A 142,330-nucleotide genomic window follows, 5' to 3' on the forward strand; every position below is an offset into this window, starting at 1 on the left:
TGTCTCTCCTTGTTTGAGAATTTTTCCAGTCCTTGATATTATTCTTGTCCCTCTCTAGTTCTCATCTATTCCTACAATACCCTCTAGAGATAGGGTAATCACTCCAAGAAAATTGACTTACATTCAATGGCAAAAAGCTTCATTAAAACTCAGTTAAGATTCCCAAAGGTACCTTCTGTTCCTCAGAAATACTCAGCAAAACTCATACTTCCAACATGAACTGAGGAGTTTCGGTACCACCCAGGCAAGGCTGCAATAGTTAGTGGGATCCTCTGCCCTCTTGCGCTAGCGTGCACGTGAAGGTAAGCTCTATACTGGAGCACTGCTCGGGGAACCACCCTCTGTAATGCACATGGTGTTAATTCTGCTTCCCCAGAGTTTAGGGTGCTGCCTACAAGCCTGGCAACTTTACTCCGGGGCACCCTCTGGGAGTCCTCTGGACCCTCCCCCTGACTTCCAGACCATCTGATGGGGCTTTTAGCAATCCTGCCTTCTGGCCAGAAAGGCTTTGCAGACTTGGGTACAGCACTGCTGGGATGCACCTTGCAGTCCTCTGCATGGGGCTCACCCTGCCCTGCCCATGCTTGCGTTGTGGTGGGGCACAGTGGTCCCCATGGGGCGTGCTGCCGTGAACCCTGGCCACCTCCAGGAGCCAGGGCAGTTTCTTCAGACCTTTGCAGAGGTGTGAGTGGCAGTCAGGCCTCCCTCCCCTGTTCGTGGCTTTGCATTTGCGGTGCCCATGTGCACCCCATCCCCGTAGCCAGTGCAGTTGCCCCTGAGGTGCTGCTCTGCTCCTGCTTGCCTAAATTGGTGGCATTGGCACGTTTTGTAAATCACTGCTCACCCTCCCTGCTCTTTCCAGCTCATTAACATGTTTGTTAACAAACAGGACCAACTGCAGAGCCTTGACACCACTGCTGCTAACACACAGTGACAGAGAAATGGATGCTGCTGCCTTCTGCCGCAGCCGGTCCACGGCCTTCCCTGGGAAGCCTTGGGGCGGGCAGGGCAGGGCAGGGCAGGGCAGGGCAGGACTGCCTTCTGCTGACAGGGCTGGCTGCCTCGCCAGCACCAGTTAACCAAGTTGGCAGCATCAGTGGGGTAAGCATTGCCGGTGCATTTGGTACGGGAAAGCAGTGGCGTGCAGCAACTTGTCCACAGTGGTGCAAGATGTCAGCGGTACCAGCGGGCTCAGAGAGCACACCTCTGGTGCCTGGCTTTGTGCTTTAACTGTTCAGGCCTGCCTTGTGCCCAGCAAAACCCCTCTGGGCTTGCAGGGCAGCTGCCTGGGGCAGCAGAGGAGTTTTTTGGCTTGAAGGAGGGGAGCCATGCGGGACAGCGCTGTGTGAGGCTGGCGGGGAGGGAGTTGGGGCAGCTCCGGGCTGTGTTCAGGGAGCTCCTGCGTGTCCACACACACAGTCTGTCTCAGGGGGCAATACGGAGCTGCTGTGTGGGGGAAAGGAAGGAGGAACTGGGAAAGGGAATTTCCCCTCTGCTTTAGCTGTTCTTAACAGCACCTGAAAGTTTTCCTGGGGTTCAAGTAACACTCAATCAGGTCTCCGTGCAGTGCTCCCTGCAAGCACGGCAAAGAAATTGTGATGACGATCAGGGCATGCATCATTTAGATACAGCAAAAGTCTTAAAAATGTCATTAACAGTGTGATCCAAGTGTCCAGCCTGACCTCTCCAGTTTCTGCTTGGCTTTGTGAAGGCCGATGGGGGGTGGACAGCAGGCGGAGCAGAGGTGCAGCACTGAAGGAGTTAGGGGCTGCCCCATGGAGGGGCTGCAGCTGCTGCCCATCAGGTCTCATGGGAGCAGCTGATGAGCTGCAGGGGCGGCTGCTGGGCTCAGCTTATAAAAGGGGGAGTGTTCCCTCCCCAGCTCATGCTGCTGATGGGCTGCTCTCTGCTTGCTCTGGTGGCTAGTGGTGCTGGGGACTTGCTCACCAGGTAGGGTGCTGTCTGTGTGGGCTCCCGCTGGGCTGTTCCCGGTATGGGGTGAAGGGGTCCTGCTTGCTGGGGGTGCTCAGTGGGAGCAGTGTCCTGCAAGGGCCTCTAGCTGCTCCTGGTGTCTCAGGGATGTGCAGCTCACTGGCCTTGTTCCAAAACAAGGCCAAAGCTGATAGCGCTTTAAATGATGCAGGCTCTGCAAGCAATGCTTCCCAAACCCTGACCTGAGGATACTTCAGGAAGAATAAATTGTGTTTGTGTTGTATTGCCCAAGAAGGGCGAGGCTGGAAAACTTGCCTTAAAATAACACGGAAAGTCAGTCTCTTTCCTCCTGCAGCAGAGGAGTAATTACCACTTTGTAAAGCTTTTAATTTTTTTAACATTGCATATAAATACCGCAGCTCAAGAGTTCAGAGGCAGGGATTTTAAATCTAATCCACATTTAACAAGGCTATTAAAGAAAATGTTTAAGCTGCCAGAATTTAACTGATTACAATATTTAATAAATCTTACCCGAAAAAAGATGTCTTTAAAAAAAGAAAAAAAGCAGCAAGAAGCCAAGATCACATGGCTTTTATATATGCACTACTGAGAATGCTTTAATGGGAAATGGAAACCCAAAAGATGCAATAATCCTGCCAAAAAGGCCCAAATGTATTATAAAAATGTTTAAAGCTCCATTTGAGTTTTCTAATTAACTTGATAATGACACCAGCATCCTCTATCAGTCTCCTGGAAGATCAGATGCTTCTCGATTGTTGGAGCAATTTTAAGAGTAGCAGGAAAAGCAAGGGTTTTTTCCCTTTCCCCAGGAGGCCAGGGCATTGCTTTTGAAGCAATCCTGCAGCTCTGGAGCTGTGCATGGCTGTAGGGAGCTTGGATCAGGGTGGAAATACGCACTCCAGGGAGGAGCTGGCCCCTGACATCAGCAGGCCCCCCCTGAGTGCAGGATGTGCCTTGCCTGCCCTGTGCCCACCCGCAGCCAGCTCTTTCTGCTGGAGGTCAGAAAAAGGCAATGGGCAAATAGTGCTTCTTCCCAGGAGCTCTAGGCAGGAGGCAGCAGCGCTCAGTGCTGTTCCCTGATTCCCTGAGAGGCTGCAGTGTGCCAGGAGCTCTGCTGACACGGGTGTGCGACCACTCTCCCCTCATGCATAGAAGTGCCTTCTGACACCCACAGAGGGACTGGGGGGAGGAGCAGCGGGGGCACTGTGCTTGCTCTGCCTGGGTGGGGGGCTCTTTCTTGGCTCTTCTCTCCCCCTGGGTGGTGAGAGGGGTGTCAGGTTGCTGGCACAGAGGTGCCAGCATCCCCGTGTGAAGCAGTGCATTGCCCAGTCAAGTGTGCCCTTAGGGCTTTCTGACAGCGCTCCTGAGCCTGGTCCCTGGGTGCTCAGGGTCCCTGCACAGAGCTTTAGCTCCTCACCTCCTCTTGCTCTGCAACACACCCAGTTTGAGGTGTTTGTTAGTTCTAAAAGACATGAGTGTCTTAAATCCTCTGGAAGAAAGTGGGCAAATGAGGGCAGCTGCTTGGGCTCCCGGCAGATGCTCAACCTGTGTTTGGATGGGTGTCTGCCTGCGGTGCCTGTTTCTGCAGGCACAACAGGAGGAAGAGCTGTGTATGGAGCCGGAGGGATGCTGGTGTGAATTGGGAGCGAGGGCAGCTGAGCTTCGGGACCAGCCTTTACGGGAGCCATCTGGGACCGAGTGTGTGGTAAGTGCGATGTCTGCAACATCACCTGTGGCTCGTGGTACAAGTCCCAGGGGACCTCTAAAAGGAGCAGGACTCCACTCTATGTAAGCTGGAGCTTCTTGTCCCTTTTCTGCAGGTCCTGTCCTGTTCTCACAGGCAGCACAGCGTTCCTCTGGGGCAGGCATAGACTTTGACAGAGCATCAGTGCCTGGATGGGCTGGCAGGGACAATCCCAGCATGCGAATGAGGGCAAGGGGAGCCAGATATCTGCAAGGAGGTGTCAGCCCCATTGTGTTCTTCAAACACAAAGGCATGCAAACAGGCCCTGGTGTTAGGTGCAGGAGAGGACCCTTGTTGGAGCCCTCACTGTAGCAAGGAAGCTTCTGGTCTTGGTGCTGAGGCTGCTCGGAAAAGGGGGAAAGGCCATCCCAGTGAATTAGCAGAGATCCACGTTTTTTAGACTGCATTTCTTGTTGGCTGAGTCAGAGAAATGCCCCTGAGCTGTGGTGTATATTCTGTAGGAGATATTAACTGTAGAAAATCTGAGGTCAAGGTAGAGTCATATAATTTCATGGTTGAAGACTCTGGGCTGCAGCAGAAACCTTACTGATAAGGTGTTTGGTGTTGTAGGGGAAATGTCACTGAAGGAGTGTTGAATACATTTGGCTCAGCCCCAAACACCTGGGTGCATGTCCTGAGCTCTGGGAGCGGCAGGGCTGGACTTGCTGCTGCTCCAAGGATCCCATCAGGAGAAATGCTCTGGGGGGCTCACAGAGCCATGTCCTGGCTGGGCCATGTGGGGTGCCTGCCTCTCCTGGTGCCAGCACCTGGGGAGTTCTGCTCTTGCTGCCAGCCTGGGCAGGAAAGGATGGTGCTGAAGCACTACTGAATCTCCAAATGTCCACCAGAATGGACCTGAGATCATAAGCAGACTTCCAGGGCTGCTGCTGCCATTTGCTTCTCTTTGCTAATCTGATTCAGGCTTTGCTGTTCAATAGCAGGCATCTTTCTTGAGCCTTTCAACTTGTGTTTTGTTCCCTCTCCACAACTTTCACACTTCATTGCAGCATGGGAGGGGAACAGTTGCGATATTCCTGCTGTGTCTCCGCAAAGCTGCATCAAGAAGTCATCCTCCCTGCTCCTAATTGGTGCCTGTTTGCATGTCAGCCCATTTGGCCACCACCTCATGCTGGGCCCTTACGCCGTGTTGCTTGTCAGTGCATCTCGAGTGCTTTGCAAGGTCAGTGCTGTACAGGCCCATGTCCCATGCAGCAGGGCTGCCCAGTGTGTCTGTGTCAGTGACATGACTGAGCAGCGTCTGACCCGCGCTCGCCTCCGAGAGGTGACTCCTTGATGGGGATTCCTCATTGACAGATGCTTCAGCTGCTGCTTAATCCATTTAGCACAGGCTCTGTTGTGGAGCATGATATTTCACTCAGAATGGCATGTGATACAGTGCCAAACACCTCACAGAAGCCAGTTACATCACTGTAATTGCCTTAATAAGCCCAACTTGTAATCTCGTCGAAGGAGGAGGTGGGGATTGTTTGACAAGGCCTATTTTCTGTTGCTCCATGCCAGCTGGACTTATCCCTGCCTGTTAAGTCTTTATGGGTCCCGCTGCGAGCTGTCCTGTTGTTTTTCCTTGAGGCTGCAGTCACTCCCCAGCGGAGTCTCTGCAGCTCCCCTATGGGTAGCTCTTCTCTTCAGCCTTTCTAATTATCAAGCTCCTTATTTGTTCCCTTATAGTTTTCCAGAGCATTGCAATTCCCCCCAGCTCCAAACCTGAATAGAAACGAGCAATGGGCCAGACGCTTTTTCCTTCTGCCTCTTCCCAGGTTTTATGGATGTGAATTTTTCAGGCATGGCACACTGTGAGAATTGTTATAGTCGTTGTTGTGACGTCCTCAGCTAGTCACTGATTGAGAGCACTTACCTGTGTGTGACAAATGGGCACAAAGGTTCTGAGTACAGAACAAAAGTACCTGCTGAATATACATGGAAAAGGTAGGTACAAATTGGCATCTTTGCTATCCCCCTAGAAATAGGATCTGCCGTTGTTGGAATTTATTTTGTCACCAGAAGTCTGTAATCTCTTTCTTAACCCTGTCAGAGTGTGTTCTGCTGTGCTGTAACTTTTGTCTGCTCCTGAGAGCTCCTGACTTTGCCTAGACAGCTATTGCCTTCCTCCCATCTGTGCGGGCACCTGTATTTCCAGTTGCTTCCTCTGCTTCCCCAGGAAACAGCAGAAGCCTTTTAACCAAAGTTGTCATTTTCTGCCTCTCCAGTCACCTGCCAGTTGCTTGAGCACAGCTGGACCAGGGCTGTGGAGGGTGAAGGGATGCATGCGGGGCATTGGGACCAGACATCCTCAGCGCACTGGCTGCGGTGGCAGGAGGACATTGCTGGCGTACTTCAGCTATTTACATAACGTGATGGATGTGCCTGCAATAGATGTGGGGCATGCCCGGTGTGTGGTCACAGCACTCCTTTACAAGTCATTAGTGACAAGTGTTCAGATACATTCTCGTACTGTACAAATTGTCTAATGCTTGAAGCTGTCAGACACAAATTCATTAGCCAGGTATATTTTGAAGATATAATCTCCAGGACCTGGCAGTGCTGCCTGGAGTCTCTGACAGCAGTGACACTGGCTCCTTGGGACTCTGCTGGCTGCTGTGCCATCGTCCTGTACCTGCTCGCCTGCCTTGGGGCTCCTGCGCAGCAGCAGCTCCCCCAGCCCAGTGCCGTTGCCTTGTGATAGGGGTTTATTTCTCCGCTTTCTCCTCCACTTCAGTGAAATTTGATTTGCGCTGCCACATCTCTCAGCAGTGTTAATCTGCATTATTAAAACTGAGATTTACTACTACTTAAAGTTTTAATTCAGAAGCTTTTTCTAGGGCTATAGATCTGTTTCCTTGCTATGTTTCAGCACTTCAATCCTACAGCACAGCGTGCCTGGCTTAGGGCTGTTATGGGGAGACTTTGCAGTGCTGTGCACCCATGCCCAGGGCAGATTTGGTCCTAATCAGACTCTCCTTGCTTGGCACTTTGTTCCTCAAAGAGCAGCTTTGTATGCGATGTGCAGGCAGGCTTGGCTCTGTGTCAGGAAGGGTCTGCTGGCCAGGCAGTGTCCAGGTGCTGGGTGTTTCTAAGGTGGCTCGGGAGGCACCTTTGCAGCATCTCTGCAGCCATTTGACAAATGCCCCCAAAGAGAGCCCAGGAAAATGGATCTGGGTCTGCAGCTGTAGGCTTTGGGTGAGATGCACAGGCAATGCAGGGTTAGTGCTGAAAGCAGTGGAGAAAATGACTGCTATTTATGAGCATCTGCTGTCTCTGGTCTGGGCAATGTAAAGCAGTTCTGACAGCACGTGGCTGACTTGACAACCGTTGAGGTATTCGCCTAATGCAGCAATTCCACAGCTTCAGTGGAACTCATAAAATGTGCCTCGACAGATTCCCTGAATCATCGCAGCAGGATGCCTAACCCCCATGGAGACCAGGAGCGCAGGCGTTCCCCTTACAATAATAATTGTATTTCTGAAGTGTGTCTCTCCTGCCATGCTGCACGGGGCACAGCAGAGACCGTTTTGAAAGTAAAATCTGAGGAGCGTGCTGCACTCTGCCAAGTCCCGGGGGAGCAGGGCACAGGGGGACTGGCACTGCCAGAGGATGCCTCACCCCGTGGCAGCTGCCCACGTTCCTGGAGCAGGACTGTGCGTGGCAGCAGGGTGACGGGAGGGAGGGCAGGAGCTGAGGAGAGAGTGGCTCCTGTGTGCAGGGGTGTCCCTGCCTGGCACCCCCTCCCCTGACCACCTGCCAGATCTGAATGGGTCAGTGCCCCCAGGGAGCAAACTGGGGCTGTGGTGGCATGGGTGAAGACAACATCTCTGCAACACGCTCTCCTGTGTTGGCTGCTGCATCCCATCAAGCAGAGAAAAGCCCTGTTAACCATTCCTCCTGGAGGAGAAATAAGCCTTTTTAGAGATCTATAAAATGCTGTCATTTTGTAAAGAGTGGATGGTGAAGCTGCTGTGTACTATCTCTTCCTACGCTGGTACCAATGCCCTGGAAGCAGCAAGTCATGGCACGAAAGGGCTTTTTTTGCTGGGGGTCAGCACATGAGTCGTGAAATGAATGGACTGTGTTCCTTTCCTGGGGATATGAGAGATCCACTGCTGATGGCTCTCCTGTCACTGCTGCAGGTTAATCATTCAGCAGAAGCACCTTGCTGGTCTGAGACAAAGATTTGACTTGTGCTGAAAAACAATAAAAGACCAACAGAGGAAAGCGCATCTTTGAGAACAGTAGGCAAAGAAAAATGCTAGCAATTTTACATTTAAGAAACCAAACTGTTTTTAACTGAGTTTGATATCTGTTTGTGGAAAATGGCTGTGGAAGCTGTGTTTCCTTGTTCTGAATTTTGCCTTGAATAAAATCAAGCAAATATTGCGGGAAGTTTAAAAACAAACAATCTTTTCTAAAAAGCAGAGTTTTTTAAACCACGATGTCCCCTCTAGTGCTGCTGTCTGTGCAGGGGCGGCCAGGACACATGGCTGCTGTGGCTGGCGGGAGCTCTGCACAGGGAACTGGTGGCTGGATGTGGGTCCTGCTCCCTCTGCTACTGTGCATCTGCACGCAGGGGAACAGCCGTGTCTCAAGCTCCGTGTCTGGATGAGCTCCGTGGGGCCAGCTTCTCTGCTGGGCTGAGCACCCCCAGGGGTTTCCCTGGGCCCTGATGCTGTGGGAGGGGCGGGGTGCTCCCCTCACTGTGATGTGGTCTGCAGGCTCTCCAGCCCCCCTGGGCCTGGCAGTGAACTGTTGCCTCTTAGACTTCGTCCATGGCATTCCCCACCTCGGCGTTACCTCCTGGGGGGTTTCCAAATGCATTTGCATGTGTTAAAGAGGCTTCATGTATCGTATAGGGATAGATATTTTGAAAAACAAGATATTGATGCAAGTGTTGAGCCACTTTATGGGCTTGTTCACTTATTAGCGGACGTGGCTCCCTTCCTGCTGTTTGTGCTCAGAATGGATTTTTATTGCTTAATTCTCTGTAAGTGAAGTGCTAGCAAATTGTAAAATCCTATTGCTTAACATGTAGCATTAAGTATTGAACTAGCAAAAGAATCAATTACAGGTTTGGTCACTGATTAGCTTGACTTTTTATGGAATTTAACGTCAAGTCTCATTATAATTCTGCTCTTTAATTCAGGAAATAAAGCATGTGTGGGGGGATAATGGCTGTGAGTGGCTCTGTTCCAGCTCTCCTGCTGGTGGGATGCTCAGCACCGTGCTGCCGGGAGGACCTGCAGAGCCAGCGGCAGGGAGGTGACAGCCAAACCACACTGCCTCTGGAGCCCGCTCCCCACCTCCCCATCAGGACAGGGCCAGCCCTGGGGCTCTTTTGGGGTCCCCCAGTCCTGCAGGAGACATGCCCGAGCCTGAGAGTCTGGCTCTTGATTTCTCTGCCCTCATTTTCTTGCCTGTGAAGGGACCAGAGGGTGCTCTGTGAGCCTGATGCACCTCCATGCATGTCCTTCCCGCTGGCTCACCTTGTGCTTCCCTGCAGGCTGGTGAGAGACAGAGCTGCCACCTCCCCAAGCACAGGGCGCATCTCACCTTGCAACCCGGGGAACAGCCCAAGTTGTGGGCTTTGCAATCAGACTTTGATTATTTTATTACTACCAAAGCCTGGGTACAAAGTAACTTACATTTGGCATCTGAAATACTGATGAGCACTCTGAGCCTCCTGCCTTGGGGGAAACAGGGTAGGAAATGGCTGCAAGTGGTTTGCAGGAGTCTTTCAGCAAAGGGCTGAGCCGGAGCCATGCAGCAGAAGACTCAAGCCTCAGTCAGATCATTGGAGTCCATCAAGGACCTTAAAAAACTCTGTCTGGCTTCTGGTAAAATATCAATGTAATGACTCAGGGCAAGTGAAATATGAGGAGGTATCTGAGCCCAAGTTAAAAATTGTAGCAGAAACATTTAAATCAATTGTAATCAGTGTCTGGTCTTTCCTGGAAAACCTCCAAGGACGGAGGTGCAGGGAAAGCTGTGCTTTTCTCTAGGGGCTGGGGTATCAGTGCAGTGCCCCAGCAGAGCTGACAGGTATAAGCCATGCAGGGGTGTGGGGGCAGCCTGCATTTGCCTCCCTGCATCTCCTGGTGCTGCCTGTGAAGGTGAGGAGGGAGGGCTTGTGCTGAGTTGCTTTCCCCCTCCTGCTTCTCCTCTCCAACTCGTGGCAGTGCTTGTCCTGTATGTGGCTCCTGTGTCAGTGCCAGCCTGTGTAAAAGCCCTCTGGGAAAAGGGCTATGGACCATAGCAGGGCAAAGAGGCTTTGCACCATCCTGGGGCTCCTCCTGCCCCGTGCGGGCTAGGGTCCTATGGGGCTGAGCCCTCTCCCTCCCCTGCCCTGGTGCTGCAGGCTTGGATCGCCTGCAGCCTCCTGGCTCCCCTCTCCAGTTGCTGCCTTTGCTGATGGACAAGTGCAATTGGATTTCCAAATTACGCCAGCTCAGATTAGATTCAATATCCCTTTTCTCTACCCAGACAACCCTTTAATTCCTTTTCTTTCGGTTGCGCGGGGACCCTTCTGTGCATCTCAGACCCTTCGGCAGGAAATCTTTGCTGTGTGGAGGCTGCCGTGTGCTGCCGCTGCAATAAACTGGAGACACGGAGCTCCAGCACAAATAGCGGGAGACCAGCAAGTTTTCCCTTCCAGCAGTGAGATTTCTGGAGGCTCTTTCTTGTCTGGCTGAGCTTATCCCCCTTCCAGGAGAAGCTCTGCTAGCATACTAATTTATAGCGTACTTGAGCAGTCCCCCTACATCCTGAGCGAGGATGGTTTGGGAAATTAAAGTTTGTAGGAAATGCATCAAAAATCTGATGTCCTCAAGCAAGACATCTGTTTTTCCAGCCACCAAAAGGGAGGCTGTAACTAACTGCAGCGACTCAGGGGTCAGCAGAGAGAGGAGGAAGGGACAAGTGCACTGCCTGGGCTTGGGATGGAGGGGGATGTGGCATTTGCATCTCAGCAAGGGGGAGGTTTGGTCAGTGCCTGTGGTCTATTGGCACTGGGAGCTCAATGCCTGCCCGGGAGCCACATTATGCTGTGCCTGCGCTGTGCTGGGCACGTTCCTGGTGCTGGCAAATAATAAATAATGATAATGATTATGAAAGCACTATGCATGTGCCCCCAGGGCTCTGCGAAAAAACTTTTACATCAAAATCCAACCGGAACATTTTCCCCCTTGTCTAATTCACAAAATATGCCCATAAAAACAATAATCTATCTGTACAAGGGCAATTCCCTAGGTATTTAAACAAAGACTGATAGCTGCTGACTGTATCCCATCCTAGCACAGAGTGAGACCCAGTGGAATTCCCTGGGACTTTGCGCAAATGCAGAAGCATTTTGGGTTTGCATATTCACAAATCATTAAATGACATGATATTTACTACTTGGGATTAAACTCTGGGATAGGTCTGGTCCCACCCCCAGCCATGTCTCCTAACTTGCTTGTGACATGCCTGTGCTCTGGGCCTGGCTCAGCTCCCGATTTTCAGGAAAGGAGCTGAAAGCAAGTGCTTCTCCCTGTCTCCAGGTTTGACTTTCATATCATGGCTTTTCAGTGTGCTTAAATCTGTGTGGTGTTTAAAATTCAGCTATGTTTGTCGGAATTCAATTACCCCTGAAGATTACACAAAGATTATCAAAGTTGTAAACAGCAGAATATGCTCAGAGATCAATGAAGCGCAACAAAGACTGTATTTAACAGGAGAAATAAAAGTAAGAGCATGCTGGCAAACTCTGACAGTGGAGCGTAATGTCGCATCATCATGCTGAAGGTTGGAAAGTAATTGAAATCTATGTTATAGCACAATATATTCCTGCACAGATTTGCAGTCATGGAACACAATTTCAGCTCTAATATCCGAGCAATTAATTTGGTTTAAGTAGAGGTGTTCTTATTAAGCATCGGTGCAGAGCACCCGCACAGGTTACACGGCAGCAGTGGTGCTGCTGCCCACACATGTCCCCTCCGCTGTGCACCCTCTCCTGGCAGCCTGCCAGCAGCAGAAACCCTTCACCAGAGGAAATTCAGGGTTTTAGGGGACAGGTTGATTATCCTTAATACAAATGAAGCATCTTGCCATATTTGTTTGGGTTTTTTTGGTAGGAAGTATTTTCAGCTCTGCAGCCATGCCCACGGGGCATCGCTGGGGCAGGTGCTGGGGTCAGAGGTATGCCGGCTGCCTCCGTGGCTGCAGCGTGTGGGCACAGCTGATCCCTGTGCCGGCAGAGCTGCCCTGCTCCAGGGCAGTGCCCTGTCCCGGGGTAATACCCTGCCCTGGAGCAGTGCCCTGCCCTGAGACGGTGCCCTGTCCTGGCAAAGGAGCTGCCACCTGAAGAGCTTGAGGTGGCTGAGGAGCAGCAGGAGGGACTAAGGGTACCGGGTCCCGACTCCCAGCCCCCCTGTCCCAGCGTGTGACTGTCCCCTCTGCACAGAAGGCCTCCATTTGCCACGGGGCAGTGGGCTGCGCCCCACGGGACGCCATGCCCCGTGGGACTCTTTCCCCGCGAGCACCCTTCCTGGCCACCCTGACTGCCTTGCAGTGCCCTGGCAGAGATCTCCTCCGGCCAGCCGCACCTCCATCATGTTTTGTGGCTTTCCATTGTCATTCTGGAGGCAACGCAGCCAGCTGATTTTTCTTCTCTGTAATATATTGCCACTATAATACCAAGTCTAGCAGAACAATGAACTCTGGAGGATGGAGATACCTTCCTCCTGTTTTGCAAACTAAACATAATTTTTATTTGTGCTCAGATTTGTGGCTGCTGCAGGAGGGACCATGGGGCCAGAAGGGGGGGACGACGTGGGGCAGGGGCTGGTGCTCCATCCCTGGGTCCTGCCCTGGGGACTGAGCACTCCCGCTCTTTGTCCCTGCAGGTCCCCAGCAGCATTGAGATTCAGAGGAGGATGCCTCCTTTTGTCAAACACCGTGGGGTTTCAGAAGAAACCCTTCAACCCAGATTAATTACTGTTATCTGTACCCACTGGGGCCTGGTCCACCTGCCTGTGTGCTGTAGCCAGAATGTGCTGAAATTCTCATTCCCTTTCTTTCTCTCTTTTTTTCCTTTTCCTATTTACTTCTGCTTTAATCTGCATATTATCATCAGTGCAAAGACCTCTGAAATAACATCTGACAAATGATGCCTATTAAAAAAAACTCTGCACTGTCCTCTTTCACCGCCTTCCAATTTGGACTAGCACTATAACTATGCATCAATAGACAAGCAATATTATGTTAAGAACATGATAAAATACCAGCAGCTTCATAATGGCAGCAGCCAAATGGTAATTTCTGCTTCAGAAATTGGTCATTTATTTTGCTGGTCTGTTCTTACGTTCAAATTAGATGAAGTTTAATATACTGTAAAATTGAATGTATTCTATCCTTTTCAACAAATATGGCATGTATGAAATGATTTATGGGTCTTACAAACCTTAAAATGTTAAATAATCTCCTTTTTTCTGTGCCTTAAGTCAGTGATGCCAAATAGTTTAAGTACAAAGAAGCAAAACTTTATTAGCTCCCATCCTGATCACCACTTTATTTTGCTGCATTTACAGAGGCAGGAACAGTATTTAACATATTAGACTGAGTTTTAGAAGCAGCCATATTAATTGGTACATTAATTTTACCCTATTAACTGTAATTGGTAGGAAAGCGATTCTTCCCCGGTGAATGTTGTAATTTGTATTTTAAATTTTTAATAAAGTCATGATGGCACTGCAGATGCCTAAATGAGGGTGCTCCTCTCGGCTTGAACCTCTGGCCACCGCTGGGCTCCCCCTGGCTGGTGCTTTGCGGGGCTGCCCCGTGGCATTCAGGAGCACTGGCCCGCAGCTTCGTCTCTGCCCAGCATCCTCCCTGGCGTCCGGCTCTGCCCCCCCGCCCACGGTACCCCTCAGTGTACCACTCTCAGGGATCTCGTATCTGAATCCAAACGTGCCTCCCTCTGTGCTTCCCCTACAAGGAGTCACAGCCTCAGGTGCGACAGGCTGGGTGGGCATGAGGATGCTGCAGGGCTGTGTCCCTTGACCTGCTGCTCACGGGTCTTTCTGAGGTGTGCACCAGTGGGATGTCAAGGGCACTAAGGCTGTGGTAACCTCCAGCCCTGACTGAAGGCAGGCGTGCCAGTGGCTCCTTGCACATACACAGCCTTTGCTCTGGCTCCCACTGTCACCCTTGTGCAGGATCCATCCCAGCATCATTAACTGTGCATGCTCTGGGTTGCTCCAAGGGCTGGCAGAACTTCTTGCAACACCTTCCAGCTTTGCACACATGAGCATGCCATGTGGCAGAGCAGACAATGAGATCCTCCTGTAGTGATGTGGACACAGCAGCCCTTCGAGAAATCCCCGCATTCTCCCGAGGTGGGAAGCTTGTCTGAGTCAGAGTTGAATCTGATCTACAAGTTGCTTCCAGTGCAGACAAGGATATCGGCTCCTTAACAGCATAAGGAGAAGGGACACAACCTCACCCTGGTTGACATCACCCTTCACAAGCGCCATCCCTGGGCTCCCTGTCAGCCCGTGGACGAAGCTGGCTTGCACAGTCTGGTGTCTGATCCATCTTAGAGCTGGCAGCACGAGGTTCCTCCATCCCTGCGGAACCGAAACAAGCAGGGCTCTGACCCTCCCAGCCGGTGAGCGAGCTGCTCTGCTCGAGAGGTGCAGAACAAGGATTAGCATTCTGGATGGATTCACTAAAAATTACTGACAATGTGCAGATCCCACCTTGATTTGAAAATAGGCATTTATATCTGTTAAATTCAAAGTTTTCAAGTGTCTTGTGGCATCCAAAGCTTGCAGCAGTAGCTTGCGTACATTCAGTTTCCTACAAGACTGGTGACAGCAGCTCCTCTAAAGCGCGGGGAGGCTGGTTTGATAGAGACTGCCCTCCCCTGCAGGGGATCTGCTTGGCTACTGGTCAGGAAACAATTCCCCTTCCCCAGCCTGATAGCACATTAAACCCTGTCCTAAGGTCTGGCCCCAGATCCCCGGGAAATCACTGGGGCGACTGCCCTGGCTGTGGGGTAGGGTGATGGATCATGCAGAATCAGCCAAGGAGCAGAATAAGGGTGACTCCCTCCTGGCTTGTAGTTATTTAAAAACAACTTGTGTCCTTGCCCTTAGCCCTTTTTCTGTTTCCTGATCAGCAGCTTGTCCCTGAGGATAAGCCTCAGAGCAGCACAATCTCCTGCAGTCCCCTGAAGCTGCAGCCCTCTGCACCAGGATAATAGAGAAGCCTTTTATTCTGTTTATTTGCTCTATATAATTTTTCCTGCTCTTGCTGACCCTTCTGGGAGCATTCCACCCTTCAATCTCTCTGCTGGGTGCCAGAATTGTTGAGCTTAGGCTATATTTGCATTTCATATCCTAGTTAAACCAACATCATCAAGGTCAGAACACACTGTTGAATTAGAATAGGCTACAAGACAGCATGCCCCTTCATGGCACAGGGGCAGAACAGAAACCAGACGTCCACCCCCGGGGAGCACCCGTCCTTGCCCCAGCCTGCTCCCAGCAAAGAGGCAGGGGGCTTCTGCCCCGGGCACTGCCTGCCCAGGCCCTGCAGCTGGGGGGGTCCAGGCAGGGGCTGCTTCTCTTTGCATCTTCAGGGGCTGCTCGCGGGCAGGCGCTTGGCAGAGGCAGGGGCTCAGCTCTGGGGTTTGCTGCCCTGACTCACAGATCTAAGGGCAGAGCCCTTCAGTCAGCCCCCCAGTCTGGACAAGGTGCAAGGGGAACGTGGGGGTTTTAAGGAAGCGCCGAGGGACAGACTGCCTGGCTCTCCCCTGGGCAAGACTGGCTGCTCCAGCAACATCCCCTCTCTCCGAGGGCCTCCAGGGCACTCGGGAGCATGTTTGGATGTCCGTTCCCGGTGAGCTCCGAGCTCTGCTCAGGGCAGCATGCATGCCTCGCTCCCTCCCCTCTGCCCCACTACTGTGTCTCCTCTGTTCCCAGTTCCCATCAGCTGCTCCAGCCAGGGAGGTTTCTCTGCTTGGGCTGCCTTTGCTCGGACCAGCCCATCCTACAAACCCTCAGCACAGTGCAACCATGGCCACAGGTGACAGTCCCCACAGAGGAGGCACAGGGCCCACATTTAAACACTTCTGCAAAAGTCCATGAGGAGAAATAGGCAGAATGAGAGAGAAAATTCAAGAAACGTAAGAAGTAACCCTCCTGCTCCCCGAAGGCAGCTTCCCCATAAAATGGGGAATTTATGCCCCATTTCAGAGCATAACCTCGATGCAGAGATGCTAATGTGCATCTCCACGTGTGCATGTGTGTTCGTACAAACAGGCTTTAAAAGACAGCAGCTGTATAGAGTACAGAGCTACAATATAATGACTTTTACATCTGTGCACACAGTCTCTATTTCCTTTCATTAAGGAACATTTCTTATGGAAAAGTAGCTGGATTTCTGATGTGAAAAAACAATTCTGCTCAAGACTGAGAACTGTTTAGAATAAACGCCAGACACTGTGTGATGGAGACATTGCATGGAGACTTAATGCTGGTCACATCTCTCTTCTCTGCCAGTAAGTCAAGGATGTGTCTTTGCTATTGTATTTGGTGACTCATCTTTCAAATACTCATCTCTGCAAGAATTTTGTGCCAAGATGAAAAAATGCCTGGATCCCAGAAGTGTGTGTGTCTTTCTGTGAGCACACCCTAGGAGAGAGCTGCGGGGCAGCTCTGCTCGTCCTCCCCACGGGGGGCTGGGGTGGAGGGGGTATGGGCTGGCATGGTCCGCTTGCCGGGGCAGTGGCTGCTTTGGGCACAGGATGGGGAGAGAATGAATGCAAATTCTGGCAGGAGGTAGTGCTGCCTCGTGCAGGTCCCACTTACCACGATTTGGCTGGAGAACAGGGTCAGGCAGGCACCCCAGGCCACTGGCAAGTCTGCGTGTGCCCACCTGCCTCAGGGATGGAGCCGCAACCGCATGAGCATCCTACCAGCACCTGGAGGTTTCCCTCATCCTTGGAGCGAAATATGCAGATTAGCTTAGTAAGTGAAGTGCTGTATGCTAATTAATTCAACAGACTCACTGTTCCATAACATCAAACCTATACAAGGAGGATGTGCTGGAATTAGCTTCCCCTGGAAAACATTTCCTCGCCGCTTAATGAAAGTTACACAAACTTATTAAACACTTAACAAGAAGGTGAATGCCAGAGAAGCTGTAGGTGCTGTGTGGGCTAAATCCAAGCAGCTGTGCCCACAGAGAGTGCAGTATTCCTCAGTGGCACTGGGAAGACTCCAGCAGCAGATGTGTGTCTGGTGATGCTGAAACATGCCAACAGCATTTTATTTGTAACCCGCAAGAAACCCATAGTGTAAATGGCCCAGAAACCAGCATAGCCAGGCACCATGGGCTGCAAACACCACCTCCATCCGCTCCGTATCTCATCGGGGCAGCAGCCGCATGTACAGCACCATCAGCACACTCACAGGGGTAACAGAGCTGTTCTTCTCCAGGAAGCTTTAAAAGCGAGTCCGCAACATGCTTCTTTTAAAGTACATGCCGGGGTAAAGTACACTCACATCTAAACTGAAACCCAGCCCCGAATCATGTCTGTTTGGGCTGCTCTGTGATTTAGTGGGGGTAAAGCAGCCCTTAATACGAGAGAGGAGATAACATTGTGTGTCTTTCTTTGTTAATAGTGGGAGCACACTCAAATGCAACAGCGTGCAAGCACCATCCCGGGGCACGCTTCTCTCTGCCGCCTTCCACTTGTGCGGCTCCTTCTCTGCTGGGATATGGGCTGACACCTCCAGTGCACGCAGGTCTGTCTGGACCCAGACTGTCCAGTGCTTGCCAAGGGAATCCAAAGGGAACTGTAAATGTCACCTGAGAGCGTTACCAAAATGACTGACGAGGCTGCAGGTGCTTTCCAGAACACAAAACAGTAAAGCCCCACAGAAGGAGCATTTGCTATCACCTGGGTATAGCTGGGAAGAGTGGATGGAAGAAACTGCTTCAAAAGCGAGGAGAAAAAGGCTTTAGCAGAAACGATTTGACAGCTGCAATCAGGCCAGGAACTGAAGGAGCTAAGGAAAGAAAGATGCAGTTGGGTAGAGGAGGAATGGTAGCAGGCAGTGCACAGCTCCTAAGATATCCTCTGCACGAGCACACACATTTAAATCTCCAGAAGCCTTATGCTCCTGCAGGGATCACGAGGCCAGCATGAGTATAGGGCTGTGAGTCTATTATTTGGCCTGGCTCTTTGCTTATATGTTCAAAATGCAAAAAACCTTTCCCACCTGAAAAGAGGAATTCCACCGGATTGAGGCCAATGGTGCAACTCTGCACAGAGGGGCGATGGAAAGCTGCGGTTCCCAAACCGGCTATGCAGCACACAAGGTACATGGGCACACAGGAACGTCCTAAAAATACCCGTGTCCTTGCAAGGCACGGGCTTTAATGGGAAGGCTGTGTCTCTATGTATTATGCCCTCCAAGAAGGTGCAGTTCAGCTTGTTCACTCCATGTCACAGGAGGAAGAGTATCCTCTGCTGCAGGGTTCTTGTCAACACCGAGTCTGTCTCTTATTCTCCAGCGCTGTGTGCTGGTTTGTACATAGCACCCTCGGGAATGCCTGACCTGTGCGTGTTACGGTCATGACTCCAGCTCATATTGCTGTGCAGCTCTCGTTTTCTGTGTTTAAAATAATAAAGTGGATGCTGCAATTTTTGACAGGACCAAAGGCTGACTTTCTGGTTTGAGAGCTCTGCTGCTGCAAACAGAAGATGACAGATGGACAAGGCAGTGGCATATGCCATTCCCTCTCTGAGTTGCATGAAAAGACATTTTCCCTAATAGAATGGGGATAAAACTCACAGTTCTCAGGGCATTAGAGTATTTCTATTGTATGTCACTGGAACACAGGCTTGGGTTTTCAGGTGTTTTTTTTTTTCCTTTCTGAGAGTAATTCTCATATTGTAAATCTAACCAATCTACTTTGCCACATAAGTTGTCATACCTGGAAAGAAAACACCAGACTTATGATTTCATTATTAAATCTCGCTAGAACAAAGTGTTAGTTAAACTATTTTTCTATCTTACCCTGTAGAGATGGCCCCCAACCAAATGGATGAGCTGAGTATATGCTGTTGTATATGCACTCCAGCTCAGGAGCTGTAGCTCTCCAGAAACTGCAAAGCCCCTCTCAGCAGGACCTCCTCTTCTGTGAACTCTGCCAGACTGTGTGAACTGGAAAGTGGCCAAATTGCAGCCTGGATAAAGAGAGCCTTTTTGCATAGTCACTAACAAACTGTCTTTGCAGACTGGTATCACACTAGGCGGAGGCTGTTGTGGTGCCAGTGTTCATTCAGGATTAAGAAATTGCTGCAGTTGGCTCAGGAGATGCAGTGGGCTTTTAAGACAAAGCAAACTTCTGAACAGTAAATCTTTGCTAGACAGTAAACCTTTGCTAGACAAACAGGTCAGCCCACAAAAGGCAGCCAAAATCATTGGTGCTTGGGCAAAACACCATAAACTGCTTGATCTCCTTCAAGGAGATCATCTGCTGAGAGTGACTCATCTTCATCTGCCAGGCCTTGTAGTCGCGTTACTCCAGCAGTGCTCGTTGCCCGCAAGTGCTTTTGAAGCCATGGGACAGTGTAGAGCAGACAGTCATAGTGCTGAGAAATTAGATTAAATTAGCAGGAATTAACTGTGATGAGACACTTCTTCCCAGGTAAACTGGGAACACTGAGGAAACAGAGCACTTCTCCATCCTCTACCGTGGCGCTGGACCTGGGGGAGAGATTTCCTACGCAGGCACATCATCCAGCCCTCCGGCTCGGAGCTGGGCTGAAGTCTGTCTCCCATCCTGGGTTTCATTCCCTGACTCACAGCCTGCTGAGCCGGGGGAGCTGGAGGCAGCGCAGCCTCTGGTGCTTCTCAGCTTCTGCATCTGCCCTCCCCCAGGGCCCATCTGTGCGGGGTCTGGCTGGAAAGGTCTCCTCAGCAGCACCGCTCTGCTGCTGAGGCAGGGTGCAGCAGGGTGAGATGGGCTGCCCTGGGCTCAGCTGTGCTCTGGGTCAGCCCTGGGGTTGGGGGCTGAGCACAAGGAAGATGCTGACCCCCCCTTTCCCTCACTGCTCTGCACTGAAGGCTGGGTGCCCTGCTCCTCCTCAGAGAAGGGCTTATCAGGATGCCATGAAGTGCCAGACCTGCCCAGGCGTGTGGGATGCTGAGGACACGGGCACTGCTGCCCCAGGACATGGCGAGAGCAGACCACCCGCCTGCGCGGGATCCAGGAGCCCTGCAGCTGCAGTAGTGAGCTCTCACGGAGGAGGTGGGAATCCTTTCGCCATCTCCCATAGTGTGACCGATAATGTGCTGCATGGTCATGGACCATCCTCCCTTCCCTTTGTCACCGAGGAGGGAAGTGATGGCAGTGTGTCCTGGGTACAGAAGGCAATGGCTGCTTTGTCTCATGGTCATACACAGGCTCTCACCGCCATGCAGGGTCTCTGGCTGGGGTTATCCCTGGCCCACGTGCCTGGCCCTGCCCAGGGCCCCAGACCCCCACTCCACTGCAGACAGAAGGGGCTGAGCAGTGCCTTGCTCTCAGCGGGAGCGAGGTGCTGCAGGGAGCCTGGGGTGACCGTGCCCTCGGCGTCCCAGACACGCACTGGGGTTGGGGCACAGCAGAAGCGGAGCGGGCGAGAGTGCCCACACGCAGCAGAGCCCCTGCTCGTCAGGTCCACACACATGGTATGGTTCCTGCTGGGAACAACCTGTCTCCACCAGAGCCAAGGCCATGAGCATCACTTCCGCGAACAGGAGATTCCCGTAAGAGAGGAAACATGTCTGGGCTCTGGCCAGTGAAACTAAAAGCCGCAGGTCACAGTGAAAACCTTAAAAATATTACTCAGAGGGACCGATGTCCAGGGAATTGTCACGTGAATGAAAGATTCCCTGAAAAAAGCTGAATTTGTCAGAGGACTTGCTCTCAGCCGCTTATTCTGCTCGGACGAAATCCTTCAAGAGGGGAGTGCGGTGACCCTTGGTGACCTGTGTATTCCTCACTCCTTTCATTAACTGCAACTTATTCTGCGGGTAGCTTTCAAAGATAAAGGCAAAAATCACCCATTAGCTTTCCCTTGTTAAACTGTTAAACTGGGGCTGAACCCCAGCTGAGTCCAGCTGCTTGGCAAGGCTGGGTGCTGCGCAGGGCCCCTGGGGAGGGGGAAGGATGTCAGTCCCTGGGAAGGGACACTGGAGCACCGCCGACCTGCCAGGGGCTGGAGCATGGCTTGTCCGGCACCTGACAGGGCTATGCAAGGCACCCTGGCAGTATTGCCCAGTGCGCTTATGGCTTCATAACCCCTTGTCTCCTCCTGAGAAGTGTCTCCCTCTGCCACTGCCATGCTTCATTTTGCCTCTGCTAACAAGGGTCTGCAAGCCTGGTGGCTCTGTTGTACCTGCCGCTCAGGCACCCAGCCGGAGCACCAGCCCGCTCACTGCACGCTGGCCCCACAGACCTTCAAGACAAACTTTGAAGGATGCTTACACTATTAATGGGGTATATTTATAACTGTTTATCTCTGTCAGTTGGGTGGAAAATTGCCACATGTGTCATTTGCCTTCATTACACAGACATCTCTCGTGTTATCTGGATCAGTGCTTTTAAGCGGTGTGTCACTACCAGGGAAAAGCTCATTTCTTCTGCGTGGTGTTGATGTTTGTGGGATCTGCCTTGGAGAGTATGGAGAGCAACACCCTGGAGGCAAGTCTCCGTATGGGACAGATCTCTGTCCTCCGCTGCTCTGGATATTAGTCTTGTGGAAGAGAAAGGGAGTAGCAGAGCTGAGAGCCTCCTAACTGGGGCTCCAGAGCAGCCAAGGCTGCCTGGGTTGGGCACTGCAGCCTCAGAAAGCAGTACCCTGACCCTCGGGCTGGCTTGCTGGGGACGGCTGTGGGCTGACTCCATGCCACGGGGCCCGGCTGGCTCTGGGCGAACGCAGCCAGGGACGGGGAGGATGGGTGGAGCGGTTAGCTCAGAGCGGGGTTGGCACAGCTGGGGTCAGCTGGCCGGAGAACGGCTGCCCCTTCCCAGGGCCGTGATGTGCTCTGCCACCACGGTGCCAGCGCCTCCGGGGCAGGGACCACCCTGGGGCTGTGTCCCAGGCTCAAACACAGATTATAGTGCCTGCCGCTACTTAAGGTTACAGGATTAATTACCCTTCTTGACAGCTGTAGGGTCCAAACAGGCGCACTACCTCAATATAGAAGCTTCCGTAACCACTTCTTGGAGTTGATACCACGTGCTACCCACCGCCACTTTGGAGGCATCAGTAAACCCACCCAATGAGGCTGTTCACCAGGTGTGACAAGTGCTCAGGAGTGGCAAGGGGCTCCCAGCTGGGCAGGGGTTCCTGGCAAGCACAGACACCCCATGTGCAGGAGAGGCAACTCAGAGTCATGCAGATATCCTTTCCAACACAGAACAAGGGAGAAAGATAAGAATGGCTTAAATAGAAAGAAATTGTCTCCAACTAAAATGTTTTTCCTCATTTCCCATGATACAGTGAAATTTCTTCATGGACAGATAGTCAGAGGAGAGTCCATTACACTCCACGCTTTTTGCCTTGAAACATAAATAGCTGCATATCATATAAGTGTTTGTTATGAGGAAATGTGTATGCTAGAAAAAGTTAGACATTAAATCATTATTTCATGCAGAAAGATATTGCTAAAGGGAGAGGATTACTTACTATATTAATTCTGTCCTTCAGCTACCCGTACACCTCTCTGCACATAATGACTTTAGTCACAAAATGTATTGTTGAAACAAACCCGGTTCCTCTCAATTCCGATTTCCTCGGAGACTGTGCATGCAGTGCGCCCTCCCTCCCAGCCCCACGCCCAGGCACAACACGGTGGGCAGCAGGGCAGCAGGCGCAGCAGGGCAGCCCACCTCCCAGGCAGCCCGCCCCAGGGCAAAGCGCAGGAGGGGTCTGCAGGAGGGCCCTCCATCCCACCTCTGAGGACAGGGAGAGGGAAGGGGATCCAGCGGCTGTGGACCCTTTCCTTCCCTGCACAGCTGCTTGGGGACGGAGGATGCCCACCTCCATCTGAGGGGCTCCTCAGCTGCACTGAGGCGATGACTACCCTAACTGTGAGCCAACAAACCAGCCTTCCTCTGCCAACATAGGCGTCAAGCACAGGATGCACAGCTTGTCCTGCAGCATGGTGAGTTAGCAGCAAATAAATGTCGTCTTCACAGTGGTTGAGGTCTCTTAGCTATGTGCAGCCCCTGCTGCCCCTGCTGCCCAGGCTCCCAGCCTGGCATGAGGCAAAGCCCCGGCCACGGTCCTCTGAGGGTGCCAGATCCCACAGAGCTCCTTTGCTGGGGTATCTGGCAGATCCTCTCTGACATGGGTGAGATGCGTCCTACCCTAGCTGTGGAGCCAGGCGCTGGTGGCACAGGGAGCTCTCTGCATTATTCTGCAAAGCCCCAATATCTTTCTCTTCTGCCATCCTAGAGCATCACTAGGTTAGAGCAGAAATTCTTGTTAATCTGTAGGTAAATCCTTCCATGGAGAAACCTTGCATTACGCCTAAAAATTTCCAAAATATCCCTGTTGGTGGTGTAAAGTAATAGTGAAGTGACCCTCAAATTATTTCTTCTGATTTCAAGTCTTTGCCTGAAATTGGAAGAGCTTCTTAAAAGGCATCAAGAATTTTCTAATCAGATTTTTTTCCAGCTAGTGACTCATAGAGCGATAGTTTCCGAGGGCAGCAAAACCAAAAGAACCCCAAGCAAAAGGCACGACAAAAGCTGGGGAGGTGAGAGCATTGGGGTTTTTTGATGTTTCTGCCTGGAACAACTGGGACATCGCAGCCTGTTGGCACAGGACGCAAGAGCCACTGCACCACGTGGAGGTCACAGGCACCCGGTGCCATGCCAAGGAGGCAGCTGCAGAGGGCAGGGGGCTGAAAAAAGGAGTTTATTCATGCTGACTAAGCTGTAACAGGTCATTGAAGGTTTGCAACCTGGCCAGCTAACTAATCCCCATGTTGCTCTCCTCCCAGGCTCGGGTGTCAGAGAAAAGCTCTTTGTTCCAGTATGTGAAAGCTGATGGCTGGAGCTCTTGCTTGATGCTCTGGTTTCCTGTATTTGCTGATATAGGTGCAGAAAGCTCAGTGCTACACACAGGATAGGGAAAAGCAGTAAGCAACAGGGTCTTATATCACCATCTAATATGTCATCCTTATTCAAAGGGCTCTGTTTGAAGCCTGGCATCAGCATATACAGAACATGTTGCATCTTTGCTGGTACCTCTTCAATCTGGTTTGCAAGACATCCTGGAGGATGTGACCTTGGAAGGCAGGTGGAATATCGAACCTGCATAGTAAGAGCATCTCCGCATCGGTGGCAGCCTTTGGGTACAGGGCAGTTAATAAATAATGAGGATGTCAAAGATAACAGCAGGAAAGTGGAAGCAGGTAACAGCTTTGCAGCCAGCTTTCTGACAGCTGCCTGGCAACGTCCAATTAAGAGGCGCGCGCCACCGTTAAGCCCAGCGCAGAATGCGTCCAGCGCCGGGACTGGGGGTGTTGTGATGCCGGCACCAGGGCAGCCTGCAGCGCTGTGCTTGCAGCATGCGCTCCCAAAGGCAGAGGGAGCAGGCAAACGGAGCAGGGGAAGGAGACATTGCAAGAGACAGCTGGGTCAGCTAACTGCAGGACTCGCTTTCTTGGGACTTGCCAGAGAGGAGCACATTGGCCCTGGCCCCATGCCGAGGTGCAGGTGCTGCTGGGGCAGCTCCTCAGGATTACGGTCCCTGCTCACACAGGTGTTTGTTTCAAGGATTGCATTACATCATGCCACAATTCAAATATTAGGAATCTGACTATGTCTGAGGTGTAATTGATCTTCTGATGACTTTTTAAACAACTGGTAAGAGGGGACTGCTTTCCAAACAGCAAAATCTACACCAAAATGATCTTGATTTGAATAATAAGTATTCCATCCGTGTTTGGTAAATATACCAGTGTTAATGGTGCGTAATGGTGCCTGTAATTGGTGTCTAAAGTTATTTAAAAGTAAATTTACTAGAAAATAATTAGCAATTTTATAGTTCACTACTTCCTAATTTTGTTGATAAAAGTTTTTCAGTGGTTTTTATCAGATGACACAATAGGGCTGTGCTGTGAAATAGCTTTTTTCAAACTAGCAGGAAATTGTGCACACAAAATAAGATAAAAAAAAATTTCCCCCTAATTTCTTTGCCTGGCAGACAGCCTCCTCTCTCCTTTTATTATCCACTGATTTATCCTTAATCAGCAGCAAGTGAAACATCCCAGGCATTGCTCGGGGATTTGTTCTTTGTGACCTTGGACAATGCACCCCGAGCTGCGAGGCCAGCGAGGAAAGCTGTCCCCCACCGCAGGGACAGGCCTGCTGTCCCCCACCACAAGGACAATCCTGCTGTCCCCAGCACTGGGTCTGGGGGGCCGGTGGCACAGGAAAGCAGCATTTGTGCTCTCTGTTGGTAGCTGACCTGATCCCATGCAGGACATCTCTGGGGACACTGCCCATCAGGCTGGAAACCTCGCCATGCCTGGGACCCTGCAGGTTGGGTGCTGGCCCAACAGTTCTGGTCATGGTCTGGTCCTGGTCCTGGTCCTGGTCCCGGCTGTGGCATGCGCCTTCCCCCGGCATGCACCTTCCCCCTTTTGGCACCAGTGGGGCTGCGTCCCGCGCAGCGGGTCGGGGTGGCCGCTCAGGGTGGACTGGCTGATGGCAGGTCATGGCCAGCACCTGCCGTGGGTCTGCTGCTCACGGGGTGTTGGTGCTGCTGGGGGGGGCCTGGGAGAAATGGAGCAGAGAAATGCGGCTGCTACAACGTTTTATTGTTTAGTGCTGTGGGTTCAAGTGTTCAGTTCAGGATTTTCATATTGGTCAGATACAGAGTGACACCGGCAGACAGAGACGTGTTTGGGAGGAGCCGACAGCACAGCAGTTTGGTTTCAGAAAAGACTAACTCTCCATTTCCAGTCCCTGAACCATAAAGTACCAGCTTTTCCAGAACAATGAATCACCCAGTCTGTGTATAAAATGAAATATAATTTATGCTTTGCTAATTGAAATCAAATACAAAATTCAATTTCCTGTGTATTCTAATGCTGACATTTGAATAGTTTAAAAAAAAAAGTGTTATTAACCTGACTCCCTCTTGTTTGGCAGGCCACTCTCCGGCCACATAGAAAACAATTCCCCTATCAAGCCCCTGCATTAGCACAGCAGACACGGGGTGCATTTCAGAAAAACAGAAAACAGAATAACCCCCCAGAGGCCCCCCCTGTGCCGCCCGTGCCCCCAGCCCACCCCCAGGGTGGCTGGCGCTGCCCTGCTCTCTTCCAGCACTGCGAAGGGGCCGGTGGCACTGCGGCGGTGCGCAGGGAGGCGGGAGGTCCTGTCCCGCCGTGCCGGGGTGGTTGGTGTCTGTGGGGCAGCCGCTCGGGGGCGGAGGAGCAGGGCCGCCTTTCAATGCCAGGCGCTTGGCGGCTCCTCCTGAGCTGGAGATTGCAGCCGATATAAAAAATAAACCTCTGAATATATGGCAGAAAGAATGGGAGCAAGAGTCAGGGGCAGGTGGGCGAGGCACGGGCAGGCCCAGCACCTCCCACGGCCAGCCCTGCTTCTGTAAACCATCAGGTGGCCCTTCCTGGGGGGGCCAGGGGGCCGGGCCCGGCTGAGCCCTGCTCCAGGGCCTTATTCCACCTGCAGGACTGAGCCCCAGGCGTGACTGTTCTTCATCCCAGTGCAGGATGGATGCTTCTGCCTGGCCCGGCCACATGTCGTGACTTCCTTAACAGCGTGCTTCATTGGGTTGTAACTCTCAGACAAAGACGTGTTTTCAGATCTCCTGTTCCTCCAGTGGTGGGCATGATGAGAAGAGTGATGGTGGCTTGATGGCAGTCGGGGACCAGAGGCTTTTCCCAGGAGAAGCTGGCCTGAGCTGCCCAGGGAGACACGGGGCAGCACTCGGACCAGACCAGACCAAGGCTGGGGTGTGGAGGGAGACCTGCTGGGTGGGGATGGGGTTCTCAGGGGCTCTTTCAAACTCAAGGAGACCTTGCTCAGAGAAAAACTGCTCCTGGTTAAGCTGTGGATAGGGGCTGAGAGAGTCCAAGCTTTGGCCATGGAGGCGATGCACGGTGCCATGCTGACGGCTGTAACAACCGCAGTCATGCGCAGCTGCCAACTTGCCAGGTCCCAGTGATGCCATGAGCTGGGACTGCGTTGCCCCGCAGCCAAGCCCCTCTGGCAGGCAGCCAGGGCTGCCGGTCCTGCCATCTCCACTGCCAGGCTCTGCTCAGCACCATCAGGGCCAGCCCGCCATGGCATTGGGGCTGCAGCACGCTGGGAACAGGGAAAAAAATTCTGAATATCCCTTCAGTGAGGAGCCTGAACGCTGGGCCTTGGTGAGCCCCTCATCCTCCAACTGAATCCATCGAGCAGCTTGCACCAAATTGTGTAACAACAGTTTTCACTTAGGAGCTGATCTGACATTTTAATAATGTGGGAAATACTGTAAAATTATTCCTATTACATACTTCCAATTTTCATGTAATAATTATGGGATTTGTGAGTCTGTGAAAAACTGTGTTATGTCAGGTGTTGTTTTTAAATCTTATCAGGCCAATAGCAACTGACATGATGTTAGCAGGGACCTTGCGGTGCCTCTCCAGCATGGCGCACGATGTAAATTTTCCAAACGGCTTCAGCTCCCTTTTTCATCCAATCCAAGGCACCAGCACCACTTCATGGTGTAATGAACCACAGGACAGGCCATGAAACCCAAAGCAGGTTCAGCTTGTTACTCAACGTAACAGCAATTTCATTTGGTTAGCTGGATCAGTAGGGGTTTCTTGCCACCTTAATCAAAACTGAGTCTTGGTCCGCGCACAGCAATACCACACTGCATGTCTGCTGCTTTCCAACAGCCAGGAACCCAGCATCTGAAAGGGGACAGGGGACGTGCACACAGCTACACTCCACCCGGGAGGTATCCTTACCACTCATTAAATGAAAGAAAGCGGCCAGCAATATTTGAATGCCCTTAGAAATCATCCATGTGAAGGGAACATTTCATCAATGGTAGCTCAGCATTTTTCCTTTTGTTCCCTCTCTTATTGTTTTTCTCTCAGTAATGGAGATAGAAAGAGTGCAGCTGTGTCAAAGTGCTGCTGTCCTGCTCTCCACTGGTTCCAGCATGCAGTCTCATCACATTGCTGGAGGAACCACTTGGGATATGGGTTTATTCTACAGTTTCTACCAGGATTTGCAAATTTGGTTGACTTGGTCATTTCCACTAGCAAGCACATATTTTTTGCGCAGAGCAGTGCTCACCCTGGGAATTAATTGCTTTTTTGTAATTCTGAATTAAAGATGAAGGCTGCTTCCCCATTTTGCAAACCCGGCTGTCAACAGCAAGCAGCAGAGATCTTGTTTTCAAGGTACAAATGAAGGGCAGTACCAGGGGCCCTGACAGTCAGCCCTGCCCAGGCCCTAAGCTGGGGCTGTCCTCCACACCTCTGCCCTGCAGTCACCCTCTCGGTTCCCACCAGGAACGCCTGGCTCTAAACCGTGGAGCAGGGCACTGCACAGCCTTGCCGGGAGGCTCTGCACGGGCATGCGTGGCTCCGCACCGTGCCTCGGCAGGCTGGCCAGGCAGTGAGATCCTGGCTCGCTCCAAGCGGGTGCCTGTGAGCAGTCTTCAGTACAGCTTCCAGGAGGAGCAGGGGATCCGGGGGAGGCCCTGTTTCTGATCTTGCTGAGCATCCCAGCAAAGCAGGGACGACTCTCTTCCAACAGCGGCTTTATACCCATCTGTTGGAGGAGAATTGGGCCCAGGTGTTTTGTGGCACTTGGTAAATACTAGTTTTAGTGCAACAAGTAATTGAAACGTCTGGTGCAAATGAAGTTTCTGTACATAGTTCCTTTGCAGCGTAACTGGCTTTATTCCTTCCACACACAAGTACCAGTGTGCATGTGAATGCACATGTTCTGAATTTACCATATCTGATGCTGCTGTTTGGGCAAAACTAAAAGCCAGGGCAGGAGAAATCAAATCTATGGGTTTGTCCCAGTGCTGCTGGGTTTTGTGAGCCACCTTCCTGCTCAGCTAGCTGTGGCAGGAGGTGCTGGTCCTGCCTGCCTGGCTGCGAGGGGGACACCAGCAGCGAAATGTCAACACGAAGCAACCTATCACTCTGAGGAGCCCCGCTCCCTCCACCTCCTCCTCCTCCCACCCGCCCCCTGATCTCTCAGTGTCACGGGGGGAGAGCCCAAGTGCAACCCAAGGTGACATGCCACTAAGGTTTCAGAGCTGGAAACGTGGGCCGGCTTTGGCTGCAACCCTGACAGTGCGAGAGTCTTGCACTCGCAAGGCTGAGCCTCTAGCCCCAAGTGAGTTTTGGGTGTCTAATGATGATTCGCATCTCAAAAGAAAAGAGCTTTTTTCCTGATTTCATGGTTCTACTTATCACTTTCTTCCTGCTCCCACTGGAAATCTTGGCCCGTCATTTGGTAAAACATGACATTGAAGGGTTTGTAAAACTTCCGCAGTCTGTGGATGACGTCTGGGTCTATTTTGGGGTGAGTTCGACCCTTGGACTTGCCCAAGCACCGGGGAGCACTGCTGTCCTCTGGCTTCTTTAGACAGGGGAACCCCTTGGTTTTATTAAAATAAAAATGTTTCTCTGTCACAATCCTCTTGAGGCCTAAGAAGTCCTGGACCTTGGCCATTTCCCCGGCTGGGTCAGTGATGAGCCTCTCGCCACTGACAAAAAGGATTTGGGAGAGGGGGAAGTACTGGAGCCAGTTCTCCAAGTGCAGGGCATAGATCCCAATGCGGATCGCGCTCCAGGAGGCGTCGATCAACCCCAGGGTCCGGTTCTTGAAGGCCAGCACCTCGAAGGTGGGGATCTCTGGCTTCTTGGAGAGCGTCTGCGTGTAGTCCGAGATGGCCCGGGTGACGGGGTTCCTCACCACCACGATCAGCTTTGTGTCCTTGGCCATGGAGTGAATGCGCCTGGGGGCTTCGTTGGTCACGAAGTAGCTGGGGGTCTTCTCCATGGTTATCTGGCCATCCAGCGTCTTGGGCATCACGTTCCTGCGCAGAAGCAGAGGAGGGGTGGTTAGCAAGGGGCCAGGCACGGGCAGACACCTTGGTGTCCCTCCTGCCCCATGCAGATGTTGGTGAGACGTTCAGGAGAAGGGGTGCTGCCACACCTGCAGGCCCTGGGGACCAAAGCACTTCTGGCTTTGTTTCTTCTCGGACCCTGGATGTGGTGGGCACCTGAAGTGTTAAATCAGCCTTGGTAACACATTATACAGTCAATTCGCCATAGGCATATGTAGACAAAAGTTAATTGACAATAAACCTGTACAATACCTGTCTGTTCAGCAAGCCATCTGCTTCCATTTGCTCAATTAAGCCTATTCACTTCAGAGTCTTGTAACAGAGTGGTGCAGTTAGGATTACACAAGACCTTTTTGTTATGATGACATGCTTTTAAATGTCTCAGCTAATAAAACTTAATACAGAATAAGATCCCTTGCTTCTAGTACAATAATTAAATTTATTTACTATCTTGTGTGTGAGAAAGAATGACTTTTCTTTTATCTCTAATTCACATGCTCTGTCAATAATTAATTGCTGCTGGGTTTTGAGCTTCCTGTGCAAGCACGGTTATTGGCCAAAAGGAATTTGCCTACTGGATAAATTAGCATGTAGCAAGACTTTCCTGGATAGCATATTACCATATTGTAAAACAAAACTGCAGCGAGATAGCATTTATATCTAAAAAACCGAAGAGGTAAATGCTTGTCCCAGCTGCCCCCAGTTAAAGATTATCATAGCAAGCCAGAAGGTATTAAATGATGTCCCCTGCAAGAGCATTACAGCCTCTTTCACACCTCCTTAGCCGCCGGGTGCTGGAGAGGCTGGAGGGCAGTGCCATGAGCACTACCCACCTCCCGCTCCTGCACGTGCCCTGGCCACGGCCGTGGGCAGCCCCAGCCCTGCCACCGTGCCCCGCCAGGCTCCTCTCCAGCACCCGCTATGTCGTCCGCAATAGAGATGCCCAGGTGAGAAAGCTGCTGGATCCCAGAAGCCGTGAAATGCCCCGCCTCACCTGCCGGCAGTGACCTGTGCAGATGCTGACCTGTGCAGCGCGGAGGGAGCGCCGTCAGCTCCCGACGCCCTTCCCAGCACCCTCTGCACGGACCGGATGAGGTGAGACAACACAGCGGGCCGCAGAGCCGCGGCGCCTGCATGTACAACCATGTCTGCTGGAGCACTCCTGCACAAGGCTTTCCGTACCTGCAGTGTACCTGTTCAAAGGTTTTACAGGCACAGTATTGACTGCTTCTTAAGTGTGTTTTAACAATATTTTTATCTTAAGTCTTTCAAATACTTGTGCCTAGGCACACCCACACAAAGCATAGATTGTTTAACCTGTTGTCGGCTAATTTGCCCCGAAGATGCGGTGCCTGATGGTGCTGCTGCCTGGGAGGCATGAGGAGGAGTGGTGTCACTGCTCCCAGGAAGCACTTGCGGCACTGGCCAAGTCTCCTGCAGCAGACACGGAGGATGGGGATGCTCAGGGTCTTGCAGGATTATCCCTTCACATTGCAACTATTTTTAGTCCAAACATATGGTGAGGAAACAATGTGAATAGGCTGGAAACGGTTCTGTAAGAGCACCTTGGGCACCAGCGACCGCAGTGATGCTGACGTCAAACCACCAAGCCCCAGGAAACAGCCGTTTTAGGAATTATGCAGCTGAAGTCTGCAAGCAGAAGTGGCTGTCAGACAAGGCCCAGCTAGATTTGCCTGTCATTGTTGCCTTGTATTTGTGCCTGCTAAACACATTGGCTTGCTTTAAACGTCCCTGTAATTTGTGTATTTATTGCTGGTGTAATCCATCCAACGGGGCTTGTTTTGCCAAGGTGCTGCTGGAGGAGGTGCCGGGTCTCCTGTCAAGGCAAAAGCAAAGGTGGGTTTGGTGCTGCCATAGGGCTGCTCATGCCTTCAGCATTTTTGGGTGAAGAGGCCAGTGGGGTCCTGTGGCTCCCCCTCTCCTTCAGTCAGCATCTTTCCTGTTGAAAAATCTTTAGCTGAGTCCTGGCAATGGGGATTTGTAGGGAAGCAGGGCTGCAGGACTCCAGCTCACCCTTTTCAGGGCCAGCACGCCAGTGGCCATGCCCTGCCAGGGAGCTCGTCCCTCCAGCGTTGTGTCCCACCAGAGCTGCCTTCCCGACATGGCAGGGTGTCTGCAGTCCCATCTGCTGCCCAGAGCACTTCGGTGCTTTGACCCTGCCTTGCATCGGCCATCTGAGTAGCAGTGATGTGCAAGGAGCAAGGATTAGTCAGAATGATGCGTCTTGAGGTATTTTATCTTAAGAAAAGCCTGAATAAGTTAAGAGGGATGCAAGCACTTGGGGACTGCAGATGCTGCAGAATTACGGACTGGCTTTCCTGGGGGGGATCCAGCACTCAGATTTAACAGCCCTGTAGGAAGGAAGCATCTTCTATGGCTATCCACATCACAGCAAGGCCCACAGCGTGATCAGGGATTGAGTCCTCGGGTGCCCACTGCTGTACAAATAGGGTCTCCTTCAGCTGAGTGTGAGGTTGTGTAAGGGAGTGGTGCAAGGAAAGTGCACAGAAAATGAGATTGGGAGGTTGAGCACGTGGAAAGGCAGCACTTACCCTGAGGGGGACTGGAGCAAAAGTGCTCCCTGCTGCTCTCCGAAAGTGTATGACGGATAGGAGAGCATTGCTGATGCTGGAGTGGGGCTTCCCCTCCCCAGCGCCACGCAGCACCAACGCTCCAGCTTGCCACCCTGGCGGGGGGCAGTGGCCAGCTGGGCACGGGCACCACCAGCTGCAGGGAGCAGTGGCTAGCAACCTACCCTGTAAGGGCATCCCTCCAAACTCCTGGAGCTGCACCAGGGCTCACCCAACTTCTCAGCCTGTGCGCGATTCTGACCGGTGTTTGTATTCCCATGGAAATTGCATTCACTCAGCAGCACGTCTCTGAGAGTGACTGGCCAAAGATAACCCTCAATTTCAGGATGTGACCCACTGCAGAAATCTCCCTGCTGCAGAGTCCCACTCACTGGCCTTGGCGGGCACTGCCTTTGCATGCACAGTGAGCTTGCAGTGCACCAGTCCCTTCTGTGTTGCCCACAAAATACAAGCGTGGCTGTGTAAAATTTCCTGTTTGATTTTTTTTTTAAATATTGCTTAACAAACTTGGAACTGAAATGCTAAAATTTCTGCACAGAAATTATGTCTCAGTCTTGATGTGACAGAGCGGTGAAAGGAAGGAGAGCTGGGGGGCTGAACGGGAGGAGGGCTGGCGGCTGCTGGGGACTGCCACAGGCAGCACCTCTCTGTGCAGCCGGTCTCACAGCCCGGGTGCTAATTGCCAGCGGTGGAGGAGGGGGAGCGATCCACTTCCAGCAAGGACGAGGGCCGCAATCACAGGGCATCTGCACCCCGCAGCAGCACCAGACACCCCAGGCCCAGCCTTGCAGGTGTGACTCGCTGGTGGGACCCGGCCCTGAGCCTGCGCCAGCAGCCAACACGGCAAGCTAAACTATCTTGTAAAAGCTGTTCAGAGAAACGGCACTGAAGAGCAGGCCAGCAAGGACCTCTGAACAATGACTCCATTTCCCTACTACCAGGATCCCCTTCAGATCAGGTGTTTTGCTCTGAACACACTCAGCTGCAGGGGCACAATCACTCCTTGCTGTCACCACCCTCTGCTGCACTCACTCACTTGCCTGGAGAGGCACAAGCAGCACAGTGATATTGCTGGCTGCAGTTCTCCCCCCCCATCCAATCTAGTCCCAACCTGGCAGAGTGCTCGCAGCGTTGCCATCTCCCTCCTGCTGCTGTATCATCCGCTGTACACCCAGATGCCAGGAGACAATGCCACTCCTGGCTGGGCTGGCTGAGGTTTAGCCATTGCAGTCGTCTGCATGTTGCAACCTGCTCCTCCAGTGAGCATGACTCAGGTGTGGTGCTACATAGATCTCGCCAGGGTCCAGACTCCAGCACTTGGGGCAGCATCTGGCACTGGAAACCACTTTGGCAGTGGCTGGAGGCAGTTTCCAGCCCTGTTGGGATGAGCACTGCACACAGACTGAGCCACAATCCCTGCCCCAAAGAACTTCCAGAAGAGTGGGAGCCTGCGAGGAAGAGTGGCAGCCAAGCTGCAGGAGCCAGCGCCTGTGGCTGTCCTTGGGGCTGTGCCATCGGCCTTGGAGAACACGCGGAGTGAGGCAAAGAACTGAAACCAGGGAATAAAGGTGCTTCCAAGTGACTTTGCCCAGGACGCTCCCAGAACGGGTTTCTATTGAACCATTAATTACCAAAATCAATGTGTTACTCTTCTGTTCCTTGCTCCACAAAACAGTTATTTTATCATCAGTTACAGCTAGTAATTTGTATGCATTTCCTTTTTAACGGATTCTATCACTAGCTAGCTGCAGACCACGTTTTACCCTACTGCTTGCTGTCTTGTGCTAACACCCAGAGCACCTCCAGAGTACCAGAGCAGCCAGCCCCCAGGGACAGAGGTACAGCAGCCTGGGTGGTGGCTGGGAGTTTTCCTGCCAGGTCGCCTGTCTTTGACACCGGTCAGTAATGGGAGCCGTCGAGGAAGGACTGAGAATCTCTCAACCAGCTATGGGATTACTGTCCATGCTCCTTTCCTCCTGATCCCTGTCACTGAAGATTTAATGAAGTCCTGAAGCAGAGTTTTAATATTGCTTCCCAATCTCTGTAGTTAATGGCAACTCTATATATGGTTAACATGCACAAAGGTGTCCAGTCCCTCCTGTGTCTTGCTAAATTCTGTGCTCAAAGACATCAAGCAGCAACAGGGTCCATGGACTCATCCCTCAGTGCTCGGGCAGTGTTCTTCATGCCGGCTGTGTATTCACTACTGTCCTGCTCAGAGAGGATGGGAGAACGGAGCTCTCTGCCTTCTCCCTTTATCCCAACCTCCATTTTACACCATGGTAAAGCTTGAAAGGGCTGGACCAGCTCCGATGCTCCCTTTGCCAGCTCTCCACAGGAATACTGAAGGTCTCAGTTTACAGCAGGTTCTCCAGAAGCATCCCTTCCAGGCCAGGGTCATGTTTGATCCTGAGCTGATAATGGGGGTGAAGCTCTGGGAAGGCTGACCTGGGGCTGCTGTTACTCCTCCTGCTGCTGCTGCTGGGAGCTTGGATCAGCGCTTTGAGACAAGAGGGTCAAACGGGACCAGCGGGATTGCAGTGAAGCCATGGCATGCGGCACTACAGGGAACAGGAAGAGGCAGCTCTGATTTTTGAGTGAAGAGGGCATCAGCTGAGACAGCAGTGGCCTGGATAACAGGAGAAGGAGCAGTGTGTAAAAGTCCTACGTTGCAAATGGTGCTGGACTGCCACGCAAGCACAAAACACCATAACCCGTAGTGTTCAATTACCCTGACACCCGTGCAGCAGCACCGCACACTTGTTTGTGCTGTCTCAGACAGGATAAGCTGTTTTCCTATGCAATTGTCTCAGCAGAAGGAGGGACCAGCATAGGCAGAATTGGCTGGTGTATGCTCCTCTGAGTCACACACCCTGGCAGCATGCAGCAGGCTGTCAAATGTCAAAATGTGGCGATTATGAGATGCTAAAAGCTCTGCCGGACTACGAGCAATGGACTCTCAGACAATAGGGCTCGAGGGGACCATTGCTGCCGTCTGCTCTGACCCTCTGCATCGCACAGGCAGGCCTGCCCTGGACCACCCGGGGCGCTGCCTCCACTAGCACATCTGCCCTGTAGCGAGGAGCTCCGGGGAGCGGAGGGGGCAGGCAGCCCCGGGGAGCTCCCGGGGTTAACTAACACCACTCACTGCTACTTAGCACCTCGGCTGCAGTGTGTATTGGTCTAGCCGCGGCCACTAGTTTCCTGGTTTTTTGGTAATACGTCTTTGTATCTGGTCTCTCTCCTAGCTGACGACGCTGTTCTGCAAATAAGTGCCTATGGACTCTCAAACTAAAAGCTCAGAACAAACGGGGGCTGGCTGGGCCCCTGCCCCTTGTGCCGATGCTCTGGCTGTGCAATCGGACTGGAGAGTGTAACCGACGGTATTTGTGCTGCATTTGCTCCTGCTCCCCCCGACCAGCATCTCCCCGGCACTGTGAGCCATCTGCAGACCCTCCTGGGACATTTGGGCAGGTTCCCAAGGACCTGGTGCTCACATAAGCCTTCATTTGCTTTGTATTATGGATTGTGTCTGTGATTTGTGGGGTTTTAGATGATAATGCTTTGAGATGAAAATTAATCAGAATTCAGAGGAAGTACTGCTGCTCTCCTTCACCCACGCTGCCGCTCCTGCCCATCCCGCCACTGGCAGGGCTGGGTGACAGCCAGGAGCAGGGTTCCCTCTCCTTCCAGGCACTGCCATGCCACGGCAATAGCCACTTCATGGACAGTTTTGTAAACAAGGATTTTGGTCCCCTCTTCTCTAGGGTCAGGGCAAGATGATTGTCTTGCCTTTAATATTATACTTACATAGCTTTTACTTTAAATTATGGTTTCAATAAGCTGTTGCAAAAAAAACCCCAAACCTCTAAGCCTTTTCTCTGTGGTGGGGATGCTTCAGACAATACACTGGAAGCAAGTTGTAGTGGCTGATGTTCAAGTATAAAACAAACACACCAGGGGTTTATGAAAGAAGCAGGAACAAACTATTAATTACAACAGCCCCTTCAGATGATGTTATCACAATAAACAGGAGCCAAGAAATTGCAGAGCTAGTAATCTGAAAGTCTTGCCACATTTAAGGACTGTGTTTAATTCCATGCACAATAAAGACAAATGGATAGATAGGTTGGCACTGAGGAGAGACAGCAGGGAAGTAGCGATCAAGGAAAAGAGGAGGAAAAGCAGATTCAGCTTTTGCTGTACAGTTTTAAGGATAACATTGGGAGCTGCAGTGTGTCCTCGAGACACCCCTGGCCCTGCAGAGCACCAGAACTACTGCAGCTCTGGGATGCACACACAGAAATGTTTTTTCCCAGACTCTGCCTTCTAGGTGCTGCCTTTCCTGGGCAGGCATATGGACTGCCTTGCTGAGCTCCCACAGTGCAAAGGCAGCTGTGAAGGAGGCTCGAGCCTGTCAGCCCCAAGAGCCAGCACATCCTGCACATGTCCCGCTGCACACAATAGCTGTTGCCAAGCATGCAGTGAGAACAATACACGGCACCGCTGGCTCCTGTTGCTGAGAATAACAAAGGTGTTAAACCTGGAGCAGCCGAGCCTCTGGCACAGCAGGAATACTCCTCAGAGCAGTTAACCTTCACAGAGCTGCTGCCATGTGCTCTGCCCTAATTGTGCGCATGCCGACAGAATGATAACCAGCTCCGCGTGCTCAGGCAGGACGCAACACTCCGGATCGCTGTCCTCCGGTGGCTGCTGCAGAGCTCTTTGCCATGCTGGGCTGGGGCTTTGCTCCTGGAGAGGACTGCCTAGCTTTTTGGACACGCTTTAGCTCTTCTTGCGGTGTTTATTTCCCTTTCGATGCCAGGCTCGTTGACGAAGAGGCACTGCCGTGCTGCTGACCACCTCCGCAGAGCAGCCCAGGAGATGAAGTGCCGGAATGGGACACGTCTACTCTTGACTCTGTCACTGTCTCTACTCACCTCCCGCCCCTCCTCTCCCTTCATCGCTACCCACCTGAAAAACAGGGCAATGACAACAAGCCACTTCCCCCTGGAAGGAACTCCACCACCATACGGCATTAATGACTCCTTCGCTCAGTTATGGGGACGGGTGTCGTTTCTTCATGCTTGTTGGTAGCGGCATCCCTGCGCTGTGCAATGTTAAAATGAAACTTTTATTGCCATTCCTGGGCTTGGATCCAGGAATTACCTGGTCCTCACAGCAGATGATCAAATATGTGTTATTGGGTGCTTGCTTGGGCTTTTGATATTTCTCTCCTTTCCTACTCATTCCCCAGTGCTGTGACCTGAAGGCTAAGGAGAGCCAGGCTGCTCTGCATGCCCCCCCCAGCACCCCCACCACTCCTGCAGCTCCCCAGTTAGACAGGGGACTTGCTACCATCGCTTCTTCGAGTTTTTTGCTTTGTGCACAAAAACGCCCCCCAGCCGCTGTGCGGTGATGGGCAGGACATCTGGCTCCTGGTCTCCTCTGGTTTGTGGCAAAGGCCAGCTCTAAGCCCTCATTGGGAAAATGCGCTGTAGTAATTGTTCTTAACTGCTGGCTTCAGACAAGCTCTTTATTTTCAAAGGATACATTTTATAAATTAGTGAATTTGCATGTTGCCAAAATCCCCTTGTGGTTTATTTAAATCCAGATTATCTTGTTTATTCCTTCAGTCACAGCTGTCATTTATCTCTGTGTAGGCAGCTTGTTCACGATGTTGCAGGTTTCCTGCAATCCCACTCAAAAAGAGTCTTTGTTAACTGTATTTTCATGTTTCAACAAGAGAAAAAATTTCACAGCAACTCCCAGGGCTTGGAGAACCACAGAGAAGGACACGGATTTGCACGATTGCTATCCAAAAGAGGCGATGGCCAGGTGCTGCGACAGTGTCACCTGCCCATGGAGCTCATCTCTGCTGCTCCTCAGTGTGGAGCAAACATCTGCTTTTGTCTTCTGAAAAGACAAACATGAAGTCATTTTCCTTTTTATTATTAACACATTCCGGTATAATTGCTTGAGCTGTCAACTGTGACCTGCCAGTAATTCAGCAGGCGTGGGACTTTCAAGGGGAGAATGGCATTGCAACTGAAGACTGCAATACACATTAAAAGCAGAACCTATTTGCTGTAAGCCACCAAGTCAAATCTCTTGTTGAATTTGTTCAAACATAAATTTACAGCTGAATTTACATAGGTTTAATGTTTTATAATCTTTTTGGTCTGTGAATCTATATTCAAGACTCAGTGCATTAGCTTAGCAATATTGTGCTTAACGCTGAAAATAATTTTAATCTCTCCAAAGTCCAATCCTTTGCACATCACTAAACCTCAGAACCCAATCCCTTCTAATAAGAGACACAAAACTTGCATCTGTCGCTGCCTAATAGATTCATACTGCTCTAATTCACATGGCTTGCACATGTCTGTTGAAAAACATTAAACGCAAATTGTAAAGCACTTTCAGAAAAGCGGGTGCCAGTTCAGACTGGGGCTAAAGCAAAACAAATGTCCCCTGGGAGACTCACTGAAACAGTTTCACGGTTTGGAAGCTGGTGTGACTCTCCAGCTGTGGGAGAAGGGGGTGAACCATCCTTCTCTGTGACTCGAGCTCTGCTCTTGCAGGACTTACTGCCCAAAATTAAGGTCTGCCTGGGACCACTGGTTTCCTTCTCCAAGACAAGCAGCTTTCCTTCATCCCAAATATGCAAAGCCATTTGGTGTCCATGCAAAACACTCATGGGGGCAGTTTGAGATTGCAAGGACACTTCCTCGCTCCGTACCAGCCACCTTTCCTGCCATATCCCTGCCAAGCTTCTCCTGGGTCGTGCAGGACTCGGGAGCCCAGGACACTACAGCTGGAATGGGGGGCAGACCTGGCTCCTGCTGCAGCCAGAGGAGTAAGGAACAGCAGGGGGTTGGGAGCATCTTGCTGCCCCGCAGCAGGGCCAACCATGCCCCCTCTGCACCCTCCCCTCCCAGGCCACACGCTCCCCTCCAGGACCACCTGGAACCGTCGTCCCGCAGCAGTGTCAGTCAGGATGGAGAATGGTCCTGTGTTGCCATACCAACGCAGGTGCTAATGTGGTGTCGACTAACTGCGAGCTGATCTGATCAGAGAATGGCAGCATCGAGTTGCTACGGTAACCAAAATGCCAAATTGGAAATTGTGTCAATAGCAAAGTTATCCAAGGGGAGGCAAGCGTGTGCAGCGGGGCACTGGGCCTGAGTCTGGCCGGAGGCTGCTCGGCAGCCCCAGCGGGCAGCTGCCTGCCCAGGCTGCCCAGAGCTCCTGCTTGTGGGCTAATGAAACAGCTCAGGACACCACAGAGGCTCTGCTGCACCCCAGGTGCCAGTCCCGGGACTTCCATTTCATGGGGCACAGCTCCCCTGCTCCCTCCTTCCCTCTCATGCTCTTCTACCTCTGCTTTCCTTGCAGACATGGCCAGAGGGGTCTGCGCCCTCATTGCAACAAACCCCAAAGGACAGGGCTCTCCTCCGATGACAGTGAAGGCAGCCCGGGCTCACAGGGTACTGCCGGCACTAGCTGGGCAAGCGCCTGGAAGAAGGATGCCACCTGCGAGCATCATTCGAGCTGCTCTCCCAGACACCGAGGAAAATGCCTTTGGAGGACAGTCTATTTCTAATGTGATTTTTCATCATCTCGCCCAGTCTAGAGTCCAACAATTGCAATGAAAGGGATTCTGTGTCTCCACAAAATGCAAAATCTTTAACAGCTCATTGGCATGTGCTTAAGTTGGCCTGGATGAGAAGTTACTCCTGAGAGCCTGCTATTGATTCTGTCAGGGATTCAGAGGTTTTATAGGCATCGCTCAGGATCTCTTTAGTACTTGTACCTTCTTAATGGCTCTCATCGCCGATAGAACTGAAAACATCCCCCTGTGCACTGGGAAGCGGCTGAATCCATGCCAGGAGACAGTGCTGCGCTGCTGCCGCTGAAGCATGGCTGCCCTCCACAGCCAGCTGGGCAAGCCTCCCAAGCAGCCCTGGGGAGAGAACCCTTCTATGGTTCCTCTGATGTATTTTCGGAGGTGGGGGAGATACCAGGGCTAGGGAAAGAGGTGGGTGAACTTCACCCAAGAAGGCTCCTCTCCTCCTACCACTATGCAACAAAATCAGTGGGCAGCTGGCTGAGTAGCAGACAAAAATATAAATATGCTCTGATTTCACTGGGACCATCTGGCTCATGCATGATAGGCGGGTAAGAATGCTATAATCATGGAGCAGAGAACTAAGCTGATCCATTAAAGTCTTTTAGCAGAAGCAACTATGGAACCTGTATTAATCCAGCAATGCTTTGTGAACAGACATCACAAGGTTAGATCCATTCAGTTGCAATTAAAAACAACCCTTGCTGTTCAGGCTGGCTTGGATAGCTATTACAGCATTGTGTTCCCCAAAGACTCATGTATATAGATTGTTGATGCTTGCACAATGTAATCTGAAATTATGATCTTAATGCTAAATCTTGCTTTCTTCTGTTCTTTCCTCAAGTGGATCTCCTCTGGGATATGGCTGTTGCCTTGTGCCAAAATCCCTCGCCCATCTGACTGCACAGCTCACACACAAATTGGACAGTCTCAGATTAGACAGTGCTGCTATGGTTTCACTGCCTTCCTAATGGGGGGGTGGGTGGGATCTGTGTGTGCCCTTAACGACCACCTTCCTCATCAGCAGCCATGGCGAATGCATAGGGGTGTGCTAACTCCTGAGCTGCCTGGTCTGGCCCAACAGCTCACCTAGAAACAGCCACTAGAGCTCTGCAAGCTCCTGGCATGGCTAGAAGTGCTTGGCACATCTGCGTCAGCATGCACCATCTCGGGTGGCTCACAAATACAGCCCTTGGCACCACTTGGCTTCAACTGTGCAAAGCAATCTCAGTCCTGTGGATGGAGATGCATGTTCAGTGTGACATCATTTTACCAGGGATAAATTTGGCCCAATCTCTCCAATTTTAGTGTAAGATTTATTGTTGGTCAGCACTGAGCCATGAAACAGGTTGTGAAAAAGGCTGGAAATGCATATTTCTAATCCCACTGCAGTCAAAATAGCTTCACTACTGTTCTCTACAGAAGCACTGTGATGCTATTCACTGGGAATATCTCAGTGTCGTCTACCAGATTTAATTACTGTATTAATCACACTTATAGCAAAGCAGCACTAGTCTGAGTGCCCTGCCTCTCACACACATGCTGGAACAGGGACTCACTGACAGAGGCAGAGGTGAGTCCTGCCTCCTTGACTGAGGATGTTCAAGTCAAGGTAGTCTGTTCCGAGCCCAGATTTCCCTTCAAAGTACAGGTACAAGTCCCTTGAGTGCTAGCTCATTCATTTTCCACTGTCATGGGAGGAAGGGAAAAGACCTGGATGTCCATGACTTGTTGCAAATCCTAGGGCTGAGAAAGCAAGCAGCCAACCCAAAAAGAAGCATGCCCACCCTGAGGACTGTGTCTAACCACGGCAAGCTCCATGTCTGAGGGAGGCTTCGTCTTGCAGAAGGGGTTCAGACAGTTTGGGGGGCAAACCCCAGGGGGAAAGAGCAGCTATTTAATGAATACATTTAATAAATACAAACTAGCTATGAAAAACTTGGGGTGTCCCAATACCCATGTCTCAGTCACGTGTAGCTTGCTCTGTAAAGTGTGGGTCCTCTGAAGAATTAGGGTGCTCCTGTTTCTCCTCACTCCTGTTTCCCCACTCACTCAGAAGGCATGGTCAAGCCGAGGGTGTCACCTGCACATCCAGGCTCTGAGGATGCGCATGCTAATGCTCAGTACGGGGCTGACTGCAGATAGCAGTAGAGCAGAAGGGGAGCAGTGTGGAGCACCTTCCATACACCTGCTTGGAAAGTACCAATACAGGGTGATGAAAACCTGCCAGGGGAAAAAATCCCTGATACAAGCGATCAAACTTCACTGTCAGTCTTTGAGATCAGCCAAACCTACCGTGCACTGCAGAGCTGTCACCATCCAGATTGGCCTGGAAAGCCGGCTGCAGCCCCTGCTCCCCTGGCTCAGGAAGGAGCAGCCCCCGATGGGGTCAGTACTTGGGGCTGGGCAGGGGCACAGGGCTCCCTCTGCCTTCCCCGTGCACACTGGCACGCAAGCAGCAGCAAGAGGCCAGCTAAGCTGAGGCACACATGGGCATGCACACACACCCCTGGCTGTCCCAGTCCACTCGTGAGCCTCAGGTGAGCCACAGGACTGCAGCTGTGCCAGTCCCCAACACGCCTGCAGATAAAATGGGCATGAACTACATAAAATGCCAATACACATGTTGGCCTATGCTTGCAGGATAGAAATCCTCTCCAAAACACTAGATCCAGTGCCCCTTGTTGGCAGCAGGCCATCACAGACCTTCCCTTCCCACTTGCTTGAGAAAGCCTATTCTTGAGGTGGGAACCCCCATTTTTAAAAAGGGAAAAAAGGAAGACACGGGGAACTACAGGCTGGTCAGTCTCACGTCTGTGCCTGGGAAGATCAGGGAACAGATCCTCCTGGAAGCTATGCTAAGGCACATGGAGGACAGGGAGGTGATTCGAGACAGCCAGCATGGCTTCACCAAGGGCAAGTCCTGCCTGACTAACCTAGTGGCCTTCTATAATTAAGTGACTACATCAGTGGACACGGGAAGGGCTACGGATGTCGTCTATCTGGACCTCTGTAAGGCCTTTGACACGGTCCCCCACAACATCCTTCTCTCTCAACTGGAGAGGTATGGATTTGATGGGTGGACAGTCCAGTGGGTGAGGAATTGGTTAGATGGTCACATCCAGAGGGTAGCGGTCAACGGCTCAATGTCCAGATGGAGGTTGGTGATGAGTCGTGTCCCGCAGGGGTCCGTATTGGGACCGGTACTGTTTAATATCTTCATCAATGACATAGACAGTGGGATCAAGCGCACCCTCGGCAAGTTTGCAGATGACACCAAGCTGAGTGGTGTGGTTGACACGCCAGAGGGGCGGGATGCCATCCAGAGAGACCTGGACAAACTTGAGAAGTGGGCCCGTGTGAACCTCATGAGGTTTAACAAGGCCAAGTACAAGGTCCTGCCCCTGGGTCAGGGCAACCCCTGGTATCAATACAGGCTGGGGGATGAAGGGCTTGAGAGCAGCCCTGCCGAGAAGGACTTGGGGGTACTGGTGGATGAAAAGCCGGACGTGAGGCAGCAACGTGCGCTCGCAGCCCAGAAGGCCAACCGTATCCTGGGCTGCATCCAAAGCAGCGTGGCCAGCAGGTCGAGGGAGGTGATTATGCCCCTCTACTCTGCTCTGGTGAGACACCCCCCCCCCCCCCCCGCAGTACTGTGTCCAGCTCTGGAGCCCTCAGCATAAGAAAGACACAGACCTGTTGGAGCGGGTCCAGAGGAGGGCCACGAAAACGATCAGGGGGATGGAACACCTCTCCTATGAAGAAAGGCTGAGAGAGTTGGGGTTGTTCAGCCTGGAGAAGAGAAGGCTTTGGGGAGACCTTATTGCAGCCTGTCAGTACTTAAAGGGGGCTTATAAAAAAGATGGTGGCAAACTTTTTAGCAGGGCCTGTTGCAACAGAACAAGGGGGAATGGCTTTAAACTAAAGGGGGGTAGATTTAGGCTAGATACAAGGAAGAAGTTTTTTATGCTGAGGGTGGTGAAACACTGGCCCAGGTTGCCCAGAGAGGTGGTGGATGCCCCATCACCAGAAACATTCCAGGTCAGGTTGGACGGGGCTCTGAGCAACCTGCTCTAGTTGGAGATGTTCCTGCCCATGGCAGGGGGGTTGGACTATATGACCTTTAGAGGTCCCTTCCAACCCAAACTATTCTATGATTTTATGAACTTGCCTGAAACATGTGGCAGGACGAGCCCTAGTGCAGCCGGCTGTGTCCTCCTGCCCTGAACACAGCTGGCAGGCAGCTGTGCAGGACTGCACAGGCACCCATGCAGATGTGTTTCCATCCAACTTTGCCTTGTGATTGCTAAGTATATCTGTGGAAGCTTCAAGACTGTTAATAATACATGTTATTGATATTGCAGGCTATGGTTCCTGGAAAAGCCAGTTTGGTATGGAAAAGATACAGCTGAGGAAGAGCGCGCTATACACACAGTCCAGTTCACTTTAAATACTGACTTGACTCAACTGGGCAGTTCAAATCATTCCTGTTTCCCAAAGATGGGCCTTTCCTGAGAAGGAAGATCATGAAAATAGAGTATTAAAATGTAGTATGGAGCTATACATCGTGAGGAGTCCTTTTTCATCTTCTGGAAAATTTACTTCTACCAGGAAAAAACCCTGACAATAATGGCTGCCTAAGTGAAAGCACTGCTGCTGTATCATGCTAAAAGCTTTTCAGGGAAAAACAGTAAATAAATTCCACTCTTCAGATGTATCTGGATGTTATCTTAACACAGTGCCAGAGTAATAGGCGAGCCATCAACAGCTAAAAGGTTGGGAATTGTTACAGAGGGACAACAGAGGAGCGATATCTGCAGAATAGGTTGAATAACAAAAGTAATTGTACACATCCCAATGCTGAGCTCTTGGACCCGCTTGCAGCTGGGGAAGAGAGGACTCTCACCCCACAGGCACAGAAGTGTTCGACACAAAACCACCAATAAACACTGCCATAGGAGCTCCTGGCTGGTCAGAGGCAGGTGGCCAGGAGCACAGCCCTTCTGCATCTTCAAACCTGTGCAATTACTTGTTTGATTTCTAGTTGTAGATGAGACAGGTCAGTGCAGGTCCACTGGTGTCAGAGGCAGAGCGGCTGAACGCAGGGGCAGGTGGGGAGGAGGACAGGGCCAAGGAGGACAGGCTCATGCTGGGAGGTGGCAGCGGATGCTGGAGGTAGCAAAGCCAGTCCCAAATCCCTCCACATAGACACCGAGTGGCCAGATCTTCCCGATTGCATTAACCTCTCAGCTGTCCAAAACACAATATCCCACTTTTTAATCTACAGTGGGGCAGTGTTCACATCCAGCCCCTGCAGCCCAGCACATGCCCTGGGCAGAGCCCCGCTGCCCTCCCTCTCCATTACCAGGTAGCAAGGAACACCACCGCCCCATCTCCCCTTACTGCCTCTTCCCTGAAACTCCTGATCTCCCCTGCTCAGCATGAGAGGCAAGCTGGCTGCATCAGTTCCCAAGTCCCCAGGACACCCCCAAGGCACCATCTTGGTCCCAGCAGATGAGCCCATGGTGGCCAAGGCATCCCCCAAAGTGATACCCAAGGACTGCACAGATCTGAGACTCCTCTGTTCCCACCCAGGAGCTGCTCTTCTGCCCCAAGAAGGATTAATGCCAGCCAGGCCATTACTGAGGGCACAGCTATTTATTATTTGCTTCCATTGATTATTTTGGGGTTTAAGTTCATTTATTATGTATGCAAAAATGGTAACACACTGGCATCTGAATGTCTTTAGGCATACAATATCCTTATTATTCAAAATGTTTTTTCCTCCATAATTGAATGGTTTACCTTATTATTACTTCATGTTAATGACCCAGCATTTCCATTTTTCTATAGGATGCTTAATTGTAAGCAAAGTGCAATCAGAATCAGAGATGCCATCTGTAATTGACAGCATCATAATAACAGCCAGCATTGCAGGAACAAAGTACCAAAATAAATGGCAGTGGGGAGAAAGCCACCTCTGAAAATATCCAGGAAGCCATTCTGGGCTGGGGCAGAGCCCCATCCACACAGGATCCCCTCCCCAGGCAGTGACAGTTTGGGCATTAACACAGATAGAGTGCTATTTATATCAGTTTGTACATTTAATCAGTTTTTTTTGCAGTTTTCAGTGAGATGTGAACTATATCCCTGTCCAAGGCATTTGGTTCAAATCAGCTGAGACAGAGAATAATCAAGATTTATGATTCTCATTCTGACTCGGATCACACAGTCAGTGCAATCGGTACAGCAGAGCTTCCTCTCTGAGCCCGAGTGACATCCCTTCACTCTCCCTTGCAGAAGTGATTTAACGTCCATCTCGGGAACTGTCAAAACACTGTTGCAGCTCCAGATAACGGCAACTCTGGGCTTTCCCCCCACCCCGCTGCACACAGCCACGCGTGGCCCTCCCAGGCAGCAACACTGCTGGGGGGGGGGGGGGGCACTGTAACCAAGTTAGAGGGTGTTTGGCAGAAATCAATAAAATAGCACTTTGCAAAATAAAAGGGATTTCATCTTGTCCTGCCTCTCAGTACAGTTTAGAGCAGCCAGGAGAAGGAGTAGTCAGTGGTGCATCTGACCTTCCTCATACAGACCATCCTTGCTGGGGGAACAACATTGCAGGTTCTGCACATGCCACCAGTGTCTATAAGTCATACCTGCCCTGCTGCGAGGGGAAGGGGTGTGGGAACAGAGCGAGCACCGGGTCTGCAGCGAGAAAGGACCCTGGGGACAGCTCAGGAGGCAGCTTCCTGAGAAGGGCTGTCAGCACTTCCGACAGACAGCTCTATTTCCAGGGGCTCAGCGCTGGTCCAGGGAGCCAGAGCTGTGCTCTCCAAGATCTCATCTGGGAAGCAAACGGTTAGATAAAAGTTAAATGATCCCAAAGCAACTCTATTAAAAAAAGAGCCAGGTGATGGGAATATAGCAATGGTGAGGTTGTGTCTAAGCCATTTTGAAGGCAGCCATGCCACCCATGGTCTGCTGCCACTGGTGTCGGCTCTTGGGATGCTCCAGCAGGCTCTTCCCCAAACATCTGCTCCTGTCGGCACAAGACAGATGTGAGCCCAGGCCAGGCAGCTCAGCGACAACTGTGGAGGAGGCTTCTGGCACATCATATGCTTTTGCATCCAGGAGACACCTCGCAGGCTACGTCCACGCCACCCAGCAGACCTAGGCAGGATTCCTCCTTGGGCAGCACAGCAGAGCCGGTCTCTTGCATCTCAGCCGATAAACCCCATCTCCTGTGTCTGATTCATGAAAACAGAGCGCTGCAACCCTGCTGATGAGGGCTTGGCAGGGTTGGTGGATTCATCCAATAAACAGGGTGACGGGAGTTCTGTCTTGATTGTAGCAGGCAGTAAGCTAGGAAGGGGAACACAGTCTTCCCTTAAGCACACCCTCAAAATGAAGGCAGAGAAATATGCTGGCCATGAAGGAAAATAAATTGTGTTTACTTGCAATACTGAAGACTCCATATAGTGACTTTGTCAGTACAGGTGTTTGTTAATGTTTTGTTTTCTTCAAGGTTTCTTTAGCCATCTTTTCCCCATATACATACACAGTACGTGCAGCACAGCTTAGATTTAGCCAGGACTCTGTTAAATTCACACATGCAGTATAACATTCAAGTGAGTGAAAAAACAGACTGATTCCACTCCAGTCGATAGAGTAAACAATTCCTGGTTTGGATAAACGGAATTACTAGTGCTGAAGAGCCCTGGGCAGCACTGCACACTCTGATTAGTGTAAATGCTAAATACAAACCAATTAACACTCTCTAAGTCTGCTTATCTCATGTCACTTAGTGCTAAAATAAAGCCTAACACTAAATACACATATTGATTTAGCCATTAAATCTAGCATCACTCAAAATAGCTCATTATATTACTGAGAAACAAATAGAGTCACCTTAATTTTCAGAACCTACTGTATTATGAACAATAACTTAATTGCTCCATCCAGCACCATGGAGTTACTACTGATAGTGAAAACAGACTGATACTACTTAGCCTAAAAATTAAACCAAGTAGGACCATAAGCAGAGGTGGCAAGAGGGCATCTCTGTGCCACCTCAGGTAGCTTCACTGTGGAAACACTTGGCACCCTGACCTGTTGCTGTGCCATCAGCTTACAGAGCCCAGATATAAACTTGGCCATTGTTAGGAATACTATTGCTCTGCTGGTACCAGACAAGTCACAAGCATCAATTAGCTTCTCTAAGGAAGAGGACAAGACTTACCACACAGTCCTGACAAACACCACTGACTGCTGGTGTCCTTTTCTGGAATACAGCTAGGTGCAACCAGCAGCAACAAAGTACCAATCCATATCCTTGAAGAACCAAAGCTACTTGTTGTTTGATTTGGTTTTTATAGGACTGTTAATTTAGAAACTATTGGAAGCTGGTGTGTGGGAAGTTGATGATGGGAAGAGCCTGTCTGGAGGTATCCTGCCCTAACGAGCACCGGGAGAAAGCAGGGATGGGACGTGGATGTTAGCAGGCAGTGTGTGATGTTTACATTCCTAATTACAAGAGCTAATTCTTCGGTTTGGCCAGGTGTCCCTTCTGCAGACAAGGTTAATGGGATGTGAGAGGCCACAGCTGCCACAGCACCAAGTGAGGAGGACAGGCAAGGGACAGCAGTATTAATCAGCCAGGAGTGATGCAAAAATGGTTATCTCAAGCTGTTTGGAGGCACGGATTAAAAATAAATCTCCCTGAGTTTAATATTCTGCCAGTCAGCTCCTTTTTGTAGGTGGAATCTATTAAAAAATTATCTTTCTGCTAAAATGCTAAAGTATTTTTGACATTTAACAGCTTGCTTCAAGAAAAAAAGTGCAATAAATACATGGGAGAGCTAATTGGCTCCAGTACACCCAACATCCAGTCCGTCATGAATAAGCAATGCAGTACTAGCTTACTGATGGCTCCAGCAGACCCTGAACGCCTCCTCCTGAGCAATGGCGCATCTGCTCCAGTCTCCCCTGTTCACCCAGGGTAACTGGGAAGTTCCTACTATGATCCAGCAGCAGAACAAAACCAGCTGCAAACTGAACGTTTAGACCCGAGGGTACTGGGAGCAGGGGGGCACATGCTGTAATTTGGTCTTACTGAAGTCTATACTTTGAGGTACTTAGTTTGCTGCAAGATGCAGAAGGAGCTGCTTGGCAATGTAGTCTTCTCAATAAAAATTAATGCTTTAACAAGAAGCCAAATAGCTATAGCTAATGTACTTCTGAATGAGATCTAAATTTTATTCATAAGCATCAGTGTCAAGACTAAAATAACAGTTTTATGGACACTATGAGCATAAACAGCTCTGCTGATTCAAAAACAGAAACTGCACTTCTGAATGAATCGACTCATTCATTTGGAACAGAAGCATCATTTTAAATACATGCCTCAAATAAAAGAGAAAGCCAGAAACAATATTCTTCTTGTAAGCCTGCTTCCAAGAAAGGCACTGCAGAGGAGAAGGGAGACTAGCTCCTGGTGAGGGGATGACAATTGGGAATGGTGATTGGGAATGTGCTGGAGAAAAGGAGCAGAGATCACTCAGAAGCTGCCTGGGACATGGCTGGAGTGGGGTGGGATGGCGTTCCCACCTCCTGAATCATCCACCTGTGGAAAAGAATCCCAGATGGGAAAGAAGAGCGCTATGGTACTGTGGAAACCCCTGCTGAGCTCCAGCATTCAGGACGTGCTGGCTCTGGTGCCTGTTGAAATGGCCTTCATTTATTTGGGGTGGATTGTACCGTGTTTAGATATTTTTCTAGACTCCGGAGTACCAGGTATTGGGAAATCAGAAGGAATTTAAAGAAAAAAAAATAGGGCTGTGGACATCACTCACTGATGTGTGGGAGGATGCACAGAGCCTCTGAATGTCCTTCCACATGGATCTGCATGGATGCAAAAGCATCTGCATGGATGGCTGTATCCATGCAGCCATTGTATGGGATGCAGCAATGTATGATACGGCAGCAACTACACTAAATTTGTGTCTCTGGAGAAAAAAAATACAAAGGAGATGACTGTTTCCTGCAGATATTTCCAGCTGTTGCTGGTCCCTGGTCTTTATGCTCTACCTCTGCCTGTGCTGTTCTCCTCGCCCTCTCCCAGTGTAATATGCTGTGGTGGTTCCCAGGGGCTGCCGGTCATGGCGCCAGGAGCTGTCGGCCACAGCACGCCCCGGAGGCAGGGCGTGCCAATTTGGGACCCTTAGTGCTGCCTTACCTGTCATTTCCAGACATGCTTTAAGTGGTGGTGGCCTGGGAAGGGCCCCGTGGTACATTGCACGAAAGACTCTCCAGAAGCTTAGTCTGGATTTTGATGTGTATATTAATAACGCACAGATATCCATTGCTAGCCCAACAAAGCAGTTACAAATGCAAGTTAAAAACAGTGATAAAATTGGAAAATGTGAAGAGCTGTACAGCTAACAACTAACTGATAAAAGATTTTTAGAAAAAATACATCTTGGACAGTGCGCTCATTACAGACAGAAAAGTCAGATAGATGTCAGGAAATACTCTGACGTAAAAAAAACTTTGTAGGCATGCATGACAGGATGAGAAATCGACAGTCGCCTGGACTGGTGGCAATTCTTGTGCCTCAGGGCCTGAAACAAGGAGCTGCGCAACACGGCTGGTTCTGCTGAGCGAGGGTGAGGGCTCCCTCAGGGCACGGCCGAAGCCCAGCGCAGCAGAGTTAGCCCCGGCTTGGAAGTGGTCACCAGGGCGGTTTGGCTGGGCAAGGGAGACCGAGGAGGAACAGTGACACAGGGGATGGGGCTCACTGGGAAGCCAAAGCCCTGAGTCCGCACTGCTCATCCCCTCACAGTACCTCTCATAAGCATCTTTGCAGAGACGGGCCTCGTCCCGGCTGCCTTCGCCAAACCCCACCAGAGACCCCGACAGGCATCAGGTCACATCTCCTGATGGTGCCTTTGTGAAGGATGCTGAGGGCACCTGTCCTCCCCCGGGACACGATGTGGCACACATGCACGGGCCATGGCCTGACCATGCCAGCCAGAAAGACTCCAGAGAACTGCCGAAACTGGGTTGAAAAACACATTGTGTATTCAGTGACGAGTTTGTTAAGTTGTTGAGCTGCTAATGAAACCGTAACAGGCTCTGGACAGTTTGTTTATTTTACAAGGCTAATTAGGGACCATGCAAGAGGAAAACCACCAGCTCCCAGCACCCCCCTACTCTCACATGCTTTCTGCAAGTGGAAACAAGACCAAGCAATTGCAGTTGATATTGAAACACCCCAGGAGAAGCAATCCTCATCCAGCCCTGAGCAGCCAGAGCTCCCGGCTGGGATGAGGCCAAACTGAACCCTCCTGCACCGGGCAGCCCCTGGTTTCCTGACAGACCCCGTTAGCTCGAGGCACGGCAGGGCAGCTCTCCCCATGCCAGCGCTGGGAGCGCAGGCAGCCCAGCTCTTGCCACTGCCGTGTTTCCTGCAACTGGGGTAATATACCTGTGGCCGCAAATGAAAGATCAATATTTATTTAACACACACACTACCCTTTAGAGGCCCTTAATTGTAAATTAATCATCATTAACTGACAGTAATTGAACATGCTGAAAGCTATGATCACGGTTTTCCCCCGCAGCGGGTGGCCCTGGCGCAGCTGCCACAGCTGAGGTAGGCGGGATGGAGGTGGGAGGCAGGAGAGGGACCCAGCAGGAGGCACTGGTGGCCCCATGCACCCACCCTGCCCGGGCAGAAGGGATGCTCAGGGGACTGCTGCTGCTCAGGCAGCCTAAGCTTTGCCAGGCTCATAGCAATCCTGCGCCGGAGTGACAGAGCTCTGTGGGCTGGGGGACCCTCACCAGACTGTGACAAAACAAGGGGGTGATCCCAGGACCAGGCAGGTGCCTTTCACCCTGCTGCAGCCCCAGAGCCCTTGGCAGGACATGCTTGTGCTTTAGCCCCAGCCTCACCTCCCACGGGGAAAGGCAGTGGCCTCCAGAATGGACAAACCCCCCATGGCCCGTGTGTCCAGCACGAGGGGTCTGAGAAGAGAAATGTGAGGAGTGAAGGGACCGTCACAGGAGAACGAGTGCATTGGCAGTGCTCTGCCTGTCTGCCCTGGGACTGCAGATGGTCCCAGGCAGGGGAAGCACCGTTAAGTAGCTTCACCGGCTCACTGCGTGCTGTCTGCAGGAGGCACAGCTAGTGACAGGCTCTAAGCCCAGGGGGATGCCTTTCCCTTGGGAGGGAGAAGCTGCAGTTTGTTTCTTTCCAGAGTTTACAGAAATACAAACCAGAAGTGCAAGTGCCAGCTTTTCCTCCCTCGGCTCCCGGGTAAATCAGGTGTGAGCCTGCCTGCAGGGTAGTGCAGGAGAGCAGCCGTCGACAGGCTGGGGGAGATGCACGGTCACCAGCAGAAGTGTTTTGGAGAGTGCTGCTTTTCAGACAAACTTGCACATTGGAGGGCTTTTGAGATATTGGTGCGCTCTCTAGTCTGAGGGGTTAGAGCAGCTCTACCCTGCATTTCTGGTGTTACAGTGATTAAGCAACAATATGTAACTTAGTCCTTGGTGGGGAGTGCAGAAGAGTGCGGCTGATCTCCAGTGCCAGCAGGCTGTGCAGAGTGAGCTGGCAGAAAGAAATGCAAATTCCCTTTCTGTAAGGATGACAGTGGCACGAACGCTGACTTTATTAAAATGCAGAATTATTTCAGGGCCTTTGTTTAGCTCAGAGCCTGGAGGTAATTTATGCGCAAGGATGGAGCAGTGAGGGCTGTGCTCAGCTGCCTGGCGCTGCCAGCATTTCTTGGCTCGTGCTTCTGGTGTGAAGGATTTCCAGCTCTGGAAGGAAGGTCTGGGAAGCCCACAGTCTCACTGCTTGTTCTTGCTGAAGAAGTTTTCCTGTCCCCACAGCTCCTACATACAGCTCCTGGGGACTGGGCCTTTAACATAGAGGCTAATTAAGCACTCACTCACCAAGTAGGCTGGTCTACTGCTCCTCCATGCCTGAGCCTTTCCCTCTCAGCCTGCCCTTCTCCTGCTGCCCGGAGAACAGCAGCCTGATTGCACTCAGGGCCTGGAGGCTGCTGCATGGGAAATGCCATCCTTGAATGCTGATGCATGGCGTCCCCATGCGCCTTCCCTACAGTTCCCTTGGGACAGAGATGGGAGCATCGCCTCCCCCCCGCAGCCTGGCAAAGGAGCCGTTTGAGTTGTGGGCAGCGAGGAGGAGACCCGCTCCCTGCCCCGCTGCTGGCTGCGGCTCTGCCACACTGCGGGGTGCCAGCTGCACTTCTCACATGGGAAGCGCAGAAGCGTTGACCCCTGCAGCCACTGGACTCGGCATCACTGCTGGATCTACCCCAAGTGCCCTCAGGCTGGGCAGTTCATGGACTTTGCAGCCCATGGAGACTTGTAGCTGGCAATCTGAGCCACTGCAAGCTCTGATCAAAATTTGGGGCTTGGTTGGCTCTTCTGCAGCTTTGGCCTCTATATTGAAGGGAAGCAGGCAGGATTTGGCAGAAGAAATCCCAGAACCTGGCACAGAGATGACAATTATTTTCTTATGATGAAATACTAAAACTCAGAGGGATGCGGTTCATTCGCCCAAGTCAGGACTCCAGCGCGGCTCAGAGTAAACATCTTGGTCCACAGCAGACAGCTGGGCGGGTTCCTGGAAAGGGACCTGGAGAGCATGAAATGGGGTTTTCCCACGAGCCACGTGAGGTGGACAGAAGAGAGAGGAAGATGCTGCCCGAGGTCTCTGAAGGGCAGCAGCAAGCATGCTTGCTCATGACCACAGTCCTGGGAGACAGTCCAGCCAAGTCACCGATGGCCTGGGGGAGCTGGCAGAAGGCTCAGGCCGGTGTGTTTTGGAGGAGCAGGTTTGTCTGGGGGTGCCAGGGGTGAAGCGACACGGCCCGGGAGCATGGGGGGACACCAGGGCAGAGGCAGGGGCTGGGTGCTGCTGAGGCAGTGCAGCAGAGACACTCTTGGGCACAGGGACCGATGCCAAACACTTCACCTCTGCCTGAACATCATTGCTAAGGCAAACAAAGGCTCCTGGAGCTTGTTGACAGGAAGGTTTATTGAGATGAAATCTTTGCATCAGGTTACGTGTTCTTGTTTTGAGGAGCTTAAACTATGTCCAAGATCAGGCTAGATTAAATCCTTGACTTCCACTGCTGTCCAGGAAGTCTCATCTAGGCCAATTTGCATTTTCATCTGCGTACTAATGCTGGGCTTATAATCAGCAAGAAAACCTTCCCAGCTCATTGGTCCAAAGGTAAACGTCTGCAATGGAAAGTAAACAGGGAGGAAGGCTCCTGCTGCTGTGCTGCTCGAACAGAAGCTCCCGCTGTGCTGCACATACAGGATTTGCCATATCCTGACTGACAGGACATCGGGGGCTTTGCCCCCTAATCCTGAGAGCTGCACATCTGGTGTTAGGTTGCACACTGCTGGGGCTGTATTTTGAGAATATTACAGTGTGTTTGACACAAAGTCTGGCCTCACTGATCCAGGTTTATCACCTGATAAAAGCTGCTACACCCAGACTTTACAGGCAGAGTAGAGGGCCTGCTATTAACAGGGGAAGGAGCCGGTGAATAAATCCAGGACTTCTGCTTTCATGTAGGTGGAGTGCAGACTTAGGTTGAAGGAGAAGAACCGTGCTCTCTGTGTGACTCCTAAATTACACCAAGGCCCTGCATACATCTATCACCAGCAGCTGGTAACAAGTTGTGGGTTTGCAGGAGTCAGGAGGAAAGGGGGTGCTGTGGAGCTGAGAGGCTGGAACCAGACGCCCTTCTGGAGGGAGAGACTATTCTTAGGTGGGTATTTGGATGCAGTTCAGAGGAACCTGCCTTGTCACATTTAAATTCCTCTCCCTGTGGTGGCACGGTGACAGAAGCCTTCCCGTATGGCGCTGTGGGAGGGAAAGCTTCCGCCCGCCATTGTCTGCGGCAGATACCAAACGGCGTGCTGGGTGCCTGCCATCGGCAGTGGGCTGGCAGCCGTGCAGGTCGGTACCCCCGAATAGCACTGTCTGCTCGGCAGTCAGCGAGAAGCCCTGTCCCCTCCTCCCCCCCAGCCAGAAGAGCACAGGGAGCAAGTGTCACACATGTCGCAGGGACCCTGGCTGCAGACCATCATTTCAAGGCATTTAGACACACCATTTAACTTCCCCAAATGCTCTGCTTTGCTAAACCTCTTCACTTCTAGTTTCTCTGCATTTTGATCTCCTCACCACACATGCTGCCAATTACTATGCAAAATAATCATGTTAATTTCCAACTCCGTTAGCAAACAGCCAATAAAATCTCCGGTGCTTGCCAAGAGTGGGGGCCCCAGCACTGGGAGCGCGAGTGTGGTGCTGCCTGAGGAGAGGCTGGGCCGGCAGCACCAGGGGAGCACAACCAGGAATGAGCAGAAGCCCCAAGTTGCATGGAAGGAAAATGGCTACGGCCTCGGCAGCAAATGGGTTCTGTACCGTAAGCAGCCTCATTCCAACTGGCAGTGCCACGATATGCCACGGGAGTGCCTACCTGTGCCCGTCCTGCCTGAGGCAGCCGTCCCGGTGCACCATGTCCCACTGTGGTTCTTGTGCTGCTATTGCAGGGCCAACGTGAGCTTGTGCCTGCCCTGGTTCCCCGCTGCCAGGGACAAGGTCCACAGGTCTGGTCCCAAAAGTGGGCACTGCATTCTCACAAACTTTCCAAGAGGAAAAATTTCTCCTTCTGTACTTGAAAGTTTCATGAAAGTTTCCAGCAAATTGGGGTTATAGTAAAGCAGAATTGGGGTCAGCCCGTCCTGCGCCAGAGGCAGATGTGCAGCCCTGCTGCGGCACACAGTGGTACGAGGGAATTAATCACCGTGGCTAAGCTCCTTTCCTGCCACTGTGTTACAGCTGTGCCACCCTAATTGTGCTTGTTAAGTGGAGTGCCTTCCTTGCACTTGGTCAGGGCTGTGGCTGTTTCAGATAAGACAGAGCCTGGATCAATGCTGTTTGACAGGTAATGCACTCCCAGCCAGCCTGTTCATGGGGCCTTGGGGCACTGCTGGGCGTTTGCAGTGCCCCGACCCCCGAGCAGGGAATGTGGCACAGCGTGTGGCCCGGAGAGCGCTCCCGCCCAGCGAGGAGGGCATCTTCCCAGAGCCGAATGACCCAAATGCCCCTGGTGCACTGCGGGGAGGGACATCTCTAGCGTGGAGGGGCTGGTGCCTCTCTGCACTGCCCTGCTGACACAGCTTATCGGCACTGCTTTCCCCGCACAGCTGCTGCTGGGAGGGCACCTCCTTCCCTGGGGAACTTCTTCGCATTGCCAGGAACGATAAACCCCAACATTGTCCCAGTCTTTCCGTAAAGGCCGCTATTTCTGTTTGACTCCCTGCCCTCTGAGAGGCTTTGCCACAGAGGACTCTTGGCAGCGCTGCCCTTTCGTTGCTGCACTTAGCATAGGACAAAGCCACCTGCACATTCAACACTTAGGGCATCGCAAGTAATCCCATTAGATGTTTCTATGTTATCTGACCGGTCACAAATACTTTGCTCTAAGGAAGAGCTGGCTCTGCTGGCTCCAGCTAGTGATGCTCAGTTCAAATCTGGTCACCACTGCCTGTGGGCAGGCACTCACACAGCATCCCAGCCGGCAGCGGGCTCGGGAGCAAGGAAAGGGCTGGGGAGCCACAGCCACTCTGAGCACATGTGCTGGCTAGCTGGGCCACCAGAGACCCAGCGGGGCAGGGACACCCTTCACAAAAGCCACTGAAGCCCCAGGCACTAATGGTGACCCCACTTCTGACTGGCTGCCAAGCTGCTTGGTCCCAGCAGCAGCTCCCGTACCCAGCGAAGGGCAGCCCTGCCAGACCCCGGCTCTCTGCCACCTGCCCCGTGCATGCCCTGCGTCCCTGGGGAACGGCAGCCTGCAGGGCCAGGGCTGAGTGGCTCTTCCAGCCATCACCTGGGGCTTTTCCAGACTCCAAGTATTTGCTGCACCTTCTGCAGCTCGCAGGGACAGGCAGTGCTTGCTGGAGGCAGCAGGACAACTTCCCTGCCTGAGACAGAGCTCCGGGGCAGAGCACTCTCCATTGGCTCTGACCTGATCAGCTGCCGGGCACCGTGGGGATACTCGGCAGCCTCGCCCTGTGTGGACATGTTTCAGACCAAACACATCTCCTATTTGGGAGTGCTTGGGGACCAGCGGTGATGGAGGGTGGTGGTGGCTGCCCCGGGCAACCTCAGGCTCATATGGAGAAACACCTCCTTCCTGTCAGAGAAGAAAAAAGCCATAATCCCCCCTAACTGCTGCTGTGATTTTCTTAGCCGTCACACTGGCGGCTTATTTTTACCTGCCCAGGACCCGTTACTGCTCCGGCAGCAGAGGAGGACAAGTGGGGCAGCTGGCAGGAAAGCAGTGGGAGCACCTGACAGGCGTCCCCTGCTCCCTCTCACTGCAGCTGGACCAGCAGGACCAGCAGGATGAGTTCTGCTGATCAGAGCCAGAGGCTGGTGCCCACGGGCAAGGGGGTACAGTGCCAGGGTGGTGGGACGCCCGGGTGGGTTCCAAGAGTGGGAGAGCGGATTTGGGGAGTTGTCACGGCCACAGCATCACTGACCGTTGTGCTGGGGACAGCCTGGAAGGGTATGCCAGGGCAGGGTGGGGGCTGCTTGCTCTCCGTGTTTGCCAGGAGCGGCGCAGGATGTGGGCAGGTATCAGCACAGGGGTCAGGTGAGGCCAAGGCAGGCAAGGGGGGTCTGCACCACTGTGTGGCCCCACTGCTCCCCAGGGCACGTGAACAAAACTGCATCACCACTCTTCCCTTCTTTGGTGATCAAACCTGGGGACAACATGTCTCTGAATTCAATGCCTTCCTCTGGACTAGCTCCAGAGTGTACCGTACTGCCTTTGGGAACGTGCAATGTTTTCCTGTAAATCTACAAATTCTTGTTTGTTAGCTAGCAGTGTGACCAGAAATGCCATGCTCAGTGTGCTCATCTGCTGACAGTGTCTCTGCTTGCTATCTCCATCTCATCTCCTGAGGGGTTAAACTGTAATCTTGAGGCTGGGAAATGGTGCATGTTAGGCAAGGTCTGAGGAGCTGAGCCTGGATCCTGGGATGGCTGTGGGGACTGGGGATGCCAAACAGTCTGTCAGACTCCACGAGATACGCATGGGGAGACATGTCACCACAAAGCAGCAGTAAACGGTTTCGATACTGGCCTGAAGGTTTAGAGTCCTCATTTTACAGTAGGGGAAGGTGTTCCTCTGTGTGTTTGCATATGTCTGTATGTCTCTCTCTCTGACAAGAAAGCAAACAGTCCCGCAGCGGCAGTTGCTAGAAGATGCACCGAGAGCGTCCCCCAAAGGAGCGTATCCAGCTTCGGGAGGAGCCTCTCCCTGCGCCTCTCTTCCTTCCCTCGCCACTGGCCTGGCGGGTGCGGAGCCGCAGCCTCCCTCTGCTTTTGCCTCTGGCAGTGCGAGGGGTGGCCCTGCAGACCCCGGGCAGCAGGACCTTTTGTGCACCGGGTTGCTTTTAAGCACCCGATTAATCCAGCTGGCTCCAATGGTTTTCTAGAGAGCGGCTGACCTGCTGGCCTGGGTCTGTGACGGAGCTGGGGGTCCCTGGACTCTGCTGCTCCTAGCCCCAGTGGGGCTGAGGGGCAACCGGTAGCCGGTGGCTCTTCCCTGCCTTGGCACCATCTTTCAGCGCAGCCCCCCCCCGGGAAGCTTCACAGCCACAGCTCCATGCAGCGATCCTCAGCTGGGCGGCAATGACCTGTGGCGGATGCACAGCCACTGCGAGGAGCAGACCTTCAGCCTGCGAAGGATCCGCCCTTCGCAGCCCAGTTACCTGTTACGCCTCCTACACATCTCCTCTCTATTTACAGACATAAATTCTCGGTATATCACAACAAAAGGTTCAGCTTTGCCAGCCAGGCCTGTAAACCACTTTACAGTAGCCCACGACTCTGACAGACATTTTAATGTGGCACCATTTGTGCACTGAAGCTACACCTGAGTCAGCAATTGCCAGGCGAACCCCCTGTTCCAGGGCTTATGGCATGCCCACAAGCCCTTCAGCGCGGGTGTAGCTCCCTGGCTCCTCACCGCGCCTGCCAGACCCCCCTCATGCAGCCAGGGGGTTGCAGCCGCCCTGGCTCAGGACTCCCAGCCAAGCTTCAGATCTGCCCCGTGCTCCCAGGGGAGCTCAGGCCACATCAGCTGGAGCAGCCGAGAGAAGCTCAAGGGGCTTTCGCCCTGCCGAGGGAAGGGAAATCGCAACTTTTAAAAAGTCAATTAGCTCTCTGTCAATTAGCTTACACTGAAGAAGGTAATTACCTTATCACTTACAGCACTCCCGCACTCCCAGAGAAGGCAAACATTCCTCCTCCCTGCCTGGCACAAATGATCCCTGCACTTAACTGCCAGCCTCACCGCCCCCCTCCCTGCGGGGGCGATGGCCTGTGCTGCTGATTTCGGTGCACCCTGCCACGGGCTGCCCCGGACACAGCACCAACGTGCCCCAAGCCGTGCTGTTCCCCGGCAGATCAGGCTTTCAGCACTTGCAACAATCAGAAGAGTGAAAACCAGAACTGCAACGTGACTCCCCACTCTGCTCCACGGCAGCAGCATGAACCCCCCTGGCTGCTGGTGAGGGGGGGGCTCACAGCAGGTCTGGATCAGGCCTGGATGCAGACTGTGCTGAGCCTCTTGCTCCCACGCCTGGTTCTGCTCTGTGTCCGTGTTCGTTTCTCTCCTGCTTTTCTACAGATGCTTCTCCACGCCCTCCCCAAGGGCTGCTGTCCCGCAGCCTGCAGCTTAACGGGCTCTGGGTGAGGAGAGGGAGGGATATGCTGGGTGCTCCCAGGTCCCAGCAGGATGCAGCACCTTATCCTGGTCAACAGTGTCTGGTGAGCTCTACTTTGGTGTTTGGCAAATGCCACTGTTGCCTTGGCTGTTCCCTGCAGTGGTTGCTTGGCAGACTCACCGCAGAAATGGTCCCAAGTTCATGAGCATCATCTCCAGAGGAAGGCGTTCTCCTCATGGTGGCTTGCCTTGCAACATGTGTGGCCAAGAAGCGTATCACAGGCATGTCAGGACAGGAAATCTCCATAAAAAAATCTCCATAAAAAATAAAGCAAAACAAAAAGGTTCCATTGTAATCCTGTTAATGCATCTCTACACAGGTTGGTATCTCCTGAAGAACACTTCCCATTAAAAAAATCAATTTAGTATTCAGCTTTCTTCCTGTGGTGCATATTGAAGTGGGATTTGACAATGATGGAAAACAGATTTGTGTTAAATACTGCCAATAATGTCTCATAGCTCAAGGTTACAGCTTCTTGTGAGCGACAGACGCTCGTAATCCAATGCGTTGAAAATACTGCACTCCACTATCAATTATCTGGAGTTATTAGGTTTTAAAATAAACTGCACATCCGGACTTCAGGCCACATGTTTATTTTACATTTTTCTTGCAGTTGCTTCACCCTGTTCTGGGTTTTCTGAGGCTGTCTGCTGCCAGACCTTGCAAAGCACAGGGCTGCTTTGTGGTGCAGCCGGGTCCGGCTCCAACTGCAGACCCACCCCAGCTCATGGCCCCAAAAACCCGTTCGGTGCAGAGTCTGCGTCCTCGGTGCCCCCAGATTTCAGACTTGGATGGTCCTCCAGACTTCAGAGAGGCTTACAGCAGACAGGTAATTTCTCGAGCCTCTTCTGTTCGGCTAAACACAAACTGCAGGTTTCAGATTCACCAGTTTAGTCGGTAATTTCAAACAACTGTTTTTCTTCCTCTGGTTTCTCAGAAGCCTGCAGCAAAGCAGTTTGCTTTGTGTCCTAAATCCTGGCTTTGATGCTTGACAAAAGCTTTCTTTTCTTTGATAAACAGAAATGAAGCTAAACATTAATGGATCCTTTTCTTCTCACTTGAGAAGGCAGGGGAGCCTTGCAGGGGAGTCAGAAGACCTTTCAGAGCATCTTTTTATTTTGAGGCTGCGGAAGTATCAGCTGAGCTGGCGTCTGCCCCTGTGAGCTCCCTCTGCCAAGGAGATGCCCAGGCAGAAGCACGAAGCGACACCAATCTCACGGTGGCCAGGTGCCAGCATCACACGTCTGCTGCCCAGGGGTGTGCAGGGAGCTTGGTTTCAGCAATGCCACAAGGAAAAATGGGACAATCTGGGAAATGCACAATGGGTTGGATTTCAGCCCCTGCTTGGGGATGCACAGCGTTACATGTCTGCAGAGGAGGTACTGCTGAGTGCCAGGGAGCAAAAACAACAGCCAGAGCTGGGGAAACAGAGACATAACTGACAGGTTCATCTGACAGGTGGGAAGTGCAAAATGCATGCATGCTTGGGTAGTGGGGCCAAGGAATCTGGACCCCTATGCACTCACCGCTAGACATCTTTCCAGTCATTTTTTTTACCCTAATTTGCAAGTCAATAAAGCCATACAGAAACCCTGTCCCGTTTTTGGATTGCATTTTTGAAGCAGTGTTCCCTGGGACAAGGAGTCTGTGGTATGAGTCCTTGCAGACATCACTTTGCCCAAGCAACGGCAGCAAAGTCAACCAGCTGCGGAAGAGACTACAAGGGTGAGCAGAAGGCTTGAGCTAGCCCAGTCTGGCTACAGGGTGATCATAAACTGGGGCACAGCCGAATCTTTTGCAGACCACGAAGGCATTCATTGGTCCTACAAAACCCAGGATAACAGTGAATATTCTTGATTCCTGTCTATCAGCACTTCATTAAGCAATTACAGATCTACAGACATTTCTCTTCTATAAAGCATTCCTGCATCAATGGCAACAGCCTGCAAATATTCTAGAGGCATAAACAGAGTAATTAATCAGGGTGCTGTAATGGCAAGAAATTAACATAAGGAAAGCACAGACTGAATATCAGAGAAAGTTTTCTGGCAGCAAACCATGTTAATCAGAGAACTGCCATACCAGGGAAAGGGGGAAACTCCATGGCGTGATACAGGTCAGAGATCCTGGCAAATATCCCAGAGGGAATGCACGAATGCTGGGTCATGAGATGGACAGGATGACCCAATGTATGACTTGCTTTTCCTAATATCAATCACTGAGTGATTTCTAATGCTGATTCACTACTCTGGGTAAAGGCACATTCATTTACGGCTTGCCTGACAAGGCAGCAAGGTACTCACCGAGGTCTCCCCCGCTTTGTGAGAGCATTTGCTACCCAGGTCTCTCCATGCTCATTCTGCTGCCCTGCCACAGACTGGGCTTTGCAGCAGGTTATTTCTTTGCAGCAGGTTATTCCTTTGCAGCACGCAGTCCCTGTGCACACGCCGTCAACCTGCGGACTCCTCAGTGGGCAGAAGCGTCCCAGAGTGTGTTGGCCGCTGTTTGCCGAACCCGAGAGGAGTGAGGCGCTACCAGCGCTGCTTTCTGGTGGACCGGCTGCTCCTAGGCTGGACATGGCAAATGCTGTCTGTAGCTGAGCGCTGAGCTTGCACCCACTGTAGCCCCCTCGCCCGGGAATACAGCCCCTGTGCAGGCGCAGCAAGCACTGCTGGCAGACTGCAGCACAGGGAGCTGCCTGGGAAGACACTGGAACTGGCTGTAGTGGGTCCTAGGAATTGCCGGTCCCACAGAATAAAAACAGTTTAATAGTTTAGATTGCTCTTTGCACATATGTTAATATTTTGGGGCAGAAACAGGGGTAATTGCAATTCTACGGAGGAGTTACAGCTGCAGCCTTGCCCGGGAGTGGAGGCTCACAGGCAGTGCGGTGGGACAGGACCGGTTCCAGGCAAACCACATGTCTGCCTGACAGCTACCTGGAGCATCCGCAGCTCCACATCAGAGACCTGCTCCTGCACGGCAGTTGAGAGCAGGAACGCTGGGCTCTAGCCAGCCTTTGAAAGACCAAAAACTGCAAGGTGAAGGAATAAAATTACCCCAGGTCATAAATTCTATTTTTACAGCAGCTTTCCCAGAAATTTGGGCACACTGTAGTGAGTGCAAGAGCACTGCTGTACCTGCACTGACCTCCTCCTAGGAGACCCCTGGAGACACAGGGAACCCCATTGCTGAACTCACAGATCTCATCTGAGGTTGAAACCTGCTGGTCGTGGTACCCCACCTCTTCCTGGCACGTCACCCGCACAGCTCTGACTGTGCTGTGCAAAGTCTGCTTGCTACACGCCACCATGCACTTTGTGCATTTTTCAAGATGGCAAAACATGTCCAGTGTTCCTCCCAGCCTTCTTTTAACCACGGAGACTGCGCTGTCCTGCGCCACGGTGCCTGTACGCGGGAAAGCCAGAGCCCCCAGTTTCCAGGTGTGCTCTGCATTCATGGAAACCAAAAAAGCTCTCTATAGCTGTGGCAAAGAAATGAATCCAAAGGATTGGGACATATTCAGCTGCTGCCAGCTGCTCCCTCAGTGCCTCCAGAAGGCTGTGCCCTACCTGTCATGATGCCGGAGGTCAAAAGCAGAGAAGACACCAGCTGATTTTACAGCACATGCCAGGAACTCGGTATAGTAACAAGTATCGCTAACACAGTCTTGGTGTGTGCCTTATGCAGCTGCGATGGATGGCAAGGTTACCTTTACCTGCCATTACAGGGGAGGCAGCTGCTTGTAGGACGCGTCCCCTCGAACACTGACAGATCATTTGCTCTGTGCGTCCTGTTGCAAACAGATGTCTCTGTGCAACAGAGCAGCCACCCGAATGCTAAAGCAGTTTGTTCCCGGTGCTCCATAAAGATGTTATATTTGTTCCCAGAAGTTAATCTTTAAAGATTTTTAGAGCGATCAATAACCAGTGGATGTATGCAGAGCAGTCTGGAGCAGCATCCAGGAGTACCTCCCAGCGCAATGAGCACCCGTGCTGAGCACAGTGCTGGCTGGTGGTGACCATTCCCTGCAGCTTGGGCCTGGGGGGCACCACGGCACTGGAGGGCTCGGGGGACTGGGACACTGAGCCCCATGGCACGGGGGGCTCTTGGCACTGAGCCCGGGTACCATCAGGGGACCTGGGCAGCACTAAGCCAGGCCAGCAGCGGTGGAGGTTCGCAGGGCGCACCAAGTCCTGCTGGCACAGGACTGTAGCTGGGGGGACACCGAGCCCCAACTGCACCAGGGTTCCTGCATGCCGGTTGCGAGCCGCAGACTCTGGCTGCTGCCTGCTCCCCGGGCAGGCTGTGGGCACACAGACGTCTGCGAGGAACAAGGGGAAGTTTAGCTTCAATCTGACAGGCAGATTAGCAGGGAGAGGAGTGTTCAATGCCAAGAAATTGGAAAACCACTTAATTTGCATTGGGCAAACAGCGTGAGGCTGGGCTGTGCTGCTGGCGGGGACGACGCGTGCTGAACGAAACGTGCCTGTTTCTGCTGACCGCACGGTGCATCGCAGTCCCACAGTGGCTGCTAGAAAACCGGGTGCCTTTGCACAGGCACAGGTAATGCCTCAGCACCCTCACAGAGCTCCCCCAGATGCTTCCTTGGGCCCCTGCTCTCCTCCTCCTGAGAAGGAACTGGCCCAGCCACCCCTCGGTCCTTGCTCCAGGGGACCCTCCCTGTGCTGGCTCCCCAGACCAGGGAAGGGCTGGGCACTGTCTGCACGGGTGCTTGCCCCGGGGGCTGTTTCGGACCCGAGCCGCCCATCACTTCGGCAAGTGGCGCTGGAAGAAAGCCAGGACATGAGCATGAGCGTTTCAGGAAAACACCCCAGGTCCCAGCAAACCCCCTCGCACCCTCTGAGAAGAATTTCCATATTCATGAGTCTTATCACTCCCCTCAAGCTGCTGTGTGAACACAAGCTATTCAAAAAGCAGCACCACACAAAGACAGATTTTGAAGCTGTCGGGGAATCAGTAATACAGTTTCTCAAAGACTCACTCGCCCTGCGCCTGTCCTGCCTGATTTAAGCTTGTGCTCCAGCACCGCTAGTCCCAAGGCGGTGACTTAGTTCCAGCAAGGCCAATGCAGGTCTAATGTCCCTCGTGGCACTTCACGTTTAGCAGCTGCACAGGGATAAGTCCTTGCGCTACCTGCAGAGTGGGGCACTCAGACTTCTCACAGGCACTGTACTCACGAGGGCTGGCTCCTTGCTAGAGGGAGGGTGGGAGCAGGCTCCTGGTGAGGTGCTGGAGGCAACGGGTGCCAGGGCGTTCACCAGCTGAGGTGAGCTGGGCCAAGCCTCCAGGATGCCAGATCAATGCTGTGACCAGCTACAAGCCACTGCAATCAGCCGGCCCGTGGCTGGCCTGCTTGGGCAGCGCTCACAGGCTGGGACTGGCCATGCAGCCTTTGCTGTTTGCCGCTTTCAGCCCTGCCAGAGTGCTGCATTTAGCATTTTATTAAGCAGAGCCATTATCATGTGAAAAAACATTCCAGACTTTGTCAGTGCTTATCCTTGTCTGACTCTGCAAAGCTTGTTCGCGCTTTTATCTCCTGCAGACTAGATTACGGTAATGCCTTGCAGCTTGCCGGCTTGCCAGGAGAACTGATTACCAGCCCTCAGCCCCACAGGGCAATGCCACAGCCATGCACAGAGCACAACCACTGTCAACCCAGCGCCCCACCCCAGGGCTGGTCCCAGGTGGTTTTCCCTCTTGGAAAGGTCTCAAAGGAAGAGTGCTTCAGGTCACCAGCTTTAATGAGTGCTCCGCACAATTAGTTCTCCTAGTGTCCCCATTGCCCTGGCCATAAAGCACTGCTGGGGCTCTGCAACCGTCACAGCTTTCATTCAGGGTTTGCCCCCCCGGCAGAGGAGCCTTTGGTGTTTCATCGGCTGCCTTTCCGCTGTGCCAGGAGGGCAGCTGCTCTTAACAGCATCCCGGTTGTTTCACTGCTTGCCCCTCGCTGCAGGCAGCGATCGCGCCTGGCGCTGCAGACTAAAACTGTTCTGGCATTTGTGGGACTGAGCACGTCCGTTAATGCTCCACTGGACTGGTGTAAAACTGCCTGGGAAGCGACTGCCAGAAACCTCCTCCTCCCACGAAAGGTCCAAAATGCCACTTACACCTTCAGGCACCGACCGCAGCCGAGTGCACCAGGGCCGGCCACGTGGCCTGACCCCTTCCCTGCACATGCCCAAGGAGAAAGGAACACACCAGGCACCGCACTGCCCCATAGCACCTGGTCTGCAGAGCCCACTGCCCCTCGTGCAGCCGCCTGCCTGCCACGCACACCAGACACACACCCAGCACCCGCTGGAGAGCAGGCGGTGGCATGGCTGGAGCGATGCTCCTGGACCACCCCCGCGGGACTGAGCCCCGGGCTCCGCTGGGCTGGCCAGGCAGCAGCAGGGGAGCAGGGGAGACCAGCGCTCCCGTGCTCCTCCATTCGCACACAGCACTGCCAGCTTCCCTTCCCTTCATGCTGCCAGCTCCTGCGCAAACAGCCGTGCTGTTCTCCCTGTGCTGTTCTGCTGCAGGCTAAATTAATTATTTCTAATAAACCTATCTTTAAAGTACAGAACCAGGCAGGGGCCAGCTGATTTGAAGGCTTTTCACTCCATTAGCCTTACTGCAGTCAGCTGTGGGCCAGGCAAAGCCTTCTGACTGTACCCCTGTGGTCGGCTGGGATGGGGCCCCGCAGCCCCCCTTCCTCTGCTGGGTGGGCTTTCACACTGGAGGATCTCGGCCACCTCTTTGGGCCCAGGGACAGCCCGAAGGGGCTCACTGCATGCCTGATCACATGCCTCAGCTCTGGGAGACTGGGAGCAAACATCTCATCTGGTCTGTGCCAGTGACGGAGAAGATGACCCAGGCAACAGTGAGACAGAGACGAGCTGGCAGCTCTCTGATCAGGGTTTGCAGCTCCTATTTTGGGGAAAGTGCAATGATGATACACACTAAGCAAAGAAAGTGAATTTATAGCCAGTGCTGCTTAATGAGCAGGTGTTTCCAATAGGCAGCTATAGTCAGCAGATTTGCAGAGGCAGTGCTGCTTTGCAGAGGCAGATGCTGGGACAGGGGACACACCACGGGGGAAGAGGCTGAAGAACCTGGGTAGGATTTACCCTACCCTGCCCCAGGGTATCTCAGCTTTATCAGCCTGAACCCAGGGAAGCGAAGCAGAAACACTTACAGGCAGCAGGTTCATTTCAGCACATTGCAGTCAGTGCATCTAAGCTTGTCTGGCTCCCCCCACAACTTATCTGAACTCTTCCCAGATGGCTTTTATCTTTAAACTACTGTACAGCAATACAAAAAAGACAACAATAATTTAAGATCCTCTTTGACTGCAGGCTAATACCAATTCACTCTGTTTGCCAAAAGATGGTACTTCCCCTTCTTTATATAGCCTCTGTGATTTTTTCAGTGTATGCAGATAATCTCATGCTCCTCATAAACGCAGCCATAAACTTTCCTCCCTCTGTCCCCTTGGAAGTGCATAAAACCTGCAGGATAACCAGCATCATCCCAGGAGGCCTCTCTGGGGAGGCGACAGCTAAAATGGGGCGGCAGCAGCTGGGCAGGTCTTGGGTGGAGCTCCCAGAAACTAGGGGGGTCCTATCTCTCGCCCCCTTCACAAGCCTGAGCAGAGAAGAAAGGACAAGCACGAAGCGACAGAGCCTGAATTACTGTACATTAAGGGTGCTCTCCACAACTGCAGCTACCATCTGGGAAGGTCTCCATGGGCAATGCTCCTGGCTGGGCACGTGCTGGGGAGCATGGGACCTCTGGATACGAAGGGCTGGCTGGCTTGAAATCAGCTCCTGCTCTCTCTATCTCAGAGCCTGCCTGGTTCGTACGGATGCCTCAGGGGCTGTCTGGAAGGAAGTCCTGGTTACAGACCAGCCAGGAATAGTTCTTTTCTCCTGAAGAGGTTTTGAAACATCAAAAGCTCTTCCCATATGGATGAAAGTTCTACATCTTAGAAAATGTTATGATCTCTCAGTGAATTATTTGGGGTCTATAGAAATGCAGCCTTCCCAGATTTCAGCCCTATTAGTTTTGCATTTTTTTCACATGCTAGGTCTGAATTAATTAAGCCTTCAAATTCTGAGTAATTTTTAAACCTGTTCACTGGAGCAGGTGAAAGAAGGTGTTCTGTCAACAACGGAACTTTTCCCCCAAACACTAAAATCTGAAGGTTCATCAAAATCAACTTTAGTTTGCAAACTGATTAGGTTTTGAGTTAGCAGTTTTTTGTGGCAAAAAGAACGGTTAAGAAATGCTCCCAGGCATCTCTGCTGCAGATTCTGGGAGAGCAAAGGGGTCTGGCACAGATCTCTGATCCTCAGCCAATTTCTCCAGCACCGGATTATAAGCATCCTTCTTCCTCTTGCTGGAGTGCAGACAAAAACGGCATGTTCTTGTAAAAGCCTCCAGCCATAAAGACGACAAAATGGTGTAACATTTAACAGAACGCGACCTCTGTGTCCTTGGGGTTACACATTGGCAGCTTGGGCCATTGCTGGCCCCCATCACTCTCAGATACCCCTGGCATGGAAGTACATCTCTGACTGAGCAGTGGGAAGATGCCACCGTGGACATCTGGGTGCATCACTCCCAGACACCAAGTAGACCTTTACATGTGAGCAAAATAATGAAAGCCCCTTCCCTGACAGCAGAAACCTCCTGTCTCTCTGCTGGTTGCTCTTTCTCAATTCTTCATTGAGAGCAAGAATGAAAATGAGCACTTGCATTTTCCCTTGGCCTCTGATGGTGAAACTAGCAGAAGTACGGACATCTCACACTGCTGGGAAAGGGTGCTGATACACACAGGGCCTGGGCTCCAGGGTGCCCGGTCAGTTTTGACAGTGAGACTTAAGGTTCTTTAGGTTCTCTTGCAAATGTCATGCTTGACCGTCCCTGTCCCAGGGTTTGCCCGGGATCTGTAGGTTCAGTGCTGCATGCACAGCTCCTTCAGCAAACATTTCCCAGCTTGCTCCCCGCCAAGAAGCAGCATCTAGTTTTTCCAGGAGTTGTCTTGCTCATTACAGGTGCCTCCATCCTGCAGATGACAAATCCCTCCCTGAATGTACAGGCTGCACAGCATGTCTCTGGTTGAGTTGAGATTTCACCCAGAACCACATCCCCAAGAGTTATTATCGGTTTCATTAGATTAATGGTTGCAGAACCACCAGCAGCATAGCAGATGAGGCATTTACTTTTGCATTCGCGTACAGTAGCAACCAGTTGCATGGTTTTGCTTAAATCAGGACAAGAGACTGACTGGAGACTGACACAGTGAGGCATGATTTCTTGCTGGCTTTAGCAGCAAGGAGACAGATTTATAATGCTTAAAAAATACAGACTGGACTGGGAAACGGAGAGAAATCTTCTTGGTCTGTGCATAATGACACACAAAACTTTAACCCCTTGCACACTATTAACTTCTTTCCAGTCTATTCTCAGATTAGACTGGTGGTAGCACCCCCCCTAATATAATGGGGTGAGGAAAGCAAATTAGAAAACATCCTCTTGCTGCCTAGTCTGTCATCTGTGCTGCTAATAGTCATGAGTAGACCACATGGTGGGCATGCTGAGATAAAAGGAAGCTAAGAGATTGTTTGTGCCGTTAATACATCTCATGATAAATGATGTGTAAAGTTTTACTGCAAGGTCTTAAGGAGGCTGTGAGCAGGGAACACCAGCTGAGGGAATGCCAATTCGGGGGAAGGATTGAAAGGCAAATCTGGGGAGGCTGGGGAAGGGCTGGGAGCAGCCTGAGCCCAAAGAAGAGAGCAGGGAAGGTTTATCCCGTCTCCTCCAGGTCCGTGTGACACCCCATTGGGGCATCACATCCACTCAGGGGAGGTGAAATTGAAAACTCCTGCGATAGCTGAGACACTGAGGCAGCCAAGGCTAATCCTGGTAGCTCAATATGCTCTTAGTGGGCTTTCTTGCTTTATCTTTTTAAACTTTTTCCTATGCTATGACCCAGTGTTAAATGGAATAAAGTTATTTTTCATCCTGAAACCTTCTCTGAGATCTCTGGACCCTCCTTCCCTCTGGGAGCAGAGAATTATTAAAGAGGTTGCACTCAGCAAAGCCACGGGGGGCCATTCAGAGCACGATCTGCAGAGGTCCCTAGTGCGAGGGCTGTGTCTACAGGATGCGCGGGTGCCAGGCAGGGTGGGCTCCCCGGATCACTCACTGCAACTCCTGCAGCGCTGTCCTTTGGAAACCGCTTAGCTTCTCCTTAGCAAACATCATGAAACTCAGGGCCGTTATTGGTGTCTGACAAGGTTTCCTTGAAGGAGCAGCTACGTAGCAGCAGTAAGACAGATGCCAGCACAGTCTACGTTTTCCATGCTCATTCAGGCTAACTCTTTCAGTGCTTTGTCCTTGGCTCGTGGCTGCTGAGAAGCAAATGATGGGTCACCATGCCCCAGTGCACCAGTAAGCTAGAGCGAGCAGGTCTCTGCCTCCAGCTGGAGCCCATGTTTGAGCCTCTCAGCACTGCTCCTGGAACAAACCTGAGGGTCCATGGGAAGCTGCCACCCACCTACATCTGCTTTTCCGTGCTGCATCTATCGGTACTAGATCCTGCCATGTGGATCCTGATGCCAGTGGGGAGACCCCTGACTGGTGACACTGCAAGCTCTTCTCCTCAGCTGGGTCTTTGGGAGGTTCCCAAGGCAGAGGATTAATACCATGGCTGTCTCATAAATGTCATGCAAACACAAAGAGAATTGAGCAAATGATAAAATGGAGATGAATTTTGGGGAGCAGAGAGATTGAATAAAGAAACAAGGCATCAAAATATGCAGTTTATGCACAGGAAAGATATATCTTGACAAGGACTAGTATTTTATGTGGAGCAAATAACTCGCTAGTAACAGACATGCACATTTAAAAATGTGGTATTAGGAAGAAAGTCCTGGTTTCCCCTACTCCTCATCAGAGTCCCTGACAAGTACAACCTCTTCACCCTGCACTTAGCATTGCCTTGTATTTATACATGCTCCTCTTCCCTGCCCTTCTCCTTCCCCAGCGACCCTCCTCTTCCCGCTGGAGCCGGGCGTGCTGAGATGGGATTGTTGCTCCAGCTCTCCAATGTGGAGGAGCACTTTCTCCCGATGACTGACACCGACAACCCTGTGCAGAAGTGCCCAGGGCCACACGCTCCTATCACCTCGTCGTGCCTGATGCTGCATTGTGCCCACTGCTCTTTGCTGCTGAGGGCATTTCTCTCTACATAGGGGATGCTCTTCAGCTCAGCAGTGTTAGTTATTTATGCTTGTGTGGTTACCATGCATTGACTGTTTGAGTCCACCCCAGAGGAAGACAACGTGCTGAGGGACTTGTGAAAACCATGAACTATGATGGTAGGACCCAGCCTGCCGTGTGACTGGGAGCCAGGACTCCTGTTACACTCACCTTCATGTCTTTAAAGGACTCTGCCACGAGGCAATCAGGACGCCTTTTAGAAAGTGTGCTTTAGCAGGCTCCCAGCATGCTTTCTGTGCCAGACCATCTGTCTCTGCTCCCCATCTCTCCTTGCCACAGCCAGAGATTTGCACAATCGAGCACATTTAACTGTCACTGGAATCTTCCTACCTGGCGCGAGGGATGTAAGCCTTATCTGCATTTAGGAATTGCGCTAAGCCAGCAGATCTCCTGCATATTTGCTCTTTGAAACCATGCTATGAAAAGCTCTGGCAGGAGGGCCACATAAAGGGAAAGCCCTACATCTCCAGCCTACAGATAAAGCTTTGCACCATACAAGACATTTTGATATTTTATGCTAGAATTTGGCATTGCTCCAGAAGAGCTCTGAGTTATCTTAAGCTTCGTAAATGCAGAGCTAAAGCATTAGCAGGGGAATTGTTCCTAAGTCAAGGGTTAGAGGTGCACAGCAAAAAGGGTTCTTATGGGGTACTCTCCCACTGGCTTTGGGGGGATAAATGCATGCTTTACACCCCCCCACCCTGGGGAAAACTGCAACACGCTCACCAGCACTAAGCTGAAGGGCTTAGTGAAAAACTACAGCAAACCAATTCATCCAAGCTCCTAAGTACATAAAAGCATCAAAAAGTAAAAATGTATTTTAAACTATGGTGATTAATTAGGATGATGGATGGGGACACAAATCTGGTTACGTTGCTTCCTTTGCACAGATGCAGAAGCTGTTCTGAGCGGAGGAATCTGAGATGTTCAGAACAAGATGTTGCTCTGGATGGTCACAGCTTGCGCAGCCGCAGAGAACGGCAGGACATGAGACCGCGGCTACCGAAAATGTGCAAGAGGCTTCTGCCCGCATTAGCACAGTTAGAAAGGTGCAAGTGAATCAGATCTGCATTCGTGCCCACCCTGGGTTGTCCATTTTTGCAGGAGCGGATGGTAGGAGCTGAACAGCTAAAATAGGCGGTCTTGAAATAATCTTGAAGGAGAGAAGCGAGGCAGCTGCTCAAAGGCGTGTGCCAGCCTGGAGCTGAATCTCGCTCAGGGAAAGGTGCCACAGCAAAGGAGACCCTGCGTCTGATCAGGAAGCTCAGTCAAGAGCTGGAGCGTTTAAACAGCAATAGCAAAGGAACTGGGAAACAGAAAACAGGAAAGAGCAAACGGCTTTTGAACAGTGGAAATGTTCTGCTATGGAGGAGGAGGAGGACTGAAGAGGGAGGATTAGCCATCTATAAATACAAGCAGCAGAGTTAAAAGGCTAATTAGAATAGCAAAAAGAAATACAGCAGCACATTTCAGAGACTATTTCAACTAACAAAGAGTTTTTCAAATCTGTTTGCAGGAGTGAATATGAAAGAGAAAATTGGATCCCTATGAAATGATTTCAAGAATTGGAGGAGAGAAAAGGTAATGGCAGGTCTCTTAAACACCTAGTCAAGCTCCCTGACATCTTCATCTGTTGCAAAGGTGGAGAGAAAGACGACAGGCCTCAGTTTTCATGTCTTGGGAGGAAAAAAGAGCTGGTAACAAAGGATGGGTTTGTGAAGAGATGGGGCACAAAGGAAAAGGCCAGGCATTCTTCCCTGGGCAGCCTGGAGAGAAGCAAGCAATCTACTTATTTCAGACTGAAGTGGAAGGGCCTGAGCCCTGTCCTCCCTCAGGGGGCTGGGGATCTGTGATGGCCCCGTGGTGCTGCGCACGGGGGGGCACTGCCTCTCACCACAGCCCCGCTGCCATCCCCGTAGCTGGCCCAGACTGCTCCCGGGGAGGGCTGCAAGTCCCAGAGGTCGCCCCAGCTGCAGCTGCACGAGAGGCAGCTAACAGGGCTCCAGAGCCAGCACAGAGCAAAACCACGGTCTGTGGAAGTGAACCGTTGAGCCCTTGGCGATTTATTACCTACAGCCTCAGCATATGCCAGAAATTCCCCAAAAGCTGGAACAGATGGTCCTCAAGTTCCTAACCTATTAAATATATACATACACATACATGTCAATACATATACATATCTATATAAATACATACACACCTGATTGGACACCCCCCACCCCCCTCATCCTGCAAACACGCGTGGCTGGGCTGGACTGCTGCAAAGCAGCACCATGAGCTGCTTCGTTCCCCAGCAATGCAAACCCTGTTCACTTTCTCCGTGACAGACTGGTTTAAATGCTCCTTGACCTGACAGCACTTCTGGCGAGGCATGCAGCGGGCCTAACGACAGTCTGGTTTGCAGCCCTTACCCAGCTTAGGTTTTCTGGAAAAACTTGTGATCCGCATGTGATACGTCCTGCAGCTCTTCCTGGACTCAGCGTGATGCCGGAGTGGCTGTGAGGAAGGATGTCTCTCTCTATTGCCCAGTACACTTTGATTTTCCCCAGGCTTTGGGACACAGGAGCATTTCAGCCCTACAAAGAGCTCGGAGCTAGTCTGAGATAGAGTTTGTCCCACATATCTGCTGGCCAGAGGCAGCATGGAAAAAGGAGATTGTCACCAGAGCAGAGGCTAGTTTGGATTTGCATCCTTCATCTGGGCTCCCAGTAGTTCGGGCTGTAGTATGAGGGTGTCATCCAGACCCCTCTGCAGCTGGGGAAGAGGGATTGGCATCCCCAGAGCTCACATCGAGGTAAACAGCTGAGGATAAATGGGATGACTTTTATTCTTCATCTGTTCATGATATCACTGGTGGCTGCTGTGACCAGAGCCACAGGTCACGATGACATCAGGCCGTTAATGGGACAAAAGAGTGACAACTGGGGATGATTCAGGAACCAGGGATGGGGCAGGGGGGAAGAGGTGGTCACAAGGAGCAGACGCAGAGTGCTGCTGTCTCCTCCCTGGTAGACAGTGCAAGCTGGCTTCCACGAGCGTGCACATGGCAGTGTGCAGACAGGGACAGCGCGGTGGCTGGGGAAAGGGCTGGCTGTCTGGGAACTTTCTGAAATTAAACTAATTGCATTGCCTAGCAAATCATAACAGCAACTATGATATTTTGCTCTTCTCCAAGGATGTAGAGTGGCTTTATGAGCGTTAATTAACTCAGACTCATACAACACGCCTGTGAGGCAGGTACAATTAGATCCACAGAGAGGGGAAGTCAGTAGCCCTAGGTCCCACGGTGTGGCAGCGCAGAGGCAGCGCGCACAACCTGGGAGATCTCGCAGTACCCCCAGGACCAGCTCCCTCCCCAGGGTGCGATTACAGCCCAGGAGTTCCCACTCCCAGGGCTCCACTCTAATTACCCATCCCAGCTCCCTGCACACTCACATCCATATTCATCATGACTTCCTAGAACAAACATAAGGCAAAACCACGAGAAGTAGTTTTGCTAATAAACAGCCACCAGCTGCAGCCCTCTGTCCTGCCTGGGTCCAGCAGAGTCCGTCTGTCCTCCTGACTCCCCTACTGTGTCCATTCCTCTGCTCCTGCCTGGTGCACCTACCCTGAGCAGTTCATGGGGCCCTGCAGCTCCACATCAGACTGTTCCCACCGCCCAGTGTGCACTGGGCATGAGGCAGCCTTGCAGAGGTAGGAGACAGCATGTGGACCCTGGATGCTCTATGCTCTTGCGTCTGCGTCCTTGTTCTCTCCTCTCCCCACTAAGAGCCACAGGACTCCATCCAGCAAGGTGCCTGCACTCCAGGAGGTGTTCTCTGTGGTATGGAGCAAGGGGGAGAGAAGCAGAAAAATTCAGATATGCACCTAAATAAAATATTTTTAAGTGAGTTTCCCATGAGGTTTCAGCAGCTCTTTAATATTATGCTGCCTTTGCTGGCTGATCATGTCATCACTTCAGCTGGTGGGGAGAATGGCTGCCAGCTGCCTACAGGAACAAGAAGATAGCAACATCTCCTGTTGCCTGGAAGACCTGCACTGGCTCATCCTCAAGCACCACTCTTGACTCTACAAAAGAATGGCCTCTTGCAATGGGTGGCGGGATGGCAGCAAGCGGGTCAGCAGCAAATGTGTGCAGCCACAGATTGCTGCCCTGTCCCCAACGGGGAATGGAGCAGCAGGTCCCAGACACAAGTTACACAGGTTTTTGCTCAGAAATGAAGAGCTTTGTTGATCTCAAAGGGGTTAAACTGGATGTAGCCTTCTGCATCACACCATCCCTCCAGTCCTGCCCAGCTGGCAGGCTGGGATGGCTGCCCTGTCCCTGGAGATCTCTCCCTTCCTCCAGCAACCAGCAGGAAGCAAAGGATAAAGCCACACAGCTGCACATAGCCCCGCACTGGGTGCCTAGCTGGCCTCTGTCCTAATCCTGGAGCTGAGGACATTTGAGATTATTAGGGAGAAATACCATACATACATACATACAGGGATGCCCTGCCTGCATGGCTGGGCATCCACCTGTGGTCACTGTCAGAAGGCAGGATACTGGGCTTGGTGACCTGCCCCCACAATGACGACTTGTAAGGCATCGTGACCTCCTCACCGCTCCGGTCACTACTGTCACTCCAGCAGGTGGGAGGCTTTTGTACAGCGCGGGAATGACTGCTATGAATGTCAGCTTTAATAGCAGACTTCACCTTAGCTGGACAAAAAACCTCTTTGCCCTGTGGCAAAGCCAATGCAGCTGAGCTGCATAAACTCACCAGGTCAAATCTGGCCATTTGCAATTTGCACTTTCTTAGCATGGGGAAGAAATAGTTATTTCCCCTAATTACATGTTAAATGCCAAATAAATGCCCTATCCTGTATGGTAATTGCAATGTCACTGAGTGATTAATGCCTGCTCTACAAGCTGAGAATCTGTTACAACATTTGCAAACTGCAATAACCCAGCTCCCCTGAGTTACCGAGCTCTGCATGGCCTTTCTGTCACTGGTCATTTGCTGGGCTCTGGTGAGCCAGCACAAAGGGTGGTCTCCAGACTTTCCAGAACATGTCTGCAGCATGACACAGCTGACAAAGGAAGGCTGTTCTGCACCAGTGTCAAGAACTGTGGCTATGCCTCACTCATGACCTAGACCAAAAGTTACCCTCTGGTCATGGTGCACTGGAGCAGGCAGCTGAGCTGCACTGGCTGTGTGCTTCGCACAGCACCGGCTGCCTGGCCCCTGGCCCAGAGCAAGATGTGGGAGTACACGGGGACAGCCCCGGTCCCCAGGTCCCCACAGAGAGCCCTGGCTGGTCCCTGGGGGCTGGAACAGAGAGCTCTGCGTGGGCTCCTCCTCAGCCCCAGCCCCAGCAGTTCCATGTCCCTGGGGTGTGCAGGTGCCCTCGCCCGTCCCAGAGCAGAGGCTCCTTGAAGTTGCTCATGCCACAGCCAAGCGACCCATCACGGCACTGATCGATACGAGGCTGAACATTAAAATTGATTCTCCAGCTGATCTCACATTCCAAGAGCAAGCAGCGCCCTTCTCCTGATGATTTCTGCAGACTTGCCATTATTATTTGTACCCAATGACATAGCATGTGAACAGGAGGGGTCTGGCCCCATCACACCCTACCAGCCAGCCACAGAGGCTGCTGCCGCAGGAGGCCAGGGCTGAGCTGCGCTCCCTCGCCTGCAGCCACTCCTGAGAGGGCAGCTGCCGGGGAGAAGGAAAGGCTTTCAAGTTTAGTTTTATATGTATATGAGGGTCTCAGATGGTGACACTTGCTAATTACATTTTAGAAAACAACAAAAGGAAATTCTAGAGAAAAGCTCAGCATTTAGTCTTCCTCCCTCCCCCCACACAGGTTTTTTCCCTTTTTTAAAGAAATAATCTTTTAATCATTAAGAAACTTCCCAGTGCTGCTGGTACAAATGCAGTGTAACCTTGAATTATATGTAGCAGGGCTGGCTTTCATTATTTATTAGCAAGATCAATTAGAATATTCTGTTTGCAGAAGAATATAATCCAATATGTACTTCAAGCACTAACAGCTAAATATATGCTTATTTAAAAATCAATCTAAAAGTCAAGGTTTCCTTTGTAAATCCTTACTACAGATTAAAAAAAAAGCTTTGAGTGTTACCACCTGCTGAATGCTGTAGTTTCAAGGAGACTGTTATACATGTTAAAACATCTCAAATGGGAATTGGTTGTAAAAGGCAAACAATTGCTGAAACCCCCCAGCACAGAGGGCTCATGGCTAGCTGGTGCACGTGAAGGCTGCGTGGCTCCCATGGGTGGGCACCCCGGGACCCCACGGGGGAGCGGGGACAAGCACCCCCCGCCTAGGCAGCGACAGCCACCCACCTCCCTGCACACCGGCAAGGGCACCAGCGGCACCCGGCTCTCACTGGCACCGGGAGTGCGCCAGCCGTGCCGAGTGACTCACCACAGACTCACAGCATCCCGGCAGAGGCTTATTTTTCATTGACTTGCCTGGGCTGACATGGAGCCAAAGTATCCGCCTGACAGCCTGGCCCAGGATCTGCAGTGTCCTCTCCTTTCTCCCCCAAGTCACAGGTTTCTAAGATTAATTGTCATGTATTATTTATTGACCTCAGCCGCGACCTTGGCCCGGCGCGGTTTCTTTTGCAAGCGCCTCCGCATCACGGTGATGGGGGTGACAGGCAGGGGCTCCGGCAGGGTGGTGGGCAGGGGAGCACCAGCAGCGCAGGGTGGTCGGTGCTCCCGGCCCCGACCATGCCACGGGGCTGCCTGACGGCCCTTGAGACGCCCCAGCCACTCAGTTCCCACTCCATTCCCACCCCGCACAGCCATTCCCCAGCTGTGCCAACACTCATGTTAATCTCTCCCCTGCTGCAAGCCAGATGCAGGCGTGCTCAGCAAGCTTCCAGGTTCTCCTTCTTTCGTAAGCTCTTTCTCTTTCGTCTTTCATTTTTAAATCTTATCTCCAGGTAAAGAGGGTATTTGATGGGATCAAAAGGTGACCTTTAACAAGGTTAGCAGAGCCTCAAATGATATCCGTGCAAGTTCATGCACACTCGAGCATTAAAGGGAGCGGTTCTCTGATCTCCTGTTCCTCGGTGGAAAAGTTGTTTCACAAAGATCTCTGCCAAAAGTCTGTGCAGTGGGCTGAGAAAACTTTCTTAAAAACCCAACACCTAGAGTTAGGCACAGATTGTCCTCCAGCTTCTGAGAAAGCAATCATTAAAAACTTCTGAAGTATTTATTTCTCTGTTCAAGTTCCCAGCCTCTTGCCAATCCCCTGGGTCTAACAGATTCTCGACTAACCCCCATCTTCCACTTAGCTAAATAAAATCACTTGAATGACTCTTAGGAGAAACATTACGGCCATGGAGGGAGGTCAGACAGAAGCAGTCAGAATGATTAGAGAGTGATTAGTGGGCTGGAAATGCATCCAAACAGAGAGTGGGACGGAGACCCCACGGCTATCTGCTGGGCAGAGACAATGTGGTGGTGCTGCCCGGGGACCCCTCTTGCCCTGAGGGAGCAAACAGCCCCATCACGCTGGGGCTTCCCGATGCCTCCTCGGCAGTGTTGTGTCCTGCATGGGCCTGAGGTCCTCCTAGTCATGCCGGGAGAGATGTAGAGAAGGACCAGCAGCATGAGCTGGTGGATGGCAGATCCCATCCCGAGGAGACTGGGATACTTGACCTACAAGCCTGGGATCACTCCATCCTTGGCTGAGACCAACACCTGCAGACCACTTCTAAGCACCTTGTGGATAAATTCCAGGTGGGAGAAGAACAGCCTGGGCTAAGGGATGATGCGGGCATGTGGTGGCGTGGCTCCTGAGCTTCCACCACGCTGTGGGGTCAACTGGCTACAACACCGTGTCCCTCCGACAGACAAGGAGGGGAGCAGGGAGGGCTGGAGGCTAGGCTGTGCCGGATCAGGAGGGCAGTCACACGCTCTCCAGCGGCAGCCCGGAGCCGGCACTGGCAGTGACAGGATCCCCGCACCGCCGGCAGGGCGAGGGGCCGCACACAGGCTCCCCTGTCCGCAGCGGAGCTCGCCGGTGCCTCCACATGTGGCAGGGCTCCCAAAGCAAAGTGAACAGACGGGAGCGGGTGGGCGAGCGGGGATGATACCAGCGTTAATCATTTCCGTGCCACCGTACATAAGTGCAGGAGCGCACAGACTGCTCCACTCTGCTGCCAAGCGCTATGCACGGTGGACAAAGACACGAGCAACCGGCTCTGCGCAAAAGCTGCCCGTTCAATACAGCCAACCTGCCGCGGCTCCACTGGCTGAGAGTGGGTCCCCTCGATGTCCCCGTGCCTCCAGGGAGAGGGATGAGAGGCACCAGCTCAAGGTGCTCCGGGACGGGATGCACGAGGACGCACCAAGCTGTGCTCCCACCTCCAGCCTCCTCATGCACACACATCCCTACATCGCCTCACTGCAGGGATGGCAAAACCACCCCGGGCAGGCCAGCAGCCAAGGGGTTAAAGTGCCTTGTAATTCCTTTCATACCTGGGCTCCACTTATTTGCAGACTGAATTTCCCAGAAGCCAAAGCTTTTTACTAGTGGATCTGCTGTAGAACCATGTTATTATAGATTGCAAGTTCCTTAAAGGTCAGATAACACAATTGAATCATATTAGTGAGCATAGCGACTTGGTATTTTACTAAGAAAACCCATAAAGCAGATTATTTGTTGCAGAGAAACATACGTTATATAATAAAGTCAGGGTAATTGTCTCCAGAAACAAACAATCAGTTTATGAGAAAAAAACTCCCTGTAATTGTGGGTCCTCGGTGCAGCCACCATCAGGGCCAGGCACTGGGAGGGTATCAAGTGCAGATATTTCAAGTCTGTATTTTACAGTTTAGGTTACAGTACCTAAATGCATTGCAGAAGACCTAGTAGGGAAATAAACAATTTCCAAGTGTATTGTTGAGAGACAAATACTCAATACTTCATTTAATGTATGGTTTGCAGTTAGCGGTTAATCTAAGACAATGCAGAGCGAGCCGTGTTTCACACTGCTATTAAGGAAATGCAGAATTGATTGAGGATGATTGAAGATTTCTGAAGAGCACAATTCCCAGGTCTGTGATGACCCCTCCTTTTTTTTCTAATTTGCCTGTAATCTACTCAGACAAATCCTTTTATCACGTTTATTTCCTTTCCAAGTTACAATTGGTGTGATTAATTACTTAACTTTGCAGTCCTGCTTACCCTGCTGTACACTCTAATTTTTCTTCCTTTTAAAATGGTTTTCCATCCCAGATAGACATATTTCCTTTTTAAGCTCCTTTACTTTGTCCCACTGAAGCTTGCTGTTAATAACCGATGTACCAGCAAAGCCTCCAGCCGAGGTTTCCCCAGGACCTGCCCAGCAGCCGCCCGTCCCCCCTCTGATTTCGCAGTTCCTTCTGGAGACAGCGGGCACTGTTCATCACCCCGCTTCCTGCTGCGGAGGGGCTCGGGCCTTTCTGTGGGGAGAGGAAAAGTATGAACCTCTTTCTCCAAAAAGTCAGACGCTCGTCAGAGCCAGGGGGGGTTGCAGCCACTCTGCCAGCCTGGAAATTCTCATTTGGTTCTAGATTTAATCTCATAATGAAAAAGGAATTGGAACCAGTGCAACTGTTTTAACCTACCCTAGTCACAGAAAGAAGAGGAAAAGTAATTTGTTTTAAAAAAAATTGAATACACAAAGCCACGTCTCCTCTCATCCACCTTTAACACCCGCGTCGGCTGTTCAGCATCCGGGGGGAGCAGAGGAGGAATGCTGCACGGCTCCCACCTCCCGCCCCGTGCCGGCTCCCGGCTCCCTCTCTGCAGCATGCCATCGTGTCCCAGCCAAACAGCAGCAAAACACATGCGGAAAAGCAATTACATTTAAATCTAGTTTCCTCTTTCTACCTTGCCTTTCTCTTTTCTCTACTTAGATGCTCTTCAGTGTTGTAACTAATATGATTTGTGTTTAGCACAGTGTGAAACAAGAATGATTTATGGGTCTGTTAGCACTACACGGCTACCTGACGCCATCTCAGCCCCCCGAAAGGGCACTCCAAGAGCAGATTGCCAAGAGAGTTCTGGCATTACATGTAATTATTTGTATACCCTGCCCACATAATCACTGTTATTCTGGCTCTCACGATGCCCGTGTACTTTCCTTACGCCATGGTGGGCTCTGCTTTGGGAGAAAATGGGACCAGGACCCTCAACCAGCCCCAGCCCCCAACGCCATGCACCAGCCACTCCAGTTCCATGAACTGATCTGCTGGGTTTAAATTGATGTTTCATCTCAGATTAACTTGTGCTTTAGCTAAAACAAATATGGGCTCACGCTCTGCATTTCATTACCAACAGCTAATGCAAAGGCTCTGTGTGCTTGGGAACCAATCAGACCCAATTCCTTGAAGATGTTCAGAAGCCCAGCATGTTCAAGGCTATCTCAGTGACTCAGGTGCCAAAATTCCTATTGAAAGTCTCTGGGATCAGTCAAATTTTACCCATGGCTCCGAGTGGCTCTGTCAGTGAGGATCCTGCGCCTCTGCGCTAGCAAGTGCCCTTCATTAATTCTTAATGCTGCCCCAAGTACATCCAGTGTCCTCCTCAGCTTGGCAGCCCGCCCCTGCGAAGCAGGGCAGACAATAAGCAGAGCCCCCTCTCCCTTTCCTTCAACATATAACAAGAACCCAAATGAAATAATGAAAGAAACTCATTTTAATGCCACAGAGGGAATTGTTTTATTGCTAAAGCAGCAAATAGAACTAATTGAATCCGATGGAAAAAAAAAAAGGAGCAAAGGAAAGGAAAGGATAGGTGCAGTGCACAGACAGAAAGGGCAAACCGGAGCCTGAATATTCATGGGCCTGGAAACTGCAAATCCTTGAATGCAAAATATCTTCATAACTGATAATACTGCCAACGGCGATGCATGCACAGTGCTGGGAGAGATGGAGTCGGGAATGTTTGCATTTACAATATATTTTTTTTAAGTAATATTATGGAACAAATTCTCTGGTTCATTAAGCTGCTTTGCACCTCCCTGGTAAAACAGAACAGCCTGGGAGCAAGCACCGCAGCCGGTGCCAATTCCCACCCACAGCTGAGTGCAGGGTGAGGCTGGGCAGGGCAAAGCACCCACGCTGCCTGTGTCCTGCCCGCGGGTGGGCAGCAGTGCCCGAAGTAGCTCCACCAACCACCGCAGTGCCACATTCACAGACAGCAGGCACCCCTGGGACAGTTTTGCTGCCCGCCAGGGACGGGCAGGTGACCAGGCAGCTGCCTGCAGGATTAGGGGGCTGCGAAGGCAGCTGGCATCCCCTGTCCCTGCTGCAGGCTGAGTGCAGTCCCACATGGCTGGGCTGCAGAGCTGGGGCACTTCATCCCAGATCAGTTCCCATTTCACATACCGCCAGTTAAACCTGCCACAAGCTTTTAAATGAACTGTTTTCAGTGAACCTTAATTTTCAGTGGCAACATATATATTAATGTAGGGGGTTGCATTTTAATTAAGGCAGCATTCATGTTCTTCATTACAATACTAAGTCATCCAGCAAGAAACACCAAGGATATAAATCCCGTTAATGAAGAAGGAGCTACATATTCTGCACTGCACATTTAAGCACAGAGACACTAACGTACAAAATGACTGTGACATGAAATGCAAGGGGGTCCTCCAGGAGGAAAACTGGATTAGAAATGCAATTTATACTCTGAAGGGCCACACAACATCCGTTTGGCACCACCGCAACTGTAGGCCCTGAATCTGCATCCCAAAGGCATAGCAAACAGCCTGTTGTACCCCAATCTACTTTTTTCTCCCTAGAAAAAAAGGCACAACTAGGCTGCATGGGTTTGCTGGTGGGGTTGCACAGTGTCCATGCTCCTCCCGGCCCCCAATGTCCGTGGGTGAGAGGGGAAGATCTGCAGCAGAGACCCTCCACCAGCAGGAGCCAGCAGAGCCGCAGGAGGAGGGGGCCTTCCCCCTCCACCCCGCCACTCCTGCGGAGCACTGTGCACTCCCATTAGTGGTAACTCGGGGCTGAGCTCTCCCCAAGCTCACTGGAGGACAGAGCCACAGGATGATATCTGCCTCTCTGCAGAGCCCTCCACAGTCCCTCCCTACGCTAGCATCCCAAATCCTCGCCCTCTGGACACAGCAAAGCACTTCACACTCTCCTCCATCTGCGATGCACTCTAAGCATTAGCAAAAGTTAATAGGGGGCATCGGCAGAGCCACACTGGGAAGCGCTGCACCGGGTTACCCTGGGGAAGGACGTCGAACCAGGCAGCAGAAGACTTGCATCCACCGTGATGCCCTGTGGGGACTTCAGCCAGCAGGAATCCTCGCTCCTGAATACACTACCCCGACTGCAGTCAGCAGCTTTGAACTTAAATGTTAATAAACAAGCTCCTTAAACACTCTGGCAACGCGAAAGCACTTTCTTACCATTGCCTACCGCAAAAAATGGCTGAAGAATTTCTGTTCAGGTTTTCCAAATGAACCAGTCCATGGCAGAGACACGGATGGTGTCCCACAGAGACAACTGCATCCCAAGACGAGAGTGTTTCAGAATATTATGTGGGAACAGGGTAATAATAAAACACCTTAATGTAACTTTACCAGCAGTGGCTGTAGAAGAAAAGCCTGTAATGATCTAATAACACATTTCCCCTGCTGCCACTCCAGCCTCAAGAAATCCAGGGTAGTCTGAGCCTTAAATCCATCCCAGCTCTTCCTTTGTCATTAATTGTTAGGCTATTTGTATTACATGTTTTACATACCAAATAGACTCCAATTTCATGGTGGGCTAGACTGCAGAAATGCTTCTTTTAATCTTTTTAATTCTAAAGTAGTATCAAACTTTAATATTTTCTAATGGACTATACATTTACTCACATCTAACAACATTACTACAATTTAGGAGCAATAAAAGTCAAGCTCTCCTCTGTATGATAAGCTTGCAGCTTTATTTCCAAAGTTCAATCAGTTAACCTAGGAGAGCAATAGCTTCCCTACAATGAGTAATGATGCAGAATAATATTTAGATAGAGATAAACCCTTTTTGCATAGGAAATTGCATTACAATTTGCTGGGTCTTAGAAATTCTCAGTGAGATGCTTTAGTTTACCAATGAAGTTATTGCCTCAGGCATTTTTCCACAGTGCTTTGATTTTTTCAGGGGTTTCTAGAGGATTTTGAGCTGAGTAAGGCACCTTTATTGTTCCTGATCCAGGCGCGTGTAGCAGACCCAGCGGTACCACCTGCGCGCCCTCCTCCCATGCTGATTCACCTGCAGCGCTGACCGGGCGGCAGTGGGTGGAAGAGCATCCCAAAGACCAGCTGTGGGAAAGGACTGGACCCCCGTCTCGGGTTGGGACTGCGCAGCCCCCCCCAGGCTCTCTGCCCCTCATGAGGGAGAGGTGGGTGGCACTGCCCACGCTGCCAGCCAGGGACTTCCAGGGCTCGCCTGGCACCCTGGGCCCCCGCTGAGTGTTTGCCCCGTCAGGCCCAGCTCCCCGGGGAGGGGAACGCACACGTGGTAACAACAGCAATTGCAGCAGATGCCTGGCTAGCTTGGATCGCTCTGGTTTGGCCAGACATTTAATTTATCTTGGGTAGCCACTAATGAAGGCTGGCAAGCAAGAATGCTACCAAGTGCCTCCCCTCCACTGCCGGGCCCTGGCCAGGTTTAATCCCCTCCTCTCCACGGCAGCACCCAGCACCAGCCACCACGCTTACATCTTCCTTCACATCAGCTAAAGCACCTTCCCCATCACACTGCCCAGCTCCCCTAGAGCCTCTCAAGCTCATGCCTGGCTGTTGATTGCAACAGTTTGCCTTTCTGTAGGTTTTTAATGGCTCAGGTAAAAAAGGCAGAGCCCTTTCCTGGGGTACCTCTGTCCCCCCTGTGTATCACCTGGCTCTGCAGGCCACCAGCGCTGCGGAACAGCAGAGCAGAGGCAGCGGTTGGTGATTTGGGATTAACACGGTTCAAATAAATAGCCGAGAAATTACCTCGGAGGTGTGAGTGCGGACGGTGCAGGTGAGCAGCAGCGGGATCAATGCTGGCGCTCCCTGCGGGACAGACCAAGTGGCGATGAACCCAAGGCCAATTAAAGACCTCCAACAGCAACGACTTCAGGATCCATGGTCTGCCATTGGCACCTCATGAGTCAGCACTTTGGATGTAAAAGTGTCAGTTTGTTTTTAAACAAGTGGGACCGAAGCCGAGTAATTAATAATCAATAACCCGCCCAAGTGATGCAGCCTCTTCCACCCACAGGTGAGCCAGGAGGTGACTCCTCCCCACGCGGTCGGGGACTCAGAGGTAGCTCCCGAACGTGGGGGCAGCAGCTGAGCCCCCGGGGCGTGGGGGCACCTGGAGGAGCCCCGAAGCCTTTGGAGCTGGTGCCTCCTTGCAGTTGGCGTTACACAGATTGGGTGGTTTTGTCTTTTCCTTGACTGGGTGATGGCAGCTCGTGCTGTCAGCTGCTGAATCCAAATGCGAATTTTACACATGCTTCTGACACTGACGTTAGCTTTCCACGAGTGTGCTCGCTGCTCAGCTTAATTGTATGAATGTCCATCAAGAACAAATACAGAAAGGGCAGAGCTGAGGCTGAAATAAAGTTATTTGCAGATGTGGATGAACACTAATAGAAAGTATATTATATTACTGTATCCATCTCAATGCAAGATGAAAGGAAATATGCTCTAAAACAAAGGAGAGTTGCGAATTCGGGCTACCAGAGCAACCTTGCTCCGCTCAGATCCAAAATGATTACCCGCTAATAAAGGAGGGGGCCAAGTCCACTCCAGCCTGGCTCTGGAGGGAACGGAAATCAGATTTTGGCTTGAAATGTGTTACAGCAATCTCCGTAATACAAAATAAAGTCTGGCAGATGGAGTTATTTTTATCCAAAGCCAGTTCTGTTTAGTAGGTCCACGTCTATAACTGATGTCCCTGTGCTATTTCCTGTTCTCCCCGGTTCTCCTGCCTCAGTTTCTCCAAGGCACTGACAAGATTGGAGCAGACAACTGTCGGTATATTTTGGGAGGATCCTATATTACTTAGCTATAAAAATAAATTGTGAATTTTGCATCCACCTCAGCATTTGGCCTGTTTATATTGCCAAATAAATTCTTTAAAGAAGTACTGTACTTCACAGGAGAGCTTGTCAAGGTAAATACCTTCATTTACATAAAATGTGACTAGCAATTGAAATGTTAAAGCCATAAAGAGCAAGTTTATGATCCATCCTTGATGCTTGGATGTATAATATGACAAGGGGGAAAATAGTGTGCCTTACAACATTTACTAAATTGGTGTGTTGACTCTGGGGATGGAAATGGGAGATTTGAAAAAACAGGTTGGAGGGGGGTTTTGAGGTGGTTTGGTTTTTTTTTTTCTTCTTTTTTCCATAAATATGAATCCATTCCACAGCCTTCAGACAGTTGGCTTTCAAATACTCTCCTTCAGCTTGGAAACAGCAGCTAGCTAAATAAACAAACAGACGGCCAGGCAGGGACCTGCGTGGGAAGGAGCTACCTGGCACGCGGGGGGCTCCCCGGGGGATGCTCGTTTCGGGTCACGGGGGCAGGGGGCGGCAGGACCCCGGCAGGGGAGGGCCGCCCCAGCCACACACTCCCGCACACCGGTGTCCCCCGACATCCCCCAAAATTGGAAGCAGAAAGTGGTGCCCACATGCCATTATGTGTGCAGCAGAGGTGTGAGCAGCAGCTCCTGCAGCCCTGTCGCTCACTGCCAGCTTCGCTGTCAGCGGTGAGGCTGGCGCGGGGCTGACCTGCTCCCGGCTTTGGGGTCGCCCAGCTGGGTCACAGAGACCGATCCTGCCTCCCATGCCCCAGGAGCAAAGGCAACACCATGCTTTTCTGGGTCTGACCCAGCCTTTGATCTAAACAGTGATTTCTCACTGTGATTGAAAAGACTCTTATAATTTAGGGTTTTCTTTTAAACTTTTCAAAAGGGAAGGGAAACCAATTTAAACCACTTCAAATCCTAAATAATACTTTTTAAAAAGTGAATAAAAAGGGTAAAATGGACTGCTGCCTACATACATACCACAGTGAAATTATAATATCCACACTTAATGCTCTGGAAAGTTTGATAGTGCACATTCCTCACCTGAACTCAGTACGAACATTTCATCCATTCATTCATACTCGTACCCTTCTCAATTCATTGAAACCACTTCAAGCAAAAATCATTTGAAAGAAATTACCTCTGTGTATTATACCATGAGCAGTGAGAAATGTCCCACGTGAGCCTCTCCAGCCCCCAAAGCAATAAAATTTCTGCTGAAGTGGATGATATAATGACTCAGGGAAAAGAATTCCCCATGCCAACAAGAGGTAAGAGAAATCCATGAAAAGCAAAAGACTCCGACCTCTCTGAATACAAGGTGTCAACAATTTGTGCTGGAATTTTCACTTCGAAAATCAAAAGCCTTTGTCCATAACTTTCTTTGAGAAGCTGTTGTTCCTTCTTTGCTAGTCTGGGCTTCGAACAGAGCAGAAAGAGCCTCGCTAAATCAGAAACTGAGCAGGGGTCAGGCTTATAATTTAAACCCATGAACGCAACCAACTGACTCTTCGCCTTTCTCTTTTCCAAGGGGGCTGGTTTTCCCCAGGCCTATTTTGGGGGTTTTTGTAGCATCTGCATGCTTGAGTGATACTGCATTCACACACAGGGTGAAGCTCACAAACTTTGACACTACAAATAACTCTTAAACCATTAGCAGCAAAGCACTGTAGTCTTTACTTAGTGGATTATTGAACAAAATCCTAAAGAAAGAGTGTTCTTGAAAATACAGTGCAACAGTTAGATTATTTCAGGCCCGGAGACATATGATGGTTCTCTACACACTCCAAGGGATGGTCCAAAAGGTATCGGAAGAGGCATCTCCGCCTTGCTTGGCCGGTTTTCTGAGCCCTGGGTTCATAACCCTCCCAAGTGCTTCTGCTGGGAGGCGCTGGGCTGCTCCTGTTCGTGGGGTCCAGGCACAAGCCGTGGCTCAGAGGAGGAGCAGGGCAGGACCCAGCTGGGTGCAGTGGTGGGACATAGCACTGGTGCACCCTCCCTCCACCCTGCCGAGCAAGCAGTGACGGCCACGTCCCTGCCAGGGCTGAGCGGGGCAGGTACATGGGGGCTGCCAAGGGGGAGTTCAGCACGTGGCTGTGCTGCCTCCCACCTCCGCTGGCTTTCTCCGCACTACGTGCCCACTGTCACCTGCAAACAAATACATTTTGCCCAGAGGCAGAAGCAGCGACTAGCTCTGCAGGAGCGGGCACGCCGGAGCTCTCCCCTGCCAGTGTGTTGTCCCTCGCACTTCTCTCACTCTCTTTGCAAGAAGAGCAAGCACAGTGTGGAGGGGATGCGGGTGCTGAAAGCAGCTGCCATTCCCAAGGCTACAATCGAATAGCCTGTGGATAACCATCATCAGGTGATAAAACACTGCAAAGAGGTCTGATTCATTTTCGCATCCCATCCCTTGAGCTGAAACTGAGCAGAAAGGCCGGGAGAAGACTGCTGCCCAGCAAGGGTGCAGGGTGGGATCCCCTGGCCCAGCACACAGGGCAGGGGCAGAGGCCAGGAGACCCCCAGCTCTGGCACACAGTGGGTTCACTCCGGTAGCTCTGAGTGCAGAAGAAAACCCATGCCTGATACTGGAGTGGCCTCTCTCCAGCCCCCAGATGGGTGAAACACAGGGACCGACTAGTGAAGAGCCTGGCCCCCTGCTCACAGCCTCCAGCCTGTAACCCAGCTCAGCCCAGACCCTCCACCAGCTTTACTGAGAGCCGGACCCTGGCATCGGTGGGAGGTCGGTGCTGCACGTGTGTGCTTGCTCTGTGTGGAAGACTTGGGCTAGAAAAAAAAAACCAGTGTACATGTAGAATCTAACCCAGACCTAAAGGCTTAAGAAAGGTGAAGGGGGCAAGATATTGAAAGAGCTATGTTACATGGAAATACTCATACAGTCTTCAACCCAGATTAATCCCAATGCATTGGTTCCCCAGAGGAGGGAGGGCAGCTGAATCACTACATTTCAGCAAAAGCCAACTCACAGCAGGTCCCGGAAAAAAAAAAATCAATACACTTTCCCTAAGTTACCAGAAGTGCAGAGGGCACAGTACACTGGGAAGGCCTTTTGCAGAGAAATACAGCAGTTACCAGGCATCTGCAGCAGGGCCCGTCATTAGCAGCAAACCCTGATCTATCTGTCCACTGTAGGTGTTCCTGTAGTGCCCATCAGCACAGACTCACAGCGCTGATGGAAGTGGTTTGATTTTCTGAATATCCTGAGCTGATCGGAGAGGCACAAGCATTACCCAGCAGCGCAATTACAGCTCACAGTGAGGGTCACACTGTGTGGGACCAAGGCTGAAATGGCCCCAAGCTATTGCTGCAGGGGGGACTCCTCACACATCCTCAGACATGACTGGCACCGTTTCTGCCAGCAGCCACAGTGGTGAGAACCAGGCGCTCTGAGGTAGGATCAGCCCCGGTGCACGCAGAGACGGCCCTGCCATGCCAGCCTCCAGATCAGCACAGCAGAAGGGTAGGTGAGACGGCAAGCAGCCCCCGGGAGGAGCAGAGCCCGTTACAGCGACAACAGTGCATGACAGCCGCTTCCCCAAAACAGACAAATTTAATGCCCACAGGGACATGACTGAGACCGTTGGCTCCGCAGCCACAGCCAGCTGCTCCTTGGAACCACTGGCTCGAGAGCACATGTTTATTACTGGGAGAAGAGCTCCCTGTCATGGTATTATTCATTATTTGTATGAGGGTATCAGCTCACAGAATACCACACAGGCCTGACTGTTAGGGAGAACGCTCCAAAAAAACCAGACAGGCGGTGAAAATAGCATTAGACATGCAAACCATTTCATTGCCTGTCATGGTGACTGCTCCCTGCAGTGGCTGCAACAGGACTGCTCCACACATAAAGCTACGTCCCTGTGTAAGTGCTTAACATGTGGAAGCCTAGGGCAGAGTGAGAGGAACGTGGTCTAATTACAGAGACATTGCTGTAGCTTCTCCATGAAGGCTCTACCAAGGGGGAGGCAAGGAGTAAAGCAATCTGCATGTACACATAGAATTTAACTCCTGATTATTTGGAATAATCTTCAAATCAGTGAGCTTTAAAACTCCACAATTTATGTTCACCACTATCAGATACTCTCTTTGCATCATGGAGATCATATTTTCATTAAAACTTCGAATTTGTTTTCAAAATACTGTTATGAATCCTCACTTTCCTGCTAAACATAGCATGTTGAGACAGCCTTGAAAGTGTGAATGGACGAAACTGAACCACCTCACCGTGCTGAGCCTGCGGGCAGCTGGGAACAGTGGACTCAGAGCACTGGGCTGTTCTACTCAGCTCAGAGAGCTACCAAGATGCCGAAGTGCTAAGATCTATTGTGTTGGTCATTCGCACAAGCAGAACGACCCAGCTAAAGCACCATCTATGCTGGTGCTAAGAGCCCCTGCTCTCTTCACACAACCACCCGAAAGTGCTTCTCCTCCGACACCTCCAGAGCGGTCACCAGCAGTGTCTGAGCATCCGGAGGCATCAGCGTCTGCACATATGAAATCGTCCCACCGTTGAAACCGCTGGTGGCGGGGCAGCACGGCAGCTGTGCAATCCTGAGAGGATCGCCTCCCCTTCTCCTCCAGTGACAGAAAGCCACCCGGGACCACACTGAAGCCAGGGCTCCGCTGCAGACCCTAGGTCCAGCCCTCTGGTACACGGCCTCTCCAACGGCTGTCACAGCAGACACCAAACTGAGGCCTCCAGCACCGCAAGGTGACAAACCTGTCCAAGGGGCAGACACTGCGGGCAGTTTGCAGTTCCAATTATCCACAAAATCCTCTCATGCTCGTGCACTCTTGTTTCATGCCCAGGCAAGGAACTTGGGCATATCCCAGATGCTGCTTCTGTTTGTGCTGGTAATGAGCATTTGTAGATGTAAGCTAAATTCCTTCAGTGCTCAGGGGCCTCCAAAGTCTCCCCATCATTCTGCTGTCCTTGCTGCACTCTCAGAAAGCCTCTCAATTCATTTCCAGCTACAGGATAGCTCGGGGCAGAGCTCATGGCATGGGCCATGCCCACTGAGGCATGAGCATCACATGGGACGGAGCACGTCGCCCATGCAAACACCTCTGGTCCAGCCTGGCCATGGGGGCTGTGCAGGGGGATTACCTGTGCCTGGGCTGACTGAGCAGCAAGAGCTGCCCTGGGCATGCAAGGGAGCAGAAGGACACTCGCGCACTGACTAAAAATCAACAGCAGTTCCTACAGGGAATGATGGTATATCCTGTGGTTTAGAAGGAACGAGCGGGTGAAAGAGAGTCGCCAGCAACTTCCAAAGGAAAGGCAGATACCTGCTTCTTGCCACAACCTTCATCCGTGGTGGGACCAAGTTCTGGCATATTATAAGGGATGAAGTCAGCAAAGTTCATCACCAAAGATAATATTTACTGCCAGGTATCAGTGTCCCAGACTTAAGAGAGAGAGCTCAAGATATGCAAGTAATGCACACACCAGAGAAAAGTATTGCCACACTGTTAACAAAAGGAAAGGTTAAAAGTCACTTCCCTCAGCCTTTAACACACTGTTTAATAGTAATGTTACATTCTGCATTAAGGGGGGCAGGGGGAGAAGCAAGCTAGGACATTTATCAACAAAAGTTAATGTACATGGGGGTATTAAGTGCAGTTTAAGGAAAGCTGTATCATTGAACTTGTCCTTCAGACAGCCCAACATTAGGATGTACGGAATCGCAAATTACAATTACACAAACAATTCTGTCAGCATAACACTAACCAACTGAAACAAGCCTTCGACCCAGTTCTCATCGGTAAATGTGTAGGAAGACCTCAGTTCGGTAATTTCTACATAAACTTTGACTGCAGAGCTAAAGCAATCACAGACAGCACAGCTTTCCCTAAAGGTTACCAGGAAAACAGAACAGACTGCAGAGAGCTGGTGTAACAGGCTTGCCACACTGCACCAGCCAACAGGCAGAAAGCTATATTTGCACTAACTTCAGCCTCTGACTACTGTCCCAGTATAGATCCTGGACACAGTGTTTATAGCTGACTAACCTCAAGGCAGCAAAGACATGAATAACGCAGCATGGGACACACACAAAAGAAATGGTAGCGTTTAGGTACTGTCTCCATTTTACAGGCAGAGGAACTAAGGTGGGGAAACCGCTTCTCTTCCCTACAGCTCTGCAGGACTAGAAGATGTTCAGTACTGAATGACAAAGCAAGGGATCCTGAGAGTCTGCTGTTTCCTTATTTCACTACATAAGAAAAAACTTGACAGTATTGAAATCTAACAGTTTATAATGCATAAAAAGAAGTGTTATATGCAAAATATAAACAAGTGATAGAAGTCACTGTAAGGAGATGCTGGTATAAACGCTTCAATAGTTGCTTCTTTGCTTAAAGAAAAGTGTCATTTCTGTGGATAGGAAAAATCTCCAATTACTCTACCTGGGACACAGCTGCAAGCAGTCAGCCTTCTTGGTGCGCTCAATCAGGTAATTTCAGAGAAGGTCAGGAAGAAATAGCTGCTCATGTGGATGGTGATCTTTCCCCCCCTCCATTTTTGCTTAGTATTTGTACAGCACCAAGCACGCCAGCCTCCTGGTCCGTGACAACAGCTCAGTACCAGTACAGCACCAGGGAAAACCTGTCGCTCCCACCAAGGCGGGGATCGCCAACGCTGTGCGACCTGATGTCCTGTCCCAGCAAGGCTGAAAAACTTTCAAGGAGAAAGGAGAAGAATGCTGTTTGGGTTGGGCACATGTGAAAATGGCTTTAGGTTAAACAATCAGGGCAAATCCTGAGGGCCACAATGGCAATTAAGCAGCGGTGTAATTTATTTATTCCCATGACCAGAGAAACCATCCCCCAGCCTACTCTGCCCAGGACCCTCACAAATCATCTCTGACCCAACCTTTTCTTCTCCCACCTCTCTACCGGCGCAGCACAGCACCAGTGCTAGAAATCAGCTAAACAAACCACAGAGCTACTGCAGGGGTGAAAAATATCAAAATGCATTCTGCAAATGAAAACCTGTGTGTGCCTTTTACTCCACGAGAGGAGTTACACCCACTCTCTAGCCCTTTTCTTGTAGCATGACTTTAAAGATGAAAAAGCAGCTGCTTGCCATATTCAGTGCTTGATCTTCTTCTGCCTATTGTGAATAAAACCAAACCTTTTTATATGCCACTTTCTAGCCTCTTCCAGCAAGTTTCTAAACTTATTTATCAAGGCAAGCCTTTCCTGCAGGAAAATTCAGTAAAATAAGATACTGTGTCTGAAATTATATATATAAACACAATAACCACAGTCAATCCTTTATTCCTTCCCCATGTTGGTACAGCACACTGAAAACACTCTCAGAGACAAATGCGCTTTCCCAGTGCTGATCTCCACTTTATTGAAGTCCCTCAAGAAAATCCCTTAGCATTTTAACAAAGCCAAGTGGATGCTACACCAAGTAAGCATTATGCAGACTTTGCTTCTACAATTGCCACAGAAAATCGCCTGGATTTCCTCACATTTAAATGCCATTGACATGAAGACTGTGTACTCTATTTTAATAAAGAGTGGCCAGATAATCCAAGCAGTAAGTAACTTGCTGCCTCTATTTATTTTTTTCCTTCATTTTCAGAGCAGCTAAACAACTACCATACTAAGTGCAACAAAAAGACAAAACTTTATTAGCTTAGCCACAGATTATTTCTTATAAAGAAACTAGTATGGGTTGCTTTTAACCGTAAACTAGAGAACGACTAGTAATTTGCAAGTTCCATTGATGTACTGCATTCTTGTTAGTTTTGAGCTTTTGAGAGAGAAAGAGAGAAACCCTGAGCCATCACAATTCATTGATTTGCTAAACCTGCCAAGGCACTTAACACTTCATTACTGCAGTCCACTATTTTCTAATAACCAGAACTTTTAGCATAAGATTCCCTTAAAATGTTACCCTATGTCAGACAACAACATTTAGAGACTTCTTCACGAATAAAATTAGATCTTGTCAATAGAAAAAAAACTTTCTAACGTGAAACTTGTTGAATAAGGAGTAAATCTTATTTGTGAAGTGAACCCTGCAGCTTGTACGAAAGCAGGCATCCATCTTCACTTCAAAGCCCCTAGCATCACCTGGAACAACTTGCAATCTTGTTTATTTCAGTAATTATTAATTACTGACCTATTTAGACGTGTTTTACGCCAAGTGCAGCTGAACTGCTACGGTCTGCTCAAGCACTCTATGCACGGGAGTTACAGAAGAGGGATGTTTTTACACGTTTTCTGCCTTCTCCCATCAGAACACCGCATTTTCAATCACCACAGCTGTCAGGCGAGGCACCCACGCGATCACCCGGCCTGCCCTGACAGCGCGGTTCGGCTGTCGCGCTCCGCACCCGCCGCGGCCCCGCGCAGCGGTCCCGGGACCCCCCACGGCCCCCGCCCCGCCATCGTCCGGGGCCCTCCGCGGGGACCCCGGGACCCACCGCCCAGCCACCTACCGGGGCCATCCGGGGGGGGGCGGGGGACCCTCCGCCCCGCGGCTCTCCGGGACCCCCGGGACCCCCCGCCCCGGCGCGCACGGTCACACATTCCCCTCCCCCCTCCGCGGTCGGGGCGGCCCCGCGGGTCGCGCCCGGAGCCCCCGCGCCCTCACCTGTACCACTCCAGCCCCTTCTCGTAGTTCCTGTCGAAGAAGTGGGGCTCGGTGCCCACGGCGCGCACGTCGGGATGCGCCCGGATGGCCTCCAGCAGCGCCCGCGTCCCCCCCTTCTTCACCCCGATGATGAGGGCTTGCGGCAGCCGCTTCTCCCCGTAGTCCGGCGTGGTGCTGCCGCCGCGGCTCCCCAGGCTGCCGGCCCGGCTCAGCTCCTCGTCCGTGGTGCTCGACTCCTGCGGGTCCCTCTCGAAGGCTCCGCTCTGCGCCGCGATCACCTCCCCGGGGGCCAGCGGTGTCCGCAGCCAGGCGCCCGCCGCCCCTTCCCGGCTGCTGTTCGAGGCCCGCGTCGGAGCCGCGGAGGGGGCCGGGGCGCCGGAGCTGCCCGGCGGGCTGGCGGGGAAGCGCGGGGCCGTCGTGCTGGGGAGCGCGGCGGGGGAGCGCGGGGCCCCGGGGACCGCCGTGCCGGGGAGCGCGGCGGGGGAGCGCAGGGCGCCGGGGCCGGTGCCCCCCATGAGGCTGTAGCACAGGTAGGTGAGGCAGAGGGAGAGACTGCACATGCAGAGGAGCTTCCGCGCCGGGGGCACCTTAGAGCCGCGCCCGCCCGGCACCCCCGGCTGGGCGGGGGGGGACATGGCTGCTCCCCGCTCCTCGCCCCGGGCACCGGGCGCACATGGTGTCAGCCGCCGCCCGGCCGCCCCGGCCGCATGGGGCGCCGCTGCCCTCCCGCCCCGCCGCCGCCGGGGGGGAGCCCCGCATGGCACGGTCGCCGCCGGCCCCCGCCGGGCACCGGGGCGCCTGGGCTCAGCGCGACTGCGCTCCGGTGCCGCCCCGGTGCCGCCGGCTCCGCACTGTTGCCGCCCGAGTTCCTGCTGCTAAACTTTGTGCCGGGTGGGAGGCGGGAGCGCGCTCCCGGCGCGGGGAGGGCCCGCCCCCGCCGCCGCGGAGAGCGCGGGGAGCGCGCCGGGCCCCGCCGAGCGCCGCGCCGGCACCGCCGGGCCGGGCGGGGGCAGCGCCGGGGGCAGCGCCGGGCGGAGCGGGGCAGCACCGCGGCCAGCGGCCGGTCGGCACCGCGGCCAGCGGTCGGTCGGCACCGCGGACAGCGGCCGGTCGGCACCGCGGACAGCGGCGGGTGGCTCCGGAGCAGCCCCCGCGCGGCGCCGGGGGGAGCACGGAGCCCCGCCGGGGGCAGCGCTCGCCAGGGCAGGGCCCGACTGGCTGCGGCCCTGCTGACCCCCGGTGTGCCGGGGACAGCCCCCAGCAGCCCCACAGCCCACCTGCCCCATCTGCCCCCCAGATCCACCTCCTGTGCCACATCCACTCCTTGCCAGCGCTCATGGCCGCAGGGAGGGCGCGGGCCTCCAAGAGCAGGAGGCAGTGCCAGCTATCCTCTACAAATCCTTCACCTTTTCCTCAGCAGAAATCACCATGCCACAGCGCCTTGACCCCTTGTCCCAGCCTTCTCCTCCAGCCCTCCCAAAGCACATTCTGTATTGTCACCCTCTCACCCCACTGCCCCCAGCTCATGGCTCCTGCCCAGTTCCTCCAGGTCCCCAAAGAGGAATGCCCAGACAGGTCCCCTGGGACAGCCCCATGCAGCAGGGCCGAGGCCCGGCTCCAGCCCTCTGAGGATCTGGAGCAGAGTGGATAGGCTTCATAGGGCAGCCTGCTGTCTCCTGGGAACTTGAGGAGAGGTGGAAGACTGTGGGCAGGGGCAGGCAGTAGCTTCTTTGCTGGTGAAGCTAAGGGCCATTTGGAGCACGGAGGGTTCAGAGTTTAGGTGCCAGGAGCTGCACTAGTAGGTGAGACCAATTACACACTCGCACGCTGCTCTTCCAGGAACTCTGTCCCCAGCCTTGGTGGAGCAGGCTGGGGCTGAGAGCCTCCCTCCTCACAGTTTTTCTGGAGCAGCCACCACTTCTTCCCAGCTCCACGTTTTGGCACTTCCCACCTCCAGTTCTCAGCTTTGGCTTTAGCAAGGATTTTGTGAGGGGAAGAAATGCTTTATTGTCTCTCAGCTTCCTCCTGTCCCTCATTCTAGGGTCTCCCAGGAGTCTCTCCCTCGTAGGTGTTGCCCTGTGGCATTGGGGCACATCACAGCTCTTGGTATTGTGGCCACCATGGTCCCCCTCAGCAGAACAGTGCTGGCATTGCTGTGGTACAGAGACGAATTGAGGAACACAGTCATTTGCTAAAGCCCACACAGGTGAACGAGCAGCAGTCTAACATTTTGCACCTGAACTGCTACCCCCAAACCACCAGCACCATCTGAATGCTGCAGATCACCCAAAGAGCCAGCACCTGATCCAGGTGGCAAAAGCTGCAGAGCAGCTGCATGTTAACACATACAAGGGCCACAGCTGGGATTCTGAGCAAGCGCTGGAAAAGCGCAGAGTACGTTTCCAGCCTCGTGTGGCCGTGAGTGCTGGGCACCTCATCCTGCCTGTGAGCAGAAGGAGTATTTGGAAGCAGTGACCCTTCTCCACTAGCCTCCACTTTGGGAAACTGCAGAGCTATGCATCCCACCACACAGAGGTGCCCTGGGCGAGGGCTAGATGGGAGAGAGCTGGCAGAGCTCCCTCATGCTCCCCCAGCTGACGAGCTGTGGCCTGGATTTTACAGGGGAAGTCCAGGGATTGCTCCAAATCTTGCTGTCATTGTGTGAAGCTCAGCAGGGAACACCACAGAGCAACGTGCCATTGGAGTCTCAGCTATGCTTAGTCTCATGGCAAAAGCAACATTTGAAAAAAAAATTAAGTGCCAATATTAACTAGATACCCAGAGTTGAGAAAAATATTCATTGAAAAAGAGGAAGAGCACAGACTTTTCCCATAATGAACAAAAGCTCAATGCTGCTCTCAGCTGGACATGTGTTCTCTCTGTGCAGCTCCAGTTCCGATAGAGATTATTCCTTCATAATATATTTTTTATGGTACACATGAGACCTCTGAAATGCGGTGTCTTGTGTCCTGTAAATCATTTCCTGTAACTCACGGATTCCTTTTCAACTGCATTACGGTAATGTGAATGTTAAGGGACTAACCTGAACTGACAGGAGCAAAGCCTCGCGTCCCTCACCCACAGCTTCCTGCCCTGGTGCTCAAAGGAGGCTGTACAGCCCGTGCCCAGGAGGCAGGCACTTGGCCTGAGGGTGTCCCCTAGAGCTCTGCGGAGCCCACCGGGGAGGCACATGGTCCCTGCCCTGGACAGGCTGAGCCCACAGAAAGGTTGCTGCAAATTTAGCAATCAGACTTGAACCTTAAATGAAAATCCTGAGTAGGTGCAGTTGGGGTCATGGTGGAGGGGAGCACATGCTGCAGGACTGGGGACAGACTGATGTTCTCGGGAAGCCCTGAGCAGAGTGGGTTCGCTCTGCTGCTCTGCTTAGCTCATATATATGTCCTTTCACATAACTATTATAATATGTATTGATGTGCCTTGAGAGAGATGAATTCTCCTCATACATGGAGATGCATTTATTCCAAATTGGAGAACCCACAGAGTCTGCTGGTGTCAGTAAGCCTGGTCTCGAGTTTCCCAATATCACACCAAAAAAAAAAAAAAAAAAAAGAAATTGTTTTCAGTTCCAAAAATATAAGATAAACCTCAAAATAGACACCATTTAATGAAGAGTCGCAGTGCTTTGGTCTTTCTTATACTGAGAACACATCTAAACCGCAGTGCTTAGCAAAATGCCCTGGTTTGACATCCTCGTGTCTCTTCTCCTGTGATGTGCTGCACAGAAGACTAATAGGATTTGCAGGCAAATCATACATACGGAAAGACTATTTCTTCTTGGGCACCAGCTTCCAGCCCAGAGAAAATTTTACAACCAGAATGTAAAGCCCTCTACAACAAATGGTTTAGCTTTAAATGCCTGCTGCCTGGGCTCTGACTCTTTTTATTCATCATAGAACACGTATTTCTCCTGCATGGATGTCAAACGCATCCATGAGCAGATCTGAGTGTTATCCAAGTGTCTGGTGGTGTTCAGCCAGTGGATGCAATAGGAGCTGATGGAGTGTAACACTTTATTTGACAGTTCTGCTTTTAAAGGCTTATGAATTTACACTGCATACCTGCACACTTCTAGTCACAATAATTAGCAATAAGAGTGCTTCCCAAGCATCCAGTAAGTGTCCAGTCTCGTGAGGCCAACTGGTGCTGTTAGCCTAGTGTGGGAATTGCCAGGATAGGTCAGTCTGGTGGATCATTTAATTCATGCCCCAAATTTTGGCAGGGATCAAGACCAGTTGCTTTGAAGACAGGTGGAAGAACTCTGTATTGGGCAGCCATGGAGCAGCCTCCCCTCAGATGCAGTTTCTTTTAAGTCCCCATCATTTAGCATGACTTGTGGCTGTCCCAGCCTGGGGGACATGCCTGTGATGCTCTCGTCTCCAAAGGGACAGCAGCGCTGAGATTCATGCCAAACTCTTGGTTATGGGGACGTGTGACAATAAGTCATGGCAGGCAGCTGGAAGCCCTTTCCTGCACCAGCTGGTAGCACCTGACTCTGCACGTACTAAAGGCAAGACTCTAATTAGAGCTGTTTTTCCCACATAATAGACTGGAGAGCCCTTTCTGAGATGTTGCTGCACCTGCAAGCAGCACAAGGGTCTCTCACCCCTGGTTGGTGTTGTGCAAAGGCTGGTGGCCTGGCTCGTGAAGGGGAAGCAGAACTCCGCTCCGAGGCAGGGACAGGTGAGGGTTGGCTCATTCTCTGTTTAGACATGGGAACGTCCACCATTCTCATCACCTCTGCTCCAGGAACATAAACTGGGAGAGGAACAGGGGCAGAGCCAGACTCCAAGGACAACCTCCAGACTGAAGAGTCCATCTGAGGGGACCTGGGCATATTTAGCCAAGTGAGAGGAGGGCTGGGGAGTGTATCCCTGCTCTCTAAATACACAAGCAGATGAGCACCAAAGGAAGGAGGAAAATGGCCTCAGATAACAGGCAGTGCTGGCACAAAACCAAAGAGGTATGAATTGGCACAAATACATTTTGGCTGGAAATCAGATGGTTTCTAACTGTGGGAGAAATGTTGCTCTGGAACAGATTCCTGAGAGGAGTACTGGGGGCAAGGCATGCAATTAGTTTTTAAGATTGAGTTTGAAATGGACTTTATAACATGGTTGCCAGCAATTGCAAGGAAATGGGATTTGATGGCCCAAGCTGTCCCTTCCAGTTCTACGCTCCTGTTGTGATTCACAAGAACCAATCTGAGAAGACCACCTCTGACAGGAAAGGGCTCTTTAATCTATCAAAGGCTTAACAAGACCCATTGATGGGAAGCTGGAATTAGACACATTTGAGTGAAATGAAAAGTGTGTATTTTAACAGGGACAGTAATTTCCTTTTGTAATAATTTGTGAAGGGATATGGCAGGTTACCTCTCTTGGAAGGTTTTACACTGCGACTGGAAGTTTTTTGAAAGAAATGGTCCTACTGGTCCAAGCTGTAAGGTGGGGATGTGGTCCCCGCAGGAAAGTTTCTGGCCTGTGAAGCTCTACATGCCGCTATCCCAATTAGTGCTTCTGCTAAGAAGTAAGCTTTCAGAGATTATCAACTTATTTCCTGACTTTTACAAACACTTGAAATATATTTTTCAGAAAACTTCAGAGGTTAACCTCCCATAATTCCTCCCGATTATTTATTTGTCATCAGAAGCAGTGAAACACCTTGAAAAGAGGTAGATTAATTCACACGGTGCTCTACCTCCTTCAGGGAATGAATGAAATTTGTAAATATATACTGAATAGAAAATAAACAGTAAAAATGCAGTGACATTTAAACTCTAGTCCAAGGTGGCACTCAAGATGTTTTGCAGTAGCATTCCACACTGTCAAAGCATTTTCCCATTCTTGGAAACAGCTTCAGGTTTAGAATAAGTGTTTGTTCTGGTGGCTTTTAGTAGTGGCTCCTGTGATCTAAACTATACAGCCTAGGAACTACATCCATCTTCCTTGCCTAAAATTAACAAAAAGTGGAAGAAAAGCATCTCTGGGCAAGCTGCTCAGAAACAAAACCCCCTGTTTCACTGATGCATTGTTCACAGTTGTTATAAAAAAGGGAACAGCTCTTAGACTTGGAAAAGCATATGTGCAACAAATATGTTGTGGTACATGATTTATACAGTGAATAGTCCTGAAAATGTAGCCAGAGGGAAAGCCATTCAGTCTGAGGTGCATGCTGGCAGAGGCAACAGAAGAGTTTAGACAAGGGGTAGTCACAGGTGGCACAGGCATAGGAACAAACTAGGTGGTCCCTCAAGGTCCCACCAGCACTTAAAGTCTGTTTCTGTACGCTCCTCATGGCCAAAGAGCATAAAGGCCTCTGGCTCCAACCGTACGAGCAATCAGAGAGGTCGTGGCAAATGCTGGGGGAAGCAGGGGCTTCTGGGCTCTGTTGTTTCTGCTGTCACTGTTTTGATAAGCCAACCCCTAGGAAAGCTGTGAAAAGATTGAAGCCAGGAATTTTCCTTCCGTTGCTGAACACCTGAATTATGTATCTGTTCCCTCTAATCCTCCCCGTGCTTGCAGTGGTGGAGCTCTCCCTCCTCCCCCTCGCTTTTCCTACAAGCAGCCTGCTGCCGACCTGGATCCGTGTGGCACTATGGGGAGAGCCGGCTTTCCTTCTCCTCAGGGAGGACCCTGTCCGCAGGAGATGCAGATAGAGAAACACGAAGGCTGCAGCCACCACGCCCGCAGCAAGCCCAGCCTGGGGCTGCTGGCACCCCCAGAGACTCGTCCCCAAGCAGTGAGGCTACACGGGGCTCAGCCTGACGAGTGTCCTGCTAAGGGGAGCTGCACGTTGAGGTCATGCTCTGCCATGGCCAGAGGCTCAGACCTCCAGCTGCTCCTGAGCAGCCTGCTCCCACTTTGCAAGCCCCAGTCATTGCTCAGGACCAAAGCCTCCAGTTCATCTCACAGCTGCCCTCGGTCTCACTGATAAGCAGAGGCGCAGGCTGTTCTCCCTGTAGGAAGGGTATTGCAGGACCTATCCCATCTGTCAGGTACTTACTCAGTGTAAGTGGTTGAATGGCTCTATCTGCACATTATCAGGAGATAATCTCCTGTTCTGATCTCAGCTCTTGCAGAATGAGGACCAGCGCTTGCAAAAGAAGCCCTTCGCTGATCACACGACAGGATGACATGGCAAAGCCACGCTGAACACAGTGTTAGCTGGTTGTCTCCATCCTGTGCTAAAGTAGTGATGATGGCAGGAAAGGGGAAGGCAGCAGTTGCAGAGAAGCAGTCTCAGATTTGCAAGGTGGCCCATTACAATATTGCTTGGCTACGGAAAGGGAAACCAAGGCAGGGAGGGAGGAAGAGATTCACCTGTGGTCACAGAGTGACTGATCCCAGTCTTGGAAGGCACATTGTCTGCATCCCAGCCCCAGTGCGGGCACAGCATAGCCCTGCTAAGGGCTGGAGGCTCGCAGAGGCTGGCAGCACATCATGCAGAGACCTGGCCCCAGCTGCTGACGCTGAGGCTCTGTGGACAGGGCTGCCTCCAGGGCAGCTGCAACCAGAGCACAGATGTGTCCTGCTGCTGACGTGGACTGCAACACTGCTGGCTGCAGTGAGCTCATTCTGAGCCGTCATGACATCATGCAGCCAGCCAGCCAAGGATGAGAGATTAACAGGACAGCCAGGAGAGTGCCTGGCCTCTCCACCTCACCATCTGAGTCCCTCCATTGATGCTGCTGGTGCCCTGCCCACTTGGTGCTGGAAGAGTCTCTGGATACTACAGCACTGGGGCAAATCCTGAACTGGGAAGGAGTGGGACGTACCTACCAAACAGCACAGAGCCCAGGGCCTTGGATACGGCTCATCCGCCACACAGCCTGCTGCCAGCTTTGCATCAGGAGGCCAGATTAGAAGTGTTTTGCCAACATACACCGTGCTTTCTAAACCGCCCTTCACCAGCTGCATGGTCCACCCCAGGAGAAGAACGCACTGGCTGGGTGGCTTGGTTGCCCGAGGAGTGTGCTGGGCCGCTGTGCTGCAGCCTTGCACAGCATCACCCCCTCCCATGCAGGACATCTCCTGCGCTTGCTCATGGGCCAGGGATGGCAAGATGCCATTGAATCAGCACAGTCGTGCCAGCCTTCCAGCTCCACCTCGGGTAGCTGGCTCATGCTGCACTCTGAGGTGCTCCTCATGTGTTACCATAGCAATCGGATAGGCTGCCTGGAGAGGGAACGGCCAGCCTAGCCTCTGCGGCCGTGTGTCCAAAGGGGTGCGGCTCCTCCTGAGCCCCTGCCCAGAGCCCTACCAGCTGAGATGCTTTCCCTCTCCATCTCACACTGATGCTTGGGCCACAGAGCAAAGACACTGTCACCTCACTCACTTCATCCCTTCTCTGCGGAACACCTTCTGGTAGCCAGCAATGCTGCCAGTATAAACTGTTAAATTAGAGCTGACAAACCTGTACCGGCATCAGAACCTGATTCTGCATCATAACCCGCGATTCCCCAGCATTGCCCTGGACACAGCTCAGCACCTGCTGTCTCTGATCTCGTAGTGCAGGACAGCCACAGAGACCTGCTGCTCATCTGCTGCTCATCGCCACATGCCTCAGCGCTGGCGGTAGTGGGTGCTCAGCCGGGAGGGCTTTCACCCTACTGCCATGGTACAGAGCTGCCCCCCCTGAATCAGCATCAGGTTTTACAGGGACCCAGCAATAAGGCTTCCCAGGACCTGCCCATGATCTACTGCCCTTCGCTGGCAGGAGCAATGCCCCAGTGTGGATCTCTGTAAATCATCCCTGTTCTTACTCATCCTTTCCTTTCCCCTGCACAGTTTCTCCTCTCCTTCTCACTTGCCACTCAGCCAAGTCCTGCCGATTTCAGTAATTTAATCTCTGCTCATTAGATAGATCCTCCACCTCCCTTATCATTTCTGTAGCTCTTCTGTGAGCTGCCTAATTTATCACTCTCTGCCTGGTAACGAGGTACCCAGCGTGTTCCCACTAAGATTTATTCTTCAGAAACACCCATACCACCTACTCTGCGGGGCTCTGCTCTCTTGACTGCTTAGGGACTCTTTCTTTTAGGATTTTGAATGATTTTATTTGGGATTGAAATAGCATTAATAAGTGATCATGACTATTCATTTACTAGATTTTGATACCACATCTGCCTTCCTTAGTTCTGGTATCTTCTATAGTCTAGAAGAAGAAACCTCTGCTAATGTATCCCTAACCGCTGTGACGCAAATAATACCTGAATTTCAAGTGGAGGAATTAACTATGCTCCACGCCTTATACGACCAACTAGACAGCAGGCTCTGAGCAAGACAGCAGTTAATGTAACCTGGGATGACATTTAGCAAAGTCTGAAGTCATTTCTTCCCTATCAAAAATGAGAAGTTCTTGTTCTCTCATGTTAGAAATATTGTTGAGGTGTTAAATTTTACAAACCTGTCTGTTGTTTCATCATCATCCGGCTACCAGCTAGCTGCCGGTGTGGGATCAGAGCCTCGCCTGGCCAGCAGCACCACAGACACAGCCCGAGACCTCCCGGGAGCCCGCTGCGGCACAGAGCCAGTTCCTATTGCCCTTCCTTCACCAGCTGCAAACCAAGGAGGGTCACCGCCTGCCACAGAAGAGCGAGGTGGCATTGCCAGTCCTTGCCAAAATTGGTGGTGGGATGCAATCCTCAACACCACCCTGAACATCCCCCAGAGGTGAAGGGAGAGGCAATCGCTGTACCTCCCTGTGGGTGTCTCAGAGAATATCTGAGCCTTTGTTAGGGGCAACAGAGAAGAGAGGAAGCGGGAAGGGAGCCAGAGCTTTTTGGATAGTTTAGTTCAGATGAAACCCTTGTTGCCCACAAGTACTCAGGACTCCTGCCTCTGAAAGCATTCCCTGGCAATGACAAATCACATCCCATAGCTGCAAGTGATGGAGCAGTCCTGCTTTGGAGTACAGGACATCAAGGGATTAAGAAAAGGACCAGGAAACAAAATGGGTGTTTGCCACCCATTCACCAATTTGCATGCAATCCTCTGATAAATTTTGCAACCTGAGCTTGTCCTCTGCTGTGCCAGAATACAGTAAATGTATTCAGCCTGTAATTTAGTCCAGCTATAGGTGTGATTTCTAGGTAGAACTGACTCATGTAAAACATTTGGCTTCATTTGGGAGCAGAAAACCCCTGCAGTGTGCCAAGTGACTGACTTTCACGAGCTTGTGTCACTGCATGTCAGGACAGGGCATTATCTGCAGCTAAAGCACACAATCCACAGGGAAATAGCCCACGCTTCCCCAGATCACCTCCTCTCAAGGAACCACAGCAGGGCTGCACTTGCATCTCCTGGGCTGCTGCACTTCGACCATGCTCTTCTCTGTGCCTTCTTCTCCTTTGGTACCCACCAGCTTGGAACACCAGGGCTTGGCCTCTCTGGGAGCTGGCAATCCCTGGGTTCCCCCAGGACCACAGCGGCAAGAGCAGGCTGGCAGCACACACTGCCCGCCTCCAGCAGCCCTCGTCACCCATCCGTGCCACCAGCCTTTCCCTCCAACAACTGCTAACGGGATGGCCAGCACGGTCCAGTGCTGTCCTTGCTGTGGCACTAGCTCAGTTCCCAGGACCTCTTAAATCTACAGGGTGGATTTGCGGTGCTCCTGGGCTGGCTCCAGGCTGAAGGCAGTGACCGAGAAGGAAAGGCTGCTGCCTTCTGCCAGGGGCTCAGGACACGACAGGGAAAGGGTGGAGGACAGAGCTGGAAATGCCTATGCAGGGATCATTGGACCCTTTCACTGTGAGGATTTCCCACCCCGCTCTCCTCGTCCCCATCCTGTGGATGGCAGGAGCTGCGCTGGTGACCGGCACTTGCCTTCGCATCCCCTGCCTCATTCCCCATTTCCACTTTCCAGCTGTGCAGCTTTCTGTCGCAGCCGAGCAATGTGACCAGTCCTGGCTGGGTTCAGTTTTTCTTCCATGATGTGAGAAGTGACAGCTCATAAACTTGAAAGAGTATCTGAAATGTTTGAGGAAAGGAAAAGCAAAGAAACCCCACAATGCCAATGTAAGGGGACTGGGTTTGGGTATCTGGTATTTTGTGATTCAGAAATCCACCGTGCAGTGAACTGAAAACAAAGCGGCTGCCTAACTAGCTGCTTAAACAAACTTCAGATTCATCTGAGCAGAGTTTCTAAAGACTCGGGTATAAAGGTCAAATAGTCCTTGCCAGCCCATGAGCCTCTTTTACAGAGAAGAATCAGCTATGGCCCTCGTTATGGAAAACAGTCAAAATAATACAGTGATGCTACCTCCAAGAGAAAATAGATAGTGCAAGTTATTCCATCTTCCCTTTCAGCAATATCAGTTTAGAAAAAGCTAGGCTATTTACAGAGAGCATTTTGCTTCTAGTACTTTTGTAGTAAGTGAATTTTGAATTAGTTTAAGTGCAGGATAAATCAGTGAAATAGGAAGATCTTTACACTCCAATAAGATGCTATTACTCATAAGCATATTGCACTCTAGCTTGTGGACTAAAACTATCAGTGCATGACAGGACACCAAGGGCATGAAACACAGGGGATCCATGAAAATTAGCAGAGCACCTTCGGTATGAAGAGGTAATTTGAGATATTGATTGGTGGTGATGGCAGCCCAATGCTGAGATAATCTAGCCAGATCCTGTGACCCTGGGTGCTCCAGATTGCTGTGAAAACTCCAAAACTCCTTCCAAGAGCAATCTGTATTTCTTCAGATTTCACACTAGAGGCTGAAGCAGGAACACAGAATTAAATGTTGTGCTGTTGTTAAGGACAGTGTCCACTGTTACTCTTGTTGATCACATCCATCACACTGGCATGGAAGAACCACAGGCAAGAGCTCAGCCCCTTGCTGGGCACACCGAAAACACATCTGGTGGTGGGGTCCTTTTAATGAGTTTTTAACCTGGGTTAGAGCAGGGTACACAGGATGGCAAATGCACAGAGATGGAGAGGAAGGGTAGGGCAGAGGCTACTGCAGAGGAAGATGGAGCATCACCACAGGATGTTTGAGGAAATAGTAATTTTTCTTTTTTACATTTATGATCTCACTGCATGTGGGCAGCCACAGCTGGGCACAAGGAAACTTGGCACGGGAAGCCCCATGCCCTGCTCCCCACTACACAGGTCTTTCTGATCATGGAACGACACTGGGGCATGCTTTGCTCCTGGTAGAACAGCATGGAGCTCTTGGTGTCTCCAGTGTCAGTTTGTATCATATGAATATGATAAGCAGTCAGAACGGCAGACCTGGAATGTTCCAGGGATGGCCAGACATGACATATCATGCTACATGCACACTATCAGCCCCTGAGCAAGGCACACGGCAGAGTCAGTCATTTCTGGCCCTTATCTTTGGACATCTCTCCAGGGAAAGAGCCTCCTTGGGTTGCAAGTCCAGACAGAAGCTGGTCAGAGAGGAATGATGCTGAGTCTTCATCATCCACAGTCCCAGCTGGTTTCAAGAATGAAAATAAGAGGGAGAAGAGCAGAAATGGCTTTGCAGTTTCCACCATTTCTTTCCCCCTTGTTGCAACGGGGAAGGAGCATCTGAGGCGAAGGCATTGCCATGCCTTGGGACAGTGCTTCCTACTTGTGACCCAGCCATGCCATATCAAAGCAGCATGCTGATGTATTTTGTGCTGAGATATCCAGTGGGTTCCCAGCTGCTTTCCAAAGACTAGGCAGGTGACCTTCCCGTGGGCTTGTGTCTGGCCCTTGTGTTTCCAGCTCTGCAGCAGAGGTGTTGGAGACCTTTCTGGGAAATGAAACACAGCCATACACCGGATGCAGAGAGGCACGGAGAATCTCTCCCGGCTCCCTTGACATCTTTCACCCTACCCTTCACAAGCTGCTTGGATTTTGTGTCAAGAGGGTGATTCTGCAAATTAAATCAGTTCTTGCCTCCTCTTCGTTGGCATGGCAACCCAGGAGGATAGATGGCACAGCCTTGCTACAGCTTTCATGGCTCTTGTCCCACGCGCACGCAGCATAGCTTGGCTGGCAGCTCCTTCGTGCCGGTGCTCCCGCTGATCTAGGCAGATAGTGCAAAAATCCCGAACACAGCGACTCTGTGGGCAACGCTGGGCCCAGATCCTGGGACGGCTGCCCAGCACCTGGGCTTGGATTCCCTCTGGTTGAAGGGCTGAGCTCAGCCCAGGCGAGGCAGGAGCAAACCCTGATGCAGGAAAGTGGCGCCCGGGCCAGAAGAGGCTCTGGAGCCTCCGGAAACAACCACAGCAAAAGCTGCACATCAGCATGGTCGCCTCCCAGCTCTCAGACCTCCCGGTCCTTGGCAGGGATCTGCTTTTCCCTGCTGTCTCAATAAATGAATTTAAGCATTTTCCAGCTCAGCAACAAGAGCCTTTGCTAGTCTTGCATTTGTGTTTGATTAATGAGATAGCCAGTAATCTAAACATCTCTTGAGGTCTCTGTCTTTCCTGAGTAATTCTGAAGTTATTGCTGTTTACATAGAAGAAAATCATATTGCCTCGCAAAGAGCATTACTGTGGTGATAAGAGTGGAAATTGATCCTCAAGGAGCAGAGGCAATGGCACTTCCCCGGAGTTTCAGTGAACGCTCATCGTTTCCTGGAAGAGAAAAACACCTTCTGCAGGCTGAGAGTTGCCCACCCAAAACCCAGGAGAAGCTGGGGCCATTCCTGCCCCGCAGATCTGAAGTGCCTGAGACTGCTGCTTCCTTGGGAGAGGCACCAGCAAGCCAAAGGGGCCAGGACACCATCATGAAAGCCCCCGTATTGTGGATTCCTCCAGGCTGGGGTTGGGAGGATTAATTTCCATGAGCAGTCTTGTCAGACCCATTTGAGATAAATCCATTTGCAAAATTATCATGTTAAAAGGTTTTCATTATTAGGGACATGTTAGGAAGACAGCTGGGATTTGCCTTCTGTTGTTCCCACCAGGCCTGATCAGTCCTGTTTTTTTCTCACATCCCAGCATAAATCCGGAATAATCCTCCAGGTCAGAGGAATCAGGCTGCTGTCAAGGCAAAACCCACTCTGGGAAGAGAGCGCAGACAGCGATGATTTGGGGGATACTTTTACAAAACCAAGACTTGCTCCTAAGCAGCAGATGTGGGATTAGTACTGACGCTAAACCACGCAGATTTCTGCATGCGTAACCTTGAACCTGCTTTGCCTTTGAGGAGAGAGCGCTGCAGCCACGTGTCGCACGCAGCACCCTGGTCTGGCTGGTTTTCCACCAGGAGCTTGGAGCCAGTTCAGATCCTTAGGTCTGGTTAGCGAGACCTGTCGTCCTGCCTCGGCTGCAAACAATCACGGTCCTTTCCTGGGGCTGTAGAACCACTCCGGGCAAGGCCTGAGCAGATGATTATCTGCAGCTTATTCTTCTTTGCACCGAGACCCACCACCCCCTGCCCGCCACCCGCCACCTGCCACCTGCCACCCACGGGGTGAGGAGCGCCCCGGGCTGCGGAGCTGAGCCAGGACTGGCCCCCGGGTGGGACTGGGCTGAGCAGCAGCCACCCGGACCCATGGTGGCAGTGTCAGGGGACAGAGCGGGGATACCGAGCCTGCAGTCCTCCTGCCTGTTCTCCCACAGGTGTGGGGAGCTCCAGCGTTTTCCTGCTGCTCCTTTTCTTCAGCTGCCTCAGAAAAAACCTACAAAAATGGCTAAATCCCACTGAAGTTGGGATTGAAACAAGAAGTGGAAAAAGGGATTAAATTAAGGCCCATATACTCTCAATGTGTCCTCTACATTTTTGAGTCATCCTGTTGCATTTGGCTGTTACCAGAAGGTCACCTTCCCTCCCACGCATACCAGTCAGCCCATCAAGCCCAAACGCTTTACGAACACTGGGCGACTGGGAGCTGTTGCCTGAGGGCAGCAGAGCTTGGCTTTGCTTATGCAGCTCTCTCTACCGCTGAAACGCAGGGGAGCCCAGCGCCAGGCTGAGCACGGCAGCACAGGGTCCGGCAGCACGGCGGTGACTGTGAGAAGGGGTGGGCAGGAGATGCCCCCCCAGGTTATTTATCGCAAGGCTCTCCTGGAGTGCCCAGCTCCAACGCTGCCGATCCTCCCACCAGCAGCCTCGCCAGGACAGCGGGCTGAGCAAGGGCCGGGCTGCCGACCTCCCACTCGTGTCTCCTGCTCGGGTGGACTTGAGGCCAAACTTTGCCAGCAATGCAGAGTTTAATACCTCCCTGTTCTCTAACAGAGCTTTTCACAGGCACTCTCTCGTGGCCCTGTATGAAATAATTTCCATTTAATATGCTTAGTTAGCTGCACATTAATTGAAAACAATTTTGCACAGGTTCCTTCTTTATTATAAAAACATTCTGGTCTGTCTTCTCATTTCTCAAACTCTCTCTCTGTGGTCATCTTCCCTCTCTCCCCTCTCCTCTCACGCTGCTGATACAAATTACCCTTCCCTGCATGGGATGGCTGGGAGAGCAAAAGCCTCAGAAACTCCTTAACTCCTGCACCTTCCCACGGGAGAGGTACAGGGAGCTCCTCCCTGTGCATATGGCGTGTCCTCAGGAGAGACACTTAAAATTCCTGCCATGGAATGAGGCAGCATTTGCTGCAAAGCAGCATCTCCCCTGCATGCTGAGAGCACCTGCAGCAGGGCCACAGCTGGCAGCAGCTGGGAGAGCCCTGGGCTGGGCTTGCACGGAGAGGGCAGAGCAGGCCCAGCCGGGATGGATGAGGGAGCTCCCGGCTTCCCGGCCCCACCGACCGGCCTCCTCTGGCACCGCTTCCTCCCATCAGCCTCCTGCATGCCCAACATCTGGGCAGGCAGGGTGCCCGCAGACCCTTCCATTTCTGTTCCCCTGTATCCAGCAAGATCTGAGCTTTCTCTTTCTCACAGTGCTCACGCTTCTGGGGCTTTGTCCTCAGAAGGTCCAGCTGCAGAGCTTTGAAGTCTCCTGGTGCTTTTGATGTGCTCATGGGAAGGAAAGTATCTGTGCAATCCCACCTCAACACTCTGGCCAGCCTGGGAGTCCCTCACTCACCAATTTTCATCCAGACCCACAAACTGCAGTATCTTTCTGCTGCCAACCACATTGCTGGTCCCAGGGCAGCTGCAGCACACGCCAGGCTGACGAAGCTGCAGCCCAAGGGTTTCCAGGGCTGGCACCACCGAGGCTGTGTGGCACACATTGCAACCAGCTTTTATCACCAAGCAATTCCCACCCCTCTGCCAAGTCCAAGGAGGCAGAACCAGCTCACCCAAGTGATTTCCTTCCCCCTGCAGCAGACGAGCTCTTCCCCACACTCACACACTGAGACAAACACCTGCCAACCGCTGCAAGGCCCTCCCTGTGCCGGGAGCTGCAGCTCCCCAGGGACATGGCATCCCAGGCTCCTGTCCCCCCGCACAGCCGGGCCACTTCTCAACCACGTGTCGCTGAGAAGTCCTGGCTCCCCAGTCTAACCTCCGTGCCACCCCAGGGGGGACAGGAGAAGGAAGCTGGGGACATGGGGCAGATGGGGCACAGCGTTTTCTGTGGGGACGGATCCCAGCCGCTGCCTTGGCGTGCGTGCACTGGTGAGATGGATGGTGCAGTTTGTAACTCTGGTAATGTCTCCTCCTCTGGTAAAGGGGGCTGGGAATTGCCTTCAGTAAAGCCAAGTTTCTGCCCCAGAGAGGCTTGAGTCCTGCGAGGCTCTGCTGGCTCGCCCTGGGAGCAGGTAAGCAGATGGAAGCTTTGGGCGTGCTGCTCCAGGGGAACAGGAGGGGCGATGCCACTGGGCAGAGTTCTGCAAACCCCCGACTCCCTCCAGCTGTCAGCTGCTGCCCCTTGGAGAAAATTCCCCCTGCAGCTTTGCAGGAATCCCTGTGACAGCATAGTTACGGCTCAGGCATAAAGGAAATACTAATTATCTCCATTATCTCCCAAACAAATTAGCAAGTGCATAGTATAAAAACTTGAGCCCTCCAGCTCCAGATGGGGTGTTGAGCCATGCAAGCAGGGCTGGGTCTCAGCTCCCCCCCCATGCTCTAGGGCAGGAGGAGCTGCTCCCTGCCAGACCCTCCAGCACCTGCCCGTGCTCTCCTGCAGGGGTGGGCAGGCAGCTGCGGCCCCGGGCACAGCCATGTCCCCTGCCTGTGTGCCCACTGTGCTGCCGTCACAGGCTCCTCACCCGCTGAGAGCCGCTGGTTGAGGTGAGCAACCGTCGCCTTTGCTAGCCGGGCCCTGAGCCATCCTCCCGACTGGGTGAGCTCCAGCCGAAAGGCAATCCATCTCGCAGCCTTATCGCTTTGTGCTGTTTGAACCTGATTTACTGTTATTGGCAGTCAGCAACCTTTGCCATTTATATTCAACGCCAAGCTTCAATTTACAGTATACTTTCTGCTTCAGCTCACCCCGGCCTCTGTCTCCACCTTCCACATTAATGCAGGATATGTGCGGAATTCATCTTGGAATTTATTTAAAAAACGTCAGCCACGCTGGCTTTAATATGTTCCCTCATCAAAGCAGCACAAAGCTCCATTTAAATGAAAACTAGTGAATTACAGAGTGTTACCCAAGCCAGCACTACGTTCAGTCCCGTTGAGTCCCTGGCAGTGTCCCCAGTGGCACAGCGGGCGCTCCACACCGGCGGCACCACCCCAGGGTGGCTCCAGTGAACCCATGTGAAAGAAAGCAGGAGATGAGTTGTAAGCTTGCAGCCAAATGGAATTCCTCCGGTTGCAGAAGATGGCCGGCCATGACCTGTGGCGTGTCCCTCCGGCACATCTCTCAGCGAGCCTGGTGTCCCCCCACCCCAGCCCACCAGACAGCCGCCCGGGGACTCCTGCAGCCCTCCCGTGCAGGGGGATTCCCACCTGCGGCTCTGCACGTCTGCCCAGGTGCGGTGACCCTGTCCCTGCAGTGCCAACCCAGATACAGGAGTCCCTGCACCCATAGCGGAATGTGATGGGCAATAGGGCAGCTGCGGCTGCATCTGCGCAGCCCCTCAGGGATAACAGGGCGGGTGGGAAGGGAGGGTGGGCGCGGGGAGTCAGGCAAAGGCGAGAAGGACGAGAGCCTCCCCAGCTCCCAGTTCGGGTGCCTGCAGGTCACTGGCTGTCCGCTCTGCAGAGGGCTGAGTGGAACACACAAAGTATTTTTGATAGCTATAAAACATTAAACTGTGCAGCAGCTTTCCCTCCCAGGGGAAGAGCTGTCCCCAGTTCCGGGCATGCTGTACAGGGATGGACCCCCTGCTCCCCAGCAGCATTTAGTTTAGACTAAGGGCAAGGAGCAGCAGCTGGGCACGCAGGGGAAAGCAATAACTGTTAATTAGGATAAAAGAAAGAGAGAGCCACGGCTGCCTGTTGCTGCCTGTTCTTGTGTTTGGGATGGGAGGGGGGAGATAGGCTGTGCTATGCCAGGATCTTCCTTGGAGCATCTTGTGTTGTTTGAATTAGTGGTTTTACTGCATGGGGGGGTCGGGTCTGGACTGGGGGGAGAGGGTGTCTATTAAGACAACAGTTTCTGTTTTTTGTGGTTCTAACTCCAGGTATAGATTTGTTCTCGTGGTGGTTTCAGCCTTAACAGGAGGCTCAGTCAAGCCTGCACTAAAAATTTTGATGTGAGCAGTAACAATTTTGGGAAACAGAAAAGCTGCAACAGGACACTTCTTAAGGAGCGCTGCCCTGAGTTTTATCAGGGCTTAAGGAAGAGTCTCCACCTTCACAGTCAGCAAAGCCAGCACCTCCTGATGTGAGGGGCACCCAGCACCTTCTGCTGCCCTGGCTGTGGGGAAGAAGCTGCCCTGCCTTCAGCCTGAACTTGCCAGCAGCAATCTGTGGTGGCTGCTGCTTTCCTTGAAAGAGAGTGGAAAATGGATTTTTAGCTAAAAAAGGAATTAAAAAACTGAAGGCCTGGTGGTGAGTAGCATATAATCCCCCTGCAGAATAAGCAGAGCTAAAAAGCTGAAAGCAAAAATGAGTGTAAACAGAAAATCTGTAATTGTTCTCCAAGCTTTGCTGTCTCGAAGCTGTTCTGAAACCCTCATGAGAAGTGCCTGCAGAGGACATCCTGGCTGTGAGTGAGTCCCCCTCCTGCGCGTAGACCCACAGATGCTGGGGGGGTGAGTCTGGCAGAGTGGGATAGGGGGCTCTTCTTCCCAGCTGGTTTGGATGCTCTGGGTGATGGTGTAGCTGCTGGTTGGCCTCAGAAGATGTTGCGGCGGGTTTGCGTGTCTTCTGCAGAGAAATGCTCTGCGTGACCATGCTGACAGAAGGGGAGTCCAGCAGAGACCACCTGGAAGAGTGGGGGAGGCCCTTGTGCACCAACCTGGGAAGAGGCAGGACTGAGCAGAGCTGGCTGAGCCGGGGATGGTGTGACAGGCAGCAGAGCGGGTCCCTGTGCTGGTGGGTGCTCAGGCTCGGGGCTTGTGGCAGGGCTGGGGCTGCCTGCCCTGGGGAGCAGGGGGGAGGGAGGGGGCCCTGGTGGAGAGGATGCCTGGAAGGGGGTCCCCACCTGTGATGAGGCAAGGGGCTGGCAGAGCTTGAGGATGTGCCTAAAGCACAGGTCCTGTACCGCTGGGCTGGACTGTGTCCTCCTTTGCCCTGAGCTACTGGGTTCCCCCTCAGGGCAGGCTGTCACTGGCAATGTCCCAGTGCTCTGCCCTTGCCCCGAGTTACACAGACCCCCCCTCAGTTTCCCTGCAATTAAATAAACAGGCCTGATGGTTTATGGTCTGCCCCATGCTAGAGCCAGTGGGATCCCGGGCCAGCTGCAGGGTGCTTCAGCACATTGGCACAAGCTGCTCCACCTGGGCCTGGACACGAGAGACCCAAGGAGGGGGGGAATGCAGAGCTCCTGCCCTGGGGGCTGCGGGCAGCTCAGCGAGGGTCTTTGGCTGGAAACTCAACTCATCAGGGGGATGCGAAGGTTCCTGAAGGTGGCTCCAGCTGCTCCCCACCAGCTGGGGACGGGATGGGGATGTGTGTGCTCACTGCTGCGGGGAGAGGTTTCTCTGTGGAAAGTCAGGAGCAAACAATAAATACTGTTGCAGAAAAATGCTGTTTCCCGCATTTTGCACCAATTAATATTCTTTTGGAGAGCTAACCATTGCTCCTTTGAGAAAGGGACAAAAGAAATATCATTGACAAGTTTTTCAGCCTTATTACAATATTCTGTACATCAAATGTGCCCAGTGTACCAGAAAATACAGATGTTGCAGCTGTCATTTGGGATAACCTGATTATCCTTTTATTTCTAGCTTTGTTCAAAATAAATTAGCTGTGGTAGTCTGTTCAAAGAGATAATTAGAGTCAGGCTAAACACCAGAATGTAAGAAGCCTTCTCTAGGTCATGAAACTTAACTGAGGCCAAGCCAGGCTGAAGACCCAGCCCTACTCATGAGTCTGCACATCCCACTGCATTCAGGACCTTATCTCCTCCTTGCCTCCTACAGCATTTGAGGACAATGAAGAAATGCTGGTGGGAGATGAAGCTGCTGCAGGCCGGTGCATGCTGCTGCCTCTGAACTGTGGCAGGGCTGCCAAGCAAGGGCTTGTTTCGCCAAGTGCAGTACAAGCACCCCAGAAAAGGGAAGTCCTTGCCTGCAGCTGCCAGTGGGCAGGAGGGCTGGGCAGAGCTGAAGCCTTTGTAGGATGCTCCTTGCCCAGCCCTGCATTGCCAAGGAGTTTCAAGGAGGCAGAGGAGGTCTCTGTGGGAAGATTTTCCCTGCATTAGGACTGGTTTGGGAGAGAGCTGTGGGATGCTGTGGCTGCAGGTGAGCTGGGTCTGGCCAAGGCTCCCTGCAGGTCTCTGAGCCAGTGCCTCAGCTCCAGCTGAATATTTAGGCTGAGAACTGCATTGCTTCTAAGGCCTGATTTGCAGTCTAATTAACAAATAGACTCAGTACACTCTGTGCACCAATTAAATGCTTCCATTCCAGTTATTAACTCTACTCACTTTTTAATAATAAAGGAAGTGAAGATGCTTTCTTTTTAAGGCTGATGTGATTTTGGCAGCTGTTGAACATGTCAGTCTTAGCAGAAGCTAGTTCTTCTGAATTAGGCCGTAGTCAAATCTCTGTTTTCTAACTCTAGATATTTAAAGCCTGAATAATTAGACAATCCAGAATACAAATGAATAAAGCCTGAGGAAAAGGAAAAACAAGCCCCTTTAATGAGGTCCCATCCCATATGTTCTGACAAAAATAATGCAAATAAATGCAGACGTAGATGTGTGGCAGAAGACCGGTGTGTAACCTTATGGCACTCGGCTCAAATTGTTGGTTTGCCTGTGCTCAGTGCGATGCTTTTTGGAGTGCTCCCCTCGCCCCTTCTAAAGGGGATCCCTTTCAGTGGTGCCTGCCCCAGGCGGATCCAAGTACAAGCTGTGAAGTGGCAAATTGAGTGAAGTTGCATGGAGCCGGCTGTCATTAATTAGTCTCTCCCCTCCATGCTGGGAGCCCCCACTGCAGGTCATTAACATGGCCAGTGCTCCCTGGCCGCTGCTCCCTGCCTGGCTGACAGGGATCAATCCCGGCCACCCCGCATCTTGCAGCTGGGTTGTGGGGAGCCACGACTGCTTCCTGCTTAATGAAATCACAGTTCATAAAATTTGCTGTCTTACAAATCAATAGTAAATACATGCTGAGCCTTCCCAAGGAGCATGGCTAATGTGCTTGCTGGGGCTGGGGGAGCAGAGCAGGGTCTCTGCCACGGACACAGCTGAAGCGAGTTGGGCTCAGCCTCACAGCACCTGGGGATGCCAAGCTGCCCCCAGGACCTTCCCTCCCGTGGGGCTCTTCACAGAGGGTCCTGGCCCAGGAAAGGTGAAACACTTGCTTGGAACCAGCACGGGTCTCTCAGGAGTTTATTGGCACCATGGGGAATTAGAGGGGGGCAGGAGCAGCATCCGAGCTGCTAGCCCAGCATGCTGGCTGCATCCCAAGCCCTGTGCAGTGGCTGCATCTGTGTGTGCAGAAGAGCTTATGTGTACATAGTGGTGCCAGTGGCCCAGGAGAGGCTGGACATCCCTGCCTGCAAGGGGACATGTGGACTGCACAAGCCTCGCAGTCATCTTCTCCCACAGGCTGGGGTTTTCTCTTTGCCAAGGACAGATGCTTCTTGGCTCCCTCCTCTGTGTTGCTGTGCATCTCGCAGGTCCTGGACGCCTGAGCCAGCCCCACGTGGAGCCAGCAGGATAAATGCTGACGGGCTTCCCCTGTGGCAGAGGCAAGCAGCCTGAGAGCAGGAGCTGGATGTCGTGTGAAACAGCAATAGCATTCTGGGAAAGCTGCAGGGTTTGATCAGGTAACAGCATTTCTGGGGATGCTCATGCATGCTCTCAGCAGGCAGTGCGGAGCCGTCGAGGCTGAGCAGGCTTCCCCAGCACAGTGGGAAGGGGTGGAGGGTTGGTGAGTGAAGTAGCGGGAGCACCCAGCCTCTCGGCAAGCTTCACCAAAGCCATTGTCCTCCTGCAATAGACTGCGGTGTCATGCCGTGCACTTGCCAGGCCCTGGCTGTTGCTGCCTGTCCTCTTGGGTGCTGGCACAGGCTGGGGCTGGCGCTGTGTTGGTGGAGGAGCCTGGTTTCTCCCGCTCCGACTTGCTCTTCCCAAACTGCGGCTGCCCCTTGGGGATGGGGTCTGCTCATCCGTCCCCTCCCCCCCCACCAGGCACCTGGCCAGGGAGAGAACCCATGCCATGGGTCTGCTCGGGGGAAGCTGTGCAATTTGGGGTAAATCGCCCAGGGTATGGTTTGGCACTGCAAGCCCCCTGCCCGGCAGCAGGCACGAGAGGAGGCTTCTGCCAGGCTTCACGTGGCTGCTTGTGCTGGGGTTGCAGTGTCCTGTGCACGGAGGCAGGAAGGCCCCGAGGTGTGTTCCTCGGAGGAGCCCCAACTCGGCCGTGGAAGCCCCGGTGTCAGCCCCGTGTGCTGCAATAAACAGGACGCACTGTGGATTCACAAAGAGGCTTTCGGCTGCCTGCTTAAAATCATCTTACTTTAGAAAAGCAAAGAAGGGAAACTGCCTGATGAGAGGCTCAGAAGAGACAGCTTATGTACTAGGGAGTGGAGCGGAATACCCTGCCCGGGCAGCCCCCCCCGGGGCTCCAGTGAGCGTGGCTGCAGAGCAGGTGCCAGGCGATGCCAGGGCCGGGGTGCTCGTTACCGGAGCAGAGCTGGCTGCCTGTACGTTCATAAATATTCTCGATGCAGGCAAGACTGGCTGGGTTTTGATCGCGGTTTTGCTAGAGAGCTTTTGTGAGGATCTTTATCATTCAGTGTCTGTGTAAAACACTTTCCAGAGTCTAAATTCTGCTATAGAAAAACTATTTATCAAGTGCCCCCCCCTCTGCTGATACAGTGGGCAGGAGTTGCCAGCATGCTCTGACAGCCGGCTGGAGGCAATATGATAGATATGTGGCTAATAATCAATCAATACTTTTGTTTAGGCCTCTGTCTATCAGTCTGGCATTGTGTGAACTAATTAGATGATAAAATGTGATGAATGTGTATTAAAGTCAGCTTCCTCCTATTAGCACTCCAGGGACCCTTTCCATTTTCTAGCTGACCTTTTAGATCTCAGCTTTATTGTACGTGAATGCAATTAAATCAATTTGTCAGATATTTGCATTGCTCCTGCTAGTTCAGAATTCAATTAGTCAGTGTCACTTTACCGTCCTTGTCAGCCTCTGCACAAGCTCGGGTAAAAAAAAAAAAAACAAAACAAAAAAAAGCCTGTTAAAACCAAACCAAATCCTGCCAAAACTCAGCTCCTTTCTCCATGGCTCATTCCTTTGTGGCTCACACTACTTACTGCTGCTGCTCCTCCCCGGGCCCCGCACAGGAGGGTGCATCCCCGCCAGTGTGTGCAGCCGTGACACCTGGGGTCCCCCCTGTGCGGGGGGGGGGGGGGGGGGGAGGGGGGGAGGGACCCAGATCAAGCAGGTGAATTGCTTGGGCCTGATGGGGCAATTAACAGGCGCCCCTCGTTACCTCTGCTCTGGCTGTGCCAAGTAGAAATCTTATCTAGCAAAATTATTCACACAAGCAGAATGAAACTGCAACAGCCATCTCCATGCTACAAGGGTTTTAAACAATATTCAAATGAGATCCAACCTTGGCAATTATTTTTCTTCCTGCTGTTCTAAAGTGATGGCTCCTTTATCCATATTTTATCAGCCAGCGAGGAGCTCTGATAGTTAAGATTCTGTTGCTTGCTTAGATCCATGAGAGCACATCCTGAAAGTCTGTTTGAAATTAGCATACAGGAATGGGTCTGGCGAGCCAGGACTTGGCCTCTCCCTCCACACTTGAATTTGGAGTTACTTCTTAATGGCGAAGCAGCTGCTCATGGCTCCGATGCAGAGTGCTGCTCCTCTCCCTCCCGGGCCCACGCCGGGGCTTTCTCTGGGGGCTGTTATTGGGTGCAGGCAGCGGTGGGTGGAACGGGTTTGCAAAAACGTTTGCAAAAATCTTTGCAAAGGGTAAGTGAACAGGATGGCAGTGGGACAGGAGGGGAGAGTGAGCAGCTGGACCCGGCAGGATCAGGTGCTGCAGGGCTGTGCCCTGCTGCAAGGCTGGTCAGGGGGCAGGGTTGGGTGCTGGGGGGCTGGTCAGGGGCAGAGACGGGCACTGGGGGGCTGGCTGCAGGGCTCCGGATGAGCAGCAGCAGAGCTGGCAGGAGCAAGAGCTGGACTGATGCACCCCACCTGGAAGCATCCCTTGTGCTCTGCTCCTGCAGCCTCAGCACCATCCCTAACCCCTTCCCCAGTGCCATGTGCTGTTTCCACCCTTACCCGTGGTTGGTGTGTGGTGAGACAGGCTCATTCGTCCTTTATCTCCTGAGAGGTTCAAATTCACATGTGGGGGTGTGCAAGCACCAAGGCCGCTGCCAGAGTGCTGTGTTAAAGTCTCTGCTCAGTCTGTGTTGAGCTCAGCCTCATCAGTCACCAAGTCCCAGCCCGAGATCTGCCCTGAACCTCCCATCACACTAGACTCGTGCTCTGACTCCTGCCCTGGCAAAGGTCTGTCCAAACCCAGCCTCAAAGGGCTTTGAGGGAAGTCGTGTCTGGAAACCATCTACCAAGAGCTCTGCAGCTGCAGGTGTTTCCAGTAAGCAGCTATTGCTGGGGCTTCCCAAACTGGTGAAATGCCAGCAGGAGGGCACTGGGGAATGACCCTGTGAGGTGGCTGGAGCAGCGGGAGGAAGGGGAGCTGCTGCACTCTTGTACCACGCAAGCACGTGGTGCCTTTGAGCAGCAGCCAAGAGAGAGGAGAAAGAAGCTTGCTGGATCTAATGTTTGGATGACAAGAGTTTTGCTTGCACAAGCTCACCTTCCTCCTGTGAGTTCTGGCTGGGATATGAATATCTGAACTATGGCAGGTATAATTAACAGATGGAACTAGCTAATTATGTCCTTTGCCTGTGAGCAGAAGATGCAACTGTTAGTTGCTATTTGCACATTTATTATTCCAAGCACTGGGACTGCTGGCATTTACTGTGACATGTGCCCTGTTTAAAAACAAACAAACTGCACTCCTGTCTGTGCTGTGGTACAATTTAAGGCCTAATTAATATAAGCTGCTACGCTGCCCTGTTGCTTTGAGAGGGTGTGTGGAGGGAGTGTGCTGGTGACAGTGGCAGACCCCAGGCCCCACAGCCAGCTGGGGAAATGTGTGGGGCCGCTCATAGGGAACCAGCAGTTGCCCCATTGCCAGCATCGCAAGGCTGCGAGCGCTCCCAATGAGCCACGCTGACCTCCAAAAGCACCTCTTCACATGGTTATTCTGGAGACTACTCAGGAGCCAAGCCCTGGACATCAGCAGGAGCACCCTCATTTGCCACTCTGCATCTGCCAGCTTGGAGATCTGAGACCAACTGCAGTTCAGAAGTTTCTTCCAAAATCCCCTTTCCACCATGAGTTCGAGCATCCTTCATACTGAAGCCTCTCCCATTTAAAGCAAGTCCCAGCCCATGCTTCATCCCTACCTCTGCTCTGAAATCAGCAGCGGGAGCAAAACTTCCCATCAGAGAAGGTCTCCCTTGGAGCCTCTCCCAGGCTCGGGCAAGGACCGACCTGCATGGCGAGAAGTGGCTCTGCACGCTGGGGGCTGATCTGGCTGCTGCAAAGACTGAGGAGGGGTATGTGAGAGCAGCCCCCTGCTCCCTGGCGGGGCGCAGGATGCACAGTGTTAGACTATACCTGCAGCAAACCCAAGTCTGGTCTGAAAAAGCAGCTCTGCCTCTCTCTGTCTCTCTAAAATGGAATAAGAAAAATAAGAACTATGTTTTCAAAAGTAATGATTAAATCTCTAGTCTTGAATAAGTATTTGTTTGAGATCAGTGCTCAGAGCGTGCCTTAGCTTGGTGGTTCGTTATATAAATATCGGAGATGAATAGCAGAGGAATTTCTACCTTTTCTATTAAAGAGCTGAGATGGATTTCAACGACCACACTTACATCAGGGGGTCTGAGCTAATATTCTCTAGGTGAAGGCTTTCCTTTGTGATTGGAGAAAGTGGTTTCTGAAATGCTGTTATTCCCTAGCAAAGCAGGACATATTGCACCAACCTCTGCCCTGCAATTAGCATGAGGTGAGAGAGCATCCCCCCCTGCTGGGGCTCTCGCCAGCACAAAAAGGGTCTGAAACAACCATGGGAGAAATGACAGAGCCCAAGCCCTGCACCCCAGGCTCTGCGAGGGGCCAAACACCGTCCCCTGGGGAGAGTGGGGCTGGGGGCGTGGGGGTCCCTGGCTCACCCCAGTCAGGGACAGCACCAGCCCGCAGCCGCTGCCCCTCCAAGGGGCTCTGTGGGCAGGGGAGCACCCAGCCCGCTGCCCCAGGGAAGGCGGCTGCCTGGGCACCCCAAGGGGCTTTCGCTTGGCCACCTCCCTTCCTTTTTCCCAGGGGGTTAGTCTCTCCTTGGCGTTTCCAGTGAAATCGTTCCTTTGAGCCCCTTTCCCCAGAGCAGGGGCTGCGCTGGCCCCCAGCCCTGCGTGCAGCCTTTGCATTGCAGCTTGGAGGGGGAGCTCTGGGTCCAGGTGCCTCTTTCCCCTCCTGCTCACAGCCTGCAGCCAGCTCCCGACATCCTTCTGTCTGAGGTGACCCTGCGACTGCAGAGTGAGAGCACGTGGCTCCATCGAAATGTGGCCCTGGAGAAAAGCTTCCTGTGACTTTGGGACCCTTCCTGGCTGTGTTGGAGAAAGCCCTTTGCAGGTGAATGCATTTCTGGGCTCATTAGCAGGAGAAATAAACTGGACTGAATAAGCCTCTAGATAATAGACTGCAAAGAAGTGCCCGGTGCTGCCAGACAGCAAGCAGGGCCATTTCCCCACCCCCACACATCTCCCTGGGGTGGTTTCACAAAGTAAAGCCAAGATGAGCTTCCTGCCGTGGAAATAAAGTGGCCAAAGCTGGCTGAACTTGGAGGCATTCCCTTGGAGAGGCAGGAAACAAGGCAGCAGGGACATCCCCTCTTCAACAATAATGTTGGTGCCTCAAGGCTGTGCTGCCGAGGTCTGAGGGTGCTTCATCTCCAGCGGTGACCAGCCCAGCGTAGCTGCCCCCGCAGCGTGGACCCGGGGCCAGGCAGCAGCACTGTCCCCTGTCACCCCACAGGAGCTGCGGTGTCAGAGCCCCCCCGGCTTCTGGCAGCAGACACAAATGTCCTTTATTTCCTTTGAGGGCCAAGGAAGCAAAGCCCTCGATGGACTGGTCCGGCAGGACACTGGGTGTCACAGGTGGGGGAGAAAATACCTTGAGGCAGGGGAGGACTCGGAGGGCATTGGAAAGAGCCCCAAGAAAACAAGTCTGGGAAGAGTGGAGGGGAGAGGGTAAAAGTTGTGGGTCTGCAGTAGGACCGTCAGAACTGGAGAGGCGGCTGCCCTACAGGACATCCCCCATTTTCAAATGTCTGCATTAAATGACCAGAAAGCCAGACCTTGCCAGGCATCGTGGGGCTGCAGCAGAGCCATGGCAGACCAGGGCTGGCATTGCAGGCTTGCACTGGAGATTTGTGCAGTGGGTTTCGGGGTGCAGCCTGCAGCTCCTGCTGAGGAAGGACAGGAGGTCAGCCCTTTCCTTGGGCATGCTGGGTCTACAAGGATAGCCTGTGGTCAGGGAAGCCAGGCACTGCTCTCCAAACAGGAACTGCAAATCATTGCCATCTGCCCCTTCCTTCAGCGTAATGAGCTGTGGTGCTAATATTCAGATGCTTGGGCTGATCATTGAAATTTCTGAGGAAGGTCAGGGGATGATCTGCACGAATGCTTACCCAAAGCGCTCCAGCATCTGTGACCGTCCCTCATTGGTGCCCTTGCTCCCTCCTGGCAGAGCTTGTCCCAGGGCCCGCCTGCTGCTGCTGGTCCCCAGGACCTCATCGGGACAGGGCACCATGGGTACACACAGGGCAGGCACCCAGGGAGCCCCAGCCTGCCAGCATGAGCGTGGCCACACAAGGGAGAAATTATAGCATGGTTTCTGATCAGTTAAGCAGCTACCACATAGGAATCCCACAGACTATATTCAGAATGCATCCAGTATATCGGGTTAATGGAGAAATACAGACACAGAGCAAAGTCCAAAGCTGCAGGCAAGATGCTTCACATGCGATGAATCCCAGCTGCTGCAGTTCAGCTCAGCACAGTGATGCTGTTGCAGCGCTGCCCTCTCACTGCCCTGGCCCTGCCTGGTGCTGGCGCTGGGAATGAGGAGGAGTGCTCCTTCAGAGCCTCCCTCCCTCTACGCATCCACACACAACAGGCTGTGGGATTCAGTGCTTCTGCATTGTGCATGTTGCAGGCACTGCACTCCTGAATGGGGCTGGGGAAAAATAATAGCTACTGTTTAAAAAAATCTGCAGAATGTTTACAATCAGTTGAGCAGATGCGTGTAAGTGTTGTCCTCAGGACTGGCATACGGAAACCCTCCAGGATAATAGCAGCCAGGCTACCAGAACAAAATGGAATAGTCATGGGTATAAATGTATTTCTGCTGGGTACAAGGGTTACAGAGCAGGATAGCTGTGGGTACCTCAGAGCAAATTAGTCGTATGTAATGTGATAACCTGTTTGGTGCTAGAGGAGGATCTCTGCCTCTTCCTGCCAGCACTCAGCAGCACACAAAGCAAGCAGAGGGACAAGGGTTGGGTGCGTTTTCAAACCACTCTGCCTCGCCTGAGCAGCATTTCAAAGCAGGTATCATCTCCTGCAGGAGCACGGGGAGGGTCTGGGGGATGCGGCATACACAAGCCTCTGTGCACACCCAGCACAGGGAACAGGCCTTGCACCAGCGCCTATTGGGGTCAGCGTGGGCTCAGCTCCATTCTCCATAGTCTCCGTTGGAGGAGGCGAGGAAAATGCCCAGCCAGGGCATCAGGCCCCTAGCCTGGGGCTGCAGGAGGTGCCCCTGGGTGTGGGGCTGCAGGAGGAGCCCCTGGGTACAGGGGGCTCAGCCGTGCCCTGGGCTGGGGCTGTGCCCTCCTCCACAGGAAGGAGGGTGGCAGGGTGCTGGGCGCCCGGCTTACGGGCGAGCTGAGCAGAGGGGAACGCAGGCAGGGCTCCTCCACACACAGCACGGGACAAAGCCCCCAGAGGCTGGGGAGGGGCTGGGGGGTAATAGGCTGCGTGCCTGGAGTGAACTGCCTCGTGCCCCAGCACCCGGCCAGGTTTTCTGCACCGGGCACCCACCTGTGTCTGGGGGATGAGCCCCTCTGGGATGGAGCAGGCAAGGCAGCAAGCAGAGTTAATGCTGGTTTGCGTTGGGAAAGAGGCTGAGAATGCGGGAGCAAGTCAAATATTTATAAGGATGTGAGAGATTCTCCCATTATACACAAGCCAACAGGCTGCACAGCTTCCAAGCAGATCTCCTGAGCATGACTCTTTGAAGTGAGCTCTGCAGAGCTGGTGTGTGCACAGCTAACGGGCCACACACGGCTCCTTGCAAACAGTGCCACGCGCTGCTCCTGCGCTGGGTGTGCCTGTCCTTGGTGCTTGCAGCTCAGACACTTTCTGGGGTTATCTGGCTGGCGGATCCTGCCACCGGTCCCCGGTGCTGCCGTGGGCTGGCCAGCACGCCGGAGGGGCAGCTCCCTGCGGGGAATGCTCCACAGCTGGGGTTGCAGCTGGAGCGGTGGCACTGCCCTGGAGCCCGGCACCCCCAGCCCCCCAGCACAGAGCCCCCATGGAGAGAGGGTGCCCAATGCCTCCAGAGCAGCTCGTCCAGCGATGGGGGAGTTGCTTTGGTGGAAGAATGAAGTTAGTGGGAAGCAAAGACGTGATGCCTCTGCTGAAAGGCATTGAGCAGGGCTGGGGCAGGTTCCCCCCAGCCCCAGGTGGGTCTCTCCCCTTTGTCCTGCCCGACCGTTGCTGGGAGCCAGACAGCACCCCGGCTGCTGAGCAGACCCAAGAGCAGCCCCTTGCTGTCATCAGATTGCTGCTGTAAGCAAACACCATCCTTTATGTTAATTGTTTTGTGTTTCCTATAAAGGGCTCGGGCTTTTTGAAACGGCAGCTAACTTCTGTGGGTATCTAATGAATGTCGTCCATGCCGAATACCGGTGAGTGCTGCTAAACAGCTGTTGATGTACCACGTGTTTTAGGAAATATATTAAAGTACCTGCGTGAAGCATGGGGACCCCAGGTACCAAAAGCAATCTCTTCAACCTTACCTCAACAGTGAAATTATGGACTGGAAATTTCAAAAAGCTAGGAAATGTAGAAGTTAAGTTGCTAATACTGATGTTAACTCAGAGCCAATTGGATTTAACTTGTCCATTTTACATAATATGTCTTGATATGCACTTTGTCATGAAACTCCAAATAGGAAATATTTAATGTGCACAAGATGATGAATTTTGTATTCCTGTTACAAATACATATTTTACATGCTTTTGACTGATGACTTTCACAGTACAGTTTAAGTGTTGCAATGCTATTTTATATTTTCGGAGCACAAAAAGGGAGGAGCAACATGGAAAAGAAGGAACAAAACCAAACAAATGACCTTAGCATTAAAACTGCTTTCAGAGTTCACATTTAATGGCCATTCGGGGCACGTTTCCTGCAGGTGTGGGTTGGCAGCTCAGCAGCAGCACCTGGCCCGGGGCAGCGGTGTGGGGAGCGGCCAGGGCTGACAGGACTGCACTGCAGCGATGTCGGGGGGACTCAAGGGAGATTCCTGGTTTGGAGCCACTCAAAGCCGAAGGTGGGCTCCTGCAGAGAGGGAGAGGTTGTGGAGCGGGTGATAGGGAGCAGCGAGTGCCCAGGTCCCGAGCTGGGATGTTGTTCAGGCGTGAAATGTTTAAGCTCTTCTCAAGGAATTGCATTAAAATATCTCTTGTCCCAAAGAAATAGCAAATGCTGTAACTGCTTCTTCAATTGTTATTTTTTTTAATTTCTTTATTTAAAGACTCCATAGTTTGTGCTAGGTACTTATAAATTGATCAGGCATCGACCTGGTGATTTGGGTAAAATAATCATGGAGCAGTGGGAGTGGGAGGTTTCTGCTCTCCAGGAGGCCCCGGCAGGCATGGGCTTTGCCTGTCTTTGCCTTAGAGGTGGGGAGGGGTTTGGGGGGTGCTGGAGGGTGGTGGCTGAAGGAGAAGGGGGTGACCCCCCTGGAGTGGTGAGAAGGTCCTGCCAAGGAGGCTGGTGGGGCAGCTCCAGTCAGGGGGAGGTACCTGACACCCCCGCGCTGGGCATGGTGACAGCCTCCCAGCACCCTGGCACTGCCCCCCTGTCCCTGGAGGGGGACAGGAGCTGCCTGTGGGCTCCAGCAGCACCTCTCGGCACCGGGCAGGACTATCCATGCAGTTTCATCTCCTGCCTGTCTCCTGCCTGTGCACCTGCCTTCAGACAGCTAGTCTTTATTCCAGCCGGTCCCACCGTGATAAACAAATGTTCTCCTGAGGTCAGGTCTAAATGTCCCGTTGCAGAGCTTGCTCCTGTTCGTCCCTCCCTGCACCGCTGTGTGCAGCTCTTTACAGCGCCATGAAGAATTACAATTCTGCACCACAAAAGCAGGAAACAGAGCTATTAATTTCCTTGCGAGTCTGCAGGGTGCTTCCAGGACGGATGCTGCCTTAAGTAAATGTTACCTGTTTCAGGAGGGAAGGGGAGATGCACTGCACAGGGCCAGGTCCCCAGAACCACCCTGCACCACAGCCATGCAGGACCTTGTGAGGGGCCACACAAAGTGTGCCCGGGAAGGAGAGGGGAGCGGCAGGGAGAGCTGAGCCCCTGGAGGAGACCTGCCTCCGACCCGGGGTCTGGAGTGGGGATGGGTTACATGCCTGACAGTCTGGAATGCCAGGCACGGAAAGGGTGGAAGGCAGGGTGGGTAGAATTGTCTAAACACCCCAATTCTTATAACTGAAGCAATTGTGAATCATTTGAAATGCCAAAATCTTGACAGGATAACGAGTTAAATCCAAGAGTGTGAATTCAATTACGTCTCGGGGTGCCGCTCAGTGGGAGCTGCCGCAGCATGTGCCACTTGCCTGTAGTGCCGGCGGCGCAGGGGGCAGCCGACCTGCCAGCCCAGGAGGCTTCCCACCACGCTCGGGGGGCTGTCTCCCATCCAAGCAGGCTGGTACCTCGGATGCTGGCAGTGCTCCCCAGTCCCCTCGTGCTGCAGCTGGGGCAATGCAGAGCCTCAGCTCCCTGGGGCCCTGGGCAGCCAGAAACAGTGGGCAGGATTCCCCAAACCCACCCTGCCCCTCACCTTCTCCCACAGGCTCTCGACTGGCCCTTGCTGGGTTCAGGACCTGGCGATGGTCTGCTGGGACCCAGCCTATACTGGTACCCTGTGCCTATAGATACCGGGGAGGCATTTGTCTTGCTGTCTGCTCCTGCTGTGGCTGGGCCGGCTGCTCCCCGAGCTCCCACCCTCTGGGCCCCATCACACCACCCTGGCACTGCCGGCAGCAGCCACAGCTTTGCATCGGCTGGTTATTAGCTGTGCAGCGGGAGCCAGGGATGTGCAGGGCATTAGTCATTCAGTCAGTCGTGCTGGCAGAAAATATGTTCACAACTTTCCCTCTCCTCCAGCACTGCCCCTTCCAGCCCGCACACTGGCGGCGTCTCCATAATTGCCTTGGATGGATGGATGGATGGAACAAGGGAGAGTGTGCCACTGGAACGGGGATAGATCGGCTGTCGGCATTCACGGGAGGGACCCCGGGTGGACGGAGCCAGCCAAGAGACGCCCTGGCTGTAGGTAGCCTCCGGGGTGGCAGAAACCTTGGCTCAAACATCTCTGAAGTCAGGGAGCAGTTTATGTGACAGAGCCGCTGCGGGGGGAGAGGGCACGAGCTGGGGCAGCCCCAGGGAAGTGCCTGGGGGGGCTACAGGGTGCGGGAGGGGGCTCTGCAGGTGGGCGACAGTGCTGGCCAGCAGCCCCTCCTGCCCGGGGCTGCACAGCTGTCCCCCACGGTCACAGTGGGCCCTGAGGTTGTCACCTGCAGTGGTGAGACCTGTCATCCCTTTTTGGCACTCTGGAGAATGTCCCCCCCTCTGCGCACCCCCCACCTGCGACTGCTGCCAGCTTGGTGGGGGTCCCCCCCCCAAAACCCACCGGGTGCTGTGCAGGCACATGGTCTGCGTGCTTGGGATCTGGCAAAACCTGCCTCTGTTCTGAGGGTGCTTCAGCACCGATATTGAAGGAGCATTTTTAAAGCAAGCCCCCCCAGGTCCTCGCTGGTCATGCTGTGGGGTGGTGTGGATGTCGTCCTGTCCCGACACGCGCTGGGCTCCATCTGGGGGCCACAGCACCCAAGCCCCCACAGCCATAGGCAGCACACACTGGCCCTCCCTGGCTGCCTGCCCTGCCCATCTATGCAGTGCAGAGCCACCCCAGAGTCCAGGCCTGGGCTGCAAGGTCACTGCCACCCATTGCCTTCCAGCTAGCTGGATTTGCAGGGCGAGTCTGATCTGCATGAGTTTTCCATCTTGAAAACCATCACCCTTGCTTCCTAGCTTTGCCAGATCCAGCGGACTCTGGCTACTTGAAAACACTGCAAGCTTTAAAATAGAGATGGCTTTGCAGGATGATGGATTTCAGTGTCTCTCTGCTCCAGCTTATTGAGCAGGGTGAATTTTTATGGACATCTCTTTCCTCTCCTCATGTCTATTCATCCAAGTGTCTCCAGAGCACACGTGCAGGAGGAGCACAAAACCAGGGGATATCAAACTGGGGCTGGCCCAAGGGAAGAAGGGAGTTGCCCGCCCTCTCCATTGGGGTTAAATGTGCACACCCCAGCATGCCGTTTCCAGAGCCCGTGTCCCAGCAGACCGTCCACTGGGATCACTTTGCACCAGGAACAGAGCAAATAGGATTTGTCACCTCATTAGGAGCAGTTCGAGGACGTTCTCCCTGCAGCCACCCAGGGCACAGCTATGAGTCGGCTGGAGCAGGCACACACAGCTGCCTTGGGGCTCAGTGAGCACCAATGGCACCAGGCAGGTCCCACGTGGGGACCCAGCACTGAGTGGCCATCGGTGCTGCTAGGACAGGACCGGCCTGTGGGACCAGCTGCCTGTGAGGAGAAGCAGAGGAGGCCAGGTCCCTGGGGCGGGTGGTCCAGCGGTGTGAGCTCCAGCCCTTCCCCTCAGCGTGGGGGGCCAGGGTGTCCCGAGGGGCAGTGCCAGGCTGGGCTCTGCTGCTGCTTGGAGCCAGGAACCAAACGCCAGTAGCAGGGACATGGTTCATCACATCGCCATTGTGCAGGGATGGCAGGTTCAGCACGTTACACTGCTGCGCAGTGGCATTTCCAGGAAGGGACAGTGGGGCCGGCTGTGGCGCACATGGTGAGCACCTGGCAGGTCCCTGTCCCCTGTCCCAAACCTTCTCTCCCATACAACCATGTGAGACTGTCTGCCAAGCAAGTCAATATGAATCAGTCAATGCTTGTGCCCTCTCAATAACTCTATTACATCCTCAAGGACAGATCTAAACCACCCAAATGGGCCTGAAGCAGATGCTTTGCTGCCAGAAGAGCAGGCGTGCAGGAGATTGTAAATCATGCAACATTAATATTGTCACTGACAATGAAAATCTCTGTATCTCTGCATCTGCCCATGAGTGGTGGCCTTCAGATGTGCTTAATAAGCACTTGAGCTCCTGCACTCGCAACGGAGGGTGGGTGAGGGAGACATGGAGCAGGCTGCAGCCACGGCGCCGTTTGCCAGGCAGACAAGCCTGGGCAGTGTGCCGGGGCTGGGGTGCGTGTGGGGTGCACGCGGGGCAAGCCCTTGCCTTGGGGTTATGCAGGGTTTAGGAATCGCACCCGGCACTGCTCACCCAGCGCTCCCAGGGGCTTGGAGGGTGAGCTGCAATCGCCAGGGTTCTGTAAACAAAACCTTTTCTGACATATTTGAAAGAGCAGAGACCCTTTTGCCCCATCGCACATCATCCCAGCCCCGTGCTCTGCCCTGGGCTCCCAGCCCTGCCACGGTGCAGGGAGGCTTTTGCCGAGCCAAAGCACAGAGCAGGGCAGAGCATGCCTGAGATGTCAGGGACCTGCAGAGCAGGCAGAGGCAGGCAGGAGGAGGAGGAAAGGGCGCGATGGCTGCAGAGAGCTGATGGGGATGTGCACACGTGTCTCCAGCCCAGCCTCTGGCGAGGAGAAGGCTGGCCTGATGGATGCAGTGCTGAGGCACTCAGCAGGGGGGAGGGAGTTATTTCAGGTGCTGGAGAGGCTGGTGCGGGGAGAACCAGCACTGCAGGCAGGGCCCTTTGCTCTCCCTCAGACATTATGCAAAGTGCCTGCCTGGGAGATTGATCAGGACATGCAGGGACCTGCTGATGGAGGTGGCCGAGCCTGGGCCCAGGGGATGCAGAGACGAGATAAAGCACTTAAGAGGATGGCAGAGAGGAGGAGCCGGCGCTCGGTGGAGGCGAGGTCTCCGGGACGAAGAGCCAGCTGCCCAAGCCTACTGCACCGGTGCTGCCAGCTTTAAGTGCTCCTCTCAGCTGGAGCAAACACAGCCTCCCACAGTCACGCCAGCCCCTCTTGCCGTTGGGATTCAGCCCAGGAGAGCATTGCTTTCGGCATTCTTTGTATGTGCAAGAGGCTATTAGAGACGCGGGTCCGGAGCTGGCCCAGGGGGACCAAAAGGTCAGAAGACATTCTGTCACTTGTAAATAAATAATAATAAATTACCATGTTTGAGCACATTCAGGAATGCCTCTGTGTGCAAAAACATCAGGCTGGATTAGTGCACAGCCCTGACACGGGGACGGGAAGGGTGCTGCTGCTGCCTCTTCCTTGCCTGCAGCAAAGGGCACGTCCTGCTGCTGTGGCAGCTCTGCCATGGCTGAGATGTCACTGTTATGCGATGGGCCAGCATGAGATGGCCCTGCTCCTCCCGAATGTGTCCGAGATGCAGATCGAAGCCCACGGGGGCTGTGCCGGTGGGACACAGTGTCCCCGTCGGCACTGGGTGCCAGCCGGCAGCAGGCAGGCAAGCCATTCTGTGCTGGCCATGGGGCTGCACAAGGCCCATCCAAGCAAGGTGGCTCCGCAGCCCCCGTGCCCCGGGATGGTCCCTTGGCCCCTGCTGGCACTGCGGCCCTGTCCCCGACAGCTGCCAGGCCCCGTGATGGGCTCTGTGTCCCGGCTGCAGCACCAAGCTCCTCTGCTCCGCTCAGGTTGTGCCAGTCACATCGTGCCCAAGCCCCTGGCCAGCTGTCAGCAGGGATTCAGCATTTCGGGTCAGTCAGGACCAGACCCTGGGCCCCCCATCAGCTGGTGGCAGGATGGGGCTGTGCTAGGCCGGCGCTGGGCTGGGCTGGCGCTCGGCTGCCTTGATGGCTTCGCTCGCAAGGTGCTGCTGGCGGCGGGGGGAACAGGGAGGAGCAGTGCTGCTGACGCCGGCGTGCAGGGAGAGTGGGAGGCAGTGCTTCCCAGCCCGGGACAGCAGAGTCCGGCCCCAAGAAGCAGAGACGACTGCAACCGAGACCTGCTCCCTGCAGGGCAAGGTCAGAGGGAGCTTTGCAGCAGATGCTGAGGGGGTAGAGGTGCCCTGAGGAAAGGTGAGGGGCTCCTCCTGCTGCATCCCCCAGGAGAGGGGCCTGGCAGGGACATGAGCCCTCCGCTCCTGCAAGTTTCAGAGCAAGCTAAAACTCAGTTTATTTTTTCCCTCAGCCCATAGCTTGCCTCAGCCCTGGCAGCTGCTCCATCTATCGAGTCTGTCTGTTCGGGGTCTATATGAGCATTCATATGGAAAAGATCTGTTCCTTTGAGTCATTTTTCATTAGTTGCAATACTACTGAGCAAAGCAGAGCTGGTTTTGTAAATTAAAATGGGTTGCAGTTCAATACAGAATACTTCATTTGCAGCCAAGTTAAATAAGAGAATTGACACAAATATAATGCAATTACTTTTGCTACTTTCATAATGCCTTTATGAGGAAGATAACCATCCACATGAATACATTATCCCACAGTATCTCTGCATCATTTCTGGACTTAACTCTTTTGAGTAGTATCAGAAGAATGGATACATTTAATTAAGTATCTTATTTTAGAAGTCAATTTTACAATGATCAGGAAGCAGTATCTTTAATTTTCAGTCATAGAAGAGGCTTTCTTTTTGTCTCTAGACTGTCGTAATTTTAAGGATGCAATCTTGAACAGAGCCACTACACATGTGAGTCTTGCAGGAGAAGCTGTAAGGTCTGAGTGTCCCCTCACAGCCCCAGACAGGAGAAGGCTCCTGAGGTCCCCCAACAAGCAGACTGCCTCTGGCTTCCCAGCCCGGCCGCAGCCCTGGGATGGCAGAGACTGCCCTGCCCACTCTGCGGGGTTATCCCTTCTGATGGCCAACGATGGGGCTTCAGCAATGGGGAGTAACGCCCCTGCAGGCGAGGGGCAGCTCCGAAGCCGGGGTGCCGTGCCTGGAGCAGCCGGGCAAGCAGAGCCCTTTGCTGGGCTGGGCGTAACGTAAGCCCCCTTGTCGGGGTCCTCAGTGCCCACTGGTGAGTCCTGGCGAGCTCGGCGGGCTGGTGGGCTGGGATGACGCAACAAGGCTGTAGGGCAGCACGGGGGGAGCTGGCACTTTGCTTTGCTGACTCGTTACGCTTACTGCAGCTTTTTTACCTTTCTGCTGCCTTTACAATTAATTCTCAAGTGCTCCAGTATGGTTATTACCTGCTGCGCCCGAGCCCACCTCCACCAGCTTCCTTCATTAGCAGTGACTTCTAATCAGCACAGAATTAATTGCAGGTTTGCTGGGGGAAAGGTGAGTTTGATAAAGCACATTTCTAAGGGGACTGTTGTATTTATGTTGCTCTCAGCAAACTTCTCATGTGGGGACCAGGAGAGACGTGATAGGACAGGGAGGTGTGATGGCAACGCAGGGAGTCAAGGGACAGGGAGCAAAGGGACCCCTCAAGCTGTACCTTGGATGCAGGTGGGGAGGGGGAGAGGCACGGGGCCAGCCCCAGTCCCTGCCCCAGGCCCAGCTGCTCTGGGCTCCCCCCAGCTCCTCTGCATCCCCATCCCCGCAGGACCAGCGCCGAGGTGTGGCAGCCTGGGCACTGTCTCAGGAGCCCGACTCCACCACGAGGGAAACCACGGAGCTGCTCTGGCTGGGAATGGCACTGCAGGGGCAGAGGGGGTGTTCAGTGGGGAAAATAAGTTTTACATTTAAAAAAAAATCCTTGAAAAACATAAATCTCAGTTAAATTAAGAACATGTAGGTCTTACTTAAGAGCAACAACCTCTCATAGTTCTGTTGAAAGCAAATTAACTTTTTGGCTAAAAAAAAAAGGCATCTTTATGAAACACCATTTTTTGGCGAAATCAGTATTTCATTAAAAGGCGTTTGCCCATGCTCCCAAAACAACACTCAGAAGCCGCTGCCTGATGCCTGGCCTGGCACCGCGTGCACCCCCTCTGCCTGCAGCGCTGGAGCCAGTGGAGTGGCCTCATCAGCCGCCCGAGGCCGGCTGGTGCCGAAGCCCCAGCCCCGCCAGCACCAGCCATCACTTTCCGCATGAATGCCATGGCAACAGCTGATCCCCGCTGTGGGAACCAGGCTCAGCCGAAGCCATCCTCCTCCTGCGAGCCAGGATTACTGTTCCCCGCTTCATAGCGGATCCTTGGCTCAGAACAGATCCTGCCTGTTTTGTCTGCTGGCTGGTTTTGGAAAGGCAGGGCTCAGCCCCGCACTGCTGCCTCTTGCCCCAGGGTGAACGCCCTGCTGATGCTGCTTCTGCATCTGAGTCCGAGAGACTCGAGTGTCTGGTGCTCAGCGGGCAGGGACGAACCTGCTGGGTGAGGAAGCTGCTGCCTGCGCTGCCAGGTCCAGGGCACACGGCTGCAGCAGCACTCCTGCCCGCCCTGCCTGCACCCCTGCCAGTGTGGCCTCTGCCCCCGCAGCAGGAGCTCACAAAGCCTCAGAGGGCACCGGACAGCAGGAAGAGGCTTCTCCCATTCCGGCTCCATTTTGTGATAGCCCTCACGATTTCTGTCTCTAGGAAAGAGCTCCCGAGGGCAGAAGGCCCCAGGAAAGTCCCTGCCTCCCCAGAGGGACCCGCTGTGGATGACCTGGCTGAGGCTGCCCTGGGCTTCCCTGTGCCAGGCTCTGCTTACAAGAGGGGGTTTGCTGTGTGCATAAACCCCCACTCACATCACCCTATCTCACTTCAGTCTTAAAATACAGAGTACGAAGAGAGAGAACAAAATCCCCGAAACTGGACTAAAACCCTTTTGAAATGTGCTTGGTGCCGGAGCAGATGGAATCTGTTTCTGTTGGGAGGGGCCTCTGCAGGCACATTCCCTATATTTGCTTTTACATCAGTAGCTATTTTAGACTTGCAATGCCAGTTCTCTGCAAGCGGCCAATAAAAAAATCCTCCTGGAAGCGATGAGATTCTCACCTCTGTACTTAGAGCAAAGCTGCTTGTCTTGAGTGCAAAGTGCCTTCAGCTCCTTGGGGCGAGCAGCATCTTCTGCGGCTGCTGGACAAGCCCCTGATATTGGGGATGGCCGTGGCAGCTCCACAAAGGCTGCTCAGCCTCCATGCATGCGGACCCTGCTCCCCTCGGCATTTCTGGCCGTGGTCCCCCCAGCCCCAGCTGGGTGTGGTGCCCCATGGGGACACCCCCTTGGCACCGCCGTGCAGGCAGGATGCCGGCTCGCCTTTAGCCCTATGCACTAACCAAGCGAGAGGCAAGGTGTCCCCAAAGCCCTCGTGGATGGGCAGGGACATGTTGCATGGGGGCAGCTCTGTCTCATGGTGCAGCACGGGGACAGCGAGTCCTGCCCAGCTCCGGCTGTGGGAGCACCAGCGAACAAGGACCCCACGGGGATGGAGACGGGAAGCAGCCCCATAGCCAGGGTGTGGGTCATGGTGTGAGCAGGGCTTGGGGCTGGCTCAGCCCAGCAGCACAGGAAGGCAAAGTGCCCATCTCCTGGGGTGGGAATCGACTGGCGCTCGCTGGCTGCAGCTGCCCTCCATGGCATTTTAATGCCACAGCTTTTCATCTCAAGGCTGAGCAGCTATGTTTTTAAATATAGAATATTAGGGGTTTATGACAAAATCAAACAACACTTGCTGGAGAATTGATTCTGCCCCTTGTTTCCCTCCTAGCTGGTGCCACAGTATTACTCCTCAGTGAGCGATATATCAGCTCTGCATCAGCAAAGGGTTTGGTTTTCAGGACGCTCTTATGGCTGACTTTTCAGCGTGAGGAATAGCAGCCCAGCTGCAAATGGGAGGATAAAAAGTCCCTCTAAAATTCCTCTGGCAGATCCATACTCCATTTCTGGTGGTGCGAAAACAACTGCACAACTGATTGGCTTTTAAGTCCAAATTTGTGAGTTGCAGAAAGTCACTGGCTCCAAAGGCACTTAAATTCCCCGCGTGTCCCAGAGGTGCTGTTAGTTCTTGGGAAGCTGAAACCACAGAGCCAAGCCCCTCTCCTGCACACCCACCTGCCTGGAAATCATCTGAGCCTTGGAGTGCCCACGTAATCCAATTGCCGGGGAATGGATCCCTGCCCTGCACAGCGCAGCTTCTGCGTTTGGTTATGCAAGAGCAGATGAAGAATCCCAATCTTCCCCTTAGTTATTCCTTCCCTACTTTCTCCCTGATTGCTCAGTACAAAAGCTTTGAGCCATCTTTAAACCAAATTGCTTCACAAATGACAAATAACATGAAAATAGGCTTCATAACCAGGAATAATGAAAGAAATCATTCACTTTGATATCAGGAGATGGTCTGTGTTAAAGGAGCCCTTCAGCCTGAATAGCAGAAAAGCACATTGCAATTTTCATGTACTTACTGGGATAAAACATGTGACTCCATGGATGCTGCAGCTGTCATTTTGCGCTGGTCTTTGCACTTTGATTCTGAATTGCATAGGTTATCTTGACACTTGCTGATAAATTTTAAATCACCTCTTTTGCTGTATGTGAGAAGGGGCAGGGAGAGCATATCTGAATAAAAGCATTAATGATATTTTTTAGTCTTTGCCAGAGAGTGGGAGCAGCCCTGGGGACGGTGTTCAGCGATGTGTCCCCATTTCTGAGATCCACCTGCCACAGCGGCCGTCCCATGTCCTTGGCCTGCACCAGAGCACAGCTGTCTGCACAGGCTCTGCACAGACAGGGCAGCCAGGCTCACACCGTTCCCATCGCTCACAGGGACAGTCTCCAAGCTTGCCCTCCCATGCGGCGCAGGGGCTGCCCACCCGCTGCTGACACCGCTGTGCTGGGGCTGCAGGAGTGATGCTCTCTGCATGCCCCAGCACCGGGAGCTGGGAGCACCCTGGGTGCCCTCAAAGCCAGCTGATGGGGTGACAGCAGAGTCCTCATGAAGTTGGTGTGATTGTAGAGTGTCTTGGTTCCTCCTCCGGTGGGAGCATGGCAGGCTGGAGAGCGGTGGAGCACCTCTGCGGTGCAGTGTCCCAGAGCCCGGGGCTCACCGAGTGAGAGCCGGTGGCCCCAAGCTGCCCTGGCTCCCAGTGTGTTGCAGGAATTGCCATCTCTGCCAACCCCCAGAGAACGGCAGTCAGAAGAGACCAGAGACTGGTGGGACCCGAGTGGAGCTGGGGCTGACCCGGGCTGCAGACATCGCTGCAGGCTCTGCCCTCCAGAGCCCTGCCTCAGGGGGGCCCCCCCGCTGCCCTTCCCACCCCCTCCACTCAGCTCCTCACCTACACACCATTGACCAACATAATAATCTTGGTGTAATTAAACAAATATCTGAGCAAAAACTAATAGTTTTCCAAAGCTTTTATCTCAGCAGCTATGAAGATAATGGCTAAAAATAGGTGCGCCCATACCGACTGGCAATTAAAACATCATCATTTTGATTCCATCATATTTTAGTGCGCAGAGAGCTCTGCTGGGAGTTAGATTAGCTTGATGTGGCAAATTTACTCATCAAAATATGTATAAAAAGTGGGGCAACTTGGAAAAGCACCAGAAAGCAGACCCCTGCAGAGCTCCCCGGTCAGATGTGCCACACTGGAGGGACGCAGGCATTGCTGGTGTCCAGCGTCGTGCATCCTCAGCGTGGGGTTTGGCCACGCAGGGCATGGGGCTGGTGCCCGGCCGCGGCTCCCCGAGTATGGGGCAGCTGTGCCCGACAGGGCAGGCAAGCCACAGCCAGAAGCAGGGCTCTGCACCAGCTGTGGGGCTGGCAGCATCCCTGGGCAGCGCCCCGCTTCCCAAAATCCCTTCTACTGTGTGTTCCTCCTCCTGGTCTGACTGGAGCAGCCACAGCACCGGGGCCTTTTCTCCACCTTGGCGATGCCTTTGACCTTCTCCCCTTCCTTCCCCAGTTCAGACAGAACAGCTCAGGGTTCAGAGATGAGTTTGCCCCGAAGAAGTTCAAGTGTTAGGAAAATCTCCAGTGCAAACAGATTAATTAATCTAATCAGACGCATCTCTCTAGAGGAATTGGATTAGTGCTTTTTGGATAAGGATTGTATTAAGCTGATAAGATAAGTTACAAATGCAATGAGATGCTGATTTATTGCAAAGAGAGGACTTGACAATTCTCACAGGTTCATGATCCCATCCTTAGGGCTGCAGGTTGCTGCTGAGCAAATAAAACAGCAACATGCTCCCAAGTTTCCTTTGACATTGCAAAAGCCACAGAGCCTTGTACGGCCAGGGAGCCACCTCTGCCCTGGCACCTGCCAACAACGGGTCGGCTGCGCAGCCAGAGCTGCACAGGCACCAGCCCCGGCATCCTCCATACCCAGTGCTGCTGGAAAACTGAACTTTGGGGATCTTCACACAGCACCTGCCCACGCCCAGGGGTAAAGAGTGGCTTGTGTGAGTATTTGCACGCTGTTAGTCACCCTGCTGTTAGGTCTGGGAGCTCTACTGGGGTTGTGATATGCCCTTGGGAAGGCCACGGGGGTGCTCAGAGGGGGCTGCAAAGTGTTTAAGTACCCCACAACACTGACTGCTCTTTCTTACCAGTTGCAGCTCAGTTCCACGAGGGCGAAGGCTGATGCACCAATAAGGACAGACAAGATTTGCTTTTTTTAAATTTATTGCCAGAATATGAGCATATTTGGGGGAAGATTTTATCTGAAGATACAAAATTCTGCTCCTTGCCTAGCTCACACTTTAAGTGCTAGAAGAGACTTCTTTGCTCTCATCTTGTGTGAATGCAAAGCACCATCTGTTTCCTCTTGTACCACAAGTCTTGGCATGCAAAGAGTTACCAGGTGCTTCACTGTTCGTCTTCACTCTGAGACAGAAAGTCCCCGAGACACTTAATCAGGGCAGCACATCCTTTACAGTATGTCCATTAAGTGACTGTCCATGGGACACCAGACATCCATCCCCCATTTAGTCAAGTGTCATTGGTAGCGTCTACCCACATTCAGCATGTTTAAACGTACAAGTGCAGCCCACCGCCCATGGGAACCAGTGCCATTTCAGCAGCTTCCTTCTGTGCCAGCTGGTGGCACCAGGACTTGCTCTGGCTCTTTGGGGATGGATGGGAACGTTTCCAAGGTCCTTGTCCCCCAGGCAGGTGACAGCATGGATGCACCGTGGCACAAGGGGCTGGCTGCACAGCGTGCCCTGGGGCAAGGCATGGTCCTGGCTGTTATGAGGAGGAACTGTGCGTGCATGGAGGGACCAGGTCACCTCGCGCTTCAGCACCTGGTGACTGGTTTATGGAAGGGGACAGGCCAGGAGGTCTCTTTGGCAGGTAGGGCATGGAGTGAGTAGGAGCACATCAGCAGGGCAAGGTGCCCAAGCACGGTGGCAGCCTTCATTAGGTGCTCAGTAAGCCATGCCATGACGGCTTTGTCAGCAGCCGTTTTCCCTGCCTCTGGATTTCCCTACAAAGCTGTTGCTTTTCTTGCTGCAGTTCCCTCAGCATCACTTCAGGAGCCCGAGTGAAATGTCTCTACACAGCTACTCTTGTCCTTTGCTTGGCTCTGTGCTGCCAGCACAGCAAAAATACAACTAAAACACACATAGCAGCAGCCGCCCAGGGAAGCACCATCGGTCATAGTTACTGGGTGCTTAACAAAGTGTAATGAAATGGCAGGTGCAGGCACTGCGCTTTCTGGAGTCCCATCTATTAGCAGGGAGGGGATGTGAATGCTAATCCCCCAGCCTCACTCCCCCTCCGGGCTGAGAGCTGCGGCTGCCCCCAGCAGCAGGCCTGGCTCTGATGGGGATGTGGCTCTCTGGGTCAGCACACCAGGCCCGGCTCCCCACAGGCTCAGGGTACACGCTCAGACCTGCCGAGGAAGCCCCACGGCACCTGCTTTCCTCCCTCCTTTGCCTTCTCCAGCCGCCTGGACAAAATCAGGCAATGGAGAAGGCTGGCTGGACACATCTCCTCCCCCCGAGCCTGGTCTGGGCTTGTTCATGCCCACATGAGGATCTTCTGCACAGAGGCTGCCCCAGCTAGCCCCGCAGGAAATGCAGCAAATCCTCCTCTTTTCCAAGCCCCCCAAATCCCCTCCATCTCCATTCCCGGGGTGACTGTGCAGCCTGGGACAAGGGTGAGGAGCCACTAGCACCACAAGGAGCAGAGGGGATCCCTGAAATCGCCACTCTGCGGGCCCATGCGTGACAGGGACGCTGGCTGCCTGCATGCCTCTTGAGTTTGCAAGGTTAATTCAGCTGGGAAAGCCTCCTTATGAGCAGGCAGCAAACACACCCGCTCACCACCACCCGCTTCGCCAGCCACGGCCTCTCCTGCCCCCAGAGAAGAGGATGAAAAGTTCACAGAGTTAATTTCTCAGCTGGAAGAAAGGCAGAAACAAACACAACTTGAACTATCACAGCAGGCACATTGTTGCCTGCTGCTCAGGAATCAAACAGGCAAGCAGGCAAGTGGCTGATCTTAAATACAGGCAGCTGCTCCCCAAGAGCCAACCGCAGCATCCGGGAGAGGTGGAGCTGCTTCTGGCCGAGGACCAGCCTTTGTTTCTCCACCCTGGGCACCACACAGGGCAGGAGCCTCCTGCAGCCCCAGAGGGCAGAAAGCTCAGCCAGCTCCAAAGGTAGCCAGGCTCTTGGGCAGATGCAAAGCTTCTGCCCATGGTCAAGGCAAAGCCTTTCCTGAGCAAGCAGATCCAGCTGCAGTGCTCCTTCTGCTGCTCAGGAACAGCAACGGTGGGAACCGGAGACTCAGCTGGGCTGGGGCGTCCAGACAGCAGCTCCCTCCCACTGCTTGCCATTGCTGCTGTCCTGCCTGGGGCAAGGGAGCTGCCCTGGCCACTGGGGTTTGAGAGCCTCTATCCCTCTCCAAGGTTTTTAGAGCACCTTCACCGTAGCAATAAAGTGCCGCACAAAATTAAAGAGCCCAGAACAGAAAGTTGCTTTTTTTTCTGTTCCTTCAGGCAGAGGAGGTAAAAGGAGATGTCATTGCTACACAGCTTTGCTCCGCATGAGTATATTGCGCCTATACACCCAGGCAGCGTGACAAGCACTTAGACTCTACCACGCTCAATCACGCCAGCATGGCAGCAGCACACAGCCTGCGGAGAGAATGGGTCCGGCTCCAGCCTGGCAAGTGCGTCAAGAGAGTTTCTGCTCATAGAGGACTATGCAGCATGCTGCTTCCCTCGAGGACAGGCAGCTCCCCGGTGCTGGGGAGAGGCAGTGCCACTGCTGCGGCTGGACTGGGCTCCCCATCCCACCAAGCCTGCAGGCGGAGGCCATTTGGTGGCACAGCACAGAAAGCTGGCACAGGACTGGCAGGGTACAGAGCCACACCGATGAGCAGCACCTCCAAGGTCACTTGGGCCTCTCCAAAACCCAGGGTGGCCAGAGGTTTGCAGAGCCGGAGCTGAAGCGGGCAGTGCGAGCGGTGGCCCTTGCTCCGTGCGGCAGCTGTGGCACTGGGCAGCATCGGGCAGCACCAGGCAGCACCTGTTCGCACTCTGCCTCAGCTGTTCCCAGCATGTGTTTGCCTGGGAGCTGGGCAACCCGCATCCTTACTTCCCTTGCCTTTTCCAGCTTGCTAACTATGAAACAGCCACGTGTTTTCTAGGTAAGACAGAAATCCAGCAGAAGTGGTGATCTTGCCACTTCAGCACAACCCATCATTGTCCTGGGATTAACAGGAGGTATTTTACTACTGTATTTCTTTTCCCTTTCCCCAAAGAGATCTCCAGCCAGCACGGATGGCAGTGCAGCTAAAGCCCAGCCTAATCCTGCTTCACTCATTACTGCAGAAGGTGAAGGAAGGGGTTTGTTGCTTTGAAGCCTCTTCAGAGGCTCTTTGGGGTGCAGATGAGCACGAGGTGCTCAGTACTGCCAGGAGGGAGGGTCTGGTGATTAGCAAAACCAGCTGCTAGCTCAGCAGTGGCCCAAGCGACAGGACTCCCCAGGTGACCCACACGCAGAGCTGAGCAGGAGGCTATCAGAGAGCTGGACTGCAGACTCCCATCTTGATGGAAAAGGTTGGTGAACAAGAGAGATGGGGCTCCATCTTCTTTTAGCCAGGCTTTCTCCAGAGCAGCAGGGCTTCGATTCAAAGTGCTGCAGGAAAAGAATACGCAAACTTTCCCCCTCTGAGGCAGGCGTGCCAGGCCTGCAGCAGGAGCAGCTCCCTGCCGGCGCAGGCAGCATTGTGTGAGCAGAGAGCACACTCTGCTGAGCCACTGCAACACCGCAGCCTGGCTGGGCACAGTGGGTGATGACAGGGCCTGGTGAGTGGGAAGGGTGCCCGGCTGGGACTGGGCCCCGCAGCCCGTCCTGCTGGAGCCGCAAGGCCAGACACCTGCCCCACATCAGCCCCACACAGGCCAGGCATGGCTCTGACAGCGCAGGCTCAGCACAGGCCCCAAACCTGCCCTGCAGACGGGGTGCGGGTGGGCTCACTGGCCCTGGGGGCTCTGGCCGCAGCAGCAGAAGGGAGGGCGGATGCTGCAGTGTCAG

The 142,330-nt window shown here is 52.6% G+C and overlaps 1 protein-coding gene across 1 annotated transcript; it reads right to left on the minus strand.

Moving 5' to 3' along the window:
* Nucleotides 1-28,946: 28,946 nt before the first annotated feature.
* Nucleotides 28,947-95,641, minus strand: HS3ST4 (heparan sulfate-glucosamine 3-sulfotransferase 4). Its single transcript, XM_076351186.1, has 2 exons — nt 95,007-95,641; nt 28,947-29,852 (listed from the first exon to the last, which is right to left on the minus strand). Exons 1-2 carry the CDS (start codon nt 95,639-95,641, stop codon nt 29,216-29,218), a joined length of 1,272 nt encoding a protein of 423 aa, XP_076207301.1. The 3' UTR covers nt 28,947-29,215.
* Between the last annotated feature and the right edge of the window lie 46,689 nt (nt 95,642-142,330).

This window comes from Aptenodytes patagonicus, chromosome 13, assembly GCF_965638725.1.
Source record: "Aptenodytes patagonicus chromosome 13, bAptPat1.pri.cur, whole genome shotgun sequence".
In the NCBI taxonomy this organism is placed as follows: Eukaryota; Metazoa; Chordata; class Aves; order Sphenisciformes; family Spheniscidae; genus Aptenodytes; species Aptenodytes patagonicus.

Coding starts and splice junctions, on each gene's coding strand:
- HS3ST4 (XM_076351186.1), bottom strand. CDS start 95,641: ATGTCCCCCCCCGCCCAGCCGGGGGTGCCGGGCGGGCGCGGCTCTAAG. Junction 29,853..95,006: donor AAGGGGCTGGAGTGGTACAG/GTGAGGGCGCGG, acceptor GCTTCTGCGCAG/GAACGTGATGCCCAAGACGC.